The sequence below is a fragment of the Rutidosis leptorrhynchoides genome, chromosome 1, assembly GCF_046630445.1.
Source record: "Rutidosis leptorrhynchoides isolate AG116_Rl617_1_P2 chromosome 1, CSIRO_AGI_Rlap_v1, whole genome shotgun sequence".
Classification (NCBI taxonomy): Eukaryota; Viridiplantae; Streptophyta; class Magnoliopsida; order Asterales; family Asteraceae; genus Rutidosis; species Rutidosis leptorrhynchoides.
This window is the reverse complement of record NC_092333.1, coordinates 134,832,809-134,976,987: the sequence shown is the minus strand read 5'-3', so window position 1 is coordinate 134,976,987 and position 144,179 is coordinate 134,832,809.

Below are 144,179 nucleotides of genomic sequence, written 5' to 3'. Positions count from 1 at the left end.
AAAAATGAAATCTTGTGGTCTATTATTATGATTTGATAATATATAGGTTAAACCTATAACTCACCAATATTTTTGTTGACGTTTTAAGCATGTTTATTCTCAGGTGATTATTAAGAGCTTCCGCTATTGCATACTAAAATAAGGACAAGATTTGGAGTCCATGCTTGTATGATATTGTGTAAAAACTGCATTCAAGAAACTTATTTTGATGTAATATATTCTTATTGTAAACCATTATGTAATGGTCGTGTGTAAACGGTATATTTTAGATTATCATTATTTGATAATGTACGTAATGCTTTTTAAACCTTTATCGATAAAATAAAGGTTATGGTTGTTTTAAAAATGAATGCAGTCTTTGAAAAACGTCTCATATAGAGGTCAAAACCTCGCGATGAAATCAATTAATATGGAACGTTTATAATCAATATGAACGGGATATTTCAGTTGGTATCCGAGCGTTGGTCTTAGAGAACCAGAAATTTGCATTAGTGTGTCTAACCGAGTTTGTTAGGATGCATTAGTGAGTCTGGACTTCGACCGTGTTTACTTTAAAAATAATTGCTTGATATTTTTGTTGGAAACTATATATTTTTACATGTAAATATTATGTGGTATATTGCTAATGTGTTAGTTAATGTGTAATAGATATCTACTTCCAGTACCAATCCCATCGACTCACCTAATAACAATGAAGAGTCGAATATACTTTGGGAAGATTCACAAATTTCCGAAGAGGTACCGGAAGAAGAGGAACCGGAAGAAGAGGAACTGGAAGAAGAGGTTCGGAGGAGGAAATATTAGGAACCACGGAAAAACAGATAAATAAAAGAAAATCGTCTACCAATGGACCAAAGTTAATAATGGTCAATGGTGTTTCCGCCGAGGAAGCAAAATATTGGGAAGATTACCAATTTTCCGATGAATCGGATCCCGATGAGGATTCCGATGATGTTATAGAAATTACCTCGACCCAATTTGAAAAAGCAAAAGAAAATAATAAGGGAAAGAGCATCAAAATAGAGAAACCTGATTCCAACCCCGATGAACTTTATATGTATCGTCAACACCCGTATTTCTTAAGTTGTAACAATAACCCGGGAACCTCTAAGCCACCAGGTTTTTCTAAACCATTTGTGAAAACAACGGCTCGTATTAGAGGAACATCATATATCCCTAGAAAATTAGCAAAACGAAACAGGTCCGAAGAAGAAGAAACTAGTAAGTCGGAATAAAGAGTTGTAATCATGAGGTGTAAAATATGTAAAATAAGTGTGCTTGTATTTTTCTTGTTGTATGTGAAAATTGCTTGTATTATTTGATAATTATCTTTTACGAATCTAACTCTCGTCTATTTTTACAGTATAAAAACAAAAATGGATGTTAAGGATAAACAACCAAAAATTTTAGAAGACCTATCCGGGGACATGATTGATGAAATCTTGTCTAAAGTCGGTCAGAATTCGTCGGCACAATTATTTACGGCGAAATTAGTGTGTAGAACATTTGATGAACGTTCCAGGCATGCCTTAGTTTATAAAAGGCTTTCATTTGAAAGATGGGGTATATCACATTGGGGAGACCGTAAGTTACGCCGTGTTTTTTTAAAGCGTTAAATGCGGGGAACCCAAATGCAATTTTACGCTACGGGTTGAGAACCTATTTTGACTCAACATATCCCAACCTAGGACTTCGTGAGTTAGAAAGAGCTTCTAACATGCAACATAAAGAAGCATGTTATGCTTACGGGTTAGTGAAGTTCGCTTCTCACCAAAGTGAGAAAAAGAACATCGGATTACGACTGTTAAATAAAACATTTCCACAAGTAACAGATTCAGTAGTTGGGGTGAGAAACAAGATTTTTAGGTTATTACGGGGCTGTTGGGCATTACGAAACCCTCGTCCCTTTGACGATGTTACAACATGCTGTCTTGTCAACGGCCACAACGGTTATGTTCTACAAGACCAAGGATGGGAAGTAGTCTTAGTAAAACCAGAATGCATGACTTGTTTCTGGACTTATGAATTACGTGTTTTTATTGCCTTTACTGAACGACTTGCGTATTAACTAGGAATGTTGTCACAACTATTTTGTATCAAAGTGATTGTGTGCTATATTTCATGCTTTATGTATAATAGCGGTATTGTAAGTTTGTAAATTTTTGTATAAAAGTTTGAACGCGAAATGTTATTATAATCAGTTTTTCATATAGAATTGTAGTAGTTGAATGGTATATTAGCTACTAAGTATGAACTTAACGGGTAGGTACTACCCGAATTAAAACTATAAAATGCTAATATGAAGAAAAAACTTTTATAAATGAGTTTCATATTATGCTACGAAATACTATTGACTACTCTTAATATTCTATATGATTAACTTTATTCTTTTGGGCTATTTTTGAAGGAAATGGCACCGACGACATCAGAATTTGAACATGAGCGAGGAAGACTTTCGTGTTTTCCTTGCAGCAAACATAGTCGCAGTACAGGCTGCAATGCAAAACAACAACAATAACTCGGAATCTAGCAATGCAAATAAAGCCACAAGAAATTGTGTAGGATGCTCCTACAAAGAATTCATTGCCTGTAAACCTCTGGAATTCGATGGAACCGAGGGTCCAATCGAATTGAAACGGTGGACCGAAAAGGTTGAATCGGTGTTTGCCATAAGTAAGTGTACTGAAGAAGACAAAGTAAAGTACGCTACGCATACCTTCACAGGTACTGCGTTAACATGGTGAAATACCTATATAGAACAAGTGGGACAAGATGTTGCGTACGCACTACCGTGGTCAGCATTCAAACATCTGATGACTGAGCAGTATCGTCCTAGAAGCGAGGTCAACAACCTAAAAGTAGAGCTTAAGGGATTACGAACACAAGGATTCGATATTACCACGTACGAACGACGATTCACGGAGTTGTGCTTATTGTGCCTGAGAGCGTTCGAAGATGAAGAGGAGAAAATTGACGCATTTGTAAAAGGGTTACCAGAAAGGATCCAAGAAGATATATGTTCACACGAGCCCGCTTCCATACAAAAGGCGAGTCGAATGGCTCATAAACTCATAAATCAGATTGAGGAAAGAGTTAAAGAGCAGATGGCCGAAGAAGCCAACACGAAACAAATCAAAAGAAAGTGGGAAGAAACCAGTGACAAGGGTCACAATTTTAACAATCAACACAACAATTACAACTTCAATCGCACCAATTATCGCAATAACAAATGCAACAACAATCGTTCCAAAAACAACTACAACAACCATCCTAACAACAATAACCACCACAACAATCATCCCAACATCAATAACAACCGCAATAAAAATAATTCCTATAACAATACTAATTAGAAAAAGCCATGCCAAAGGTGTGAAGAGTACCACCCGAATGAGTTCTGCACGATATTTTACACCAAGTGTAAAAGAACTGGCCATGGTGCGAGAAAGTGTGAGGTCTACGGCCCAATGAATAACAGAAATAAAAGAATAGATAATGTCGGAACAAGTAATGCCGCCTTTGTTTGTTATGGATGTGGAAAACCGGGTCACATTAGGAGTAATTACCCGAACCCAGAGAAAAATAATGGGCAAAGTCGTGGAAGAGTTTTCAATATTAATACGGCAGAAGCGCAGGAAGACCCGGAGCTTGTTACGGGTACATTTCTCATTGACAATAAATCTGCTTATGTTTTATTTGATTTGGGTACGGATACGAGCTATATGAGTAGAGATTTTTGTGCCAAATTAAATTGTCCATTGACGCCTTTGGATAATAAATTTTTACTTGAATTAGCAAATGGTAAATTAATTTCAGCAGATAATATATGTCGGAATCGAGAAATTAAACTGGTTAGCGAAACGTTTAAGATTGATTTGATACCAGTAGAATTAGGGAGTTTTGATGTGATAATCGGCATGGACTGGTTGAAAGAGGTGAAAGCAGATATCGTTTGTTACAAAAATGCGATTCACATCATACGAGAAAAAGGAAAACCCTTAATGGTGTACGGAGAAAAGAGCAACGCGAAGCTAAATCTTATTAGTAATTTAAAGGCGCAAAAACTAATAAGAAAAGGTTGCTATACTGTTCTAGCACATGTCGAGAAAGTACAAACTGAACAAAAGAACATCAATGATGTTCCCGTCGCAAAAGAGTTTCCCGATGTATTTCCAAAAGAATTACCGGGATTACCTCCACACCGGTCCGTTGAATTTCAAATAGACTTGGTACCAGGAGGTGCACCAATAGCCCGTGCTCCATATAGACTTGCACCCAGTGAAATGAAGGAACTCCAGAGCCAATTACAGGAACTTTTAGAGCGAGGTTTCATTCGACCAAGCACGTCACCGTGGGGAGCCCCTGTTTTGTTTGTCAAGAAGAAAGATGGTACATTCAGGTTATGTATCGACTACCCAAAGTTGAACAAACTTACCATCAAGAACCGTTACCCACTACCGAGAATCGACGACTTATTTGATCAACTACAAGGTTCGTCAGTTTATTCAAAGATTGATTTACGTTCCGGATATCATCAAATGAGGGTGAAGGAGGATGATATTCCGAAGACTGCTTTAAGACGCGTTACGATCATTACGAGTTTATGGTTATGCCGTTTGGTTTAACTAACGCACCAGCAGTGTTCACGGACCTCATGAACCGAGTGTGTGGGCCATATCTTGACAAGTTTGTCATTGTCTTCATCGATGACTGATATTGCTATAAATATACATATACTTCGTCGCAATATCAATCCAAAATGTTATGATTTTTATGCGTATTCGAGTAGTTTTCGGTTTGTAACTGGTTAAAATGTCCAAAGCGTCGAATGAAATGTTATTATGAATTTTCAATGATATAAAGATCAAAATGAAGATAAAATGAAGATTTCTAATGAGCAACAAAAGACTACAACATTGCGCCTCGAGACTACAAGTTAAAATGATCGAAATCACGAATTCTGCGCGCCTGCACGAAAAAAATCATAACTAAATCATACTGACTCGAAAAAAGGCAAATCAGACTTCCAGACGTCCGTAACTCAAAAGCTACAACTTTCATGAAGATACCTTACACGAAACGTGTACTTATCTACGCGAAATGCGTGGTTTTTTGGCCAGATCTCGATTCAAAACAACGTGGGACGGTTCTTTTGATATATTATAATGTTTCTTTTGCAGCCTTTACAGAAACTATGCACCAGAACTAGTTCAGCAAGCCTACCTACTACTAATCTCTACATGATATAATAAGGAGATATATACTCCGTAGCAACCAATAGCTAGAGAGGACAGTAGAGTAGAGTAGGATAGTAAAAATTTTAAGATACATACTGTCCATTTTCTAACTCATTCACATATGCTCCGTATCATTTATATTTATTTTCATTCCATACGATTATTGTTACCAAGTTCAATTAGGATAGTTTCAATATTGTAAAGGTGGTATTGTTCGTGTGCACGGGTGCTGTCATTTTCATTTCTTACCATTTGCAATCAATAAATTGAAGTCTTTTGTAAGTTGTTCTATTTAATTTTTTCATTATTGTTATTATCATTGTTGTTATTAGTATTATTAGTGTAGAATTATTTTTGTTATTATTATTATTAGAACCATTATCATTGTTATTATTGTTATCATGGTTGTTATTGTATATTTATATTTTTACTCCCGTCCTATTATTATGATTAACTAGTTTACTCCTGTGTTTGCTTAGATGTAGAACCCCTCGATTATGGATTGTTATCATTTAGAACACTAAAATGCAACTTTGATTATTTCTAACATTGTGCCTAGCTAAAAGAACCATTGTTATACAATTAGATATTTAATCCTTATCACTTATTTTGTTCGATATAAATAGCGAAGGTTATTTCTATTAATATAGATTAAGCTTTAACACTAAAAGTGGTTTAGACGAACTTATGGATAAATTATTAACACCAATTTAGAAATAAGATTCGGTGGTTTGGATAATATTATAGTTCATATAATCGTGAAATTGTAAAAGGGAAACCGTTATGATTTAAGTTTTGACGAAAGTCAAAACTTGGCTAGGTCACAATTTAAATAATCGTAGTATAGTTTGACTGGCTAAAATATGATTTAACGAAAGTTAGATTTAATTTTAGTTAGTTAAGATTTTATATAAATTTGAAAGAAAAATATATAAAGTAAATATTTTAAGAATTACAATTGTTATTTTAGTCATTTTAGATATCGTGTTCAATCAAAAGATCCATTATTATGTAAATTTAATACTTAATCCCCGTCACATAGTTTATTGAATCATTTAGCGAAAGTTAAATTGGTGATATATAAAATATGCTTCAACACTATTTGTGATCTAGACAAAACGTAGGATTATATTCCTGACCAAAATATAAGAATACAGATTTGGTGATTTGGTGGTATTAAGATTTATATAGTCATGAAATTATAAGAAGGGAAACCATTTTAGTTTAGGTTTTAATGAAAGTTAAAACTAGGTTGAATCACAATTCGAATGATCAGGTATAGTTGATTTGTTAAAATGAGATTAGCGAAAGTTAAGTTGAATTTTAGTAAATCATGACTTTATGAAATCTAAAGGTTATCACGAAGTTATATACTATATAATATTGTAACCGGACTTAACAACAATCCATAGTATATTGATTATGAATTGTCTATGATTCATATCAACGAGGGGGATGAAATCTAAGTAAATACACTTACTTATATTTTTATTTCTTGTAATTTTTATTATTATTTTAGTTAATTATATCCAAAACCAAAAACCAATTAAAACCCATTTTCTAGTATAATTAATTATCATTAAGTTCTTGAATACGCTTCTCCCTGTGGAACGAACTTGACTTGCCAATATCTATTACTGCACGATCGGGACCAGTTGCCCGTAGTGTGATAATATTTATTAAGCTAGTTTAGTTGTAAAATTTAAAGGTCGGTTTTATCACATCAACTTTTTGGCGCCGCTGCCGGGGAGAAATTGTTCATTCAGGAATTTAATTACTTTTAGTTATTTGATCCTTTCGTCGGAATTTATTTTCCTACGAAAGTTCTGTTTTATTTTTCTCTTTGTTCTTTTTAAATTTCAACTAGGTTCCAGTCATACTGTAATATGGATGATTTTGAGAATATGACCATGAAAAATCTTTTTAATGCCCAACAATTTAATCAATACTCTCAAACAAGTTTTGATGATAATTGGTGCGATTTATCTATGTTTAATAGGGTTGAAACTACATATATTTGTGAAAATTGTGGAGGTAACCATTTGTGATAACCCGGAAAATTTCCAATTAAATTTAAACTAAAACTTCAACAAATTCTGACGATTCATGAACAATCCTTCGTAAATAATTATGCATTAGCATCAATTCGTTATATTAATATTATTATTAATATCATTTTTTATATATATCACTCATCATTATCAAATATTATTATTACAACTATTACTAATGTTATTATTAATAATTATTAATAACATTAATTTTGTTAGAATTATCACTTTTACTAAAAGTGAAGGATTATTAGTAATATCATTAACATAATATATATCATTAACATTATTATTATTCGTACTATCATTACTAATACTATTATTAGTAGTATTATTATTATTGTTACTGATGTGCGTAGAGGTGTATACAAAATAGTAGTAATTTTTACAAGGAAATACTATTAAATACGATACAATTTTACACAAGTTATTTATTTATTTATAGAATGGATATACCTAAACCTTGCTACAACACTTATAGGCAGTGTACCTAATCGTACAGTAGTATAGTTTTTAGTAAGTCCGGTTCGTTCCACAGGGATCTTAGCGAAGTTTAACGCTATATTTTTAAAACTATATTTGTAAATATATAAATATATAAGTAGTATTATTATTATAAAAGGGGGTTTTTACCGTTTAATGACCGGTTTGTCGATTTTAAAACTTTAGTCGCAGTTAAAACCTAATGTAAAATATAAAAAAAATAAATATAATTTAAATTAAAGCGTAAAGTAAATAACGAAAATAAAATTGCGATAATTAAGAAGTACAATAATTAAAAGTGCAATTAAATATAATGACAGTAAATAAAAGTGCGATAATTAAAAGTGCAATAAAATATGAAATAAAGAAAATTAAATATGAAATAAAGGAATTATGCTTATTTAAACTTCCGCAATCATGATGTTTGACGTGTTGATTTTAGTTTTATTACCATGGGTTAATTGTCCTTTATCCTGGATTATTCGATATGTCCATACGGATTTGTCCATAATAGTCCATCAGTCATAAATATAAAGTGCGAGAGTCTTCGTCAAATTATCCTTATACCCGAAGTCAAATATTCCAACTAATTGGGGATTCGAATTGTAACAAGGTCTTAATACTTTGTTTAATGAATACACCAGGTTATCGACTGCGTGTAATCCAAGGTTTTATTACTTTGTTAACAATTACGCCAATTACCCTTGAATGTAATCCACCCCTGTTTCAACTAGTCCATTATCTATTAATCCAGTTCCGTGTCCGGTAAAATGAACAATTATTGGTATTTATAGATATCCCGCCCACCGTACCCAGTCAAGCGTATGTGGTTATATATAAATACGTCAAATTATAAGTCTATATATTAAATTAACGAGGTATCATTTAGTTAATATAAAGCCCATTAATAGCCCATAGTCTAATTTCCACAAGTGTCGTTCTTTTATCCAAACCCCAATTATGGTACAAAGTCCAATTACCCAATTTTAATATTTAGCCCAACATCACGATTACTTCGGCTTAAATAAGCATAATAATTACTTAGCTACGAGACATTAATTTAAAAAGGTTGAACATAACTTACAATGATTAAAAATAGCGTAGCGTTACACGGACAGAAATTCGACCTACACCCTTACAACATTCGCTAACATAACCTTATTATTAAAATTAAAATTAAAATTAAAATTAAAATTATAATATATATATATATATATATATATATATATATATATATATATATATATATATATATATATATATATATATATATATATATATATATATATATACGTTTGAGTAAGAAGAGAAAAAGATGTGTTTACATTCGCTCAAAACTGCGCTTTTTATAGGAATGTGGCCTGACACTGTTCACCATGCGATCGCATGGAATTATAGCCTCCAGGCCATGCGATCGCATGGCCTGCTTTTCCAGCTCATGTGACTTTGTTTTCTAGCTTGCCGACGGTTTAATAAATAAATATAATATATAAATAATTTTAAGAATTATTTAAATATTATATTATATTTATGTGCATAGTTGATGTAGAGACCCGAACTTTTCCATGTTTATATATATATTAAATGAAATTGTTATTTTACATGATTAAGTGTTTCCAACATGTTAAGCAATCAAACTTGTTAAGACTTGATTAATTGAAATAGGTTTCATATAGACAATTGACCACCCAAGTTGACCGGTGATTCACGAACCTTAAAACTTGTAAAAACTATATGATGACATATATATGGATATATATATATAGTTAACATGATATTATGATAAGTAAACATATCATTAAGTATTAACAATGAACTACATATGTAAAAACAAGACTACTAACTTAATGATTTTGAAACGAGACATATATGTAACGATTATCGTTGTAACGACATTTAATATATATATATATATATATATATATATATATATATATATATATATATATATATATATATATATATATATATATATATATATATATCATATTAAGAGATATTCATACATCATATTATCATGATAATGTAATAATTTAAAATCTCATTTGATATTATAAACATTGGGTTAACAACATTTAACAAGATCGTTAACCTAAAGGTTTCAAAACAACACTTACATGTAACGACTAACGATGACTTAACGACTCAGTTAAAATGTATATACATGTAATATTTTAATATGTATTCATACACTTCTGAAAGACTTCAAGACATTTATCAAAATACTTCTACTTAACAAAAATGCTTAAAATTACATCCTCGTTCAGTTTCATCAACAATTCTACTCGTATGTACCCGTATTCATACTCGTACAATACACAGCTTTTAGATGTATGTACTATTGGTATATACACTCCAATGATCAGCTCCTAGCAGCCCATGTGAGTCACCTAACACATGTGGGAACCATTATATGGCAACTAGCATGAAATATCTCATAAAATTACAAAAATATGAGTAATCATTCATGACTTATTTACATGAAAACAAAATTACATATCCTTTATATCTAATCCATATACCAACGACCAAAAACACCTACAAACACTTTCATTCTTCAATTTTCTTCATCTAATTGATTTCTCTCAAGTTCTATCTTCAAGTTCTAAGTGTTCTTCATAAATTCCAAAAGTTCTAGTTTCATAAAATCAAGAATACTTCCAAGATTGCAAGTTTACTTCCAAGTTTTCTAAATCCATTCCAAGTAATCATCCAAGATCAAGAAACCTTTGTTACTTACAGTAGGTTATCTTTCTAATACAAGGTAATAATCATATTCAAACTTTAATTCAATTTCTATAACTATAACAATCTTATTTCGAGTGGAAATCTTACTTGAAATTGTTTGCGTGTCATGATTCTGCTTCAAGAACTTTCAAGCCATCCAAGGATCCTTTTAAGCTAGATCCATTTTTCTCATTTCCAGTAGGTTTATCCAAGGAACTTGAGGTAGTAATGATGTTCATAACATCATTCGATTCATACATAAAAAGCTGTCTTATTCAACGTTATAAACTTGTAATCACTAGAACATAGTTTAGTTAATTCTAAACTTGTTCGCAAATAAAGTTAATCCTTCTAAATAGACTTTTAAAATCAACTAAACACATGTTCTATATCTATATGATATGCTAACTTAATGATTTAAAACCCGGAAACACGATAAACACCATAAAACTGGATATACGCCGTCGTAGTAAAACCGGGGGCTGTTTTGGTTGGGATAATTAAAAGCTAAGAAGAACTTTGATTTAAAAGCTATACTTCTGGAAAAATGATTTTTGTTATGAACATGAAACTATATCCAAAAATCATGGTTAAACTCAAAGTGAAAGTATGTTTTTCAAAATGGTCATCAAGATGTCGTTCTTTCGACGGAAATGACTACCTCTTTCAAAAACGACTTGTAACTTGTATTTTTGACTATAAACTTATACTTTTTCTGTTTAGATTCATAAAGTTAAGTTCAATACGAAACCATGGCCACTGGAATCACTCAAAACGGATTAGAAACGAAGAAATGACGAGTAAAACAAGATTGATAAAAACTACTCATTTTACCTACGTGAAAGTTAGTAATAAATCTATTCCAACCATAACCTAATCAACTTATATTGTATATTATGTAATCTTGAGATACCATAGACACGTATACAATGTTTCGACCTATCATGTCGACCCATCTATATATATATTGCGGAACAACCATAGACACTCTATATGTAAATGTTGGAGTTAACTATACAGGGTTGAGGTTGATTCCAAAATATATATATAGTTTGAGTTGTGATCAATACTGAGATACGTATACACTGGGTCGTGGATTGATTCAAAATAATATTTATCGATTTATTTCTGTACATCTAACTATGGACAACTAGTTGTAGGTTACTAACGAGGACCGCTGACTTAATAAACTTAAAACATCAAAATGTATTAAAAGTTTTGTAAATATATTTTGAACATACTTTGATATATATGTATATATTGTTATAGGTTTGTGAATCAACCAGTGGCCAAGTCTTACTTCCCGACGAAGTAAAAATCTGTGAAAGTGAGTTATAGTCCCACTTTTAAAATCTAATATTTTTGGGATGAGAATACATGCAGGTTTTATAAATGATTTACAAAATAGACACAAGTACGTGAAACTACATTCTATGGTTGAATTATTGAAATCGAATATGCCCCTTTTTATTAAGTCTGGCAATCTAAGAATTAGGGAACAGACACCCTAATTGACGCGAATCCTAAAGATAGATCTATTGGGCCTAACAAACCCCATCCAAAGTACCGGATGCTTTAGTACTTCGAAATTTATATCATATCCGAAGGGTGTCCCGGAATGATGGGGATATTCTTATATATGCATCTTGTTAATGTCGGTTACCAGGTGTTCACCATATGAATGATTTTTATCTCTATGTATGGGATGTATATTGAAATATGAAATCTTGTGGTCTATTGTTACGCTTTGATATATATAGGTTAAACCTATAACTCACCAACATTTTTTGTTGACGTTTTAAGCATGTTTATTCTCAGGTGATTATTAAGAGCTTCCGCTATTGCATACTAAAATAAGGACAAGATTTGGAGTCCATGTTTGTATGATATTGTGTAAAAACTGCATTCAAGAAACTAATTTCGATGTAACATATTTGTATTGTAAACCATTATGTAATGGTCGTGTGTAAACAGGATATTTTAGATTATCATTATTTGATAATCTACGTAAAGCTTTTTAAGCCTTTATTTATGAAATAAAGGTTATGGTTTTTTTTTTTTTAAAAATCAATGCAGTCTTTGAAAAACGTCTCATATAGAGGTCAAAACCTCGCAACGAAATCAACTAATATGGAACGTTTTTAATCAATAAGAACGGGACATTTCAGTTGACTTGTAATTTTCGCTCCGTTGCATCGCGCGTTGAGAGTTGACTCTGGTCCCGGTTCTGAATTTTCGAACGCCTTTTCGTACAATTTAATATCTTGCATTTTGCGACTCGTACTCTTGTAACTTTTAGACGTTTCTCATCATTAATTTGAACCACTTTGATTGTATTTTGTACTTTTGAGCTTTTTGGTCGTTTGCGTCTTCAAATCGTCGAATCTGTCTTTTGTCTTCACCTTTTATTATTTAAACGAATATCACTTGTAAATAGAACAATTGCAACTAAAAGCTTGTATTTCTTGAGGGATAATGCTATGAAATATATGTTCATTTTTAGCATTATCAAATATTCCCACACTTGAGCGTTGCTTGTCCTCAAGCAATATTGTTTTGAAATAAAAATACTAGAATCACTTCTTTATTCTTCACACTTTGTACATCAGTGATTTCTATACGGCGGTATGAACAATGGTAGTAACGTTGTGGTTTACAGTCCCATATGACTATGAAAATTTAGATCCTTTAGGAAATTGGATCTTTATGAAAACATTTGATCTTTTTGAAAATTCAATCTAGCTTTTACCCTAGATAAGTTTTCCGGAATAACCCTTCACCGGTGTTTGCAAAATGTTTTTGTGGGTTTGGTGGGTTTCAAATTTGAAAATTTTAGCTCAAAACTTACGGTTTTGTGTCACCCACTTGCTTACCTTGTATTGGGAAAGCAACACGTCCAGTTTACTTGCTCCGTATATTACCTTTCGGTAAACTACCTTTCGGTTGTAAAGGAAAGCGTTGAACAAGTAACTGTTAAGGCAATGTCCCCTGACATGCTTTTAATTATGGTCTATATCGTGTCGGATGCAATTACTATCCTTTATGGGAGCAATAGTAAAGCTCACCCTATAATTTTTCGGTCTGCACAAGGTCCTGTCTTTGACTATGCTATGCAACCACCGTTCTTACGGTTGGCACCCGATTTGGTTCAGGTGACCTAATGAATTTCAGGTGAATTTCTAGGATTTTACGTTCAATGGTAATGAACGCATTAAAAATGGGTTTTCAGAAAACAAATCGGTTTGTAATTTTGATCAAAATATTTTCTCGTTCAAGCTCGAGTTTAGATATCATTGAATTCCATAAGTTTGTAATTCTCAATCTTTAAAAGTCAATCTCTAGAATTGAGTAATATCAGTCTTAAAAGCTGATTTTTGATCTTTAAGGAGATTATCCTTTCTGGGGATCTGATTCATTAGTCTTATCAAGCTAATTTGCACGGCGCCCTCCCCATTTTACGAGACAGATCCTCTCATGGTTAGGATAAGTCTAACTACTTGGTGACCCTGTTTGATGCTGAGGTCCGTGGATTTCCAGCTAATTTTCGAGAAAACTTTTCAAGGTTTTTCGTAGACTCTACAACTGGTCTGGACGACAACTTCCTGACCTAAATCAAGAAGCGCGTTTCTTTTTCGGAAGACTTTACTTCCTTTTAATGATGGAATTGATTCATCGTGTAGATCCATCTTTCTTTCAAATATCTTACAATTTACCGGGTAAAACGGTTAATTTTGTCCAAAACAAAAGTATCTTCAATTATTTGTACAAAAATATGTGATATATGTTTTAAATAACTTGGTAAATTTTTTCCACACTTGGCTTTTATTTTCCTTTCTTTGCCTTTTATTGTCCTCTATTCCATTTTAAATGAATTCTAACATTTTGGGTTGTTTCTCAATTTATGTCCTTTCCGAGGTAACAATAATTTCGGTGTTAACACCTAGTTTTATCGTTCATAAATATGTATAAACATGATTTTGAATTCATTTATTTGAAAATTTTGAAAATTTTTACTAGAATTGGGTAGTAAGTATATAAGACTAGGGCTGTTCTTTATTATCAAAGAGCACTAGATTCTAATACAACTACTGCATTACTAGTATTTTTAATGGTAACCACGTGTATAAGTTAAAATTTTTAAAAATCCGAAAGAATTTAACCCCTTCCCACACTTAAGATCTTGTAATGCCCTCATTTGCAAGAAATCAGTAACAATTTAAATTATTGAGGGTGATTAGCGTAGAAAAATGATTAAATTTTACTAAAGTTTCCAAACATATTAGCGTTTGTTTGTTGAATGATAAATGGTGCACATCATTTGTTCATTGTGTCTTGTTGTTACATCACATTTGTTTTCGTTTTGTCGTCAAAATTAGTAGCTTTTGCTGAACTTAATGCCAGTCTTTGAAAATGCGCTGTTTTACCCTGTTGTGTACAATTGACAATATACATACATACAAATATAAACATGCATGGTAATTTGAAATGGGACTTAAAATCCCACTTTCAAATCAAATATGAAATATTAGTACAACATAATAAAAATATTAAATATTACATAAAAGTATCAATATTTGTATGCTTAAACATAAATAAATAAAAATCATAAAAAGATAAAAATCATAAAAATCACCAACGGAACTATATCAATCTGGATAGGGGTTCCAGTTCATGTCATCAGTCGGGTTCCATGGTTGGTGATAGGTGTACTAGTAGGACTGGTTAGGGTCGTAGAGAATATATGGTGGTCTCATCTCGGGCTGGTGTGGAGGATAGTAAGCATGTCAGGTCGGTACGTAGTGATCCTGAGGTGATAGCTGACTCATGATCTAACACTGATGATAGTCCCATCTATCATGCCGTCGTTACCTAGAATGCTCGTACTCATTCCGGGCTTGCCACTGCTCGTACCGTCTATGTCTCTCCTCGTTTGTCATTTCTACCTCATCTACACGCTGGTAGATGTCAGTCATAGCCTCCCTAATGACATCCCTAATGTCATCTACTTTCTCCATTTCCTCATCTGAACCTCTCTCTACCTGAGGATGATTACCAACATAGGGTATTGCCTGATTGCGTCTGCTTTTTAATACCTTAGCACCCTGATAGACCCTCAATCCTAAAGGCTCAACCTATTCCCTACATTCCAAAAGTGGACCCCCTTGATCCCTATCTACACCCAAATACTCTTCAATGAGAGTAACAAAAATGCCTCCTTGATGTGTGTCGCGAGGGTACGAAATAGTATTAATTTTTACTACAAAATGCGACGAAATATTACACAAGTTATTTATTTATTTATCGAGTGGATATACCAAAACCTTGCTACAACACTATAGGCAGTGTACCTAGTCGCGGAGTAGTATAGTTTTTAGTAAGTCCGGTTCGTTCCACAGGGAGACGGTTACACTATATTTTTATATAACTATATTTGTACAAAATATATATAATTATATATAATAATATATAAAAGGAGAGTTTACCGTTTAATGACCGGTTTGTCGATTTTATATTTTAAGCGAAGCGTATAGTAAATGACGATATTTAAATAACAATATAAAATAAATAACAATAATTAAAATGACAATAAATAAAAGTACGAGGAAATATGAAATAAAATATATTATGCTTATTTAAACTTCCGTAACCATGATGGTTGACGTGTTGATTTTAGTTTTATGCCCATGGGTTAATTGTCCTTTGTCCTGGATTATTTAATATGTCCGTCTGGTTTTTGTCCATAACAGTCCATCGGTCATAAATTTAAAGTGCGAGTGTCCTCGTCAATTTATTCTTATACCCGAAGTCAAATATTCCAACTAATTGGGGACTTAAACTGTAACAAGGTTTTAATACTTTGTTTAATAATTACACCAGGATATCGACTGCGTGTAACCCAAGGTTTTAATACTTTGTTATCAATTATGCCAAGTGTCCTTGTACATAATTTCACCCCTGTTTTAATAATTCCATAGACTATTAATCCATTCCCGTGTCCGGTTAAATGAACGATTATTCGTACATATAAATACCCCGCCCATCGTGTCCGATCGAGTGTATATGGTTATTTATAGGTACATCCAATTGTAAATCTTTATATTAAAATTAACAAACTATCATTTAGTTAAACAAATATAAAGCCCATTAATAGCCCATAGTCTAATTTCCACAAGTGTCGTTCTTTTGTCCAAACCCCAATTATGGTACAAAGCCCAATTACCCAATTTTAATATTTTTAGCCCAACATCATGATTACTTCGTCTTAAATAAGCATAATAATAACTTAAGTACGAGACATTAATTTAAAAAGGAGAACATAGCTTACATTGATTATTTATCGCGTAGTGTTACACGGACAGAGCTCCGACTTTAAAACCCGTAAAATAACCTTTACATAACCCGAACTAATCTAATATAACACTAATCTATATTATATATATATATATATATATTATATATATTTATTTATATTATACTACGGAGTATTATTATTATTATGTTGGTGTCCTTTAAACTCGAGCAGAAAGTCGCCTTTTATAGGCATTTGGCCAGGTTTTTGATCCCCATGCAAGTTGCATGAGGTTTAGTGTATTTGCCATGCAACTTGCATGGGCTTGTTTTCAGCTCACATTTTGTCCTTTGCTACCGACATGAATTTTAAAATAAATAAATATAAAATATAAATAATTTATATAATTATTTATATATTATATTATATTCTCGTGCATAGTAGACTCGTAATTTTTGGTCCATTGCGTCGGGCGTTTCTTCTTGGCTCAGGTCCCGGCTCCGGATTTTCGAACGTCCTTTCGTACGATTTAATATCGTGTACTTTGCGTTTTGTAACTTGTACTCTTGTCGTTTGTAGACGTTCCTCATCAATATTTTGAACCTTTTTTTATTGTACTTTGTACATTTGAGCTTTTTGGACCTTTGCGTCTTCAAATCGTCGTTTTCGCCTTTTGTCTTCGCACTTATTTAATATAAATGAATATCACTTGAAAATAGAACATTTGCAACTAAAATCTTGTCTTTCTTGGGGGATAATGCTATGAAATATATGTTCCTTTTTAGCCTTATCAATATCCCCACACTTGAGCGTTGCTTGTCCTCAAGCAATACAGTCTTGAAATAAAAACATACAAATCACTTCTTTATTCTTCACACTTTATACATCAGTGATTTTGATACGGTGGTATAAACAATGATAGTAACGATAGAACCATGGTTAAAGGTGGGTGTGTCATCCACAGTTGCCTTGGGTTTAGGTCAACGACACTTGCAATCAAATAGCCGATTTACTTTCGGTTTTCAAAGCAAAGTGCACATTTGAAAGGTGGTTTACAGTCCCACATGACTATAAAAATGTAGATCCTTAAGGAAATTGGATCTTTATGAAAACATTTGATCTTTTAAAAATTCAAGCTAGATTTTACCCTAGACAAGTTTTCTGATTTGATCCATCATCGGTGTTGCAAAATATATTTGTGGATCAATATTTTGGCTTAAAACTTTTAGGTTCGTGTAATCCACTGCTATCCCGGTATCGGAAGCACACATCCAGTTTACTTGTTCCGTATATTACCTTTCGGTAAACTACCGTCCGGTTGTAAAGGAAAGCGATGAACAAGAAACTGTTAAGGCAATGTCTAATGACATGCATTTGTTCATGGTCTAATTAACGTGTCGGATGCTAGAACTATCCTTGGTAGGAGCAATAGTAAAGATCATCCTTTGATTTTTCGGTCTGGCACAAGGTCCTGTCTTCGACCATGCTATGCAACCACCGTTCTTACGGTTGACACCCGATTTGGTTCAGGTGACCTAATGAATTCCAGGTGAATTCCTAGGATTTTACGTTCAATGGTAATGAACGCATTGAAAATGGGTTTTCAGAAAACAAATCGGTTTGTAATTTTTATCAAAATATTTTCTCGTTCAAGCTCGAGTTTAGATATCATCGAATTCTATGAGTTTGAATTCTCAATCTTTAAGGTCAATCTCAAGGATTGAGTAATATCAGGCTTAAAAGCTGATTTTTGATCTTTAAAGGAGATTACCCTTTCTGGGGATCTGATTCATTAGTCTTATCAATCTAATTTGCACGGTGCCCCCCCTGTACGAGATAAATCCTTCTCATGGTTAGGATAAATCTGACCACTTGGCGACCCTGTTTGATGCTGAGGTCCGTGGATTTCCAGCTGATTTTAGAGATGACTTTTCTAGATTTTTCGTCAACCTACAGCTGGTCTGGACGACAACTTCATGACCTAAATCAAGAAGCGCGTGTCTTTTTCGGAAGACTTTACTTCCTTTTAATGATGGAATTGATTCATCGTGTAGATCCATCTATTCTTTTTTTTCATCGGGTAAAATAGTTAATTTAGTTCAAAACAAAAACACCTGCAATAACTTTGTACAAACATGTGATAGATAGTTTTTTTAATTGAATAACTTGGTACATTCTCCCCACACTTAGTTTCTTTCTTTGCCTTTTTATTCTCCTTTATTCCATTTTAAATGAATTCAAGCGTTTTAGGTTGTTTCTCAATTTATGTCCTTTTAGAGGTAACGATAATTTCGGTATTAACACCTAATTTTCATCGTTCATAAATATGTATAAACATGATTTTGACTTCATTTAGTTGAAAATTTTTCAAATTTTCACAAAATTTGGCAAATAAACCAAGTGTAAAATCCGAGAGAATTTATAACCCTTCCCCACACTTAAGATCATGCAATGCCCTCATTTGCATGAAATCAGACTCTAATTATAAATTCATGAGGGTGATTAGTGTAGAAAAGTGATTAAGAATACCTAGTTTGTACTTACAAAGCTCGTTGAATGATAGATGGCGCGCCTCACCGTTCATTCCTTCTTGTTTTATCACACATGTTTTTCTTCAAAAATGGTTGCTTTTCTGAACTGTTTGCTAATTTTTGAAAATGCGTATTTTACCCTAAGTTATCATGCATGTTTATTAACGAGTTATGCACTAACCCGAACCCCTAATTTAACGTTAAGTGGGGTTAGACTTCCCCACACTTTAGCTGACGATATGTGAAGTCGGTGGAATAAGTTCCACGAATTAAAATAGTGAGCCAGTTATTTATATCTCGGGTGGTGTATAATATATCAATGGGTTTAAAGTTTAGACTCACCCGAACGTCACTACTTAATTCTTTTTTAAGTGTAGCTTTTAGTAAATGGATATGTCTCTTTTCTGTTTCTTGGTCAAATGGATCGATATACACCGACATACATTCTATAGGGCGGACAATTCCTAATATTTTCTTCCTTTTATTCTCGGGATCAAAGTTTTCACCTCTATTACCCAATTGGGTGAAATCCGAAGTGTCATTATCTATTACAGCTCGTAGTTCATCTTGGGTAGATAACTCGTCTATTGAGAATATTGGGTTGGAAGGTTGTGGAATGGTGAATTTCGGTTTGGCCTCGGGGGTAAAATTTTCAACGTTATCGTTTTCCCAAGAGTACCAATTTGTCACCCTTACTTTATCTTTATTGGTTGATGGATTGATGCTTTCGTCAGTAGAGGCTAATGTGTCGATATATTGTGAAATTGGTAAGACTGAATAAAAAGTATTATCGGGATAGTTGGTGATTTCGGAGCTCTCGAATTCATCAAAATTCGATGATATGAGATTTTCTTGCACAATACTCCTCAGATCAACAGGTGTGTAGTCTGATAGAGTTTCAGCTTGCCGGTTTACAAACTCGCTCATTTGTTCATTTTGAGCATCGAGTTCTTCGAGTTTGATTTTCATATGATCTAAAGAATTTTCGGACACGTAATTTTCCTCATCTTCTGGTTGTTGAGTTTCGATAAATTCTTGGGAATAATCCCAGTTTGAATTGCGTTCTTCGTAATCGCTCCATTCAGGTTCCGTGGGTACGTAATTTTCCATAGGAACATAATAGTAACATTCCCATGTTGAGTGATAATCTCCACAGATTTCACAACCAGTTATTGTTTCGTCGTTCGCGATCCAAGATTGACTGACCGAATTGTCATCAACACTCATTTGAGAGTATTGATTTAATTGATTTCGGAGTTCAAAAAGAGTTTCCAAGGCTTTGTTTTCAAATTTTTCCATTTTATTGCGATGGCCAAATTTTAGCTACAATGTGGTGCATTCACGAATTATCCTATTAGTTATAAAAAAATAGAAAAACTTATCTAAGTTGTCCAATTAATAGACTTTTCTGATTTTTGCCCACGTTTCGAATAGCCAAAAGATGCAGTAGGTAGCCAGGACCCTTTAAATCGGAAGCCCACAACTAGCCACTAACAAATCCAACTATTACTACGAATCAGAAAAATGTCAACGTCCATTAATTTAACCACTTAAATAATTTTTCTTTCCGTTTGAGAATTAGATAAGAAGTAGAGAAAATTTCTAAGTCCTAGAAAACTAAAGCGTCGAGAAATAAGAAAGAAATAGATTGCGCGTCGAAAAGTGTCGAAAAAATAAAAAGGTAGAAAAATAGGCGTCGAAAAATAAAAATAAGAAAATAGCACGAAAAATGGCGTCGCAAAATTCTAAAGCACCTAATACTTAGTCTAAGGAATAAGCACTTAAGGGATTTTACGGCAAAGCCTAAAAATCTAAAAATAAAAATAACTACGGCAAAAATAAACTTAATACTAAAAGTTGCGACTATAGTCTAAAAAAAACTAAAGGTAATAAAACTTAAAATAATTTTTTTATAGACAAAATCTTAAAAATATATAATTTTTTAAATTTTTTTTTTTTTTTTTTAAAAACGAATTTTTTTTTCTTAAAAAAAATGTTTTTTTTTTACAGAATTTTTTTTTTTTTTTTACGTTTTTTTTTTTTTTTTTACAGAATTTTTTTTTTTTTTTTTTTTTTTCAAATATAAATTAAAAATATAGTGTTTCGCCGAGTCCCCGGCAGCGGCGCCAAAAACTTGATGTGTGTCGCGAGGGTACGAAATAGTATTAATTTTTACTACAAAATGCGACGAAATATTACACAAGTTATTTATTTATTTATCGAGTGGATATACCAAAACCTTGCTACAACACTATAGGCAGTGTACCTAGTCGCGGAGTAGTATAGTTTTTAGTAAGTCCGGTTCGTTCCACAGGGAGACGGTTACACTATATTTTTATATAACTATATTTGTACAAAATATATATAATTATATATAATAATATATAAAAGGAGAGTTTACCGTTTAATGACCGGTTTGTCGATTTTATATTTTAAGCGAAGCGTATAGTAAATGACGATATTTAAATAACAATATAAAATAAATAACAATAATTAAAATGACAATAAATAAAAGTACGAGGAAATATGAAATAAAATATATTATGCTTATTTAAACTTCCGTAACCATGATGGTTGACGTGTTGATTTTAGTTTTATGCCCATGGGTTAATTGTCCTTTGTCCTGGATTATTTAATATGTCCGTCTGGTTTTTGTCCATAACAGTCCATCGGTCATAAATTTAAAGTGCGAGTGTCCTCGTCAATTTATTCTTATACCCGAAGTCAAATATTCCAACTAATTGGGGACTTAAACTGTAACAAGGTTTTAATACTTTGTTTAATAATTACACCAGGATATCGACTGCGTGTAACCCAAGGTTTTAATACTTTGTTATCAATTATGCCAAGTGTCCTTGTACATAATTTCACCCCTGTTTTAATAATTCCATAGACTATTAATCCATTCCCGTGTCCGGTTAAATGAACGATTATTCGTACATATAAATACCCCGCCCATCGTGTCCGATCGAGTGTATATGGTTATTTATAGGTACATCCAATTGTAAATCTTTATATTAAAATTAACAAACTATCATTTAGTTAAACAAATATAAAGCCCATTAATAGCCCATAGTCTAATTTCCACAAGTGTCGTTCTTTTGTCCAAACCCCAATTATGGTACAAAGCCCAATTACCCAATTTTAATATTTTTAGCCCAACATCATGATTACTTCGTCTTAAATAAGCATAATAATAACTTAAGTACGAGACATTAATTTAAAAAGGAGAACATAGCTTACATTGATTATTTATCGCGTAGTGTTACACGGACAGAGCTCCGACTTTAAAACCCGTAAAATAACCTTTACATAACCCGAACTAATCTAATATAACACTAATCTATATTATATATATATATATATATATATATATATATATATATATATATATATATATATATATATATATATATATATATATATATATTATATATATTTATTTATATTATACTACGGAGTATTATTATTATTATGTTGGTGTCCTTTAAACTCGAGCAGAAAGTCGCCTTTTATAGGCATTTGGCCAGGTTTTTGATCCCCATGCAAGTTGCATGAGGTTTAGTGTATTTGCCATGCAACTTGCATGGGCTTGTTTTTCAGCTCACATTTTGTCCTTTGCTACCGACATGAATTTTAAAATAAATAAATATAAAATATAAATAATTTATATAATTATTTATATATTATATTATATTCTCGTGCATAGTAGACTCGTAATTTTTGGTCCATTGCGTCGGGCGTTTCTTCTTGGCTCAGGTCCCGGCTCCGGATTTTCGAACGTCCTTTCGTACGATTTAATATCGTGTACTTTGCATTTTGTAACTTGTACTCTTGTCGTTTTTAGATGTTCCTCATCAATATTTTGAACCTTTTTTATTGTACTTTGTACATTTGAGCTTTTTGAACCTTTGCGTCTTCAAATCGTCGTTTTCGCCTTTTGTCTTCGCACTTATTTAATATAAACGAATATCACTTGAAAATAGAACATTTGCAACTAAAATCTTGTCTTTCTTGGGGGATAATGCTATGAAATATATGTTCCTTTTTAGCCTTATCACTCCTCCTATTATTCCCCCTTCCTGTATTCCTTCTAAGATCTTAAACAAATAAAAACCAACACAGTAAGGGATATTAACAAAGCCTCTTGGGTCTTGAATACACTTTAGGTAAAATAAATCATGTAAGGTCATTTTCTCCTTGTTGTGACCTCTCTGTGTAATCGAATTAGCCAGAAATCTATGAATTATACGAAGCTCGGCTCTGTGAATATGTAAGTAGGTATGTGTTCCTGCCCGCTCAAAAACATTAAAATCTGACATACGCCTCCAGACGGCGTTAGCATCAAAATTCCTATCTACCCTTTCACCATGATAAATCAAATTCATACAATCGGGTAGTAGTAATTCAGCGAGCGTATATATCTGTAAAGCCCTGGCCATGTCCAGCATGGACATCCTGTACATCCTACGGCCAAGTATAAATCTAAGAAAACATCTATCATCTAACCTATCTACATCCGCATTTAACGCTATAGTACTCATAAGCTCAATGCACCATTCCTTATATACAGGTCTACGAATGGTGAATAAACGTTCTCAATCGTGAAAAGAAGAGCTGCCATACCTTTGGATCAAATGCTGTCTAACTGAGTTAGCAAGTTGGACCCTTTCCAAAGGCTCCCAATCGATTACCCTTGGCACTTCTACATTTTTCGGTACCAGTTTGAATTTGTTACTTTGATATGTTGGGTAATCTTTCCAGCTTCGATCAAATCTTAGATTAGGATGCAACTGTTCTTCATGAATCATTGGGTGAGCTACTATCGGATGCATCGGAAATACTACATAAGCATCAACATATTCTTGATGCGGATCATAATAAGGTACGTGTTGATCAGGTTGTTGTTGTTGTTCCTGTTGTTGCTCCGGTTAATATTGCATTTTCGGTTCAGGTTCTGGAGCAGGTTGTCTAGATGATGATGATGCACCATCAGTATTAGTAAATCTCTGCAAAACACATTAAACACAAAATTTGTGCATCCAAATATGCATTAGTGTTAGCAAAATAACAAATTAACACAATTACAATAACATGTTAAATCAAAATTAAACTTATACGCATTTTCACAATTTTTACAATTCTACACTTTTTCAAATAAGCATATATGAAAATGTTTACAAAGTTCATAAGCATTCAACTCAAATAACATGTTAAAACAACCATTACTAGCAATTAAACAAGTTTCAAATGGCATTTACAATAATTTAATCAAGTTCATGAATTTTATACCTAAAAAGTCCACTTTAATTCTCAAAAATCATGTTTAGGATCAAAGTTTGGATCATTTAGCTACCTAAACATGTTACACTACTTAATTTAGCAATAATTCATGACAAAAATCGGCCATAACCTGTTTATATCAAAAAGCCCCAAATTGCTCAAGAACACAAACCCTAGATTTCTAAAAATTTTGAAGTTTTTGACTTCAAATCATGTTAAATAGCATCAATCTAGGTTATACATGCATAATATACTAACAATTTAACTCTAATTACACTAGAAATTAACAAAATCAAATTTGGTAAATTATAGCTCAAGAACACTAAAAATCAAATTTAAAGAGGTTTAGGGGTGAAATTGTTACCCTTCTTGATAAACTTCTTATCAAATTCATGATTAGAGCGGATTGTAGCAAGAAATTTGGTTGATTTTGGTGAAAAATTGATGAAAATTGAGAGAGTTTTGGAGATTGTTCGTGTTTTGTGTGTGTGTTGTGTGGACAGAACAACGAGCTGCTCTTGTAACCTGACCAGTTTTTTGACACCATGGGATCGCATGGTTTTCTGGCCAAACCCTATGCGATCGCATGGGGGTCTGGTATTTTTTTTTATATATATAAAACCTTATACTTTTTAAAACAAATAATTAAATATTAAAATTTTGTTGTCCTTGTTATTTAGGACGAGGTTGTTTCGGATCGTTGTCTTAGTCCGTCCCTCGACAAAATTTAAAATTTGTCATTTTTAAGCGCAGTTTTAAAAGCAAAGATTTTTGGGTTTTTTAATATTTTCGGCATACTTTAATTTAATAAGATTAAAAATAATGATAATAAAAATTCTCGTCCCTTCCTTGGGTAAAGCAATTTCGGTTCAACGACCTAGTTTTCAATTCACGAAGAATTTTAAAAATCATATTTTTTACTTAGTGAAATAAAGTAAATTTTTGTTTTTTAAATTCACACCAAACTTAAATTTAAAATGCATAAAATTAAAAATTCATATAAATATCATTTTTATACATACAAACTTATATTAAAAATATTAATTTTTCAAATATTTACAAACTTAAATATATTGATTTTAACAAGTTTACAATATTAATTTAATATTTATATATTAATTTTAAAAACAAAGTAAAAATAAGAAATTAAAAATCTTTTTGGTCTTTTATCTCACTTTAATCAATCAAATATTATCAAAAATATACGCCCCTCTTTTCGGTAAAGTAATTTCGGTTCAACGAGTTTTACTCATGACGAATTTTTGAAATATTTTGGGTTGATTGATTAAAGATATTTATACCTTAAGAATAAACGGTAAATTTCGCAGTGATGTAATAAATTTTTGTATGATATCAATAATTTTGGTTACGCATACCTAATTTTATTGAATACCAATTTAATACTTTATAGCGAATGATTTAACGTTTATTATCAAAAGGTTAAAAGCAATAAAAATAAAAACTGTACATACTTACCTATGAGAAAGAATTCTCAGAGACCTGCTTTAGCCGACTCATAGGAGAGTCATGTGATTTGGTTCTCCATAGCTACGTAAGCATAACCTCAAATCTTCAATATCTTTTCTTCTAAATATATGAACGGTCCTTCTCTGCATAGAGTAACAAATTCGGTATTTGAATATGTTTGATTATTTGAACATTTACCTTCGTGTGACCATTTTCCGCATTTGTAACATCTTTCAAGGTGTCGTGCTCTTCTTTTTGTTGCGGATTTTGATTTTCCTTTACCAAAATGTATCTTATATGATCTTTTCTGAGTTCTTTTCTTACTCCGTCCATTTTTTCTCTTATGAATGATACCAGTTCACTCGGAAGTGTGTCATTATTACGTTTAGTAATCATAGCATGTAGCATTAGACCATGGTTCAGATCAAAGAAATTCTTCATCTCGTAAAACCTAAAAAAAATAAAAATTCATAATGGGGGGAGAAGACTAGTTCTTTAGGGTCTGCTAGGGAAAGACCATTCGGATTCCATTCTCGAGAACTACACGAAAACAGAATATCTAACTCTAACAGAAATACATATTACCCTAAAAAGATTCGAACCTCCCCACACTTAGTAAGATGTGGTGTTGAAATTGTGATTAACGTTATTTTCAATTGGATCATCATCAACTTGTATATCTCTGACTTTTGCTTCAATCCATTTGTTGATTTCCTCCGTAACTTTTACAAATTCAACTAACATCGCCTTTTCTTTTGGCGATAAATTGGATACTAATCGGTTACATAACTTAAAGTTTTCCTTAATCCTAGCATCGTGAATCTGTTTATAAAGTTTCTTCCTTGAACTGTTAAAAATGGGTTCATCTAATTTCGTACCATCAACGGGGTTCTTTGTGATCGTATCATCATTAAGTGTTTCTTCATCTTCCCTACACTTATGCATTTTTATTGGTCTAACAGTTTTGGTTGGTGGAGATCTAAACTTTCGGTTCACAAAGGTGATCGATTTATCACCATCCCTAAGTGTCATTCTACCTTCTCTTACATCAATGAACGCCTCGGTGGTTGCTAAAAATGGGCGACCTAAAATTAGAGGAATATCAAGGTTTTCCTCCATATTAATTACTATGAAGTTTGCAACAAAGGTCAAACTTCCCACATTAATAAGTAAATTATTTGCTATTCCAACCGGGTGTTTAATGGTTAGGTCAAATGATTGAACACCTATTTTGGTTAGTTTTAATTTACCCATACCTAATCTTTTATATAAGGAAATAGGAATAATATTTGCACTTGCTCCTAAATCTGCGAGTCCATTATATATAGCACCATCATTAAGCAAGCAAGAAATGATAAATTCACCTGGGTCTCCTACTTTAGTAAGTCGAGTTGGTTTGTTAACCTTTTTCGGGTGTTCTTTTCTTGGTTCTTTCACTTCTATTTGAACTTCTTTTTCTTCATTTCTTGGAATGGGAGGTTTGTATAGAAATTCTTCTTCATCACTCCAATTTAAATCCTCCCCATTTTTCAATTTTGATTTTTCATATGTTGTTGATAACATATTTATGTTTTTATTTTGAGGGTTTTCTTGGGTGGTGAATTTATGATTGACTTCATTGTCAACTTCCATCGGACCATGTATGTAATGTTTAACTCTGTGACCGTTAACTTTAAATTCAATCCCATTTGAATTTATTAACTCTATTGTTCCGTATGGGAAAACTCTTTTGACTATGAATGGTCCAGACTGAAATGTCCCGTTCATATTGATTATAAACGTTCCATATTAATTGATTTCGTTGCGAGGTTTTGACCTCTATATGAGACGTTTTTCAAAGACTGCATTCATTTTTAAAACAACCATAACCTTTATTTTATCAATAAAGGTTTCAAAAGCATTACGTAGATTATCAAATAATGATAATCTAAAATATACTGTTTACACACGACCATTACATAATGGTTTACAATAGAAATATATTACATCGACATATGTTTCTTGAATGCAGTTTTTACATAATATCATACAAACATGGACTCCAAATCTTGTCCTTATTTTAGTATGCAACAGCGGAAGCTCTTAATATTCACCTGAGAATAAACATGCTTTAAACGTCAACAAAAATGTTGGTGAGTTATAGGTTTAACCTATATATATCAAATCGTAACAATAGACCACAAGATTTCATATTTCAATATACATCCCATACATAGAGATAAAAATCATTCATATGGTGAACACCTGGTAACCGACATTAACAAGATGCATATATAAGAATATTCCCATCATTCCGGGACACCCTTCGAATATGATATAAATTTCGAAGTACTAAAGCATCCGGTACTTTGGATGGGATTTGTTAGGCCCAATAGATCTATCTTTAGGATTCGCGTCAATTAGGGTGTCTGTTCCCTAATTCTTAGATTACCAGACTTAATAAAAAGGGGCATATTCGATTTCGATAATTCAACCATAGAATGTAGTTTCATGTACTTGTGTCTATTTTGTAAATCATTTATAAAACCTGCATGTATTCTCATCCCAAAAATATTAGATTTTAAAAGTGGGATTATAACTCACTTTCACAGATTTTTACTTCGTCGGGAAGTAAGACTTGGCCACTGGTCGATTCACGAACCTATAACAAATATGTACATATATATCAAAGTATATTCAAAATATATTTACAACACTTTTAATACATTTTGATGTTTTAAGTTTATTATGTTAGTTGTCCTCGTTAGTAACCTACAACTAGTTGTCCAACGTTAGATGTACAGAAAAAAATTGATATATATTATCTTGAATCAATCCACGACCCAGTGTATACACGTCTCAGGATAGATCACAACTCAAAGTATATATATTTTTAGAATCAACCTCAACCCTGTATAGCTAACTCCCACATTACTGCATATAGAGTGTCTATGGTTGTTCCAAATAATATATACACATGGGTCGATATGATATGTCAAAACATTTGCATACATGTCTATGGTATCCCAAGATTACATAATATATTAGAATACATGTATAATACAATATAAGTTAGCTAGGATATGATTAATATAGATTTGCTACCAATTTTCACGTTGCTACAACAAGAAAAATTATCCAATCTTGTTTTACCCATAACTTCTTCATTTTAAATCCATTTTGAGTGAATCAAATTGCTATGGTTTCATATTGAACTCTATTTTATGAATATAAACAGAAAAAGTATAGGTTTATAGTTGGAAATATAAGTTACAAGTCATTTTTGTAAAGGTAGTCATTTCAGTCGAAAGAACGACGTCTAGATGACCATTTTAGAAAACATACTTCCACTTTGAGTTTAACCATGATTTTTGGATATAGTTTCATGTTCATAAGAAAAATTATTTTCCCAGAAGAACAACTTTTAAATCAAAGTTTATCATAGTTTTTAATTAACTAACCCAAAACAGCCCGCGGTGTTACTACGACGGCGTAAATCCGATTTTATGGTGTTTTTCGTGTTTTCAGGTTTTAAATCATTAAGTTAGCATATCATATAGATATAGAACATGTGTTTAGTTGATTTTAAAAGTCAAGTTAGAAGGATTAACTTTTGTTTGCGAACAAGTTTATAATTAACTAAACTATGTTCTAGTGATTACAAGTTTAAACCTTCGAATAAGATAGCTTTATATGTATGAATCGAATGATGTTATGAACATCATTACTACCTCAAGTTTTCTGGATAAAGCTACTAGAAATGAGAAAAATGGATCTAGCTTCAAAGGATCCTTGGATGGCTTGAAAGTTCTTGAAGCAGAATCATGACACGAAAACAGTTCAAGTAAGATTTTCACTCGAAATAAGATTGTTATAGTTATAGAAATTGAATCAAAGTTTGAATATGAGTATTACCTTGTATTATAAAGATATATTACTATAAATAAGAAAGATTTCTTGAGGTTGGATGATCACTCTACAAGATTGGAAGTAAGCTAGCAAACTTGGAAGTATTCTTGATTTTATGAAACTAGAACTTGTAGAATTTATGAAGAACACTTAGAACTTGAAGATAGAACTTGAGAGAGATTAATTAGATGAAGAAAATTGAAGAATGAAAGTGTTTGTATGTGTTTTTGGTCATTGGTGTATGGATTAGATATAAAGGATATGTAATTTTGTTTTCATGTAAATAAGTCATGAATGATTACTCATATTTTTGTAATTTTATGAGATATTTCATGCTAGTTGCCAAATGATGGTTCCCACATGTGTTAGGTGACTCACATGGGCTGCTAAGAGCTGATCATTGGAGTGTATATACCAATAGTACATACATCTAAAAGATGTGTATTGTACGAGTACGAATACGGGTGCATACGAGTAGAATTGTTGATGAAACTGAACGAGGATGTAATTGTAAGCATTTTTGTTAAGTAGAAGTATTTTGATAAGTGTCTTGAAGTCTTTCAAAAGTGTATGAATACATATTAAAACACTACATGTATATACATTTTAACTGAGTCGTTAAGTCATCGTTAGTCGTTACATGTAAGTGTTGTTTTGAAACCTTTAGGTTAACGATCTTGTTAAATGTTGTTAACCCAATGTTTATAATATCAAATGAGATTTTAAATTATTATATTATCATGATATTATGATGTATACATATCTCTTAATATGATATATATACATTAAATGTCGTTACAATGATAATCGTTACATATATGTCTCGTTTCAAAATCATTAAGTTAGTAGTCTTGTTTTTACATATGTAGTTCATTATTAATATACTTAATGATATGTTTACTTATCATAATATCATGTTAACTATATATATAACCATATATATGTCATCATATAGTTTTTACAAGTCTTAACGTTCGTGAATTACCGGTCAACTTGGGTGGTCAATTGTCTATATGAAACCTATTTCAGTTAATCAAGTCTTAACAAGTTTGATTGCTTAATATGTTGGAAACACTTAATCATGTAAATAACAATTTCATTTAATATATATATAAACATGGAAAAGTTCGGGTCACTACACAGACCATATTGATTTCAATTTTCCAGGAAATAGCTTGAATCTTGAATTGAAAAGAAGAACTCTGTCTCCTTCTTTAAATTCTGATTCTTTTATAATGCCATTTCTTCGTTCTTTCTTTATAGATTAATGAATTTTCGTATGCTTCATATCTTAATTCTTCTAGTTCGTTTAGTTGACTTAATCGTAGACGTCCGGCTTCATGTAAATCAAGATTACATGTCTTCAAAGCCCAAAATACTTTGTGTTCAATTTCTACTGGAAGATGACATGCTTTTACCGTAAATGAGTTTAAAAGGTGTGATTCCAATTGGAGTTTTGTAGGCTGTTCTAAAAGCCCAGAGTGCATCCTCCAATTTCATGGACCATTCCTTCGGATTTGATCCTACGGTTTTCTCTAGAATACGTTTTAAAGCTCGATTGGTATTTTTAACTTGTCCACTTGTTTGTGGATGATAAGCGGTTAAGATTTTATGAGTTACTCCATATCTTTTGAGAACTTTCTCAAGTTGATTATTACAGAAATGAGTACCCCGATCACTTATTAAAGCTTTCGGTGTTCCGAACCTTTGAGTTACTCCATATCTTTTGAGAACTTTCTCAAGTTGATTATTACAGAAATGAGTACCCCGATCACTTATTAAAGCTTTCGGTGTTCCGAACCATGCAAAAAGACGTTTTAAAAAGTCGACTATAACTCGTGCATCGTTAGTTGGGGGAGCTTGTGCTTCCGCCCATTTAGATACATAATCAATGGCAACAAGAATGTAGAGATTATTATGAGATTTTGGAAATGGACCCATAAAGTCAATACCCCAAATGTCAAATACTTCACATACTTGAATGACATTTTGTGGCATTTCATCACGTTGACTTATTTTTCCGACCCTTTGACAAGCATCACATGATTTGCAAAGAAGGTGTGCGTCTTTGAAAATTGTAGGCCAATAGAATCCAGCATCGTAAACTTTTCTTGCTGTGAGTTGAGGCCCATAATGCCCTCCTGTTGGTCCTGTGTGACATTGGTTTAAGATTTGACTGACTTCATCTCCAAATACACATCGGCGTATTATTCCATCGGGACAACTTTTAAACAAATGTGGATCTTCCCAGAAATAGTATTTTATATCACTGAAGAATTTCTTTCGTTTTTGGTACGACAACCCTTTTTCAAGGTATCCACATACTAAGTAGTTTGCATAGTCTGCAAACCATGGAATTTCACTATAATCTATCTTTAATAGATATTCATTTAGAACTTCTAATTCGAGATTTTCAAGATGAGAAAGATGATCAGCGGCGAGATTTTCTGCTCCTTTTTTATCTCGGATTTCAATATCGAACTCTTGTAAGAGTAAGATCCAACGAATTAATCGTGGTTTAGCATCTTGTTTCAAAAATAGGTATCTAAGAGCAGAATGGTCGGTATAGACCACCGTTTTAGCTAGAACGAGATATGAACGAAATTTGTCAAAAGCAAAGACAATGGAAAGGAGTTCTTTTTTAGTAGTTGTATAATTTGTTTGTGCTCCTTGTAACATCTTACTAGCATAATAAATAGGTTGAAATCGTTTTTCAATCCTTTGTCCTAAAACGGCTCCCATTGCAAAATCACTTGCATCGCATATTAGTTCAAATGGTAGATTCCAATTTGGAGTAATCATGATCAGCGCATTAGTGAGTTTTTCTTTAAGAATATTAAAAGATTTGATGCATTCTGGTGCATCTTTTTCTAGGAGTTTATTAATAGGAGTGGCAAATTTAGAAAAATCATTTATAAAACGTCGGTAAAAATCGGCATGCCCTAGAAAACTCCTAACTCCTCTAACATTGGTGGGATGTGGAAGTTTAGCAATTACATCTACTTTAGCTTTATCTACTTCAATTCCTTCCTTTGAGATTTTATGTCCAAGAACGATGCCTTCTTTAACCATGAAATGACATTTCTCCCAATTAAGTAATAGATTTGATTGTTCGCATCTAATAAGCATTCGTTCAAGATTAACTAGACATGATTCAAAAGTATCACCGAAGAATGAAAAGTCATCCATGAAAACTTCCATGCATTCTTCTATCATGTCGTGAAAAATCGCCATCATGCACCTTTGAAAGGTTGCAGGGGCGTTGCAAAGTCCAAATGGCATGCGTTTGTAAGCAAAAGTACCATAAGGGCACGTGAACGTGGTTTTCTCTTGGTCCTCGGGTGCTATCGGAATTTGAAAATATCGAGAAAAACCGTCAAGAAAACAATAGTAACTATTTTCGACTAATCTTTCCAACATTTGATCAATGAAAGGTAAGGGAAAGTGATCTTTTCTGGTGGCGTCATTTAATTTTCTATAATCAATACAAACACGCCATCCTGTTACAGTCCTAGTAGGAATAAGCTCATTTTTCTCATTTGTGATGACAGTCATGCCACCCTTCTTAGGTACGCATTGAACTGGGCTTACCCATGGACTATCAGAAATTGGATAAATTAAACCTGCATCTAGCAGTTTAATAATTTCTTTCTTAATAACATCTTGCATATTAGGATTTAGTCTTCATTGGCGTTGCACATACGTTTTATGACCTTCTTCTATAAGGATTTTATGTGTACAATACAAAGGACTTATTCCTTTAATATCATGAATCTTCCAAGCAATAGCTGGTTTATGAGCTTTTAGCACAGAAATGAGTTGAGATTTTTCATTTTCCGTAAGAGAAGACGATATTATTACAGGTAATTCAGATTCACCATGTAAATAAGCGTATTCCAAATGGTTTGGAAGTGGCTTTAACTCTAATATCGGTGGTTTTTCTATCGATGATTTGTATCGATATCTGTCTTCTTTTTTTAGCATTTGAATTTCTTCTGTTGTAGGTTCATATCCATTAGCCATAAGTGTAGCTAACATTTCAGTTTCATCAATTGGTTCAGTTCCTTCTCCTAAAGAACATTCTCCTGTTCCTTGTAATTTTGGAAATTCTTCTAACAATTCTGCATGTGAATCTATAGTTTGAATATAATAGCATGTATCATCTGCAGATTGCAGTTGTTGCATTGCTCTATCAACTGAAAAGGTAACACTCTCGTCCTCTATACTTAGGGTCAGTTTCTTACCAAACACGTCTATTATTGCTTTAGCCGTGTTTAAGAATGGTCTTCCTAATATGAGAGGAACTCGAGAATCTTCTTCCATGTCCAGAATAACAAAATCTACTGGAAATACTAAAGTACCAACTTTAACTAGCATGTTTTCCATTATCCCTCTAGGATATTTTACTGATCTATCTGCTAGTTGTATGCTTATTCATGTTGGTTTCAATTCTCCAAGGTCTAGTTTAGCGTATAGTGAATACGGCATTAAATTTATACTAGCACCTAAGTCTGCCAATGCTTCTATTGAACTAAGACTACCCAGAAAACATGGAATCGTGAAACTTCCTGGATCTGATAATTTTTCTGGTATCTTATTCAACAGCACTGCAGAACAATTAGCATTCATAGTAACAGCCAAGAGTTCTTCCATTTTCTTTCTATTTGTGATTAGATCTTTCAAGAATTTAACATATCTAGGCATTCCTGAAATCACATCAATGAAAGGAAGATTAACATTTATTTGTTTAAACATATCCAAGAATTTGGATTGCTCGGCTTCAAGTCTCTCTTTTCTCATTTTACTTGGGGTAAGGAAGTGATGGTTGGTATGGTTTAACATAAGGTTTAGCCTTAATTGTGTTATCTTCATTAACCTTTTCAACTACCGGTTCTGTTTCCTTATCTTGCTCAGATTGTGATTCTTGTGAAGTAGGAATAGTGTCCTTAGAAATTACAGGTATTTTGGGTGGTTTAAGTGTAATACCACTTCTTATGGTAATCACTTTAGCTGTTTCATTCTGGGGGTTAGCATTTGTATCACTAGGTAGACTTCCCGGTTTTCTTTCACCTATCAACCTTGCTAGGTTGCTTACTTCTTGTTCTAAATTTTGAATAGAAGCTTGTTGATTTCTAAATGCTTGAGCATTTTGTTCATTGGTTTGTTTCTGAGATGTGAAAAACTACGTTTGAGATTCAACTAGCTTCGACATCATGTCTTCTAAATTTGGCTTTTTATCATCGGTTTGTGGTGGCTTGTTTTGAAAAATAGGTCTTTGCTGATTGTAAGTATTATTGGATACTTGTTGATTGCTAGGACCTTGTTGGTTGTTGTATGGAACATTTCGGTTATAGTTCTGATTTTGATTGTAGATTGGTCTTGGCGGTTGATAATTATTCTGATAATTATTTCCAGGCCTTTGGTTCATGTATGAAACATTCTCTCTTTGTTCCATTGTTAGTTCAATACTGAGACAATCTTTTGTCAAATGTGGTCCTCCACACTGCTGACAACTAATTCGTATTGAGTGGATATCTTTAGTCATCTTTTCCATTCGTCTCTCGACAGCATCTATCTTTGCGGAAATGGAATCAAAGTCATGGCTAGAATCGGCTCTAGCTGCTTTAGATGATCTAACGATATCTTTTTCTTGATGCCACTCATGTGAGTGGGAAGCAATATTATCAATAATTTTGTAAGCGTCAGTTGCGGTTTTCTTCATAATAGAACCACCAGCTACTATATCGATGTCTTTTCTTGTAGTGATGTCGCATCCTTGGTAGAATATTTGTACTATTTGACAAGTGTCTAAACCATGTTGCGGACATCCTCTTAATAACTTTCCAAATCTTATCCACGCTTCATATAGAGTTTCATTTGGCTTTTGCGTGAACGTAACTATTTCTCCTTGAAGTCTTACGGCTTTAGATGCCGGAAAGAATTGTTTAAGAAAATTTTCAACTAAGACATCCCATGTATCAATCGCCCCTTCAAGTAACGATTCTAACCAATCTTTGGAAACTCCCTTTAAAGTCCAGGGAAATAACATGAGATATATCTGTTCATCCTCCACTTCTCTTATTTTAAATAGAGTGCAGATCCTATTAAATGTACGAAGATGTTCATTTGGGTCTTCCTTCGGTGCACCACTAAATTGGCATTGATTAGTTACTATGTGTAGGATTTGTCCTTTGATTTCATAATCTGGCGCATTAATGTCAGGTTGAGTAATTGCGTGACCTTGGCCAGTGCGTTTAGCTCTCATTCGGTCTTCCATACTTAGCGGTTCTAGATTTTCCATGATTGAATTTGTTGAATCTGAATCACTTGAGGATTCTGATTTAATGGGTTGTTCCTCGACAATCTCCGTTTGAATGATTGGTGGTTCCGGAGGAAAGATTAGTGGTTCAGGATCTCTGAATTGTCCCTGAATATCCTCCGGATTCTCAATTGTGAGGTCGGGTTCAAAAAATGGATTATCGGAAATTTGAATTGGAGTACTTGGTCGACTGGATGATGATTCTAAAGAAAAAAATCAACGGCGACAATATTGGCTAGAAGTCTTGATTGAGTTACAGGTGGTGAACGTATAAAAGGTAGTGAACGTTTTGCTCGGTGCATTCACTGAATATCCTATTAGTTATAAAAGATAAAAATTATATAAGTTATCAAATTAATAGACTTTTCAGATTTTGCCCACGTTTCGAATAGCCAATAGATGCAGCAGGGAGCCATAACCCTTTAAATCGGAAGCCCACAACTCGCCACTAACAAATCCAACTATTACTACGAACCAGAAAAGTTTGGATGTCTATCAATTTAACCGCTTAAAATAATTTTTCATTTTGAAATTTTAGAGAAGAAATAGAAAATTCCAAGTCCTAAAAACTAGAGCGTCGAGAAATGAGAAAGAAAAAGAGCGCGTCGAAAAAGGTCAAAAATAAGCGTCAAAAAATAATAAAAAGAACGTAGCGCGTCGAAACTTAAAAGTCTAAAAACTAAGAATTAAAAGTTGTGTCTAAAAGTATTAAAGCTTAAAAGAAATACTATCTCCAAAACGGCAATAACTTAAAAAGGTACTAAAACTTATAAAACGGCGTCGCATAATTCTAAAGCACCTAAATCTTAGTCTAAAGAAAAAGCACTTAAAAGATTTTACGGCAAAGCCTAAAAATCTAGAAATAAAAATAACTACGGTAAAAACTATGACTTAAAACTAAATACGAACGAAAAATACAAATATTACGCTAAAACAAATAAAAAGTTACAAAATATAAAAATAAACTTAAAGTTGTAAAAAGTACAATTTTTATAAAAATATTATTTTTATATTATTTATTTTATAAAAGTATTAATTTTATATATTAATAAAACTAAATAAACTAAATAATACAAATTAATTAAAAACTAAAACTAATTAATATATAAATAAAACCCTAATTAGGTTTATATTAATAATTAATATATAATTAAAACCCTAAACTGTCGGCTGAGGTTACCAGACCTGTCAACTCAAGCCATGCGATCGCATGGTTTGATAGTTAAAATCTCATGCGATCGCATGAGCCTCGGATCCGATTCAAAAGTTGGGCTTCTACAGTGCCTTGGCCCGATTTCTTTTATTTATTTTTTTTCTATGTTTTTAATATTTATATAAAAATATTTATATAAATTAAATAAAACTTATATTTTTACAAACTAAAATAAAAATAAAGAAACTTTATAATTTTATATATATATATAACAAACTCTTAAAAATATATAATTTTTTTTTCTATTTTTGTATTTTTAATAATTAAAACGTATTTTTACAAAAGCGTATTTTTACAAAAGCGTATTTTTACAAAAGTAAACTAATAATCTTTTTTTTATATATATAGCGTTGCGCTTTCGGCATTTTAGTTTCTCCGGCAGCGGCGCCAAAAATACTTGATGTGCGTAGAGGTGTATACAAAATAGTAGTAATTTTTACAAGGAAATACTATTAAATACGATACAATTTTACACAAGTTATTTATTTATTTATAGAATGGATATACCTAAACCTTGCTACAACACTTATAGGCAGTGTACCTAATCGTACAGTAGTGTAGTTTTTAGTAAGTCCGGTTCGTTCCACAGGGATCTTAGCCAAGTTTAACGCTATATTTTTAAAACTATATTTGTAAATATATAAATATATAAGTAGTATTATTATTATAAAAGGGGGTTTTTACCATTTAATGACCGGTTTGTCGATTTTAAAACTTTAGTCGCAGTTAAAACCTAATGTAAAATATAAAAAAAATAAATATAACTTAAATTAAAGCGTAAAGTAAATAACGAAAATAAAATTGTGATAATTAAAAAGTACGATAATTAAAAGTGCAATTAAATATAATGACAGTAAATAAAAGTGCGATAATTAAAAGTGTAATTAAATATGAAATAAAGAAAATTAAATATGAAATAAAGGAATTATGCTTATTTAAACTTCCGTAATCATGATGTTTGACGTGTTGATTTTAGTTTTACTACCATGGGTTAATTGTCCTTTGTCCTGGATTATTCGATATGTCCATACGGATTTGTCCATAATAGTCCATTAGTCATAAATATAAAGTGCGAGAGTCTTCGTCAAATTATCCTTATACCCGAAGTCAAATATTCCAACTAATTGGGGATTCGAATTGTAACAAGGTCTTAATACTTTGTTTAATGAATACACCAGGTTATCGACTGCGTGTAATCCATGGTTTTATTACTTTGTTTACAATTACACCAATTACCCTTGAATGTAATCCACCCCTGTTTCAACTAGTCCATTAACTATTAATCCAGTTCCGTGTCCGGTAAAATGAACAATTATTGGTATTTATAGATATCCCGCCCACCGTACCCAGTCAAGCGTATGTGGTTATATATAAATACGTCAAATTACATTAAATTAATGAGGTATCATTTAGTTAATATAAAGCCCATTAATAGCCCATAGTCTAATTTCCACAAGTGTCATTCTTTTATCCAAACCCCAATTATGGTACAAAGCCCAATTACCCAATTTTAATATTTAGCCCAACATCACGATTACTTCGGCTTAAATACGCATAATAATAACTTAGCTACGAGACATTAATTTAAAAAGGTTGAACATAACTTACAATGATTAAAAATAGCGTAGTGTTACACGGACAGAATTTCAACTTACACCTTTACAACATTTGCTAACATAACCTTATTATTAAAATTAAAATTAAGATTATAATATATATATATATATATATATATATATATATATATATATATATATATATATATATATATATATATATATATATATACACACACGTTTGAGTAAGAAGAGAAAAAGATGTGTTTACATTCACTCAAAACTGCGCTTTTTATAGGAATGTGGCCTGACACTGTTCACCATACGATCGCATGGAATTATAGCCTCCAGGCCATGCGATCGCATGGCCTGCTTTTCCAGCTCATGTGACTTTGTTTCCTAGCTTGCCGATGGTTTAATAAATAAATATAATATATAAATAATTTTAAGAATTATTTAAATATTATATTATATTTATGTGCATAGTTGACTTGTAATTTTTGCTCCGCTGCGTCGCGCGTTGAGAGTTGACTCTGGTTCCGGTTCTGGATTTTCGAATGCCTTTTCGTACAATTTAATATCTTGTATTTTGCGTTTTGCGGCTCGTACTCTTGTAACTTTTAGACGTTTCTCATCATTAATTTGAACCACTTTGATTGTATTTTGTACTTTTGAGCTTTTTGGTCGTTTGCGTCTTCAAATCGTCGAATCTGTCTTTTGTCTTCACCTTTTATTATTTAAATGAATATCACTTGTAAATAGAACAATTGCAACTAAAAGCGTGTATTTCTTGAGGGATAATACTATGAAATATATGTTCGTTTTTAGCATTATCAATTACTAATATTATTATTATTAACATTATATAGTTATCATTATTATTAGTGATAATTTAACATTTTTATTAAAATTATTATTGTTATTGATATTAACATGTTACTATTAATATCATAATTAAACTTGATATTAATTATTATATTCATCATTACAATTATTATGATTAATATTTATTATTAATTTTATTATATTATTATTAGTATTTTTATTACTCTTAATAATATTAAAAGTATTATTATTATTATTATAATTATTATTAATATTATTATTATTATTAATATTAATTATTATTAATATCAATTAAAAAAAAGTCATAAAAATGGTACGAACCAGATTTAATATATATCAGATCGGCTTTTTAATTTTTTATATAAATATAAATGTGATCAGTTTTTATTTTTTTATTATCCATCATGATATATATATATATATATATATATATATATATATATATATATATATTAAAAGTAATCATGATTTTTTTTAATCTTATACTGGTTTTGATTTTGGATTTGTCGATCACCACCACTCCATAAAAACTGCATTGATTCAATTATATACTGCTGGTATTAGTTATTAATCGAAAACAAAACTGAATCAATTATTTTTTTATATATAAACAGCTCGATACACCTCTGTTCATCTTCTATTTTTCAAAATCTTCAAAAACGAATCCAATTTCAAAATCCATTAATACAGTTGCGTTAGGAATTCAGTGGTGAAACTATCTACAAAATTTTACATACCAATTCATTATATCGAGTAAGAATTTTCGAAGTCAAAGCTTATTGTAAAAAGTCAAACAATTGTTCAATCGAGAAATTCGAGTTTGATTTAATGTTTCCAGTCAAATTGATGATTCAAACAGTTTCTAGGCATGATTTAAAGAATATTTCATTTTATAAGTATCATCTCAAACGTCCTCAAAATCAAAATCACGATTGGAGTTTTAAATTTTTTTTTACGACACAGCAGGTATTGCTGCTCTTAAATTTTTCTTTCGCGACTGTTAAATTAAAATCACACTTACGTTTGTTTCTACTTCAAATCCATGTCCAATTAAATTTGTAAAGTATTGGGTTGATCTCTGGTCGCCCAGTTGTTTTGAGAAGAAGAAGAAAGAAACAGGAAAAACAAATACGGGTTATATATAAAGAATTCTTGATAAAATCAGAAAAACAGATACAGACTAGATGGTTGGGCGTGTTTGGTTTAACCTAGAGGTCTCGGGTTCGAGTCCCGTCTCGGGCATTTTTTTTAGAAAAAGCTATTAAAGGTTTTTTCTTTTCTCATTATTATTATTATTATTATTATTATTATTATTATTATTATTATTATTATTATTATTATTATTATTATTATTATTATTATTATTATTATTATTATTATTATTATTATTATTATTGTTATTACTAAAATATGTATTATTATTATTATTAATAAAATAAGTATAATTATGTTTATGAGTAAGATTAATATAATTAAGTCATGATCAAATAAAATTATCATTTTTATAATTATTATTAGTGTTATTCAAGTTATCATTATCAAAATTTTCATTATTAATATTATTAAAAACTATCATTATTATCATTATTATTTTATCATTATGATTATTATTTTTATCATTATGATTATTATTGTAATTGTCATGATTTATATCATAATTAGTATTACTTTAAATATTATATATTTATATTAATACTACCTATAATTTATATATTAAACAGATTAACAATTTATTAATCATAAACAAAATAAACATATACAAAAATACAAAGTATATAAAATTTAGTACAATTTCTATATAAACTACACACTAAATATATAAATATTATAATTAATATATGTAATTATTTGATTACCATTATACGAGTTAATCTATATATAAATGATTTAGGTTCGTGAATTCGAGGACAACTGCACACTTGTTCAAGTGCCATCATACTCGTAATTACTACGAAATACGAAATACAGTATTGTGAGTTTTCATAGCTCCCTTTTTTATATATATTTTTGGGCTAAGAATACATGTGCAACTTTTATAACTGTTTTACATTTAGACACAAGTACTCAAACTTTTATGCTATATACATGCTTTGTCATGCTAAATCCCTACCGTAATATCGTTAATTGCTGAGGTATAAGATGCAAACTTAGTTATTGTGAGTAGCGCTATTGAGAGTGACGTCTCTAGTCAGTTGACCGTTGGTCTTTGACTATATAATAATGATTCAACGACACGAATAACAAGTGTCACAGGGTAACTTTTGTTTAGTCGCAATATTACAAACTCAGCATTACTTTTAGATTGATATTTCTATATCAATCAACACTTTATATTTATATTTCTATATCAACTTTATTAAATCTTGTGGTCTAACACTATTATTGAAATCATTATTTATGATAAACCTATGAACTCACCAATCTTTTGGTTGACACTATTTAGCATGTTTATTCTCAGGTCCTACATAATGTTTCCACTGTGTATTTGCTAATTGAAAGCAACATTTCAACAAGTCATTCATGGATAATTTGAAGGACTTACATTTGCTAATTTGATGATGATTGCTTGCTATGTTTGAAGTCTTCATTACATATCATATCAATTAAAGACATTTAATGCGTTGTTCATTATTGTGATGACCCGAAAATTTCTGACCAAATTTAAACTTAATCTTTGTATGATTAACATTTCCGACATTAAACTTAATCTTTGTATCATTACATATCATATCAATTAGATACATATATACTATAACTTGAAAAGGTAACAATGTATTATTTATTTGATACCGTACATTAAACTTATTGGTTTAAATATCTATTTGAATATATATGATAAGTTGAAATATTTATTATTAAAATTTATTTATAAATAACTTCCAATGTGTATTTAAAAACTGATTTATGTATATTAAAAAGATATATACATATATATAATTTCAAGTTATTTAGTAAACGATAGTAACATTTTCAAATTGCTACATTACCCAAAATGCTACAGTGTTTTTGAAAATCACTATTTGCTACAGTGAAATTGACTTTGCTACAGTGTATAGTTTATGGATGATTTAAGACTATATTTTGACAAATGTACGATTCACGAAACGTAAAGTACAAGTTTTCTCAGTATACGATAGGACGTTCGAAAAACCGGAACCGGGACATAAGTCAAGTGACGACGCACGACTTATCGGAATGAAAATTACAAGTCAACTATGCATGTGAATTTAACATAATATATAATTAATTATATAAATTAAATATATGATATTTATAATTAAAAAATATGTCAACAAACTAGAAGTTAAAAGATCATGAGCTGGAAATCCATCCCATGCGATCGCATGGGAAATGGTCTTGGAGGCTATGCGATCGCATGGCAGTCCTGTACAGGCCACACCTATAAAAGCTCGAGATATCTGCCTATGTTTTGATTTAAAAATTACTCCGTATTATATTTATTAATTATATTATTATTATTATTATTATTATTATTATTATTATTATTAAGATTAATATTATTATTAATCTTATTATTATTAGTAGTATTTGTATTATTATTAGTATTATACATAAAATACTACGACGAGTTCATGAGCGTGTCACTTTCAAAATAGTTTTATGAGCGGGATAAAACTAAGGAAATTATGGGTTATTGCCAAGGAGGTTATGGGTAATATTCATGGGTATTATTTTCAAGTCAAACCTAGTGTTATCATCTCCGTTACGTCTACGTACTTTTCTACAATATTGAATCTCAATATTGATATGTAAGTACTTATATTTTATCTTTTATATAATAATTGTGTATCCATGTCTAGTGCTCGAGTATATATATTTATACATGCTTGTATGCTAAATTTCATTGTTAAACAGTTTATGATGTACCACGAATTAAATACATATATTACTGGTAAAAGGTATATGATATACATGTTTTTGGAAAGCTGACGAAAAATCAATAACTTTTCATTTAGATATCGAATAATTTCGATGAACGGATTAAAAGATATGAGCAACTGAATTATGATTGATGTTAATTGAAATTACTTTTGAATCTACAATTAAGATTTAAACAACTTGTTTACGAGATTGATAAATTGGATTTTTGAATATTACCAACCGAGTAAATGAATCCTTATATAAGGTACGTCTCGTTTTGTTAAACTATTGTCAAAATTGACTTTTTGAAACAACATTGGATAACTTTTGTATGTCAATATCGAGCATTAGGATTGTGATACACTATGACCTGACCTAGCTTGATAGACATTTATTGACCAACATATGTTCTCTAGGTTGAGATCTAGGGTTATTTGGTAATCCGTGTTTCGATCACATTTTGGTGAACGACTTTATATGCTGCTAAGGTGAGTTTCATTTGCTCCCTTTTTAATTGCTTTTGCAATATATTTTTTGGGCTGAGAATACATGCACTTTTTTTTAAACTCAATGGATACAAGTACATACTTAATTCTACACTGAGTTTGAACCAAAAATCCCTTAGCTTTGGTAACTAGTAGCTGCCAGTACATAGGATATGGACTGGAGGGCGCGAATAACAGTATATGGATCCATAGGGCTTGACATCCCCGTCCGAGCTAGAGCACTAGCCTTTTAACGGACGTATGCTATTTGAGAAGCGTACACGTTGGTTTGCGTGTATTATTAAGATGATTATACAAAGGGTACAAATTATATATACGTTAAGTTTAGTTACCAGGGTGCTCAATTTCGTAGAATATTTTGATAAACGTTTCTGGATTGAACAACTGAAATCTTGTGATCCACCTTTATATACAGATTATGCGCAACATTAAAACTATGAACTCACCAACCTTTGTGTTGACACTTGTTAGTGTCAAAACCCGACCTTAACCATAAGGACGAATACAATAACATATGATTTCATCGCGAGGTATTGACCTCTATATGCGACATTTTTCAAAAACTGCATTCGTTTTTACAATACAAACCATAGCTTTTATTACAAATACAAGGTTTAAACAACTTAATAATGATTATCGTTTAGCGATAATCTTAGACTTACAAACTTTACATGTGATAATAACAATACGACCTCCAACATATTTTACATTACAAATCCTCCGATATGCAGTTTTATTTTTGACACAAATATGCATATTCAAGTTCTTGCTTAAATTCAACATGTTGCAGCGGAAGCTTTTAGTTATCACCTGAGAATAAACATGCTTAAAACGTCAACATAAAGTTGGTGAGATATAGGTTTAATGCCGGCAGCGTTATAAATATAGACCACAAGATTTCATATATAAACGTTTTAATAAAAAAATATTCTAAGTTGTTGAGCACTTGATAACCATACTTAACATTTAATCAACGTCGCATATTCCCTTTATTATGAAATCTTACTACACCGTACCAAGTGTAGTTACCGAAACGAAGTACTGTGCAACCGTTGAATACTAGTCGTCCAGTCCAGTTGGGGTTGTCAGGCCCGATAGATCTATCAACAGGATTCGCGTTTACAATACCGCATGTAAATAGTAGTTACCAAGTTACAGGGAGATATGCCAGTGGTACAACTCAACGTAGAATATATAATTTTAATCACTTGTGTCCATAACGTAAATCATAAAATGCATGTATTCTCATCCCGAAATATTTAGAGTTTAAAAGTGGGACTATATACTCACTTTTGCCTTGAAGATATATATATTTTGACTTGGTCTCCGGTTGATATCACGAACCTATCCATATATAATTTATCAATATATTTTCATTTTAAACAATCGTCACATATATATATACTTATAATACTTTTAATGTCTCCTTAGTCCGTAGTTAGCAATTCAATTTTTAATGGTTCATATTTAGGTGTTTAATAAATAAATAAAACCCCCATCGAAATAAATAAAACCCCCATCGTATTCGTATTGGTCGGGATTAATCTTGACCCACAGTATCGGTGTTGTCAAATGACGTGTTGCGTACATAAAGTACCGGTGTTGTCAAATGACGTGTTGCGTACGTACATGAGGTCTTATGATTAATCTTCTCGTGTTGTTTACGGGTGATCCTGAAATATATAAAATTAAATTATGAGTACATATATATAAAATATCATGTTATTTTAGAAAGATGTGATTTATTTAATTTTTCTCCAATTATTTTCGTGGCTAAACTAGTTTTGGATATCCGATTTTGTTTTGGTCATAGTTTCTTCGTTACAACTCCGTTTTTGTTGGTTCAACTTGCCACTTCCTTGGATCGAGTCCTTCTTTAAGAATATGAACTGTAAATACCTTAGTTTGTATTCGAAATCACAGGTCATATTTCAAACTTTGGTGAAACTTATGAAGTTGATCATTTTCCATCATGTAAACAACCTTAAATGATTATTTTTCTAAAAATACTTATACTTTGAGTTAAATCATGAAATTTTTATGTGTTAACATAGTCATAGTAAATATCAATTTTCCAGAAAATAAGCCTCCAGTTCAAAGTTCAAGATAGTTTTTAATTATCCAACCCAAAACAGCCCCCGGTTGTACTCCGACGACGTAAATTCAGTTTTTAAGGTGTTCTTTGAAAAACCAAGTTTTACCTTGTTAAGTTAGCATATCCTTATGATATATTACAGGTCTTGAAGTATTTTAAAAGTTAAGTTAGAAGGATCTATTTAGTTTGCAAACAAGTTTGAAAACATTCAAACTATGTTCTTGTTGTTAAAATTTTATACCATAAAATAAGATAGCTATATATATATGAATCGAATAAGGTTATGAACAAAGTTACTACCTCAAGTTACTTGGACAAGATTGCTGTAAAAGAGAAGTAAAAACCTAGAACCAAAAGAGTGATGGAATTGGATGAAAGATTAGAAGCAACTTAAGACATAAACTTGAATTGAAAGTTGTATTTTTGTAGTGTTTTTGTTTGATCTTGTTATGGTGATGTTTAAGGTGATTCTTGAGAGGATTTTTGCTGGAGTTCTTAGAGAGACATGATGCTAGTAAGTGTGTGTGTTTAGCTAGAAAATGGAAGTGAGAATGAATCAAAATGGAGTACTCCTCACCCTCATTAAAAACGTGAATGGGGGGAGACAAGAACAAATTTCAAGTTTGTTATTTTGTAAACTTAGTCATACTTGCTTCCAAATTCTAATTACCTTATACCTAGAGTAGTAACAAGGGCTGGTTAGGTGGTGATTTGATGTGTATATACCAATAGTAAATACGTATAGAAGCTAGGTATGATACGAGTACATATACTCTAGATATACGTATAGAATTCTTGTGAAAATGGAACGAGGATTCAAATATGGCTAACTTTTGTGAATATACTTATATGGTTTTATGTATTTAAGTCCTTAAAAAGTGATTAAATACATTATATATACGATATATGTATAAACATTATAGGCCATAAGTATTTATGTCAAATAACGTTACGTATGGTTATCGTTTTGAAAACTTAAGTTAGTAGTTTCAAAATATACTTATAACTTATTATTATTAATACAAAATAAGATATTAAAACATCCATAAATCATGTTAAATATGTATATATACATATATATACACAAACGTATAATTATCATATATTATATAGTTCGTGATATCATCGGTCAAACTAGACGGTCAAACGTTGTGTAAAACTCTTTTCGAAAACATAAGTTTCAACAATTTGGATTGCTTATCATGTTGGTAAGGTTTAATTTATGTAAATATTAATCTTATAAGTATAAATTGATCGAAAAAGTCCGGGTCATTACAGTTAGCATGTTTATTCTCAGGTTTCCTAGAAGTCTTCCGCTGTTTGCTTAGATGTTAAACAAGCTATGTGCATGGAGTCTTACATGACATATTTTTCAAGGAAACGTTGCGTTCACCAAATCATCACCATGTATCTTTTTGACTGCATTGTCAACGGAAATACTGTTGTAAACTATTATTTATTGTGATTGTCTATATGTAGAAATCATCAGATGTCGAAAACCTTTGATTTAAATATTCATTTATGGTGTGCATTTTCAAAAGAATGCAATGTTTACAAAACGTATCATATAGAGGTCAAATACCTCGCAATGAAATCAATGAATGACGTGTTCGTCCATATGGATTTGGAGCGATCGTCACAATTATATACAATGTAACTTATTTATCTTTCGCTCCAAAACACAATTTAACGTCTCATATAGAGTCGTTCTTGTTTATACAATTGTGATTTGATATAATTAGTCACAAATACCCCAGGCCCTATTTGGGGGTGTGACAGATTGGTATCAGAGCAGGCTGTTGTAGAGAACCAGGATTGCATTTTAAGTGTGCCTTATACAATTAGGTACCTTAGCAATGTAGGACTACAACTTTCCTTGACTATAGTGCCTTTAATTGTTGCCTTTAATTGTTAAATGCTACACTATACTTTAGGAACTTTACTTATCTTAGAATGCCGAGCCAATCTAAGAACTCTGCTAATTCCCCTAAGTATTATCCAATTATGCCACCGCATCTAAATGCGACACTATGATTTCTGAAATTCTTGACATTCTTAAGTCATCTATCATGGGTTGTGTATTACATATGTATTACATGAAATATTATCCATGAATTTTGAAACTTCTATATTTGTTACTATTCATACTCAAACGTATATAACTCCCTGTTATATCACGTACCTATATGCCTTATGCCTTTATGCATCGGTTTGCGAACCAGAAAATGTCATTGAGTTATCGAGAATCTCAAAGACATTATAATGTCATCACTATTCATATTCATTACTTTCCTTGCTTTCTTGTTGTTTTGATCATTGAATTTTCCTGACGGATGACGTCTACGAAACTATAGAATAGAAAGCGTTTGGATTACTGATTTAAAGAATTCTATAGCTCCAGCCCCTGGACCTGAATAGGTCATTACGAATTGAAAATCTTTAATTAAAAGATTATCAAATTACATACTTATCATCTAGACACATCATACTACCATTATTAGAGTATAGACACATCATATCTTATTATATCTTATCGTATCTATCCCAATAATCTTTGGCTAACACTTTTCCTAAATTTCCTCCGTGAATTACGGAAATCTTTTTGCTACATATACATATTCAAGGAGATGAATATATCATCCAGTATTCAACACTAATCTCATATCAAACCCTAATTCAAATCACATAATATGGATTTTTCAACTGATTCCTCAAGCTCCAATGGCAGCGTAACCAGAACAAACGAACCAATCAGCCATCATCTATTTTGGATGAATTGGGAATGGGTTCGTAGTAAACTTAATCAATGGAGACAAGAAGAAGGTAATCCCTTCCACCAATCGAATTCACCTCTTGGTGAAGAACCTGAAGCACTTACCGGCGAACCCGTTCAGAACACTATTTTCACCCTTATTTCCAGGATATCCAGTCACGAATATATAATATCTAAAATTCTAGATCTTATTCATCCACTTGTCCGAACCGCCAATCATCTCGGAATAATAGAAGAAGTCAACGAGCTTCGCGCTCGAGTGGTGGCTCTGGAGAATATGGTGCGAAACCTACAAACACCATCAGCAGCACCAGCAGCATAACCAGCACCACCAGTACTATCAGCATCACCACCAACAACACCAGCTTCACCAACAACAACATTCGCATCCCACGTCTCAACATCATAATCGGTACCTCAAACATCAACATCATACGCCCATAGATACCAAGGAATATTAGTAATAATGAGTTAAGATGTATTGACTCATTCTTCCTGAAAAATTATATATGTATACTTTATATATATATATGGTTTGGAACGATATTAAATCTTTTCGTATTAAGCTATTACATGTGAATCTTAACTAATATGTACTACTTGGTTAATTCATATCACTAATATGCCATGATGTACATCCTTCGTTAATGACTTAACAATCGTTAATCACTACTTCAGCACAATAAACTTCATTTCATAATAAACTGATGTTTTAGCAGAGTGGTATAAAAATAGCTATTAATTTTAGCAGGAAATACTATTAAATACGATACAATTTTACACAAGATATTTATTTATTTAGAGAATGGATATACTTAAACCTTGCTACAACACTTATAGCAGTGTACCTAATCGTACAGTAGTGTAGTTTTTAGTAAGTCCGGTTCGTTCCACAGGGAATCTTTTTAAACAAAGCTTAACGCTATATTAGTTTACTTTTATAAAAATACAAATGTATATATAAGTAATATTATTATTATAAAGGGGGGTTTTTACCGTTTAATGACCTGTTTGTCGATTTTAAAACTTTAGTCGCAGTTAAAACCAAATATAAAATATTAAAAATAAATACAAGACTTAAATTAAAGCGTAAAGTAAATAACGATAATGAAATTGCGATTAATAAAAATGCGATAAAATAAACTTGCGATAATTAAAAAGTACGATAATTAAAAGTGCAATTAAATAAAATAATAATAAAAATGCGATAATTAGAAGTGCAATTAAATATAAAATAAAGGAAATTAAATATGAAATAAAAGAATTATGCTTATTTAAACTTCCGTAATCATGATGTTTGACGTGTTGATTTTAGTTTTATGCCCATGGGTTAATTGTCCTTTGTCCTGGATTATTTAATATGTTCGTCTGGTTTTTGTCCATAACAGTCCATCAGTCATAAATATAAAGTGCGAGTATCCTCGTTAAATTATTCTTATACCCGAAGTTAAATATTCCAACTAATTGGGGACTTAAACTGTAACAAGATTTTAATACTTTGTTCAATAATTACACCAGGATGTCGACTGAGTGTAACCCAAGGTTTTAATATTTTGTTATCAATTATACCAAGTGTCCTTGTACATAATTTCACCCCTGTTTTAATTATTCCATAGACTATTAATCCATTCCCGTATCCGGTTAAATGAACGATTATTCGTACATATAAATATCCCGCCCATCGTGTCCGATCGAGTGTATATGGTTATTTATAGGTACGTCCAATTGTAAATCTTTATATTAAAATTAACAAACTATCATTTAGCTAAATAAATATAAAGCCCATTAATAGACCATAGTCTATTTTCCACAAGTGTCGTTCTTTTGTCCAAACCCCAATTATGGTTCAAAGCACAATTACCCAATTTTAGTAATTAGCCCAACATCATGATTACTTCGGATTAAATAAGCATAATAATAACTTAGCTACGAGACATTAAATTAAAAAGGTTGAACATAACTTACAATGATTAAAAATAGCGTAGCGTTACACGGACATAATTTCGACTTACACCCTTACAATATTCGCTAACATACCCTTATTATTAGAATTAAAATTAAAATTAAAATTAAAATTAAAATTAAAATATAAATATAAATATATACGATATAGATAGAGAGATGGATATATTGATGATGAAAAATGTTCAGAATTCGGTTGGCTTTATAGGGAGTTTCAAACTTTGGGTCTCCGCGACTCGCGGCCCATTTTGCCTTCAAACTCCGCGAGTCGCGGAGTTTGTAAATACAGCTCACCAGCTTTTGGCTCTTTGTTTGCCGACGATTTATTTTATAAATATAATATATATATATAATTAATATAATTAATTATATATTATATTATATTTATATATATAATTAACTTGTAATTTTTAGTCCGTTACGTCGAGCGTTGAGAGTTGACTCATGTCCCGGTTCCGAATTTTCGAACGTCCTTGCGTACAATTTAATATCTTGTACTTTGCGTTTTGAAGCTTGTACTCTTGTAATTTCGAGACGTTTCTTATCAATAATTGGAACTTCTTTGATTGTCTTTTGTACTTTTGAGCTTTTTGATCGTTTGCGTCTTCAATTCGTCGAATCTGTCTTTTGTCTTCACCTTTTATTATTTAAACGAATATCACTTGTAAATAGAACAATTACAACTAAAAGCTTGTCTTTCTTGAGGAATAATGCTATGAAATATATGTTTGTTTTTAGCATTATCAAATATTCCCACACTTAAACGTTGCTTCTCCTCAAGCAATATCGTCTTGAAATACTAGAATCACTTCTTTATTCTTCACACTTTGTACATCAGTGATTTCTATACGGCGGTATAAACAATGGTAGTAACGATATGGTTTACAGTCCCACATGACTATAAAAATTTAGATCCATTAAGGAAATTGGATCTTTATGAAAACATTTGATCTTTTGAAAATTCAATCTAGCTTTTACCCTAGACAAGTTTTCTGGAATAACCCTTCACCGGTGTTGCAAAATATTTTTGTGGGTTTTGTGGGTTTCAGATTTGAAAATTTTAGGTCAAAACTTATGGTTTTGTGTCACCCACTTGCTAACCTTGTATTAGGAAAGCAACACGTCCAGTTTACTTGTCCCGTATATTACCTTTCGGCAAACTACCGTCCGGTTGTAAAGGAAAGCGATGAACAAGCAACTGTTAAGGCAATGTCCCGTGACTTGCTTTTGATTATGGTCTATAAACGTGTCGGATGCTATTACTATCCTTTGTAGGAGCAATAGTAAAGATCATCCTATGATTTTTCGGTCTGGCACAAGGTCCTGTCTTCGACCATGCTATGCAACCACCGTTCTTACGGTTGACACCCGATTTGGTTCAGGTGACCTAATGAATTCCAGGTGAATTCCTAGGATTTTACGTTCAATGGTAATGAACGCATTGAAAATAGGGTTTTCAGAAAACAAATCGGTTTTATTTTTGATCAAAATATTTTCTCGTTCAAGCTCGAGTTTAGATATCATTGAATTCCATGAGTTTGAATTCTCAATCTTTAAGGTCAATCTCTAGGATTGAGTAATATCAGTCTTAAAAGCTGATTTTTAATCTTTAAGGAGATTATCCTTTCTGGGGATCTGATTCATTAGTCTTATCCAGCTAATTTGCATGGTGCCCCCCCATTGTACGAGATAAATCCTTCTCATGGTTAGGATAAATCTGACCACTTGGCGACCCTGTTTAATGCTGAGGTCCGTGGATTTCCTGCCGATTTTAGTGATGACTTTTCTAGATTTTTCGTCAACCTACAGCTGGTCTGGACGACAACTTCTTGACCTAAATCAAGAAGCGCGTGTTTTTTTCGGAAGACTTTACTTCCTTTTAATGATGGAATTGATTCATCGTGTAGATCCATCTTTCTTACAGTAAATCAGGTAAAACAGTTTAGTTTAGTCCAAAGCAAAAGTATTTTCAGTTATTTGTTACAGATATATGTGACATATGTTTAAGATAACTTGGTAAATTTTCCCACACTTGGCTTTTATTTTCCTTTTTATCGTCCTCTATTCCATTTTAAATGAATTTTAACATTTTGGTTTGTTTCTCAATTTATGTCCTATCTGAGGTAACAATAATTTCGGTGTTAAAACCTAGTTTTATCGTTCATAAATATGTATAAACATGATTTTGAGTTCATTTAATTGAAAATTTTGAAAAATTTTACTAGAATTGGGTAGTCAGTATATAAGACTAGGGATGTTCTTTATTATCAGAGAGCACTAGATTCTAATACAACTACTACTTTACTAGTATTTCTAATGGTAACCAAGTGTTTAAGATAAAAATTATAAAATCCGAAAGAATTTAACCCCTTCCCACACTTAAGATCTTGCAATGCCCTCATTTGCAAGAAATCAGTAACAATTTAAATTATTGAGGGTGATTTGTGTGAAAATGATTAAATTTTACCAAAGTTTCCAAATATATTGTCGTTTGTTTGCTGAATGATAAATGGTGCACATCATTTGTTCATTCCGTCTTGTTGTTATTTCACATATATTTTGCATCTTGTCGTCAAAATTAGTTGCTTTTGCTGAACTTAATGCCAGTCTTTGAAAATGCATTGTTTTACCCTGTTGTGTACATAAGATAAACTGCAAACATATATACATATTTTTGAAGTTTGGTATATTACCCCACATTCAAAAATTATTAAAATCTAAGAATAAAAGTTAGAAAATTATAAAAACTATTACAATATTAACATAAGTATTAAACGTATCAATATTACAAATTATAAAATAAATAAAACTAAGTAGACTAGGGATGATACTGGTACCAATAGGGGTTCCAAGCATAACCATAGGTGCTATAGAATGCTTCGGCAGGGTTATACGTAGGATACGGTGGTTGCATCTCTATAGACCAGGGAGGGAAGATGGGTTTTGGTGTAGGAATATAGTTTCTACCTATATGTTGGCAATGAGCTATGATTTGGTTTTGATGAACTTGCCAATCTTCAAATGTTCTCTGTCTAGCATTTTCGTACTCCTGTGAAGCTATAAACCTTTGCATTTCTTGCATTTCATTTCCCCCTCCTACATTACCTTGCTGTTGGTTTCTCTCAACCTGTGGATGTCTACCATGGTATTGTACTGCGGCGTTATTTCGCCTCTTCAAAACTTTCGCACCATGGTATACATTTAAACCTATTGTATCTCGGGGTTCTGGTTCTTCGACTAATAATCCCCCCCGACTTATATCCACACCGAGATATTCAGCAATCAAAGTAATAAAAATACCACCTCCTATTATGCTATGCGGTCTCATCCCCCTAACCGTAGCTGATAAATAATAACCTACACAATAAGGTATACTTACTGCGCTTTGTGGGTCTCGAATACACATATGGTAAAACAAATCCTGTTCATTTACCTTTTCCTTGTTCTTACCTCTTTGTGTAATCGAATTAGTAAAAAACCTATGAATCACTCTTAATTCAGCTCTATCTATATCTAAATAAGAGTAATTTCCCCCTTTGAATCGGTGGTGGCTTGTCATTTGACTCCATACACCGTGTGTATCAAAATTTTCATCTATCTTTCTTCCATTTAGTATCAACCCTCTACAATCGGCAGATGCTAACTCCTCAGGCGTATATATACGTAAAGCCTGAGCCATGTCTAGTAAAGACATGTAGCGCATCGAATCTCCTAACAAAAATTTAATAAAAGATCGATCGGTTAAACTAGCTACCCGATCATTTAATTCTATACTACACAACAATTCTTCACACCATACTTTATATATAGGTCTACGCATGGTGAATAAACGTACCCAATCATTAAAAGTAGAATTACCATACCTCTGTGCAAGTAATTCCCTAATTGGCCCGGCCAATTCTACAGCTTCTAATGGTCCCCATTCTATAACCCTAGGTACCTCAACAACTTTAGAATGAAGAGTATGCAACCCCCTTTGATACTTTGGATAATCTATCCAAAGTCTGTCAAATCTTAGGTTCGGATGCAAATCTTCCAAGTGCATATCAGAAAATGTCATGACTGGATGAGGTATATCTTGCTTGTAGTAGTTATCCACCTCCTGTTGTTCCGCATTCTCAGCAGGAGCATTGCGAGCTTGGGATGAAGATTCACCCCTTTCAGTCTGCAAAACACATCAAACACAATTTTTGTGCATCCAAATATGCATTAGTGTCAGCTAAATCATTAATCAAAATAATTACAATGACATGATCAATTTATATCAAACTTAAGCTCATTTTCACATTTTTATCAAATCTACACTTTTTCAAATAAGCATATACGAAAATGTTCGCCAAGTTCATAAGCATTCAACTCAAATAACATGTCAAAATAATCATTACTAGCAATTAAACAAGTTTCAAATGGCATTATCTCTCAAAAATCAAGTTCATGAATTTTTAGACTTGAAAAAGTCCACTTTAATTCTTAAAATCATGTTTAGGCTCAAAGTTTGGATCATTTAACTACCTAAACATGTTACACTACTTAATTTAGCAACAATTCATGACAAAAATCGGCCATAACCTGTTTATATCAAAAAGCCCCAAATTTGCTCAAGAACACAAACCCTAGATTACTCAAAATTTGAAGTTTAAGGCTTCTAATCATGTTAAATAGCATCAATCTAGGTTATACAAGCATAATACATAAACAATTTAAGCATAATTACACTAAAAAGCATCAAAATCAAATTGGGGAAAAAATTGCTCAAGAACACTAATTTTCGGATTAAATGGTGTTTAGGTGTAGAAATTTACTGTTTTTCTTGAGTAATTCCTTGATAGCATCCTTCTCAACATGATTTTAGTAAAAGATTTGATGATTAACGGTTAAAAATTGTGATTTTGGGGGTGTATTTTCGACTTTTTTCGCAGTATTTTCGCTGTGTTTTTGAGTTTTGTGGTGTGCAACTGATCAGTTCTGCGTTTTATTTTTTTCTGATTTTTTTTCTCCCGCGACTCGCGGTGTTTAAAGCTTCAAACTCCGCGAGTCGCGGAGTTTTTTTTTTTTTTTTATAAAATCTTATACTAATTAAAACAATTAATTAATTAATTTAAAACTTTGTTTCCCTTGTTAATTAGGACGAGGTCGTTTCGGATCGATGTCCTAGTCCGTCCCTCGACAAAATTTTAAAATTTGTCTTTTTGTAGCGATTGTTTTAAAAGCTAAGATTTTTGGGTTTTTTAATGTTTTTTGGCATACTTTAATTCAATAAGTTTAAAAAATAATGATAATAAAAGTTCTCGTCCCTCCCTTGGGTAAAGCAATTTCGGTTCAAAGACCTAGTTTTCAACTTACGACGAATTTTAAAAATCATATTTTTAACTTAATGAGATAAAGTAAATTTTTGTTTTTTTAAATTCACACAATTTAAATATAAAATTCAAAATTAATATTAAAAATTCACACCAAACTTAATTTAAAAATTCATATTATAAATTCACACCAAACTTATATTAATTTTTCAAATATTTACAATTTTAAATATATTGTTTTTACAAAGTTTACAATATTAATTTAAGATTTATATATTAATTTAAAAAAAACATGGTAAAAATAAAATTAAAAATCTTTTTGGCTTTTTATCCCACTTTTATCAATCAAATATTATCAAAAATATGCGCCCCTCTTTTCGGTAAAGTAATTTCGGTTCCAAGACCTAATTTAACTCATGACGAATTTTTGAAATATTTTGGGTTGATTGATTAAAGATATTTATACCTTAAGAATAAACGTTAAATTTTGCAGTGATGTAATAAATTTTTGAATGATATCAATAATTTCGGTCGCCAAACCTAATTTTATTCAATACCAATTTAATACTTTATAGCGAACAAATTAGCGTTTATTATCAAAAGGTTAAAAATAAAAATAAAAATAAAGACTGTACAGACTTACTTGTGAGATAGTATTCTTAGTTATATGATCTATCCCATTCATAAGATAGTCGGTTTAATTGGTTTTTCATGGCTACATAGGCGTAACCTCGAGCATTCAGTGTTTTTCTTCTAAACATACGAACGGTCCGTCTCTGCATAAAGTAACAAATTCGGTATTTGAATAGGTTTGATTATTTGAACATTTACCTCCATGTGACCATTTTCCGCATTTGTGACATCTTTCTAGGTGTCGTGCTCTTCTTTTCGCTGCGGATTTTGATTTTCCTTTACCAAATTGTAACTTATTATCTTCGCATCTGGATTCTTTTCTAACTCCGTCCATTCTTTCTCTGATTACTGATACTATTTCACTCGGAAGTGTGTCATTATTACGTTTAGTGATCAAAGCGTGTAGCATTAGACCATGGTTTAGTTCACAGGCAGTCTTCATTTCCTAAAAAAATAAAAATTCAGAATGGGGGAAGAAGACTAGTTCTTTAGGGTCTGCTAGGGAAAGACCATTCGGGTTCCATTTTCGAGAACTACACGAAAACAGACAATCTAACTCTAACAGAAATACATATTATCCTTTAAAGACTTGATTCTCCTCACACTTAGTTAGCTGTGGTGTCGAAATTGTGATTAACTTCGTTGTCGACTTCCATCGAACTATCTATGTAGTGTTTAACTCTGTGACCATTAACTTTAAATTCAATCCCATTTGAATTTATTAATTCTATCGTTCCGTATGGGAAAACTCTTTTAACTATGAATGGTCCAGACCATCTTGATTTCAATTTTCCAGGAAATAGCTTGAATCGTGAATTGAAAAGAAGAACTCTGTCTCCTTCTTTAAATTCTTTTAAACTTCTGATTCTTTTATCATGCCATTTCTTCGTTCTTTCTTTATAGATTAACGAATTATCGTATGCTTCATGTCTTAATTCTTCTAATTCGTTTAGTTGACTTAATCGTAGACGTCCGGCTTCATGTAAATCAAGATTGCATGTCTTCAAAGCCCAAAATGCTTTGTGTTCAATTTCTACTGGAAGATGACATGCTTTTCCATAAACAAGTCTAAAAGGTGTGGTTCCAATTGGAGTTTTGTAGGCTGTTCTAAAAGCCCAGAGTGCATCCTCCAATTTAATGGACCATTCCTTCGGATTTGATCCTACGGTTTTCTCTAGAATACGTTTTAAAGCTCGGTTGGTATTTTCAACTTGTCCACTTGTTTGTGGATGATATGCGGTGGAGATTTTATGATTTACTCCATATCTTTTAAGAACTTTCTCAAGTTGATTATTACAGAAATGAGTACCCCGATCACTTATTAAAGCTTTCGGTGTTCCAAACCTTGCAAAAAGACGTTTTAAAAAGTTGACTACAACCCGTGCATTGTTAGTTGGGAGAGCTTGTGCTTCCGCCCATTTAGATACATAATCAATGGCTACGAGTATATATAGATTATTATGAGATTTTGGAAATGGACCCATAAAGTCAATACCCCAAATGTCAAATACTTCACATACTTGGATGACATTTTGTGGCATTTCATCAAGTTGACTTATTTTTCCGGCCCTTTGACAAGCATCACAGGAATTGCAAAGAAGGTGTGCGTCTTTGTAAATTGTAGGCCAATAGAATCCAGCATCATAAACTTTTCTTGCTATTAGTTGAGGCCCATAATGCCCTCCTGTTGGTCCTGTGTGACAATGGTTTAAAATTTTACTAGCTTCATCTCCAAATACACATCGGCATATTATTCCATCGGGACAACTTTTAAACAAATGTGGATCTTCCCAAAAATAGTGTTTTATATCACTGAATAATTTCTTTCGTCTTTGGTACGATAATCCTTTTTCAAGGAATCCACAAACTAAGTAGTTTGCATAGTCTGCAAACCATGGAATTTCTTTATAATCTATCTTCAATAGATATTCATCAGGAAAGTTGTCTTGTATGGCCGATTCATTTAGAACTTCTAATTCGGGATTTTCAAGACGAGAAAGATGATCAGCGGCGAGATTTTCTGCTCCTCTTTTATCTCGGATTTCAATATCAAACTCTTGTAAGAGTAAGATCCAACGGATTAATCTTGGTTTAGCATCTTGTTTCGAAAATAGGGATCTAAGAGCAGAATGGTCGGCATAGACCACCGTTTTTGCTAGAACGAGATATGATCGAAATTTGTCAAAAGCAAAGACAATAGCAAGGAGTTCTTTTTCAGTAGTTGTATAGTTCGTTTGTGCTCCTTGTAACGTCTTACTAGCATAATATATAGGTTGAAATCGTCTTTCAATCCTTTGTCCAAAAACGGCTCCCATTGCAAAATCACTTGCATCGCACATTAGTTCAAATGGTAGATTCCAATTTGGTGTTATCATGATCGGCGCATTAGTGAGTTTCTCTTTAAGAATATTAAAAGATTTGATACACTCATCGGAAAAGATGAATGGAGCATCCTTTTCTAGGAGTTTATTCATAGGAGTGGCAATTTTAGAAAAATCTTTTATGAAACGTCGGTAAAAACCGGCATGCCCTAGAAAACTCATAACTCCTCTAACATTGGTGGGATGTGGAAGTTTAGCAATTACATCTACTTTAGCTCTATCCACTTCAATTCCTTTTTTTGAAATTTTATGACCAAGAACGATGCCTTCTTTAACCATGAAATGGCATTTCTCCTAATTAAGAACTAGATTTGATTGTTCGCATCTAATAAGCATTCGTTCCAGATTAACTAGACATGATTCAAATGTATCACCGAAGACTGAAAAGTCATCCATGAAAACTTCCATGCATTCTTCTATCATGTCATGAAAAATCGCCATCATACACCTTTGAAAGGTTGCAGGGGCGTTGCAAAGTCCAAATGGCATGCGTTTGTAAGCAAAAGTACCATAAGGGCATGTGAATGTGGTTTTCTCTTGGTCCTCGGGTGCTATTGGAATTTGAAAATATCCAGAAAATCCATCTAGAAAACAATAGTAACTATTTCCGGCTAATCTTTCCAACATTTGATCTATGAAAGGTAAGGGAAAGTGATCTTTTCTGGTGGCGTCATTTAATTTTCTATAATCAATACATACACGCCATCCTGTTATAGTCCTAGTAGGAATAAGCTCATTTTTCTCATTTGTAATGACAGTCATGCCACCCTTCTTAGGTACGCATTGAACTGGGCTTACCCATGGACTATCAGAGATTGGATAAATTAGACCTGCATCTAGCAGTTTAATAATCTCTTTTTTAACTACATCTTGCATATTAGGATTTAGTCTTCGTTGGCGTTGCACATACGTTTTATGACCTTCTTCCATAAGGATTTTATGTGTGCAATACGAAGGACTTATTCCTTTAATATCATGAATCTTCCATGCAATGGCTGGTTTATGAGCTTTCAACACAGAAATGAGTTGTGATTTCTCATTTTCAGTAAGAGAAGACGATATTATTACAGGTAATTCAGATTTACCATGTAAATAAGCGTATTCCAAATGGTTTGGAAGTGGCTTTAACTCTAATTTCGGAGGTTCTTCTATCGATGATTTGTATCGATATCTGTCTTCTTCTTTTAGCATTTGAATTTCTTCTGTTATTGGTTCATATCCATCAGCTATAAGTGTAGCAAACATTTCAGCTTCATCAATTGGTTCATTACCTTCTCCTAAAGAACATTCTCCCGTTCCTTGTAATTCTGGAAATTCTTCTAATAATTCTGCATGTGCATCTATAGTTTGAATATAATAACATGTATCATCTGCAGATTGTGGTTGTTGCATTGCTCTATCAACTGAAAAGGTAACACTCTCATCCTCTATACTTAGGGTCAATTTCTTACCGAACACGTCTATCATTGCTTTAGCCGTGTTTAAGAATAGTCTTCCTAATATGAGAGGAACTTGAGAATCTTCTTCCATGTCTAGAACAACAAAGTCTACTGGAAATACTAAAGTACCAACTTTAACTAGCATGTTCTCCATTATCCCTCTAGGATATTTTATTGATCTATCGGCTAGTTGTATGCTTATTCTGGTTGGTTTCAATTCTCCAAGGTCTAGTTTAGCGTATAGTGAATACGGCATTAAATTTATACTAGCACCTAAATCTGCTAATGCTTCTATTGAACTAAGACTACCCAGAAAACATGGAATTGTGAATCTTCCTGGATCAGATAATTTTTCTGGTATCTTATTCAACAGCACTGCTGAACAATTAGCGTTCATAGTAACAGCCGAGAGTTCTTCCATTTTCTTTCTATTTGAGATTAGATCTTTCAAGAATTTAGCATATCTAGGTATTCCTGAAATCACATCAATGAAAGGAAGATTTACATTTATCTGTTTAAACATATCCAAGAATTTGGATTGCTCGGCTTCAAGTTTCTCTTTCTTCATTTTACTCGGGTAAGGAAGTGGTGGTTGGTATGGTTTAACATAAGGTTTATCCTTAGCTGTGTTATCTTCATTAACCTTTTCAACTACCGGTTCTTTTTCCTTATCTTGATCAGGTTGTGGTTCTGGTGGAGTAGGAATAGCTTCATCAGAAGTTACAGGTATTTCCGGTGGTTTAAGTGTTGTACCACTTCTTGTGGTAATGGCTTTAGCTTTTTCATTCTGGGGGTTAGCATTTGTATCACTAGGTAAACTTCTCGGTTTTCTTTCACCTATTAACCTTGCTAGGTTACTTACTTCTTGTTCCAGATTTTGAATAGAAGCTTGTTGATTTCTAAATGCTTGAGCATTTTGTTCATTGGTTTGTTTTTGAGATGTGAAAAACTGTGTTTGAGTTTCAACTAGCTTCGTCATCATATCTTCTAAATTCGGCTTTTTATCATCGGTTTGTTGTGGTGGTTTGTTTTGAAAATTAGGTCTTTGCTGATTGTAATTATTATTGGATACTTGTTGATTGCTAGGACCTTGTTGGTTGTTGTATGGAATATTTCGGTTATAATTCTGGTTTTGATTGTAAATCGGTCTTGGCGGTTGATAATTATTCTGATAATTATTTTCACGCCTTTGGTTTATGTATGAAATATTCTCTCTTTGTTCCATTGTTAATTCAATACTGAGACAATCTTTTGTCAAATGTGGTCCTCCACACTGCTCACAACTAATTCGTATTGAGTGAATATCTTTAGTCATCTTTTCCATTCGTCTCTCGACAGCATCTATCTTTGCGGAAATGGAATCTAAGTCATGGCTAGAATCGGCTCTAGCTGCTTTAGATGATCTAACGATATCTTTTTCTTGGTGCCACTCGTGTGAGTGGGAAGCAGTGTTATCAATAATTTTGTAAGCATCAGTTTCAGTTTTCTTCATAATAGAACCACCTGCTGCTATATCTATGTCTTTCCTTGTAGTGATGTCGCATCCTTGGTAGAATATTTGTACTATTTGACAGGTGTCTAAACCATGTTGCGGACATCCTCTTAACAACTTTTCATATCTTGTCCATGCCTCATATAGAGTTTCATTTGGCTTCTGTATAAACGTAACAATTTCTGCTTGAAGTCTTACGGCTTTAGATGCCGGAAAGAATTGTTTAAGAAATTTTTCAACTAAAACATCCCATGTATCGATCGCCCCTTCAGGTAACGATTCCAACCAATCTTTGGCTTCTCCCTTTAAAGTCCAGGGAAATAACATGAGATATATCTGTTCATCCTCCACTTCTCGGATTTTAAATAGTGTGCAGATCCTATTAAAGGTACGTAAATGTTCATTTGGATCTTCCTTCGGCGCACCACTAAATTGGCATTGATTAATCACCATGTGTAGAATTTTTCCTTTGATTTCATAATCTGGCGCATTAATGTCTGGATGAGTAATTACGTGACCTTGGCCAGTGCGTTTAGCTCTCATTCGGTCTTCCATACTTAAAGGTTCCAGATTCTCCATAATTGAATTTGTTGAATCGGAATCACTAGAGGATTCTGATTTAATGGTTCGTTCCTCAACAATCTCTGTTTGAATGATTGGTGGTTCCGGAGGAAAGTTTAGTGGTTCAGGATCTACGAATCGTTCCTGAATATTCTCCGGATTCTCAATTGTGAGGTCGGGTTCAAAAAATGGATTATCGAAAATTTGAATTGAAGTACTTGGTCGACTGGATGACGATTCTAAAGAAAAATCAACGGCGGTAATATTTGCTAAATGTCTTGATCTAGTTACAGGTGGCGAACGTACAAAAGGTGGTGAACGTCTTGCTCGGTGCATTCACTGAATATCCTATTAGTTTTAAAAAGGAAAGAAAAATTATAATAAGTTATCCAATCAATAGACTTTTCTGATTTTGCCCACGTTTCGAATAGCCAAAAGATGCAGCAGAGGGGGAGGATTCGTTTGGCCTCAATATAATTGAGGACTGTTTGGCTCCAATAACCCGGTCCACGTACAAATCCAAATATTACTACGAACCAGAAAATTTTGATGTCTATCAATTTAACCACTTAAAATAAATTTTCGTAATTTTAAGAAATTTAGATAAGAAGTAGAATAAAAATCTATGTCCTAAAACTAGAATAGCGAGAAATAAGAAAGTAAAAGAGTTCGTCGAAAAAGGTCGAAAAAGAAAAATGGTTGAAAAATAAAAGGTGACGGAAAAATAAAAGAAACTTATAAAACTTAAAAACAATTGACTAACCTAACCTTATTACTACAACTAACTTAAAATTATAATCGCAAATTGAGATTACTAATTGGAATGATAATTGATACATAGGTAAAAGTCGTCTAAAAATATTAAAGCTTACAGGAAAAACTAAATCCCAAATAGAAATAACTTAAAAGGAAACTAAAACTTAAAAAGGCATCGCAAAATTCTAAAGCACCTAAATCTTAGTCTAAAGAAAAAGCACTTAAGGGATTTTACGGCAAAGCCTAAAAATCTAGAAATAAAAATAACTATGGCAAAAACTAAGTTTAAAACTAAATATGAGCGAAAAATACAAAAGTTACGCTAAAACAATTAAAAAGGGACAAAATATAAAAATATATAAAAAGTTGTAAAAAGTACAGTTTTTATAAAAATATTATTTTTATATTATTTATTTATTAAAACTACTAATTTTACAATTTAATTAAACTTAAATAACTAAATATACAAATTAATTAAAACTTAAATTAAATACTAAATTAATTAAATATTTAACCCTAATACAAATTAATTAATAATAATTAATAATACTCCGTAATTAATGCAGATTAGGGTTCTGTGTGGCCCGTGTCAGATGGCTCCGCGAGTCGCGGTATTCGATGCAGCAAACCCCGCGAGTCGCGGGGTTCCAGAATTCAACTGACAGGTTATTTAATATACGACGCGTTTTTTTTCTTTCTGTTTTTATATTTTCTGTTTTATATCAAAATATTTGTATAATAAAAACTTATATTTTAAAAAACTTAAATAAAAATAGAACTACTTTATAATTTTAAAAATATCTTAAAAATAGATTTATATATATTAAAAAAAAATTTTTTTTTTCGGTTTTTTATATTTATAAAATATATTTATTAAATAAAACTTATATTTTTACAAACTAAAGAAACTTTATAAAACTTAAATATTTAACAAAATCTTAAAAATACTTATATTTTTGTTTTTCTTTTTATATTTTCGAATATTTAAAAACGTATTTTTATATAAAAACGAATTTTAATAAAAGTAAACTAAAAATCTTTTTTTTTCTTTTCTTATATTAGCGTTGCGCTTCCGGCTTTTAAGAGACTCCCCGGCAGCGGCGCCAAAAATACTTGATGTTTTAGCAGAGTGGTATAAAAATAGCTATTAATTTTAGCAGGAAATACTATTAAATACGATACAATTTTACACAAGATATTTATTTATTTAGAGAATGGATATACTTAAACCTTATAATATTCGCTAACATACCCTTATTATTAGAATTAAAATTAAAATATAAATATAAATATATACGATATAGATAGAGAGATGGATATATTGATGATGAAAAATGATCAGAATTCGGTTGGCTTTATAGGGAGTTTCAAACTTTGGGCCTCCGCGACTCGCGGCCCATTTTGCCTTCAAACTCCGCGAGTCGCGGAGTTTGTAAATACAGCTCACCAGCTTTTGGCTCTTTGTTTGCCGACGATTTATTTTATAAATATAATATATATATATAATTAATATAATTAATTATATATTATATTATATTTATATATATAATTAACTTGTAATTTTTAGTCCGTTGCGTCGAGCGTTGAGAGTTGACTCATGTCCCAGTTCCGGATTTTCGAACGTCCTTGCGTACAATTTAATATCTTGTACTTTGCGTTTTGAAGCTTGTACTCTTGTAATTTCGAGACGTTTCTTATCAATAATTGGAACTTCTTTGATTGTCTTTTGTACTTTTGAGCTTTTTGGTCGTTTGCGTCTTCAATTCGTCGAATCTGTCTTTTGTCTTTACCTTTTATTATTTAAACGAATATCACTTGTAAATAGAACAATTGCAACTAAAAGCTTGTCTTTCTTGAGGAATAATGCTATGAAATATATGTTTGTTTTTAGCATTATCAAGATATCTATATCGTATATATTTATATTTATATTTTAATTTTAATTTTAATTTTAATTTTAATTTTAATTCTAATAATAAGGGTATGTTAGCGAATATTGTAAGGGTGTAAGTCGAAATTCTGTCCGTGTAACGCTACACTATTTTTAATCATTGTAAGTTATGTTCAACCTTTTTAATTTAATGTCTCGTAGCTAAGTTATTATTATGCTTATTTAATCCGAAGTAATCATGATGTTGGGCTAATTACTAAAATTGGGTAATTGGGCTTTGTACCATAATTGGGGTTTGGAAAAAAGAACGACACTTGTGGAAAATAGACTATGGTCTATTAATGGGCTTTATATTTGTTTAGCTAAATGATAGTTTGTTAATTTTAATATAAAGATTTACAATTGGACGTACCTATAAATAACCATATACACTCGATCGGACACGATGGGCGGGATATTTATATGTACGAATAATCGTTCATTTAACCGGATATGGGAATGGATTATATTTTAGCTATTAATTTTAGCAGGAAATTCTATTAAATACGATACAATTTTACACAAGATATTTATTTATTTAGAGAATGGATATACTTAAACCTTGCTACAACACTTATAGGCAGTGTACCTAATCGTACAGTAGTGTAGTTTTTAGTAAGTCCGGTTCATTCCACAGGGAATCTTTTTAAACAAAGCTTAACGCTATATTAGTTTACTTTTATAAAAATACAAATATATATATAAGTAATATTATTATTATAAAGGGGGGTTTTTACCGTTTAATGACCGGTTTGTCGATTTTAAAACTTTAGTCGCAGTTAAAACCAAATGTAAAATATTAAAAATAAATACAAGACTTAAATTAAAGCGTAAAGTAAATAACGATAATGAAATTGCGATTAATAAAAATGCGATAAAATAAACTTGCGATAATTAAAAAGTACGATAATTAAAAGTGCAATTAAATAAAATAACAATAAAAATGCGATAATTAGAAGTGCAATTAAATATAAAATAAAGGAAATTAAATATGAAATAAAAGAATTATGCTTATTTAAACTTCCGTAATCATGATGTTTGACGTGTTGATTTTAGTTTTATGCCCATGGGTTAATTGTCCTTTGTCCTGGATTATTTAATATGTCCGTCTGGTTTTTGTCCATAACAGTCCATCAGTCATAAATATAAAGTGCGAGTATCCTCGTCAAATTATTCTTATACCCGAAGATAAATATTCCAACTAATTGGGGACTTAAACTGTAACAAGATTTTAATACTTTGTTTAATAATTACACCAGGATGTCGACTGAGTGTAACCCAAGGTTTTAATATTTTGTTATCAATTATACCAAGTGTCCTTGTACATAATTTCACCCCTGTTTTAATTATTCCATAGACTATTAATCCATTCCCGTATCCGGTTAAATGAACGATTATTCGTACATATAAATATCCCGCCCATCGTGTCTGATCGAGTGTATATGGTTATTTATAGGTACGTCCAATTGTAAATCTTTATATTAAAATTAACAAACTATCATTTAGCTAAACAAATATAAATCCCATTAATAGACCATAGTCTATTTTCCACAAGTGTCGTTCTTTTGTCCAAACCCCAATTATGGTACAAAGCCCAATTACCCAATTTTAGTAATTAGCCCAACATCATGATTACTTCGGATTAAATAAGCATAATAATAACTTAGCTACGAGACATTAAATTAAAAAGGTTGAACATAACTTACAATGATTAAAAATAGCGTAGCGTTACACGGACAGAATTTCGACTTACACCCTTACAATATTCGCTAACATACCCTTATTATTAGAATTAAAATTAAAATTAAAATTAAAATTAAAATATAAATATAAATATATACGATATAGATAGAAAGATGGATATATTGATGATGAAAAATGATCAGAATTCGGTTGGCTTTATAGGGAGTTTCAAAATTTGGGCCTCCGCGACTCGCGGCCCATTTTGCCTTCAAACTCCGCGAGTCGCGGAGTTTGTAAATACAGCTCACCAGCTTTTGGCTCTTTGTTTGCCGACGATTTATTTTATAAATATAATATATATATATAATTAATATAATTAATTATATATTATATTATATTTATATATATAATTAACTTGTAATTTTTAGTCCGTTGCGTCGAGCGTTGAGAGTTGACTCATGTCCCGGTTCCGGATTTTCGAACGTCCTTGCGTACAATTTAATATCTTGTACTTTGCATTTTGAAGCTTGTACTCTTGTAATTTCGAGACGTTTCTTATCAATAATTGGAACTTCTTTGATTGTCTTTTGTACTTTTGAGCTTTTTGGTCGTTTGCGTCTTCAATTCGTCGAATCTGTCTTTTGTCTTCACCTTTTATTATTTAAACGAATATCACTTGTAAATAGAACAATTGCAACTAAAAGCTTGTCTTTCTTGAGGAACAATGCTATGAAATATATGTTTGTTTTTAGCATTATCAAATATTCCCACACTTAAACGTTGCTTGTCCTCAAGCAATATCGTCTTGAAATACTAGAATCACTTCTTTATTCTTCACACTTTGTACATCAGTGATTTCTATAAGGCGGTATAAACAATGGTAGTAACGATATGGTTTACAGTCCCACATGACTATAAAAATTTAGATCCATTAAGGAAATTGGATCTTTATGAAAACATTTGATCTTTTGAAAATTCAATCTAGCTTTTACCCTAGACAAGTTTTCTGGAATAACCCTTCACCGGTGTTGCAAAATATTTTTGTGGGTTTTGTGGGTTTTAGATTTGAAAATTTTAGCTCAAAACTTATGGTTTTGTGTCACCCACTTGCTAACCTTGTATTAGGAAAGCAACACGTCCAGTTTACTTGTCCCGTATATTACCTTTCGGCAAACTACCGTCCGGTTGTAAAGGAAAGCGATGAACAAGCAACTGTTAAGGCAATGTCCCGTGACTTGCTTTTGATTATGGTCTATAAACGTGTCGGATGCTATTACTATCCTTTGTAGGAGCAATAGTAAAGATCATCCTATGATTTTTTGGTCTGGCACAAGGTCCTGTCTTTTACCATGCTATGCAGCCACCGTTCTTACGGTTGACACCCGATTTGGTTCAGGTGACCTAATGAATTCCAGGTGAATTCCTAGGATTTTACGTTCAATGGTAATGAACGCATTGAAAATAGGGTTTTCAGAAAACAAATCGGTTTTATTTTTGATCAAAATATTTTCTCGTTCAAGCTCGAGTTTAGATATCATTGAATTCCATGAGTTTGAATTCTCAATCTTTAAGGTCAATCTCCAGGATTGAGTAATATCAGTCTTAAAAGCTGATTTTTAATCTTTAAGGAGATTATCCTTTCTGGGGATCTGATTCATTAGTCTTATCCAGCTAATTTGCATGGTGCCCCCCATTGTACGAGATAAATCCTTCTCATGGTTAGGATAAATCTGACCACTTGGCGACCCTGTTTAATGCTGAGGTCCGTGGATTTCCTGCTGATTTTAGTGATGACTTTTCTAGATTTTTCGTCAACCTACAGCTGGTCTGGACGACAACTTCTTGACCTAAATCAAGAAGCGCGTGTTTTTTTCGGAAGACTTTACTTCCTTTTAATGATGGAATTGATTCATCGTGTAGATCCATCTTTCTTACAGTAAATCAGGTAAAACAGTTTAGTTTAGTCCAAAGCAAAAGTATTTTCAGTTATTTGTTACAGATATATGTGACATATGTTTAAGATAACTTGGTAAATTTTCCCACACTTGGCTTTTATTTTCCTTTTTATCGTCCTCTATTCCATTTTAAATGAATTTTAACATTTTGGTTTGTTTCTCAATTTATGTCCTTTCTGAGGTAACAATAATTTCGGTGTTAAAACCTAGTTTTATCGTTCATAAATATGTATAAACATGATTTTGAGTTCATTTAATTGAAAATTTTGAATAATTTTACTAGAATTGGGTAGTCAGTATATAAGACTAGGGCTGTTCTTTATTATCAGAGAGCACTAGATTCTAATACAACTACTACTTTACTAGTATTTCTAATGGTAACCAAGTGTTTAAGATAAAAATTATAAAATTCGAAAGAATTTAACCCTTTCCCACACTTAAGATCTTGCAATGCCCTCATTTGCAAGAAATCAGTAACAATTTAAATTATTGAGGGTGATTTGTGTGAAAATGATTAAATTTTACCAAAGTTTCCAAATATATTGTCGTTTGTTTGCTGAATGATAAATGGTGCACATCATTTGTTCATTCCATCTTGTTGTTATTTCACATATATTTTGCATCTTGTCGTCAAAATTAGTTGCTTTTGCTGAACTTAATGCCAGTCTTTGAAAATGCGTTGTTTTACCCTGTTGTGTACATAAGATAAACTGCAAACATATATACATATTTTTGAAGTTTGGTATATTACCCCACATTCAAAAATTATTAAAATCTAAGAATAAAAGTTAGAAAATTATAAAAACTATTACAATATTAACATAAGTATTAAACGTATCAATATTACAAATTACAAAATAAATAAAACTAAGTAGACTAGGGATGATACTGGTACCAATAGGGGTTCCAAGCATAACCATAGGTGCTATAGAATGCTTCGGCAGGGTTATACGTAGGATACGGTGGTTGCATCTCTATAGACCAGGGAGGGAAGATGGGTTTTGGTGTAGGAATATAGTTTCTACCTATATGTTGGCAATGAGCTATGATTTGGTTTTTATGAACTTGCCAATCTTCAAATGCTCTCTGTCTAGCATTTTCGTACTCCTGTGAAGCTATAAACCTTTGCATTTCTTGCATTTCATTTCCCCCTCCTACATTACCTTGCTGTCGGTTTCTCTCAACCTGTGAATGTCTACCATGGTATTGTACTGCGGCATTATTTTACTTCTTCAAAACTTTCGCACCATGGTATACATTTAAACCTATTGTATCTCGGGGTTCTGGTTCTTCGACTAATAATCCCCCCCGACTTATATCCACACCGAGATATTCAGCAATCAAAGTAATAAAAATACCACCTCCTATTATGCTATGCGGTCTCATCCCCCTAACCATAGCTGATAAATAATAACCCACACAATAAGGTATACTTACAGCGCTTTGTGGGTCTCGAATACACATATGGTAAAACAAATCCTGTTCATTTACCTTTTCCTTGTTCTTACCTCTTTGTGTAATCGAATTAGCTAAAAACCTATGAATCACTCTTAATTCAGCTCTATCTATATCTAAATAAGAGTAATTTCCCCCGGCAGCGGCGCCAAAAATACTTGATGTTTTAGTAGAGGTGTATATATAATAGCTTATATTTTTACAGGAAAAACTATTAAATACGATACAATTTTACACAAGATATTTATTTATTTAGAGAATGGATATACTTAAACCTTGCTACAACACTTATAGGCAGTGTACCTAATCGTACAGTAGTGTAGTTTTTAGTAGTCCGGTTCGTTCCACAGGGAATCTTTTTAAACAAAGCTTAACGCTATATTAGTTTACTTTTATAAAAATACAAATATATATATAAGTAATATTATTATTATAAAGGGGGGTTTTTACCGTTTAATGACCGGTTTGTCGATTTTAAAACTTTAGTCGCAGTTAAAACCAAATGTAAAATATTAAAAATAAATACAAGACTTAAATTAAAGCGTAAAGTAAATAACGATAATGAAATTGCGATTAATAAAAATGCGATAAAATAAACTTGCGATAATTAAAAAGTACGATAATTAAAAGTGCAATTAAATAAAATAACAATAAAAATGCGATAATTGGAAGTGCAATTAAATATAAAATAAAGGAAATTAAATATGAAATAAAAGAATTATGCTTATTTAAACTTCCGTAATCATGATGTTTGACGTGTTGATTTTAGTTTTATGCCCATGGGTTAATTGTCCTTTGTCCTGGATTATTTAATATGTTCGTCTGGTTTTTGCCCATAACAGTCCATCAGTCATAAATATAAAGTGCGAGTATCCTCGTCAAATTATTCTTATACCCGAAGTTAAATATTCCAACTAATTGGGGACTTAAACTGTAACAAGATTTTAATACTTTGTTTAATAATTACACCAGGATGTCGACTGAGTGTAACCCAAGGTTTTAATATTTTGTTATCAATTATACCAAGTGTCCTTGTACATAATTTCACCCCTGTTTTAATTATTCCATAGACTATTAATCCATTCCCGTATCCGGTTAAATGAACGATTATTCGTACATATAAATATCCCGCCCATCGTGTCCGATCGAGTGTATATGGTTATTTATAGGTACGTCCAATTGTAAATCTTTATATTAAAATTAACAAACTATCATTTAGCTAAACAAATATAAAGCCCATTAATAGACCATAGTCTATTTTCCACAAGTGTCGTTCTTTTGTCCAAACCCCAATTATGGTACAAAGCCCAATTACCCAATTTTAGTAATTAGCCCAACATCATGATTACTTCGGATTAAATAAGCATAATAATAACTTAGCTACGAGACATTAAATTAAAAAGGTTGAACATAACTTACAATGATTAAAAATAGCGTAGCGTTACACGGACAGAATTTCGACTTACACCCTTACAATATTCGCTAACATACCCTTATTATTATAATTAAAATTAAAATTAAAATTAAAATTAAAATATAAATATAAATATATACGATATAGATAGAGAGATGGATATATTGATATTTATATTTTAATTTTAATTTTAATTTTAATTTTAAACTCTGCTAAAACATTCCTAATCTATCTCTCTTTCAATATATACGTAAAAATATATATATAATTTATATTTTAATTTTAATTTTAAAAAAAAAAAAAAACGCGTCGAATATCAAAAATACTTGATGTTTTTGCAGAGTGGTATAAAAATAGCTATTAATTTTAGCAGGAAATACTATTAAATACGATACAATTTTACACAAGATATTTATTTATTTAGAGAATGGATATACTTAAACCTTGCTACAACACTTATAGGCAGTGTACCTAATCGTACAGTAGTGTAGTTTTTAGTAAGTCCGGTTCGTTCCACAGGGAATCTTTTTAAACAAAGCTTAACGCTATATTAGTTTACTTTTATAAAAATACAAATATATATATAAGTAATATTATTATTATAAAGGGGGGTTTTTACCGTTTAATGACCGGTTTGTCGATTTTAAAACTTTAGTCGCAGTTAAAACCAAATGTAAAATATTAAAAATAAATACAAGACTTAGATTAAAGCGTAAAGTAAATAACGATAATGAAATTGCGATTAATAAAAATGCGATAAAATAAACTTGCGATAATTAAAAAGTACGATAATTAAAAGTGCAATTAAATAAAATAACAATAAAAATGCGATAATTAGAAGTGCAATTAAATATAAAATAAAGGAAATTAAATATGAAATAAAAGAATTATGCTTATTTAAACTTCCGTAATCATGATGTTTGACGTGTTGATTTTAGTTTTATGCCCATGGGTTAATTGTCCTTTGTCCTGGATTATTTAATATGTCCGTCTGGTTTTTGTCCATAACAGTCCATCAGTCATAAATATAAAGTGCGAGTATCCTCGTCAAATTATTCTTATACCCGAAGTTAAATATTCCAACTAATTGGGGACTTAAACTGTAATAAAATTTTAATACTTTGTTTAATAATTACACCAGGATGTCGACTTAGTGTAACCCAAGGTTTTAATATTTTGTTATCAATTATACCAAGTGTCCTTGTACATAATTTCACCCCTGTTTTAATTATTCCATAGACTATTAATCCATTCCCGTATCCGGTTAAATGAACGATTATTCGTACATATAAATATCCCACCCATCGTGTCCGATCGAGTGTATATGGTTATTTATAGGTACGTCCAATTGTAAATCTTTATATTAAAATTAACAAACTATCATTTAGCTAAACAAATATAAAGGCCATTAATAGACCATAGTCTATTTTCCACAAGTGTCGTTCTTTTGTCCAAACCCCAATTATGGTACAAAGCCCAATTACCCAATTTTAGTAATTAGCCCAACATCATGATTACTTCGGATTAAATAAGCATAATAATAACTTAGCTACGAGACATTAAATTAAAAAGGTTGAACATAACTTACAATGATTAAAAATAGCGTAGCGTTACACGGACAGAATTTCGACTTACACCCTTATAATATTCGCTAACATACCCTTATTATTAGAATTAAAATTAAAATATAAATATAAATATATACGATATAGATAGAGAGATGGATATATTGATGATGAAAAATGATCAGAATTCGGTTGGCTTTATAGGGAGTTTCAAACTTTGGGCCTCCGCGACTCGCGGCCCATTTTGCCTTCAAACTCCGCGAGTCGCGGAGTTTGTAAATACAGCTCACCAGCTTTTGGCTCTTTGTTTGCCGACGATTTATTTTATAAATATAATATATATATAATTAATATAATTAATTATATATTATATTATATTTATATATATAATTAACTTGTAATTTTTAGTCCGTTGCGTCGAGCGTTGAGAGTTGACTCATGTCCCGGTTCCGGATTTTCGAACGTCCTTGTGTACAATTTAATATCTTGTACTTTGCGTTTTGAAGCTTGTACTCTTGTAATTTCGAGACGTTTCTTATCAATAATTGGAACTTCTTTGATTGTCTTTTGTACTTTTGAGCTTTTTGGTCGTTTGCGTCTTCAATTCGTCGAATCTGTCTTTTGTCTTCACCTTTTATTATTTAAACGAATATCACTTGTAAATAGAACAATTGCAACTAAAAGCTTGTCTTTCTTGAGGAATAATGCTATGAAATATATGTTTGTTTTTAGCATTATCAAATATTCCCACACTTAAACGTTGCTTGTCCTCAAGCAATATCGTCTTGAAATACTAGAATCACTTCTTTATTCTTCACACTTTGTACATCAGTGATTTCTATACGGCGGTATAAACAATGGTAGTAACGATATGGTTTTCAGTCCCACATGACTATAAAAATTTAGATCCATTAAGGAAATTGGATCTTTATGAAAACATTTGATCTTTTAAAAATTCAATCTAGCTTTTTGTGGGTTTTGTGGGTTTCAGATTTGAAAATTTTAGCTCAAAACTTATGGTTTTGTGTCACCCACTTGCTAACCTTGTATTAGGAAAGCAACACGTCCAGTTTACTTGTCCCGTATATTACCTTTCGGCAAACTACCGTCCGGTTGTAAAGGAAAGCGATGAACAAGCAACTGTTAAGGCAATGTCCCGTGACTTGCTTTTGATTATGGTCTATAAACGTGTCGGATGCTATTACTATCCTTTGTAGGAGCAATAGTAAAGATCATCCTATGATTTTTCGGTCTGGCACAAGGTCCTGTCTTCGACCATGCTATGCAACCACCGTTCTTACGGTTGACACCCGATTTGGTTCAGGTGACCTAATGAATTCCAGGTGAATTCCTAGGATTTTACGTTCAATGGTAATGAACGCATTGAAAATAGGTTTTCAGAAAACAAATCGGTTTGTAATTTTGATCAAAATATTTTCTCGTTCAAGCTCGAGTTTAGATATCATTGAATTCCATGAGTTTGAATTCTCAATCTTTAAGGTCAATCTCAAGGATTTAGTGATATCAGTCTTAAAAGATAATTTTTGATCTTTTAAGGAGATTATCCTTTCTGGGGATCTGATTCATTAGTCTTATCAAGCTAATTTGCACGGCGCCCTCCCCATTTTACAAGACAGATCCTCTCATGGTTAGGATAAGTCTGACCACTTGGCGACCCTGTTTGATGCTGAGGTCCGTGGATTTCCTGCTGATTTTAGAGATAACTTTTCTAGATTTTTCGTCAACCTACAGCTGGTCTGGACGACAACTTCTTGACCTAAATCAAGAAGCGCGTGTCTTTTTCGGAAGACTTTACTTCCTTTTAATGATGGAATTGATTCATCGTGTAGATCCATCTCTTCTTTTCTTTCATCGGGTAAAACAGTTTAGTTTAGTCCAAAGCAAAAGTATTTTCAGTTATTTGTTACAGATATATGTGACATATGTTTAAGATAACTTGGTAAATTTTCCCACACTTGGCTTTTATTTTCCTTTTTATCGTCCTCTATTCCATTTTAAATGAATTTTAACATTTTGGTTTGTTTCTCAATTTATGTCCTTTCTGAGGTAACAATAATTTCGGTGTTAAAACCTAGTTTTATCGTTCATTGATGTTATGCGAGGTGTATATAAAATAGTTTATTAATTTTAGCAGAAAATACTATTAAATACGATACAATTTTACACAAGATATTTATTTATTTATAGAATTGATATACTTAAACCTTGCTACAACACTTATAGGCAGTGTACCTAATCGTACAGTAGTGTAGTTTTTAGTAAGTCCGGTTCGTTCCACAGGGAAATCTTTAAACAAAGCTCAACGCTATATTAGTTTACTTTTATAAAAATACAAATATATATATAAGTAATATTATTATTATAAAGGGGGGGTTTTACCGTTTAATGACCGGTTTGTCGATTTTAAGACTTTAGTCGCAGTTAAAACCTAATGTAAAATATTAAATAAATAAAAGACTTAATTTAAAGCGTAAAGTAAATAACGATAATGAAATTGCGAATAATAAAAGTGCGATTAAATAACAATAAATAAAAGTGCGATAATTAGAAGTGCAATTAAATATAAAATAAAGGAAATTAAATATGAAATAAAAGAATTATGCTTATTTAAACTTCCGTAATCATGATGTTTGACGTGTTGATTTTAGTTTTATGCCCATGGGTTAATTGTCCTTTGTCCTGGATTATTTAATATGTCCGTCTGTTTTTTGTCCATAACAGTCCATCAGTCATAAATATAAAGTGCGAGTGTCCTCGTCAAATTATTATTATACCCGAAGTTAAATATTCCAACTAATTGGGGATTCGAATTGTAACAAGGTTTTAATACTTTGTTTAATGAATACACCAGGTTATCGACTGCGTGTAAACCAAGGTTTTACTACTTTGTTAACAATTACACCAATTACCCTTGAATGTAATTTCACCCCTGTTTTAATTATTCTAGTGGCTATTAATCCATTCACGTGTCCGGTTAAATGAACGATTATTCGTACATATAATTACCCCGCCCATCGTGTCCGATCGAGTGTATATGGTAATTTATAGGGACGCCCAATTGTAAATCTTTATATTAATATTAACAAACTTTCATTTAGTTAAACAAATATAAAGCCCATTAATAGCCCATAGTCTAATTTCCACAAGTGTCGTTCTTTTGTCCAAACCCCAATTATGGTACAAAGCCCAATTACCCAATTTTAGTAATTAGCCCAACATCATGATTACTTCGTTTTAAATAAGCATAATAATAACTTAGCTACGAGACATTAATGTAAAAAGGTTGAACATAACTTACAATGATTAAAAATAGCGTAGCGTTACACAGACAGAATTTCGACTTACACCCTTACAACATTCGCTAACATACCCTTATTATTAGAATTAAAATTAAAATTAAAATTAAAATATAAATTATATATATATATATATCGTATATATGAGAGAAGAGAGAAAAATAGATTATGAATTTTGATCAGAATTCGGTTGGCTTTATAGGGATTTTCGACATTTGGGGCTCCGCGACTCGCGGCAAAAGCCTCTTCAAACTCCGCGAGTCGCGGAGGATGAATTTACAGCTCACACCCTTGGAGTCTTTCTCTGCCGACGGTTTTATAATATATATATAATATATATATAATTAATATAATTAATTATATATTATATTATATTTATATGCATAGTTAATTTGTAATTTTTAGTCCGTTGCGTCGAGCGTTGAGAGTTGACTCTGGTCCCGGTTCCGGATTTTCGAACGTCCTTGCGTACAATTTTATATTTTGTACTTTGCGTTTTGAATCTTGTACTCTTGTAATTTCGAGACATTTCTTATCAATAATTGGAACCTTTTTGATTGTCTTTTGTACTTTTGAGCTTTTTGGTCGTTTGCGTCTTCAATTCGTCGAATCTGTCTTTTGTCTTCACCTTTTATTATTTAAACGAATATCACTTGTAAATAGAACAATTGCAACTAAAAGCTTGTCTTTCTTGAGGAATAATGCTATGAAATATATGTTCGTTTTTAGCATTATCAAATATTCCCACACTTGAGCGTTGCTTGTCCTCAAGCAATATTGTCTTGAAATACTAGAATCACTTCTTTATTCTTCACACTTTGTACATCAGTGATTTCTATACGGCGGTATAAACAATGGTAGTAACGATATGGTTTACAGTCCCACATGACTATAAAAAATTAGATCCATTAAGGAAATTGGATCTTTATGAAAACATTTGATCTTTTGAAAATTAAATCTAGTTTTTACCCTAGATAAGTTTTCCGGGATAACCCTTTACCGGTGTTTGCAAAATATTTTTGTGGGTTTGGTGGGTTTCAGATTTGAAAATTTTAGCTCAAAACTTGCTGTTTTGTGTCACCCACTTGCTAAACTTGTATTTGGAAAGCAACACGTCCAGTTTACTTGTCCCGTATATTACCTTTCGGTAAACTACCGTCCGGTTGTAAAGGAAAGCGTTGAACAAGCAACTGTTAAGGCAATGTCCCCTGACATGCTTTTGATTATGGTCTATAACGTGTCGGACGCAATTACTATCCTTGGTAGGAGCAATAGTAAAGCTCACCCTTATAATTTTTCGGTCTGGCACAAGGTCCTGTCTTTGACCACTATGCAACCACCGTTCTTACGGTTGACACCCGATTTAGTTCAGGTGACCTAATGAATTCCAGGTGAATTCCTAGGTTTTTACGTTCAATGGTAATGAACGCATTGAAAATAGGGTTTTCAGAAAACAAATCGGTTTGTAATTTTGATCAAAATATTTTCTCGTTTGTAGTGACCCGAACTTTTCCATGTTTATATATATTAATTGAGATTGATATTTACATGATTAAATGTTTCCAACATGTTAAGCAATCAAATTTGTTAAGACTTGATTAATTGAAATATGTTTCATATAGACAATTGACCACCCAAGTTGACCGGTGATTCACGAACGTTAAAACTTGTAAAAACTATATGATGACATATATATGGATATATATATAGTTAACATGATACTATGATAAGTAAACATATCATTAAGTATATTAACAATGAACTACATATGTAAAAACAAGACTACTAACTTAATGATTTTTAAACGAGACATATATGTAACGATTATCGTTGTAAAGACATTTAATGTATATATATCATATTAAGAGATATTCATACATGATAATATCATGATAATATAATAATTTAAAATCTCATTTGATATTATAAACATTGGGTTAACAACATTTAACAAGATCGTTAACCTAAAGGTTTCAAAACAACACTTACATGTAACGACTAACGATGACTTAACGACTCAGTTAAAATGTATATACATGTAGTGTTTTAATATGTATTTATACACTTTTGAAAGACTTCAATACACTTATCAAAATACTTCTACTTAACAAAAATGCTTACAATTACATCCTCGTTCAGTTTCATCAACAATTCTACTCGTATGCACCCGTATTCGTACTCGTACAATACACAGCTTTTAGATGTATGTACTATTGGTATATACACTCCAATGATCAGCTCTTAGCAGCCCATGTGAGTCACCTAACACATGTGGGAATCATCATTTGGCAACTAGCATGAAATATCTCATAAAATTACAAAAATATGAGTAATCATTCATGACTTATTTACATGAAAACAAAATTACATATCCTTTATATCTAATCCATACACCAACGACCAAAAACACCTACAAACACTTTCATTCTTCAATTTTCTTCATCTAATTGATCTCTCTCAAGTTCTATCTTCAAGTTCTAAGTGTTCTTCATATATTCTACAAGTTCTAGTTACATAAAATCAAGAATACTTTCAAGTTTGCTAGCTCACTTCCAATCTTGTAAGGTGATCATCCAACCTCAAGAAATCTTTGTTTCTTACAGTAGGTTATCATTCTAATATAAGGTAAAAATCATATTCAAACTTTGGTTCAATTTCTATAACTATAACAATCTTATTTCAAGTGATGATCTTACTTGAACTTGTTTTCGTGTCATGATTCTGCTTCAAGAACTTCGAGCCATCCAAGGATCCGTTGAAGCTAGATCCATTTTTCTCTTTTCCAGTAGGTTTATCCAAGGAACTTAAGGTAGTAATGATGTTCATAACATCATTCAATTCATACATATAAAGCTATCTTATTCGAAGGTTTAAACTTGTAATCACTAGAACATAGTTTAGTTAATTCTAAACTTGTTCGCAAACAAAAGTTAATACTTCTAACTTGACTTTTAAAATCAACTAAACACATGTTATATATCTATATGATATGCTAACTTAATGATTTAAAACCTGGAAACACGAAAAACACCGTAAAACCGGATTTACGCCGTCGTAGTAACACCGCGGGCTGTTTTGGGTTAGTTAATTAAAAACTATGATAAACTTTGATTTAAAAGTTGTTATTCTTAGAAAATAATTTTTATTATGAACATGAAACTATATCCAAAAATTATGGTTAAACTCGAAGTGGAAGTATGTTTTCTAAAATGGTCATCTAGACGTCGTTCTTTCGACTGAAATGACTACCTTTACAAAAACGACTTGTAACTTATTTTTCTGACTATAAACCTATACTTTTTCTGTTTATATTCATAAAATAGAGTTCAATATGAAACCATAGCAATTTGATTCACTCAAAACGGATTTAAAATGAAGAAGTTATGGGTAAAACAAGATTGGATAATTTTTCTCATTTTAGCTACGTGAAAATTGGTAACAAATCTATTCCAACCATAACTTAATCAACTTGTATTGTATATTATGTAATCTTGAGATACCATAGACACGTATACAATGTTTTGACCTATCATGTCGACACATCTATATATATTTCGGAACAACCATAGACACTCTATATGTGAATGTTGGAGTTAGCTATACAGGGTTGAGGTTGATTCCAAAATATATATAGTTTGAGTTGTGATCAATACTGAGATACGTATACACTGGGTCGTGGATTGATTCAAGATAATATTTATCGATTTATTTCTGTACATCTAACTGTGGACAACTAGTTGTAGGTTACTAACGAGGACAGCTGACTTAATAAACTTAAAACATCAAAATATATTAAAAGTGTTGTAAATATATTTTGAACATACTTTGATATATATGTATATATTGTTATAGGTTCGTGAATCAACCAGTGGCCAAGTCTTACTTCCCGACGAAGTAAAAATCTGTGAAAGTGAGTTATAGTCCCACTTTTAAAATCTAATATTTTTGGGATGAGAATACATGCAGGTTTTATAAATGATTTACAAAATAGATACAAGTACGTGAAACTACATTCTATGGTTGAATTATTGAAATCGAATATGCCCCTTTTTATTAAGTCTGGTAATCTAAGAATTAGGGAACAGACACCCTAATTGACGCGAATCCTAACGATAGATCTATTGGGCTTAACAAACCCCATCCAAAGTACCGGATGCTTTAGTACTTCGAAATTTATATCATATCCGAAGGGTGTCCCGGAATGATGGGGATATTCTTATATATGCATCTTGTTAATGTCGGTTACCAGGTGTTCACCATATGAATGACTTTTATCTCTATGTATGGGATGTGTATTGAAATATGAAATCTTGTGGTCTATTATTATGATTTGATATATATAGGTTAAACCTATAACTCACCAACATTTTTGTTGATGTTTTAAGCATGTTTATTCTCAGGTGATTATTAAGAGCTTCCGCTGTCGCATACTTAAATAAGGACGAGATTTGGAGTCCATGCTTGTATGATATTGTGTAAAAACTGCATTCAAGAAACTTATTTTGTTGTAACATATTTGTATTGTAAACCATTATGTAATGGTCGTGTGTAAACAGGATATTTTAGATTATCATTATTTGATAATCTACGTAAAGCTTTTTAAACCTTTATTGATGAAATAAAGGTTATGGTTTGTTTTAAAAATTAATGCAGTCTTTGAAAAACGTCTCATATAGAGGTCAAAACCTCGCAACGAAATCAATTAATATGGAACGTTTTTAATCAATAAGAACGGGACATTTCATCGTTCAAGCTCGAGTTTAGATATCATCGAATTCCATGAGTTTAAATTCTCAATCTTTAAGGTCAATCTCAAGGATTGAGTAATATCAGGCTTAAAAGCTGATTTTTAATCTTTAAGGAGATTATCCTTTCTGGGGATCTGATTCATTAGTCTTATCCAGCTAATTTGCATGGTGCCCCCCCATTGTACGAGATAAATCTTTCTCATGGTTAGGATAAATCTGACCACTTGACGACCCTGTTTGATGCTGAGGTCCGTGGATTTCCAGCCGATTTTAGTGATGACTTTTCTAGATTTTTCGTCAACCTACATCTGGTCTGGACGACAACTTCATGACCTAAATCAAGAAGCGCGTGTCTTTTTCGGAAGACTTTACTTCCTTTTAATGATGGAATTGATTCATCGTGTAGATCCATCTCTTATTTTCTTTCATCGGGTAAAACAGTTTAGTTTAGTCCAAAGCAAAAGTATTTTCAGTTATTTGTTACAGATATATGTGACATATGTTTAAGATAACTTGGTAAATTTTCCCACACTTGGCTTTTATTTTTTATTTTTTTTTTTTTTTATCGTCCTCTATTCCATTTTAAATGAATTTTAACATTTTGGTTTGTTTCTCAATTTATGTCCTTTCCGAGGTAACAATAATTTCGGTGTTAAAATCTAGTTTTATCGTTCATAAATATGTATAAACATAATTTGAATTCATTTAATTGAAAATTTTGAAAAATTTTACTAGAATTGGGTAGTCAGTATATAAGACTAGGGCTGTTCTTTTTTATCAGAGAGCACTAGATTCTAATACAACTACTGCTTTACTAGTATTTTAATGGTAACCAAGTGTATAAAATAAAAAAAAATTTTAAAATCCGAAAGAATTTAACCCCTTCCCACACTTAAGATCTTGCAATGCCCTCATTTGCAAGAAATCAGTAACAATTTAAATTATTGAGGGTGATTTGTGTGAAAATGATTAAATTTTACCAAAGTTTCCAAATATATTGGCGTTTGTTTGCTGAATGATAAAATGGTGCACATCATTTGTTCATTCCGTCTTGTTGTTATTTCACATATATTTTGCATCTTGTCGTCAAAATTAGTTGCTTTTGCTGAACTTAATGCCAGTCTTTGAAAATGCGTTGTTTTACCCTGTTGTGTACATAAGATAAACTTGCAAACATATATACATATTTTTGAAGTTTGGTATATTACCCCACGTTCAAAAATTATTAAAATCTAAGAATAAAAGTTAGATAATTATAAAAATGATTACAATATTAACAAAAGTATTAAACGTATCAATAATTACAAATTACAAAATAAAAAAAATAAAAGAAATAATAAGTATACTAAGGATGATATTGGTACCAATAGGGGTTCCAGGCATAACCATAAGTGCTATAGAATGCTTCGGCAGGGTCATACGTAGGATATGTTGGCTGCATCTCTATAGACCAAGGAGGGAAGATGGGTTTCGGTGTAGGAATATAGTTTCTACCTATATGTTGGCAATGAGCTATGATTTGGTTCTGATGAACTTGCCAATCTTCAAATGCTCTCTGTCTAGCATTTTCGTATTCCTGAGAAGCTATAAACCTATGCATTTCTTGCATCTCATTCCCTCCTCCTACATTACCTTGCTGCTGGTTTCTCTCCACCTGTGGATGTCTACCATGGTATCGTACTGCGGCGTTATTTTGCCTCTTCAAAACTTTCGCACCATGGTATACATTTAAACCTATAGTATCACGGGGTTCCGGTTCTTCTACTAATAATCCCCCCCGACTTATATCCACACCGAGATATTCACCAATCAAAGTAATAAAAATACCACCTCCTATTATGCTATGTGGTCGCATCCCCCGAACCATAGCTGATAAATAATAACCCACACAATATGGTATACTTACAGCGCTTTGTGGGTCTCGAATACACATATGGTAAAACAAATCCTGTTCATTTACTTTTTCTTTGTTCTTACCCCTTTGTGTAATCGAATTAGCTAAAAACCTATGTATCACTCTTAATTCGGCTCTATCTATATCCAAATAAGAGTAATTTCCCCCTTTGAAACGGTGATGGCTTGTCATTTGACTCCACACACAGTGTGTATCAAAATTCTCATCTATCTTTCTACCGTTTAGTATCAATCCTCTACAATCGGCAGACGCTAACTCCTCAGGCGTATATATACGTAAAGCCTGAGCCATGTCTAGTAAAGACATGTGGCGCATCGAACCGCCTAACAAAAATCTAATAAAAGAACGATCGGTTAAACTAGCTACCCGATCATTCAACTCTATACTACATAACAATTCTTCACACCATACTTTATATACAGGTCTACGTATGGTGAATAAACATATCCAGTCATTAAAAGAAGAATTACCATACCTCTGTACAAGTAATTCCCTAATTGGCCCGGCCAATTCTACAGCTTCTAAGGGTCCCCATTCTATGACCCTCGGTACCTCAACAACCTTAGAATGAAGAGTATGCAAACCCCGTTGATATTTTGGATAATCTATCCAAAGTCTGTCAAATCTCAGGTTCGGATGCAACTCTTCCAAATGCATATCGGAAAAGGTCATGACTGGATGAGGTATATCCTGCTTGTAGTAGTTATCCACCTCCTGTTGTTCCAAATTCTCAGCAGGAGCATTGCGGGCTTGGGATGAAGATTCACCCCTTTCATTCGTTTTTCTTGAGTAATTCTTAGATAGCATCCTTCTCAACATGATTTTAGCAAAAAATTTGGTGATTAACGGTTAAAAATTGGGATTTTTGGGGTGTTTTTGGGTGGTTTTTCGTGGGTTTTTCGCAGCTATTTTTCTGTTTTGGGGTTGTGTGGTGCACTGATCGTTCAGCTATTTTTATTTTTTTTTCTGATTTTCGGTCCCTCCGCGAGTCGCGGCAAAATACACTTCAAACTCCGCGACTCGCGGAGTTTTTTTTTTTTTTTTTTTTTTTTTTAATCATTAACTTTTGAAACAATTAAGAAATTAATTTTAAAATTTTGTTTCCCTTGTTATTTAGGACGAGGTCGTTTCGGATCGATGTCCTAGTCCGTCCTTCGACAAAATTTTAAAATTTGTCTTTTTGTAGCGATTGTTTTAAAAGCTAAGATTTTTGGGTTTTTTCAATGTTTTTGGCATACTCTAATTCAATAAGATTAAAAATAATGATAATAAAAGTTCTCGTCCCTCCCTCGGGTAAAGCAATTTCGGTTCAAAGACCTAGTCTTCAACTTACGACGAATTTTAAAAATCATATTCTTAACTTAATGAGATAAAGTAAATTTTTGTTTTTAAATTCACACAACTTAAATATAAAATTCAAAATTATTATTAAAAATTCACACCAAACTTAGAATTTAAAATGCATAAAATTAAGAATTTATATTTTAAAAATTCACACCAAACTTAATTTAAAAATTCATAAATTCATATCAAACTTATATTAATTTTTCAAATATTTACAATTTTAAATATATTGTTTTTACAAAGTTTACAATATTAATTTAAGATTTAAATATTAATTTTAAAAACATGGTAAAAAAAAAATCTTTTTGTCTTTTTATCCCACTTTAATCAATCAAATATTATCAAAAATATGCGCCCCTCTTTTCGGTAAAGTAATTTCGGTTCCAAAACCTAATTTAACTCATGACGAATTTTTGAAATATTTTGGGTTGATTGTTTAAAGATATTTATACCTTAAGAATAAACGTTAAATTTCGCAGTGATGTAATAAATTTTTGAATGATATCAATAATTTCGGTCGCCAAACCTAATTTTATTCAATACCAATTTAATACTTTTTAGCGAACAAATTAGCGTTTATTATTAAAAGGTTAAAAATAAAAATAAAAATAAAAACTGTACAGACATACCCGTGAAATAGATTTCTTAGTTATATGATCTATCCCATTCATAAGATAGTCGGTTTAATTGGTTTTCCATGGCTACATAGGCGTAACCTCGAGCATTCAGTGTCTTTTCTTCTAAACATATGAACGGTCCGTCTCTGCATAAAGTAACAAATTCGGTATTTGAATAGGTTTGATTATTTGAACATTTACCTCCATGTGACCATTTTCCGCATTTGTGACATCTTTCTAGGTGTCGTGCTCTTCTTTTCGCTTTGGATTTTGATTTTCCTTTACCAAATTGTAACTTATTATCTTCGCATCTGGATTCTTTTCTAACTCCGTCCATTCTTTCTCTGATTACTGATACTATTTCACTCGGGAGTATGTCATTATTACGTTTAGTAATCAAAGCGTGTAGCATTAGACCATGGTTTAGTTCACAGGCAGTCTTCATTTCGTAAAAACCTAAAAAAAATAAAAATTCAGAATCGGGGGAGAAGGCTAGTTCTTTAGGGTCTGCTAGGGAAAGACCATTCGGGTTCCATTTTCGAGAACTACACGAAAACAGACAATCTAACTCTAACAGAAATACATATTATCCTTTAAAGACTTGATTCTCCCCACACTTAGTTAGCTGTGGTGTCGAAATTGTGATTAACTTCGTTGTCGACTTCCATCGGACCATGTGTGTAATGTTTAACTCTGTGACCATTAACTTTAAATTCACTCCCATTTGAATTTATTAATTCTATCGTTCCGTATGGGAAAACTCTTTTGACTATGAATGGTCCAGACCATCTTGATTTCAATTTTCCAGGAAATAGCTTGAATCGTGAATTGAAAAGAAGAACTCTGTCTCCTTCTTTAAATTCTTTTGAACTTCTGATTCTTTTATCATGCCATTTCTTCGTTCTTTCTTTATAGATTAACGAATTTTCGTATGCTTCATGTCTTAATTCTTCTAATTCATTTAGTTGACTTAATCGTAGACGTCCGGCTTCATGTAAATCAAGATTACATGTCTTCAAAGCCCAAAATGCTTTGTGTTCAATTTCTACTGGAAGATGACATGCTTTTCCATAAACAAGTCTAAAAGGTGTGGTTCCAATTGGAGTTTTGTAGGCTGTTCTAAAAGCCCAGAGTGCATCCTCCAATTTAATGGACCATTCCTTCGGATTTGATCCTACGGTTTTCTCTAGAATACGTTTTAAAGCTCGGTTGGTATTTTCAACTTGTCCACTTGTTTGTGGATGATATGCGGTGGAGATTTTATGAGTTACTCCATATCTTTTAAGAACTTTCTCAAGTTGATTATTACAAAAATGAGTACCCCGATCACTTATTAAAGCTTTCGGTGTTCCAAACCTTGCAAATAGACGTTTTAAAAAGTTGACTACAACTCGTGCATCGTTAGTTGGGAGAGCTTGTGCTTCCGTCCATTTAGATACATAATCAATGGCTACGAGTATATATAGATTATTATTAGATTTTGGAAATGGACCCATAAAGTCAATACCCCAAATGTCAAATACTTCACATACTTGGATGACATTTTGTGGCATTTCATCACGTTGACTTATTTTTCCGGCCCTTTGACATGCATCACAGGATTTGCAAAGAAGGTGTGCGTCTTTGTAAATCGTAGGCCAATAGAATCCAGCTTCATAAACTTTTCTTGCTGTTAGTTGAGGCCCATAATGCCCTCCTGTTGGTCCTGTGTGACAATGGTTTAATATTTTACTAGCTTCATCTCCAAATACACATCGGCGTATTATTCCATCGGGATAACTTTTAAACAGATGTGGATCTTCCCAGAAATAGTGTTTTATATCACTGAAGAATTTCTTTCGTCTTTGGTACGATAATCCTTTTTCAAGGAATCCACAAACTAAGTAGTTTGCATAGTCTGCAAACCACGGGATTTCTTTATAATCTATCTTCAATAGATATTCATCAGGAAAGTTGTCTTGTATGGCTGATTCATTTAGAACTTCTAATTCGGGATTTTCAAGACGAGAAAGATGATCAGCGCCGAGATTTTCTGCTCCTCTTTTATCTCGGATTTCAATATCAAACTCTTGTAAGAGTAAGATCCAACGGATTAATCTTGGTTTAGCATCTTGTTTTGAAAATAGGTATCTAAGAGCAGAATGGTCGGTATAGACCACCGTTTTTGCTAGAACGAGATATGATCAAAATTTGTCAAAAGCAAAGACAATAGCAAGGAGTTCTTTTTCAGTAGTTGTATAGTTCGTTTGTGCTCCTTGTAATGTCTTACTGGCATAATATATAGGTTGAAATCGTTTTTCAATCCTTTGTCCTAAAACGGCTCCCATTGCAAAATCACTTGCATCGCACATTAGTTCAAATGGTAGATTCCAATTTGGTGTTATCATGATCGGTGAATTAGTGAGTTTTTCTTTAAGAATATTAAAAGATTTGATACACTCATCTGAAAAGATGAATGGCGCATCCTTTTCTAGGAGTTTATTCATAGGAGTGGCAATTTTAGAAAAATCTTTTATAAAACGTCGGTAAAAACCGGCATGCCCTAGAAAACTCCTAACTCCTCTAACATTGGTGGGATGTGGAAGTTTAGCAATTACATCTACTTTAGCTCTATCCACTTCAATTCCTTCTTTTGAAATTTTATGTCCAAGAACGATGCCTTCTTTAACCATGAAATGGCATTTTTCCCAATTAAGTACTAGATTTGATTTTTCGCATCTAATTAGCATTCGTTCCAGATTAACTAGACATAATTTAAATGTATCACCGAAGAATGAAAAGTCATCCATGAATACTTCCATGCATTCTTCTATCATGTCGTGAAAAATCGCCATCATACACCTTTGAAAGGTTGCAGGGGCGTTGCAAAGTCCAAATGGCATGCGTTTGTAAGCAAAAGTACCATAAGGGCACGTGAATGTGGTTTTCTCTTGGTCCTCGGGTGCTATTGGAATTTGAAAATATCCGGAAAATCCATCTAGAAAACAATAGTAACTATTTCCGGCTAATCTTTCCAACATTTGATCAATGAAAGGTAAGGGAAAGTGATCTTTTCTGGTGGCGTCATTTAATTTTCTATAATCAATACATACACGCCATCCTGTTACAGTCCTAGTAGGAATAAGCTCATTTTTCTCATTTGTAATGACAGTCATGCCACCCTTCTTAGGCACGCATTGAACTGGGCTTACCCATGGGCTATCAGAAATTGGATATATCAAACCTGCATCTAGCAGTTTAATAATCTCTTTCTTAACTACATCTTGCATATTAGAATTTAGTCTTCGTTGGCGTTGCACATACGTTTTATGACCTTCTTCCATAAGAATTTTATGTGTGCAATACGAAGGACTTATTCCTTTAATATCATGAATCTTCCATGCAATGGCTGGTTTATGAGCTTTCAACACAGAAATGAGTTGTGATTTCTCATTTTCAGTAAGAGAAGACGATATTATTACAGGTAATTCAGATTCACCATGTAAATAAGCGTATTCCAAATGGTTTGGAAGTGGCTTTAACTCTAATTTCGGAGGTTCTTCTATCGATGATTTATATCGATATCTGTCTTCTTCTTTTAGCATTTGAATTTCTTCTATTGTTGGTTCATATCCATTAGCTATAAGTGTAGCTAACATTTCAGCTTCATCAATTGGTTCATTACCTTCTCCTAAAGAACATTCTCCTGTTCCTTGTAATTCTGGAAATTCTTCTAATAATTCTGCATGTGCATCTATAGTTTGAATATAATAACATGTATCATCTGCAGATTGTGGTTGTTGCATTGCTCTATCAACTGAAAAGGTAACACTCTCATCCTCTATACTTAGGGTCAATTTCTTACCGAACACGTCTATCATTGCTTTAGCCGTGTTTAAGAATGGTCTTCCTAATATGAGAGGAACTTGAGAATCTTCTTCTGTAATGACCCGCACTTTTTCGATCGTTCTATACTTATAAGATTAATATTTACATAAATTAAACCTTACCAACATGATAAGCAATCCAAATTGTTGAGACTTATGTTTTTGAAATGAGTTTTACACAACGTTTGACCGTCTAGTTTGACCGATGATATCACGAACTATATAACATATGATAATTATACGTTTGTGTATATATATGTATATATACATATTTAACATGATCTAAGGATGTTTTAATATCTCATTTTGTATTAATAACAATAAGTTATAAGTATATTTTGAAACTACTAACTTAAGTTTTCAAAACAATAACCATACGTAACGTTAATTGACATAAATACTTATAATCTATAATGTTTATACATATACCGTATAAGTAATGTATTTAATCACTTTTTAAGGACTTAAATACATAAAACCATATAAGTGTATTCACAAAAGATAGCTATATTTGAATCCTCATTCCATTTTTCACAAGATTTCTATACGTATATCTAGAGTATATGAACTCATATCATACCTAGCTTCTATACGTATTTACTATTGGTATATACACATCAAATCACCACCTAACCAGCCCTTGTTACTACCCTAGGTATAAGGTAATTAGAATTGGAAGTTAGTATGACATTTTTACAAGATTACAAGTTTGGAAAATTTGTCCATGTCCCCCCATGAACACGTTTTATATGGCCATCCCATATCAAATTTTTGATCACCATTTTCACTTTTAAATCACTCTCTAACTCTCTTACTTGAAAGCCCTAAGAAACTCTCATCAATTCAGCAAGTTACCATGAAGATCTAGCTTCAAAAACATCACTTAATCACCATAAGAAAACTCTTACAAAAACACTTCAAGAATCCTTCCAAGAACACAAACATACTTCCAATCTTTCATCCAATTCCATCACCCTTTTGGTTCTAGGTTCTTACTATTCTTTTACAGCAATCTTGTCCAAGTAACTTGAGGTAGTAACTTTGTTCATAACCTTATTCGATTCACATATATATAGCTATCTTATTTTGTGGTATAAAATTTTAACAACAAGAACATAGTTTGAATGTTTTCAAACTTGTTTGCAAACTAAATAGATCCTTCTAACATAACTTTTAAAATACTTCAAGACCTGTAATATATCTTAAATATATGCTAATTTAACAAGGTTTAACTTGGTTTTTCAAAGAACACCTTAAAAACTGTTTTTACGACGTCGGAGTGTAACCGGGGGCTGTTTTGGGTTGGATAATTAAAAACCATCTTAAACTTTGAATTGGAGGTTTATTTTCTGGAAAAATGATTTTTACTATGAATATGTTAACGCATAAAAATTTTATGATTTAACTCAAAGTATAAGTATTTTTAGAAAAATAATCATTTAAGGTTGTTTACATGATGGAAAATGATTAACTTCATAAGTTTCACCAAAGTTTGACCTATGACCTGTGATTTCGAATACAAACTAAGGTATTTACAGTTCATATTCTTAAAGAGGGACTCGATCCAAGGAAGTGGCAAGTTGAACCAACGAAAACGGAGTTGTAACGAAGAAACTATGACCAAAACGAAATCGGATATCCAAGACTAATTTAGCTACGTGATTAATTGGAAAAAAAATTAAATAAATCACATCTTTCTAAAATAACATGATATTTTATATATATGTACTCATAATTTAATTTTATATGGTTCAGGATCATCCGTAAACAATACGAGAAGATTAATCATAAGATCCCATGATTGTACGCAACACGTCATTTGACAACACCGGTACTTTATGTACGCAACACGTCATTTGACAACACCGGTACCGTGGGTCAAGATTAATCTCAACCAATACATATACGATGGGGTTTTTATTTATTTCATTGGGGGTTTATTAATCACCTAAAAATGAACCATTTAAAATTGAATTACTAACATCGAACTGCTAACTACGGACTAAGGAATTATTAAAAGTATTATAAGTATATATATGTGACGATTGTTTAAAAAGAAAAGGTATTGATATATTATATATGGTTAGGTTTGTGATATCAATCGGAGACCAAGTCAAAATTACATATCTTCAAGACGAAAGTGAGTATATAGTCCCACTTTTAAACTCTAAATATTTCGGGATGAGAATACATGTATTTTATGTTTTACGATATGGACACAAGTAACTGAAAAATATATTCTACGTTGAGTTGTACCACTGGCATACTTCCCTGTAGCTTGGTAACTATTATTTACAGCGGTATTGTAAACGCGAATCCTGTTGATAGATCTATCGGGCCTGACAACCCCAACCGGACTGGACGACCAGTATTCAACGGTTGCACAGTACTTTGTTTCGTGACTACACTTGGTACGGTGTAGTAAGATTTCATAATAAAGGGAATATGCGACGTGATTAAATGTTAAGTATGGTTACCAAGTGCTCAACCACTTAGAATATTTTTATTAAAATGTTTATATATGAAATCTTGTGGTCTATATATATATTGCTGCCGGCATTAAACCTATATCTCACCAACTTTATGTTGACGTTTTAAGCATGTTCATTCTCAGGTGATAATTAGAAGCTTCCGCTGCAACATGTTGAATTTAAACAAGATCTTGAGTATGCATATTTGTGTCAAAAATAAAACTGCATATCGGAGGATTTGTAATGTAAAATATGCTAGAAATCGTATTGTTATCATCACATGTAAAGTTTGTAAGTCTAAGATTATCGCTAAACGATAATCATCTTTTTATTGTCTAAAGCTTGTATTAAAATAAGAGTTATGGTTTGTAATGTAAAATAAATACAGTTGTTCTTTTAAAAATGTCGCATATAGAGGTCAATACCTCGCAATGAAATCATACGTTATCTAACTCGTTCTTATGGTTAAGGACGGGTTATGACATGTGGTATCAGAGCGGTGGTCTTAGCGAACCAGGTTTGCATTAGTGTGTCTAACTGATAAGTCGTTAGGATACATTAGTAAGTCTGGACTTTGACCGGGTCTGATTTAAAAACCATTGCTTATCATTGTTGGTTAAAATTTATATGTAAATATTATGTAGTACTAATGGGTTAGTTGTTGTGTGATAGATGTCAGGCTCAAAACTTGTCATCACGTTCAGCGACTCCGAACCAGAATCTTCAGATGGTGTTCCAATCATTAACCTATCCGATGACGAAAATAATATCTTTGGGGAAGACTCACAAATTCCGGATGAACCGACTATAGAGAACCCGGAAAGTGAACCCGAGGAGGAAAGTGAACCCGAGGAGGAAAGTGAACCCGAGGAGGAAAGTGAACCCGAGGAAGAAATACAGGAAATTACAAAAGACGAGTTCGAACTAGGAAAGAAACGAAAGGCTAATGAATTAGAAAATTCAAATCCCGAGTTTAGTAAGGATGATGTGGCACCAACTCCACTAGACACTACCAACCCTATTCCCGCTATTCCTATTCGTTCTATCCCGGCATCCAGTTCTTCAGTCCCACAGCCAAAATATAGGCAGACAGCCAGGATAAGCGTTAAGCGATTCTTTGAACCTAAACGTCCTAGAAAATAGACCAAACGATGCGCTGCCGTATTAAACCATGGGATCATATAATGTTTTGTATAATATTATTAGTGTGGTTTGTTTAATGTTCGATGTAAGATAAGCATATGTAAAATAGTGAAGTGTGAAATGCAATAATTTTCCATGGTTAAGTATTATTTAGATGGTAGTAATTGATTCTGTACTAAGCTATTAAGTATGGACATTAACGGGTAGGTACTACCCTAGATATAATTATAAAACGCTAATAAGAAGAAAAGGCTTTTATAATAATACCTGGTTCATATTATTAATAAGCTATAATGTACTGTAAATATACACTACATCTATAATATTCCATGTGAATAATTATTTTCTTTTCATTCTTATAGAAGAATATGGCGCGATTGAACCGAATGACGGAACAAGAAATCCAGGAACTCATCAATCAGCGAGTGAACGACAGAATGTTATGGGTCGAGGCTGCAAGAGGTGCTGCAGTTAACCCAAATCCTCGTGTGGGGTGCACTTACAAAACTTTTCAAGCTTGCAAGCCCTCATCATTCAGTGGAACAGAAGGACCAATCGGTTTAACCCGGTGGATAGAAAAGATGGAGACTGTGTTTAAAATCAGTGGTTGTGTTGAAAAGGACATGACCAAGTATGCATTGTGCACTTTACAAGATAGTGCACTCACGTGGTGGAAAAATTATGTGAAGGCTGTAGGAGGAGATGTAGCTTATGATACTCCGTGGGAAGAATTCAAAACAATGTTAATCAACGAATATTGTCCAAGGAACGAGGTTAGGAAGTTGGAAGATGAGTTACGAAGTCTGAAGGTTATTGGTACTGAAATCACCAACTACAATCAGCGATTCATGGAATTAGTTTTGCTATGTCCTGAATTGGTTCCAACCGAAGAACGGAAGATTGAAATGTACAAAGATGGTTTGCCCAAAAAGGTCAAGGCAAATATTACAGCATCGAAACCTAAGACAATTCATGAAGCTATAACCATGGCAAACGAGCTAATGGATCAGGTCATCATGGATAAGAAAGTATCCAATACTGATGTGAAGGTATCAGGTAACAAAAGAAAGTGGAATGGAAATTATGATCGAGGTAACCAACAACAATCTTTTAAGAAACAAGAAAACACGCAAGGTGCGGGTAGTGGTTTAAGCTTTGGTTATAAAGGACAAAATCCTTTATGTAACCGATGCCACAAACATCACTCTGGTTACTGTAATGTGGTATGCAACAAATGTAATCGAAAGGGTCATCTTGCTGAAGATTGTAGGGCTCTCGTTACAAATACAAATGGTACCAAGACTCCTGCCACCAATGCAAATAGAACTGCTTTGGCTACCATTACTTGTTTTGGGTGTGGAAAACAAGGTCACTATAAGAGCCAGTGCCCGAATCCAGAGTAGAATATCGGACCTGCACGTGGGAGAGCATTTGTTATTAATGCTAGAGAGGCATGTGAAGACCCGGAGCTTGTTATGGGTACGTTTACCATTAATAACTTATCCGCATCTATTATATTTGATACTGGTGCTGATAGAAGTTACGTGTGTAGAGACTTTCACGCTAAATTGAATTGTTCATCATTACCTCTAGATGCTAAGTACATGATTGAGTTAGCTAATGGTAAACTAATTAAAGCCGATAAAATTTGCCGTGATTGTAAAATAAATTTAGCCGGAGAAACATTTAAGATTGATTTGATACCCGTAGAATTAGGAAGTTTTGATGTAATAATCGGCATGGACTGGATGTCCAAAATAGGAGCTGAAGTTGTGTGCGCCAAGAAGGCAATTCGCATTCCTCGTAAGGATAAAACGCCAGTAATGATTTATGGAGAGAAGGGTAACTCAAAGCTAAAACTCATTAGTTATTTGAAAGCTCATAAGTGCTTGAAGAAAGGGTGCTATGCTATCTTAGCACATGTTAATAAAGTCGAAAAGAAAGAAAAAGAGAAGTGCATCAATGACGTGCATGTGGCAAGAGATTTTCCTGAAGTATTTCCGGAAGAGTTGCCGGGATTACCTCCATTTAGATCTGTAGAATTTCAAATAGATCTTGTACCAGGAGCTGCACCGGTTGCCCGTGCTCCATATAGACTTGCACCGTCCGAGTTAAAAGAACTTCAGAGTCAGTTAAAAGAATTACTGGATCGTGGATTCATACGACCAAGTACTTCACCGTGGGGAGCCCCAATTTTATTCGTCAAGAAGAAAGACGGATCTTTCCGAATGTGTATAGATTATCGTGAATTAAATAAGTTAACTATCAAGAATCGGTATCCACTACCGAGAATTGATGACTTATTTGATCAACTCCAAGGATCATGTGTGTACTCGAAAATTGACCTAAGATCGGGCTATCATCAATTCCGTGTCAAAGAAGAAGATATACCGAAAACTGCTTTTCGGACACGCTACGGTCATTACGAATTTTTGGTCATGCCGTTTGGATTGACGAATGCGCCAGCTGTATTCATGGACCTCATGAATCGAGTTTGTAGTCCATATTTAGATAAGTTTGTTATCGTTTTCATTGATGATATTCTTATCTATTCCAAGAGTGAGCAAGAGCATGAGCAGCATTTAAGGTTGATATTAGAGTTGTTAAGAAAAGAACAGCTATATGCTAAATTTTCTAAATGTGCTTTCTGGTTGAAAGAAGTGCAATTTCTTGGCCACGTTGTTAGTAGCAAAGGAATTCAGGTTGATCCAGCAAAAATTGAAGCCATTGAAAAATGGGAGACTCCTAAGACACCAATGCAAATACGCCAATTTTTGGGTTTAGCCGGTTATTATAGAAGGTTTATTCAAGATTTTTCCCAAATAGCTAAGCCGTTGACAGCGTTAACGCAAAAAGGGAAGAAATATGAATGGACTTCTGAGCAGGAGAGTGCATTTCAATTACTGAAAAAGAAGTTGACTACGGCGCCTATTTTATCGTTACCAGAAGGGAACGATGATTTTGAAATATATTGTGACGCTTCGCGACAAGGTTTTGGTTGCGTTCTTATGCAACGGAAGAAAGTTATTGCATACGCATCCCGACAATTAAAGATTCACGAGCGGAATTATACGACGCATGATCTAGAACTGGGAGCAGTCGTGTTTGCATTGAAGATATGGAGACACTACTTGTATGGGGTTAAATGCACTGTGTTTACTGATCATAAAAGCCTTCAACATATCTTCGATCAAAAACAGCTGAACATGAGGCAACGTAGGTGGGTTGAGTTAATAAATGACTATAATTGTGAAATTCGTTATCATCCCGGGAAAGCGAACGTGGTGGCCGACGCTCTAAGCAGAAAGGAACGAGAACCAATTCGAGTACGAGCGATGAACATAAAAATTCGCATGAATCTCAACTCACAAATCAAAGAAGTTCAACGAGAAGCACTTACTAAAGAAAATATAGGAAATGAAATAATGAAGAAGTATGAGAAGCAACTCGTTATACGGGAAGATGGAATTCGATATTTTGCAAACCGTATTTGGGTACCGAAGTTGGGTGGATTAAGGAAGTTGATATTGAATGAGGCACATAAGACAAGATACTCGATACATCCTGGAGTTGGAAAGATGTACCAAGATCTTAAGACACATTATTGGTGGCCTAATTTAAAGACACACGTTGCAACATATGTTGGAGAATGTTTAACTTGTTCCAAAGTCAAAGCTGAACACCAGAAGCCGTCAGGGTTACTTCAACAACCAGAAATCCCAGAATGGAAATGGGATGGTATTACCATGGATTTCATCACAAAGTTACCAAAGACTGCCTGGGGATACGACACTATTTGGGTGATTGTTGATCGTCTCACCAAGTCTGCACATTTCTTGCCTATAAAGGAAACGGATAGAATGGAGAAACTATTACGATTGTATATAAAGGAAGTTGTTTCAAGGCATGGAATACCTATTTCCATTATATCCGATCGTGATAGTAGATTTACATCAAAGTTCTGGCAATCACTACAGGAGGCCCTAGGAACTCGTTTGGATATGAGTACCGCGTATCATCCGCAAACCGACGGGCAGAGTGAAAGAACGATTCAGACTCTTGAAGACATGCTCAGGGCATGTGTGATCGATTTTGGAAACGGATGGGATAAATATCTACCATTAGCAGAATTCTCGTATAATAATAGTTAGCATGCGAGCATTAAAGCTGCGCCATTCGAAGCATTGTACGGAAGGAAGTGTAGATCTCCTATTTGTTGGAATGAAGTAGGAGATCGACAATTAACTGGTCCCGAGATCATACACGAAACGACTGAGAAGATAATACAAATCAAGGAGAGATTGAAAACAGCCCGTAGTCGCCAAAAGAGCTACGCCGATGTTCGAAGGAAACCATTAGAGTTTCAGATCGGTGACATGGTTATGTTAAAGGTGTCACCTTGGAAAGGTGTAATACGTTTTGGAAAAAGGGGTAAACTAAACCCAAGGTATGTAGGCCCGTTCAAGATCATCGAACGCATTGGACCGGTAGCTTATCGACTCGAGTTACCGCAACAACTCGCAGGAGTACATAATACCTTTCACGTCTCAAACCTTAAGAAGTGTCTTACAAAGGAAGACCTCACCATTCCTCTTGAAGAAATCCATGTCGACGAGAAACTACAATTCATCGAAGAACCAATCGAAATCATGGATCGTGAAGTTAAACGGCTCAAGCAGAGCAACATACCGATCGTTAAGGTTCGTTGGAATGCTCGAAGGGGTCCCGAGTTTACTTGGGAACGAGAGGATCAAATGAAACAAAAGTATCCACACTTGTTTCCCGATGACGCAAAATAGGTACAATTTTAAAATTTTGGGACGAAATTTATTTAACGGGTAGGTACTGTAATGACCCGCACTTTTTCGATCGTTCTATACTTATAAGATTAATATTTACATAAATTAAACCTTACCAACATGATAAGCAATCCAAATTGTTGAGACTTATGTTTTTGAAATGAGTTTTACACAACGTTTGACCGTCTAGTTTGACCGATGATATCACGAACTATATAACATATGATAATTATACGTTTGTGTATATATATGTATATATACATATTTAACATGATCTAAGGATGTTTTAATATCTCATTTTGTATTAATAACAATAAGTTATAAGTATATTTTGAAACTACTAACTTAAGTTTTCAAAACAATAACCATACGTAACGTTAATTGACATAAATACTTATAATCTATAATGTTTATACATATACCGTATAAGTAATGTATTTAATCACTTTTTAAGGACTTAAATACATAAAACCATATAAGTGTATTCACAAAAGATAGCTATATTTGAATCCTCATTCCATTTTTCACAAGATTTCTATACGTATATCTAGAGTATATGAACTCATATCATACCTAGCTTCTATACGTATTTACTATTGGTATATACACATCAAATCACCACCTAACCAGCCCTTGTTACTACCCTAGGTATAAGGTAATTAGAATTGGAAGTTAGTATGACATTTTTACAAGATTACAAGTTTGGAAAATTTGTCCATGTCCCCCCCATGAACACGTTTTATATGGCCATCCCATATCAAATTTTTGATCACCATTTTCACTTTTAAATCACTCTCTAACTCTCTTACTTGAAAGCCCTAAGAAACTCTCATCAATTCAGTAAGTTACCATGAAGATCTAGCTTCAAAAACATCACTTAATCACCATAAGAAAACTCTTACAAAAACACTTCAAGAATCCTTCCAAGAACACAAACTTACTTCCAATCTTTCATCTAATTCCATCACCCTTTTGGTTCTAGGTTCTTACTCTTCTTTTACAGCAATCTTGTCCAAGTAACTTGAGGTAGTAACTTTGTTCATAACCTTATTCGATTCACATATATATAGCTATCTTATTTTGTGGTATAAAATTTTAACAACAAGAACATAGTTTGAATGTTTTCAAACTTGTTTGAAAACTAAATAGATCCTTCTAACTTAACTTTTAAAATACTTCAAGACCTGTAATATATCTTAAATATATGCTAATTTAACAAGGTTTAACTTGGTTTTTCAAAGAACACCTTAAAAACTGTTTTTACGACGTCGGAGTGTAACCGGGGGCTGTTTTGGGTTGGATAATTAAAAACCATCTTAAACTTTGAATTGGAGGTTTATTTTCTGGAAAAATGATTTTTACTATGAATATGTTAACGCATAAAAATTTTATGATTTAACTCAAAGTATAAGTATTTTTAGAAAAATAATCATTTAAGGTTGTTTACATGATGGAAAATGATTAACTTCATAAGTTTCACCAAAGTTTGACCTATGACCTGTGATTTCGAATACAAACTAAGGTATTTACAGTTCATATTCTTAAAGAGGGACTCGATCCAAGGAAGTGGCAAGTTGAACCAACGAAAACGGAGTTGTAACGAAGAAACTATGACCAAAACGAAATCGGATATCCAAGACTAATTTAGCTACGTGATTAATTGGAAAAAAAATTAAATAAATCATATCTTTCTAAAATAACATGATATTTTATATATATGTACTCATAATTTAATTTTATATGGTTCAGGATCATCCGTAAACAATACAAGAAGATTAATCATAAGATCCCATGATTGTACGCAACACGTCATTTGACAACACCGGTACTTTATGTACGCAACACGTCATTTGACAACACCGGTACCGTGGGTCAAGATTAATCTCAACCAATACATATACGATGGGGTTTTTATTTATTTCATTGGGGGTTTATTAATCACCTAAAAATGAACCATTTAAAATTGAATTACTAACATCGAACTGCTAACTACGGACTAAGGAATTATTAAAAGTATTATAAGTATATATATGTGACGATTGTTTAAAAAGAAAAGGTATTGATATATTATATATGGTTAGGTTTGTGATATCAATCGGAGACCAAGTCAAAATTACATATCTTCAAGACGAAAGTGAGTATATAGTCCCACTTTTAAACTCTAAATATTTCGGTATGAGAATACATGTATTTTATGTTTTACGATATGGACACAAGTAACTGAAAAATATATTCTACGTTGATTTGTACCACTGGCATACTTCCCTGTAGCTTGGTAACTATTATTTACAGCGGTATTGTAAACGCGAATCCTGTTGATAGATCTATCGGGCCTGACAACCCCAACCGGACTGGACGACCAGTATTCAACGGTTGCATAGTACTTTGTTTCGTGACTACACTTGGTACGGTGTAGTAAGATTTCATAATAAAGGGAATATGCGACGTGATTAAATGTTAAGTATGGTTACCAAGTGCTCAACCACTTAGAATATTTTTATTAAAATGTTTATATATGAAATCTTGTGGTCTATATATATATTGCTGCCGGCATTAAACCTATATCTCACCAACTTTATGTTGACGTTTTAAGCACGTTCATTCTCAGGTGATAATTAGAAGCTTCCGCTGCAACATGTTGAATTTAAACAAGATCTTGAGTATGCATATTTGTGTCAAAAATAAAACTGCATATCGGAGGATTTGTAATGTAAAATATGCTAGAAATCGTATTGTTATCATCACATGTAAAGTTTGTAAGTCTAAGATTATCGCTAAACGATAATCATCTTTTTATTGTCTAAAGCTTGTATTAAAATAAGAGTTATGGTTTGTAATGTAAAATAAATACAGTTGTTCTTTTAAAAATGTCGCATATAGAGGTCAATACCTCGCAATGAAATCATACGTTATCTAACTCGTTCTTATGGTTAAGGACGGGTTATGACATCTTCCATGTCCAAAACAACAAAATCTACTGGAAATACTAAATTACCAACTTTAACTAGCATGTTCTCCATTATCCCTCTAGGATATTTTATTGATCTATCGGCTAATTGTATGCTTATTCTGGTTGGTTTCAATTCTCCAAGGTCTAGTTTAGCGTATAGTGAATACGGCATTAGATTTATACTTGCACCTAAGTCTGCCAATGCTTCTATTGAACTAAGACTACCCAGAAAACATGGAATTGTGAAACTTCCTGGATCAGATAGTTTTTCTGGTATCTTATTCAACAGCACTGCTGAACAATTAGCATTCATAGTAACAGCCGAGAGTTCTTCCATTTTCTTTCTATTTGAGATTAGATCTTTCAAGAATTTAGCATATCTAGGCATTCCTGAAATCACATCAATGAAAGGAAGATTTACATTTATCTGTTTAAACATATCCAAGAATTTGGATTGCTCGGCTTCAAGTTTTTCTTTCTTCATTTTACTCGGGTAAGGAAGTGGTGGTTGGTATGGTTTAACATAAGGTTTATCCTTAACTGTGTTATTTTCATTAACCTTTTCAACTACCGGTTCTTTTTCCTTATCTTGATCAGGTTGTGGTTCTTGTGGAGTAGGAATAGTTTCATCAGAAGTTACAGGTATTTCAGGTGGTTTAAGTGTTGTACCACTTCTTGTGGTAATGGCTTTAGCTGTTTCATTCCGGGGGTTAGCATTTGTATCACTAGGTAGACTTCCCGGTTTTCTTTCACCTATTAACCTTGCTAGGTTACTCACTTCTTGTTCCAGATTTTGAATAGAAGCTTGTTGATTTCTAAATGCTTGAGCATTTTGTTCATTGGTTTGTTTTTGAGATGTGAAAAACTGTGTTTGAGTTTCAACTAGTTTCGTCATCATATCTTCTAAATTTGGTTTTTTATCATCGGTTTGTTGTGGTGGTTTGTTTTGAAAATTCGGTCTTTGCTGATTGTAAGTATTATTGGATACTTGTTGATTGCTAGGACCTTGTTAGTTATTGTATGGAATATTTCGGTTATAATTCTGGTTTTGATTATAAATCGGTCTTGGCGGTTGATAATTATTCTGATAATTATTTCCAGGCCTTTGGTTTATGTATGAAATATTCTCTCTTTGTTCCATTGTTAATTCAATACTGAGACAATCTTTTGTCAAATGTGGTCCTCCACACTGCTCACAACTAATTCGTATTGAGTGAATATCTTTAGTCATCTTTTCCATTCGTCTCTCCACAACATCTATCTTTGCGGAAATGGAATCTAAGTCATGGCTAGAATCGGCTCTAGCTGCTTTAGATGATCTAATGATATCTTTTTCTTGGTGCCACTCATGTGAGTGGGAAGCAGTGTTATCAATAATTTTGTAAGCATCAGTTTCGGTTTTCTTCATAATAAAACCACCAGCTGCTATATCTATGTCTTTTCTTGTAGTGATGTCGCATCCTTGGTAGAATATTTGTACTATTTGACAGGTGTCTAAACCATTTTGCGGACATCCTCTTAACAACTTTTCATATCTTGTCCACGCCTCATATAGAGTTTCATTTGGCTTCTGTGTGAACGTAACAATTTCTGCTTGAAGTCTTACGGCTTTAGATGCAGGAAAGAATTGTTTAAGAAATTTGTCAACTAAAACATCCCATGTATCGATCGCCCCTTCAGGTAACGATTCCAACCAATCTTTGGCTTCTCCCTTTAAAGTCCAGGGAAATAACATGAGATATATCTGTTCATCCTCCACTTCTCGTATTTTAAATAGTGTGCAGATCCTATTAAAGGTACGTAGATGTTCATTTGGATCTTCCTTCGGCGCACCACTAAATTGGCATTGATTAGTCACCATGTGTAGAATTTGTCCTTTGATTTCATAATCTGGCGCATTAATGTCTGGATGAGTAATTGCGTGACCTTGGCCAGTGCGTTTAGCTCTCATTCGGTCTTCCATACTTAAAGGTTCCAGATTCTCCATAATTGAATTTGTTGAATCGGTATCACTAGATGATTCTGATTTAATGGTTCGTTCCTCAACAATCTCTGTTTGAATGATTGGTGGCTCCGGAGGAAAGTTTAATGGTTCAGGATCTACGAACCGTTCCTGAATATTTTCCGGATTCTCAATTGTGATGTCGGGTTCAAAAAATGGATTATCGAAAATTTGAACTGAAGTACTTGGTCTACTGGATGACGATTCTAAAGAAAAATCAACGGTGGTTATATTTGCTAAATGTCTTGATCTAGTTACAGGTGGTGAACGTACAAAAGGTGGTGAACGTCTTGCTCGGTGCATTCACTGAATATCCTATTAGTTTTTAAAAGGAAAGAAAAATTATAATAAGTTATCCAATCAATAGACTTTTCTGATTTTGCCCACATTTCGAATAGCCAAAAGATGCAGCAGAGGGGCAGGATTCGTTTGGTCTCAATATAATTGAGTACTGTTTGGCTCCAATAACCCGGTCCACGTACAAATCCAACTATTACTACGAACCAGAAAATTTTGATGTCTATCAATTTAACCACTTAAAATAAATTTTCGTAATTTTAAGAAATTTAGAGAAGAAGTAGAATAAAAACTTATGGTTTTGTGTCACCCACTTGCTAACCTTGTATTAGGAAAGCAACACGTCCAGTTTACTTGTCCCGTATATTACCTTTCGGCAAACTACCGTCCGGTTGTAAAGGAAAGCGATGAACAAGCAACTGTTAAGGCAATGTCCCGTGACTTGCTTTTGATTATGGTCTATAAACGTGTCGGATGCTATTACTATCCTTTGTAGGAGCAATAGTAAAGATCATCCTATGATTTTTCGGTCTGGCACAAGGTCCTGTCTTCGACCATGCTATGCAACCACCGTTCTTACGGTTGACACCCGATTTGGTTCAGGTGACCTAATGAATTCCAGGTGAATTCCTAGGATTTTACGTTCAATGGTAATGAACGCATTGAAAATAGGTTTTCAGAAAACAAATCGGTTTGTAATTTTGATCAAAATATTTTCTCGTTCAAGCTCGAGTTTAGATATCATTGAATTCCATGAGTTTGAATTCTCAATCTTTAAGGTCAATCTCAAGGATTTAGTGATATCAGTCTTAAAAGATAATTTTTGATCTTTTAAGGAGATTATCCTTTCTGGGGATCTGATTCATTAGTCTTATCAAGCTAATTTGCACGGCGCCCTCCCCATTTTACAAGACAGATCCTCTCATGGTTAGGATAAGTCTGACCACTTGGCGACCCTGTTTGATGCTGAGGTCCGTGGATTTCCTACTGATTTTAGAGATAACTTTTCTAGATTTTTCGTCAACCTACAGCTGGTCTGGACGACAACTTCTTGACCTAAATCAAGAAGCGCGTGTCTTTTTCGGAAGACTTTACTTCTTTTTAATGATGGAATTGATTCATCGTGTAGATCCATCTCTTCTTTTCTTTCATCGGGTAAAACAGTTTAGTTTAGTCCAAAGCAAAAGTATTTTCAGTTATTTGTTACAGATATATGTGACATATGTTTAAGATAACTTGGTAAATTTTCCCACACTTGGCTTTTATTTTCCTTTTTATCGTCCTCTATTCCATTTTAAATGAATTTTAACATTTTGGTTTGTTTCTCAATTTATGTCCTTTCTGAGGTAACAATAATTTCGGTGTTAAAACCTAGTTTTATCGTTCATTGATGTTATGCGAGGTGTATATAAAATAGTTTATTAATTTTAGCAGAAAATACTATTAAATACGATACAATTTTACACAAGATATTTATTTATTTATAGAATGGATATACTTAAACCTTGCTACAACACTTATAGGCAGTGTACCTAATCGTACAGTAGTGTAGTTTTTAGTAAGTCCGGTTCGTTCCACAGGGAAATCTTTAAACAAAGCTCAACGCTATATTAGTTTACTTTTATAAAAATACAAATATATATATAAGTAATATTATTATTATAGAGGGGGGTTTTTACCGTTTAATGACCGGTTTGTCGATTTTAAGACTTTAGTCGCAGTTAAAACCTAATGTAAAATATTAAATAAATAAAAGACTTAATTTAAAGCGTAAAGTAAATAACGATAATGAAATTGCGAATAATAAAAGTGCGATTAAATAACAATAAATAAAAGTGCGATAATTAGAAGTGCAATTAAATATAAAATAAAGGAAATTAAATATGAAATAAAAGAATTATGCTTATTTAAACTTCCGTAATCATGATGTTTGACGTGTTGATTTTAGTTTTATGCCCATGGGTTAATTGTCCTTTGTCCTGGATTATTTAATATGTCCGTCTGGTTTTTGTCCATAACAGTCCATCAGTCATAAATATAAAGTGCGAGTGTCCTCGTCAAATTATTATTATACCCGAAGTTAAATATTCCAACTAATTGGGGATTCGAATTGTAACAAGGTTTTAATACTTTGTTTAATGAATACACCAGGTTATCGACTGCGTGTAAACCAAGGTTTTACTACTTTGTTAACAATTACACCAATTACCCTTGAATGTAATTTCACCCCTGTTTTAATTATTCTAGTGGCTATTAATCCATTCCCGTGTCCGGTTAAATGAACGATTATTCGTACATATAATTACCCCGCCCATCGTGTCCGATCGAGTGTATATGGTAATTTATAGGGACGCCCAATTGTAAATCTTTATATTAATATTAACAAACTTTCATTTAGTTAAACAAATATAAAGCCCATTAATAGCCCATAGTCTAATTTCCACAAGTGTCGTTCTTTTGTCCAAACCCCAATTATGGTACAAAGCCCAATTACCCAATTTTAGTAATTAGCCCAACATCATGATTACTTCGTTTTAAATAAGCATAATAATAACTTAGCTACGAGACATTAATGTAAAAAGGTTGAACATAACTTACAATGATTAAAAATAGCGTAGCGTTACACGGACAGAATTTCGACTTACACCCTTACAACATTCGCTAACATACCCTTATTATTAGAATTAAAATTAAAATTAAAATTAAAATATAAATTATATATATATATATCGTATATATGAGAGAAGAGAGAAAAATAGATTATGAATTTTGATCAGAATTCGGTTGGCTTTATAGGGATTTTCGACATTTGGGGCTCCGCGACTCGCGGCAAAAGCCTCTTCAAACTCCGCGAGTCGCGGAGGATGAATTTACAGCTCACACCCTTGGAGTCTTTCTCTGCCGACGGTTTTATAATATATATATAATATATATATATATATATAATTAATATAATTAATTATATATTATATTATATTTATATTCATAGTTAATTTGTAATTTTTAGTCCGTTGCGTCGAGCGTTGAGAGTTGACTCTGGTCCCGGTTCCGGATTTTCGAACGTCCTTGCGTACAATTTTATATTTTGTACTTTGCGTTTTGAATCTTGTACTCTTGTAATTTCGAGACGTTTCTTATCAATAATTGGAACCTTTTTGATTGTCTTTTGTACTTTTGAGCTTTTTGGTCGTTTGCGTCTTCAATTCGTCGAATCTGTCTTTTGTCTTCACCTTTTATTATTTAAACGAATATCACTTGTAAATAGAACAATTGCAACTAAAAGCTTGTCTTTCTTGAGGAATAATGCTATGAAATATATGTTCGTTTTTAGCATTATCATTCATAAATATGTATAAACATGATTTTGAGTTCATTTAATTGAAAATTTTGAAAAATTTTACTAGAATTGAGTAGTCAGTATATAAGACTAGGGCTGTTCTTTATTATCAGAGAGCACTAGATTCTAATACAACTACTACTTTACTAGTATTTCTAATGGTAACCAAGTGTTTAAGATAAAAATTATAAAATCCGAAAGAATTTAACCCCTTCCCACACTTAAGATCTTGCAATGCCCTCATTTGCAAGAAATCAGTAACAATTTAAATTATTGAGGGTGATTTGTGTGAAAATGATTAAATTTTACCAAAGTTTCCAAATATATTGTCGTTTGTTTGCTGAATGATAAATGGTGCACATCATTTGTTCATTCTGTCTTGTTGTTATTTCACATATATTTTGCATCTTGTCGTCAAAATTAGTTGCTTTTGCTGAACTTAATGCCAGTCTTTGAAAATGCGTTGTTTTACCCTGTTGTGTACATAAGATAAACTGCAAACATATATACATATTTTTGAAGTTTGGTATATTACCCCACATTCAAAAATTATTAAAATCTAAGAATAAAAGTTAGAAAATTATAAAAACTATTACAATATTAACATAAGTATTAAACGTATCAATATTACAAATTACAAAATAAATAAAACTAAGTAGACTAGGGATGATACTGGTACCAATAGGGGTTCCAAGCATAACCATAGGTGCTATAGAATGCTTCGGCAGGGTTATACGTAGGATACGGTGGTTGCATCTCTATAGACCAGGGAGGGAAGATGGGTTTTGGTGTAGGAATATAGTTTCTACCTATATGTTGGCAATGAGCAATGATTTGGTTTTGATGAACTTGCCAATCTTCAAATGCTCTCTGTCTAGCATTTTCGTACTCCTGTGAAGCTATAAACCTTTGCATTTCTTGCATTTCATTTCCCCCTCCTACATTACCTTGCTGTTGGTTTCTCTCAACCTGTGGATGTCTACCATGGTATTGTACTGCGGCGTTATTTCGCCTCTTCAAAACTTTCACACCATGGTATACATTTAAACCTATTGTATCTCGGGGTTCTGGTTCTTCGACTAATAATCCCCCCCCCCCCGACTTATATCCATACCGAGATATTCAGCAATCAAAGTAATAAAAATACCACCTCCTATTATGCTATGCAGTCTCATCCCCCTAACCATAGCTGATAAATAATAACCCACACAATAAGGTATACTTACAGCGCTTTGTGGGTCTCGAATACACATATGGTAAAACAAATCCTGTTCATTTACCTTTTCCTTGTTCTTACCTCTTTGTGTAATCGAATTAGCTAAAAACCTATGAATCACTCTTAATTCAGCTCTATCTATATCTAAATAAGAGTAATTTCCCCCTTTGAATCGTTGGTGGCTTGTCATTTGACTCCATACACCGTGTGTATCAAAATTTTCATCTATCTTTCTTCCATTTAGTATCAACCCTCTACAATCGGCAGATGCTAACTCCTCAGGCGTATATATACGTAAAGCCTGAGCCATGTCTAGTAAAGACATGTGGCGCATCGAACCTCCTAACAAAAATCTAATAAAAGATCGATCGGTTAAACTAGCTACCCGATCATTTAATTCTATACTACACAACAATTCTTCACACCATACTTTATATACAGGTCTACGCATGGTGAATAAACGTACCCAGTCATTAAAAGTAGAATTACCATACCTCTATGCAAGTAATTCCCTAATTGGCCCGGCCAATTCTACAGCTTCTAATGGTCCCCATTCTATGACCCTAGGTACCTCAACAACTTTAGAATGAAGAGTATGCAACCCCCTTTGATACTTTGGATAATCTATCCAAAGTCTGTCAAATCTCAGGTTCGGATGCAAATCTTCCAAGTGCATATCAGAAAATGTCATGACTGGATGAGGTATATCTTGCTTGTAGTAGTTATCCACCTCCTGTTGTTCCGCATTCTCAGCCGGAGCATTGCGAGCTTGGGATGAAGATTCACCCATTTCAGTCTGCAAAACACATCAAACACAATTTTTGTGCATCCAAATATGCATTAGTGTCAGCAAAATCCTCAATCAAAATAATTACAATGACATGATCAATTTATATCAAACTTAAGCTCATTTTCACATTTTTATCAAATCTACACTTTTTCAAATAAGCATATACGAATTTGTTCGCCAAGTTCATAAGCATTCAACTCAAATAACATGTCAAAATAATCATTACTAGCAATTAAACAAGTTTCAAATGGCATTATCTCTCAAAAATCAAGTTCATGAATTTTTAGACTTGAAAAAGTCCACTTTAATTCTCAAAATCATGTTTAGGCTCAAACTTTGGATCATTTAACTGCCTAAACATGTTACACTACTTAATTTAGCAACAATTCATGACAAAAATCGGCCATAACCTGTTTATATCAAAAAGCCCCAAATTTGCTCAAGAACACAAACCCTAGATTACTCAAAATTTGAAGTTTAAGGCTTCTAATCATGTTAAATAGCATCAATCTAGGTTATACAAGCATAATACATAAACAATTTAAGCATAATTACACTAAAAAGCATCAAAATCAAATTGGGGAAAAAATTGCTCAAGAACACTAATTTTCGGATTAAATGGTGTTTAGGTGTAGAAATTTACCATTTTTCTTGAGTAATTCCTTAATAGCATCCTTTTCAACATGATTTTAGTAAAAGATTTGATGATTAACGGTTAAAAATTGTGATTTTGGGGGTGTATTTTTGACTTTTTTCGCAGTATTTTCGCTGTGTTTTTGAGTTTTGTGGTGTGCAACTGATCAGTTCTGCATTTTATTTTTTTTCTGATTTTTTTTTCTCCCGCGACTCGCGGTGTTTAAAGCTTCAAACTCCGCGAGTCGAGGAGTTTTTTTTTTTTTTTTTTTTTAATAACATCTTATACTAATTAAAACAATTAATTAATTAATTTAAAATTTTGTTTCCCTTGTTAATTAGGACGAGGTCGTTCCGGATCGATGTCCTAGTCCGTCCCTCGACAAAATTTTAAAATTTGTCTTTTTGTAGCGATTGTTTTAAAAGCTAAGATTTTTGGGTTTTTTAATGTTTTTTGGCATACTTTAATTCAATAAGTTTAAAAAATAATGATAATAAAAGTTCTCGTCCCTCCCTTGGGTAAAGCAATTTCGGTTCAAAGACCTAGTCTTCAACTTACGACGAATTTTAAAAATCATATTTTTAACTTAATGAGATACAGTTAATTTTTGTTTTTTTAAATTAACACAATTTAAATATAAAATTCAAAATTAATATTAAAAATTCACACCAAACTTAAAATTTAAAATGCATAAAAATAAAATTCAAATATATAAAAAAATTACACCAAACTTAATTTAAAAATTCATATTATAAATTCACACCAAACTTATATTAATTTTTCAAATATTTACAATTTTAAATATATTGTTTTTACAAAGTTTACAATATTAATTTAAGATTTATATATTAATTTAAAAAAAACATGGTAAAAATAAAATTAAAAATCTTTTTGGCTTTTTATCCCACTTTTATCAATCAAATATTATCAAAAATATGCGCCCCTCTTTTCGGTAAAGTAATTTCGGTTCCAAGACCTAATTTAACTCATGACGAATTTTTGAAATATTTTGGGTTGATTGATTAAAGATATTTATACCTTAAGAATAAACGTTAAATTTCGCAGTGATGTAATAAATTTTTGAATGATATCAATAATTTCGGTCGCCAAACCTAATTTTATTCAATACCAATTTAATACTTTATAGCGAACAAATTAGCGTTTATTATCAATAGGTTAAAAATAAAAATAAAAATAAAGACTGTACAGACTTACCTGTGAGATAGTATTCTTAGTTATATGATCTATCCCATTCATAAGATAGTCGGTTTAATTGGTTTTCCATGGCTACATAGGCGTAACCTCGAGCATTCAGTGTTTTTTCTTCTAAACATACGAACGGTCAGTTTCTGCATAAAGTAACAAATTCGGTATTTGAATAGGTTTGATTATTTGAACATTTACCTCCATGTGACCATTTTCCGCATTTGTGACATCTTTCTAGGTGTCGTGCTCTTCTTTTCGCTGCGGATTTTGATTTTCCTTTACCAAATTGTAACTTATTATCTTCGCATCTGGATTCTTTTCTAACTCCGTCCATTCTTTCTCTGATTACTGATACTATTTCACTCGGAAGTGTGTCATTATTACGTTTAGTGATCAAAGCGTGTAGCATTAGACCATGGTTTAGTTCACAGGCAGTCTTCATTTCCTAAAAAAATAAAAATTCAGAATGGGGGAAGAAGACTAGTTCTTTAAGGTCTGCTAGGGAAAGACCATTCGGGTTCCATTTTCGAGAACTACACGAAAACAGACAATCTAACTCTAACAGAAATACATATTATCCTTTAAAGACTTGATTCTCCCCACACTTAGTTAGCTGTGGTGTCGAAATTGTGATTAACTTCGTTGTCGACTTCCATCGGACTATCTATGTAGTGTTTAACTCTGTGACCATTAACTTTAAATTCAATCCCATTTGAATTTATTAATTCTATCGTTCCGTATGGGAAAACTCTTTTAACTATGAATGGTCCAGACCATCTTGATTTCAATTTTCCAGGAAATAGCTTGAATCGTGAATTGAAAAGAAGAACTCTGTCTCCTTCTTTAAATTCTTTTAAACTTCTGATTCGTTTATCATGCCATTTCTTCGTTCTTTCTTTATAGATTAACGAATTATCGTATGCTTCATGTCTTAATTCTTCTAATTCGTTTAGTTGACTTAATCGTAGACGTCCGGCTTCATGTAAATCAAGATTGCATGTCTTCAAAGCCCAAAATGCTTTGTGTTCAATTTCTACTGGAAGATGACATGCTTTTCCATAAACAAGTCTAAAAGGTGTGGTTCCAATTGGAGTTTTGTAGGCTGTTCTAAAAGTCCAGAGTGCATCCTCCAATTTAATGGACCATTCCTTCGGATTTGATCCTACGGTTTTCTCTAGAATACGTTTTAAAGCTCGGTTGGTATTTTCAACTTGTCCACTTGTTTGTGGATGATATGCGGTGGAGATTTTATGATTTACTCCATATCTTTTAAGAACTTTCTCAAGTTGATTATTACAGAAATGAGTACCCCGATCACTTATTAAAGCTTTCGGTGTTCCAAACCTTGCAAAAAGACGTTTTAAAAAGTTGACTACAACCCGTGCATCGTTAGTTGGGAGAGCTTGTGCTTCCGCCCATTTAGATACATAATCAATGGCTACGAGTATATATAGATTATTATGAGATTTTGGAAATGGACCCATAAAGTCAATACCCCAAATGTCAAATACTTCACATACTTGGATGACATTTTGTGGCATTTCATCACGTTGACTTATTTTTCCGGCCCTTTGACAAGCATCACAGGAATTGCAAAGAAGGTGTGCGTCTTTGTAAATTGTAGGCCAATAGAATCCAGCATCATAAACTTTTCTTGCTGTTAGTTGAGGCCCATAATGCCCTCCTGTTGGTCCTGTGTGACAATGGTTTAAAATTTTACTAGCTTCATCTCCAAATACACATCGGCGTATTATTCCATCGGGACAACTTTTAAACAAATGTGGATCTTCCCAAAAATAGTGTTTTATATCACTGAAGAATTTCTTTCGTCTTTGGTACGATAATCCTTTTTCAAGGAATCCACAAACTAAGTAGTTTGCATAGTCTGCAAACCATGGAATTTATTTATAATCTATCTTCAATAGATATTCATCAGGAAAGTTGTCTTGTATGGCCGATTCATTTAGAACTTCTAATTCGGGATTTTCAAGACGAGAAAGATGATCAGCGGCGAGATTTTCTGCTCCTCTTTTATCTCGGATTTCAATATCAAACTCTTGTAAGAGTAAGATCCAACGGATTAATCTTGGTTTAGCATCTTGTTTCGAAAATAGGTATCTAAGAGCAGAATGGTCGGTATAGACCACCGTTTTTGCTAGAACGAGATATGATCGAAATTTGTCAAAAGCAAAGACAATAGCAAGGAGTTCTTTTTCAGTAGTTGTATAGTTCGTTTGTGCTCCTTGTAACGTCTTACTAGCATAATATATAGGTTGAAATCGTTTTTCAATCCTTTGTCCTAAAACGGCTCCCATTGCAAAATCACTTGCATCGCACATTAGTTCAAATGGTAGATTCCAATTTGGTGTTATCATGATTGGCGCATTAGTGAGTTTCTCTTTAAGAATATTAAAAGATTTGATACACTCATCTGAAAAGATGAATGGAGCATCCTTTTCTAGGAGTTTATTCATAGGAGTGGCAATTTTAGAAAAATCTTTTATGAAACGTCGGTAAAAACCGGCATGCCCTAGAAAACTCCTAAGTCCTCTAACATTGGTGGGATGTGGAAGTTTAGCAATTACATCTACTTTAGCTCTATCTACTTCAATTCCTTCTTTTGAAATTTTATGACCAAGAACGATGCCTTCTTTAACCATGAAATGGCATTTCTCCCAATTAAGTACTAGATTTGATTGTTCGCATCTAATAAGCATTCGTTCCAGATTAACTAGACATGATTCAAATGTATCACCGAAGACTGAAAAGTCATCCATGAAAACTTCCATGCATTCTTCTATCATGTCATGAAAAATCGCCATCATACACCTTTGAAAGGTTGCAGGGGCGTTGCAAAGTCCAAATGGCATGCGTTTGTAAGCAAAAGTACCATAAGGGCATGTGAATGTGGTTTTCTCTTGGTCCTCGGGTGCTATTGGAATTTGAAAATATCCGGAAAATCCATCTAGAAAACAATAGTAACTATTTCTGGCTAATCTTTCCAACATTTGATCTATGAAAGGTAAGGGAAAGTGATCTTTTCTGGTGGCGTCATTTAATTTTCTATAATCAATACATACACGCCATCCTGTTACAGTTCTAGTAGGAATAAGCTCATTTTTCTCATTTGTAATGACAGTCATGCCACCCTTCTTAGGTACGCATTGAACTGGGCTTACCCATGGACTATCAGAGATTGGATAAATTAGACCTGCATCTAGCAGTTTAATAATCTCTTTTTTAACTACATCTTGCATATTAGGATTTAGTCTTCGTTGGCGTTGCACATACGTTTTATGACCTTCTTCCATAAGGATTTTATGTGTGCAATACGAAGGACTTATTCCTTTAATATCATGAATCTTCCATGCAATGGCTGGTTTATGAGCTTTCAACACAGAAATGAGTTGTGATTTCTCATTTTCAGTAAGAGAAGACAATATTATTACAGGTAATTCAGATTCACCATGTAAATAAGCGTATTCCAAATGGTTTGGAAGTGGCTTTAACTCTAATTTCGGAGGTTCTTCTATCGATGATTTGTATCGATATCTGTCTTCTTCTTTTAGCATTTGAATTTCTTCTGTTGTTGGTTCATATCCATTAGCTATAAGTGTAGCTAACATTTCAGCTTCATCAATTGGTTCATTACCTTCTCCTAAAGAACATTCTCCTGTTCCTTGTAATTCTGGAAATTCTTCTAATAATTCTGCATGTGCATCTATAGTTTGAATATAATAACATGTATCATCTGCAGATTGTGGTTGTTGCATTGCTCTATCAACTGAAAAGGTAACACTCTCATCCTCTATACTTAGGGTCAATTTCTTACCGAACACGTCTATCATTGCTTTAGCCGTGTTTAAGAATGGTCTTCCTAATATGAGAGGAACTTGAGAATCTTCTTCCATGTCTAGAACAACAAAGTCTACTGGAAATACTAAAGTACCAACTTTAACTAGCATGTTCTCCATTATCCCTCTAGGATATTTTATTGATCTATCGGCTAGTTGTATGCTTATTCTGGTTGGTTTCAATTCTCCAAGGTCTAGTTTAGCGTATAGTGAATACGGCATTAAATTTATACTAGCACCTAAATCTGCTAATGCTTCTATTGAACTAAGACTACCCAGAAAACATGGAATTGTGAAACTTCCTGGATCAGATAATTTTTCTGGTATCTTATTCAACAGCACTGCTGAACAATTAGCGTTCATAGTAACAGCCGAGAGTTCTTCCATTTTCTTTCTATTTGAGATTAGATCTTTCAAGAATTTAGCATATCTAGGCATTCCTGAAATCACATCAATGAAAGGAAGATTTACATTTATCTGTTTAAACATATCCAAGAATTTGGATTACTCGGCTTCAAGTTTCTCTTTCTTCATTTTACTCGGGTAAGGAAGTGGTGGTTGGTATGGTTTAACATAAGGTTTATCCTTAGCTGTGTTATCTTCATTAACCTTTTCAACTACCGGTTCTTTTTCCTTATCTTGATCAGGTTGTGGTTCTTGTGGAGTAGGAATAGCTTCATCAGAAGTTACAGGTATTTCCAGTGGTTTAAGTGTTGTACCACTTCTTGTGGTAATGGCTTTAGCTGTTTCATTCCGGGGGTTAGCATTTGTATCACTAGGTAAACTTCCCGGTTTTCTTTCACCTATTAACCTTGCTAGGTTACTTACTTCTTGTTCCAGATTTTGAATAGAAGCTTGTTGATTTCTAAATGCTTGAGCATTTTGTTCATTGGTTTGTTTTTGAGATGTGAAAAACTGTGTTTGAGTTTCAACTAGCTTCGTCATCATATCTTCTAAATTCGGCTTTTTATCATCGGTTTGTTGTGGTGGTTTGTTTTGAAAATTAGGTCTTTGCTGATTGTAATTATTATTGGATACTTGTTGATTGCTAGGACATTGTTGGTTGTTGTATGGAATATTTCGGTTATAATTCTGGTTTTGATTGTAAATCGGTCTTGGCGGTTGATAATTATTCTGATAATTATTTCCAGGCCTTTGGTTTATGTATGAAATATTCTCTCTTTGTTCCATTGTTAATTCAATACTGAGACAATCTTTTGTCAAATGTGGTCCTCCACACTGCTCACAACTAATTCGTATTGAGTGAATATCTTTAGTCATCTTTTCCATTCGTCTCTCGACAGCATCTATCTTTGCGGAAATGGAATCTAAGTCATGGCTAGAATCGGCTCTAGCTGCTTTAGATGATCTAACGATATCTTTTTCTTGGTGCCACTCGTGTGAGTGGGAAGCAGTGTTATCAATAATTTTGTAAGCATCAGTTTCGGTTTTCTTCATAATAGAACCACCAGCTGCTATATCTATGTCTTTCCTTGTAGTGATGTCGCATCCTTGGTAGAATATTTGTACTATTTGACAGGTGTCTAAACCATGTTGCGGACATCCTCTTAACAACTTTCCATATCTTTTCCACGCCTCATATAGAGTTTCATTTGGCTTCTGTGTAAACGTAACAATTTCTGCTTGAAGTCTTACGGCTTTAGATGCCGGAAAGAATTGTTTAAGAAATTTTTCAACTAAAACATCCCATGTATCGATCGCCCCTTCAGGTAACGATTCCAACCAATCTTTGGCTTCTCCCTTTAAAGTCCAGGGAAATAACATGAGATATATCTGTTCATCCTCCACTTCTCGGATTTTAAATAGTGTGCAGATCCTATTAAAGGTACGTAAATGTTCATTTGGATCTTCCTTCGGCGCACCACTAAATTGGCATTGATTAGTCACCATGTGTAGAATTTTTCCTTTGATTTCATAATCTGGCGCATTAATGTCTGGATGAGTAATTGCGTGACCTTGGCCAGTGCGTTTAGCTCTCATTCGGTCTTCCATACTTAAAGGTTCCTGATTCTCCATAATTGAATTTGTTGAATCGGAATCACTAGAGGATTCTGATTTAATGGTTCGTTCCTCAACAATCTCTGTTTGAATGATTGGTGGTTCCGGAGGAAAGTTTAGTGGTTCAGGATCTACGAATCGTTCCTGAATATTCTCCGGATTCTCAATTGTGAGGTCGGGTTCAAAAAATGGATTATCGGAAATTTGAATTGAAGTACTTGGTCGACTGGATGACGATTCTAAAGAAAAATCAACGGCGGTAATATTTGCTAAATGTCTTAATCTAGTTACAGGTGGTGAACGTACAAAAGGTGGTGAACGTCTTGCTCGGTGCATTCACTGAATATCCTATTAGTTTTAAAAAGGAAAGAAAAATTATAATAAGTTATCCAATCAATAGACTTTTCTGATTTTGCCCACGTTTCGAATAGCCAAAAGATGCAGCAGAGGGGCAGGATTCGTTTGGTCTCAATATAATTGAGGACTGTTTGGCTCCAATAACCCGGTCCACGTACAAATCCAACTATTACTACGAACCAGGAAATTTTGATGTCTATCAATTTAACCACTTAAAATAAATTTTCGTAATTTTAAGAAATTTAGATAAGAAGTAGAATAAAAATCTATGTCCTAAAACTAGAATAGCGAGAAATAAGAAAGAAAAAGAGTTCGTCGAAAAAGGTCGAAAAAGGTCGAAAAAGAAAAATGGTTGAAAAATAAAAGGTGACGGAAAAATAAAAGAAACTTATAAAACTTAAAAACAATTGACTAACCTAACCTTATTACTACAACTAACTTAAAATTATAATCGTAAATTGAGATTACTAATTGGAATGATAATTGATACATAGGTAAAAGTCGTCTAAAAATATTAAAGCTTACAGGAAAAACTAAATCCCAAATAGAAATAACTTAAAAGGAAACTAAAACTTAAAAAGGCGTCGCAAAATTCTAAAGCACCTAAATCTTAGTCTAAAGAAAAAGCACTTAAGGGAATTTACGGCAAAGCCTAAAAATCTAGAAATAAAAATAACTATGGCAAAAACTAAGTTTAAAACTAAATATGAGCGAAAAATACAAAAGTTACGCTAAAACAATTAAAAAGGGATAAAATATAAAAATATACAAAAAGTTGTAAAAAGTACAATTTTTATAAAAATATTATTTTTATATTATTTATTTATTAAAACTACTAATTTTACAATTTAATTAAACTTAAATAACTAAATATACAAATTAATTAAAACTTAAATTAAATACTAAATTAATTAAATATTTAACCCTAATACAAATTAATTAATAATAATTAATAATACTCCGTAATTAATGCAGATTAGGGTTCTGTGTGGCCAGTGTCAGACGGCTCCGCGAATCGCGGTATTCGATGCAGCAAACCCCGCGAGTCGCGGGGTTCCAGAATTCAACTGACAGGTTATTTAATATTCGACGCGTTTTTCTTTTTTTTTTTTTTTTCTGTTTTTATATTTTCTGTTTTATATCAAAATATTTGTATAATAAAACCTTATATTTAAAAACTTAAATAAAAATAGAACTACTTTATAATTGTAAAAATATCTTAAAAATAGATTTATATATATTAAATTTTTTTATTTTTTTTCGGTTTTTTTTTTATAAAATATATTTATAAAATAAATTAAATAAAACTTATATAAAAATAAAGGAACTTTATAAAACTTAAATATTTAACAACATCTTAAGAATACTTATATTTTTGTTTTTCTTTTTATATTTTCGAATATTTAAAACGTATTTTTATAAAAACGAATTTTAATAAAAGTAAACTAAAAATCTTTTTTTTTTCTTCTTATATTAGCGTTGCGCTTCCGGCTTTTAAGAGTTCCCCGGCAGCGGCGCCAAAAATACTTGATGTTTTAGCAGAGTGGTATAAAAATAGCTATTAATTTTAGCAGAAAATACTATTAAATACGATACAATTTTACACAAGATATTTATTTATTTAGAGAATGGATATACTTAAACCTTGCTACAACACTTATAGGCAGTGTACCTAATCGTACAGTAGTGTAGTTTTTAGTATGTCCGGTTCGTTCCACAGGGAATCTTTTTAAACAAAGCTTAACGCTATATTAGTTTACTTTTATAAAAATACAAATATATATATAAGTAATATTATTATTATAAAAGGGGGTTTTTACCGTTTAATGACCGGTTTGTCGATTTTAAAACTTTAGTCGCAGTTAAAACCAAATGTAAAATATTAAAAATAAATACAAGACTTAAATTAAAGCGTAAAGTAAATAACGATAATGAAATTGCGATTAATAAAAATGCGATAAAATAAACTTGCGATAATTAAAAAGTACGATAATTAAAAGTGCAATTAAATAAAATAACAATAAAAATGCGATAATTAGAAGTGCAATTAAATATAAAATAAAGGAAATTAAATATGAAATAAAAGAATTATGCTTATTTAAACTTCCGTAATCATGATGTTTGACGTGTTGATTTTAGTTTTATGCCCATGGGTTAATTGTCCTTTGTCCTGGATTATTTAATATGTCCGTCTGGTTTTTGTCCATAACAGTCCATCAGTCATAAATATAAAGTGCGAGTATCCTCGTCAAATTATTCTTATACCCGAAGATAAATATTCCAACTAATTGGGGACTTAAACTGTAACAAGATTTTAATACTTTGTTTAATAATTACACCAGGATGTCGACTGAGTGTAACCCAAGGTTTTAATATTTTGTTATCAATTATACCAAGTGTCCTTGTACATAATTTCACCCCTGTTTTAATTATTCCATAGACTATTAATCCATTCCCGTATCCGGTTAAATGAACGATTATTCGTACATATAAATATCCCGCCCATCGTGTCCGATCGAGTGTATATGGTTATTTATAGGTACGTCCAATTGTAAATCTTTATATTAAAATTAACAAACTATCATTTAGCTAAACAAATATAAAGCCCATTAATAGACCATAGTCTATTTTCCACAAGTGTCGTTCTTTTGTCCAAACCCCAATTATGGTACAAAGCCCAATTACCCAATTTTAGTAATTAGCCCAACATCATGATTACTTCGGATTAAATAAGCATAATAATAACTTAGCTACGAGACATTAAATTAAAAAGGTTGAACATAACTTACAATGATTAAAAATAGCGTAGCGTTACACGGACAGAATTTCAACTTACACCCTTACAATATTCGCTAACATACCCTTATTATTAGAATTAAAATTAAAATTTAAATTTAAATTAAAATATAAATATAAATATATACGATATAGATAGAGAGATGGATATATTGATGATGAAAAATGATCAGAATTCGGTTGGCTTTATAGGGAGTTTCAAACTTTGGGCCTCCGCGACTCGCGGCCCATTTTGCCTTCAAACTCCGCGAGTCGCGGAGTTTGTAAATACAGCTCACCAGCTTTTGGCTCTTTGTTTGCCGACGATTTATTTTATAAATATAATATATATATAATTAATATAATTAATTATATATTATATTATATTTATATATATAATTAACTTGTAATTTTTAGTCCGTTGCGTCGAGCGTTGAGAGTTGACTCATGTCCCGGTTCCGGATTTTCGAACGTCCTTGCGTACAATTTAATATCTTGTACTTTGCGTTTTGAAGCTTGTACTCTTGTAATTTCGAGACGTTTCTTATCAATAATTGGAACTTCTTTGATTGTCTTTTGTACTTTTGAGCTTTTTGGTCGTTTGCTTCTTCAATTCGTCGAATCTGTCTTTTGTCTTCACCTTTTATTATTTAAACGAATATCACTTGTAAATAGAACAATTGCAACTAAAAGCTTGTCTTTCTTGAGGAATAATGCTATGAAATATATGTTTGTTTTTAGCATTATCAAATAATATATTAACTTATATATACAATTGTTTACACAAGATATTTATTTATTTAGAGAATGGATATACTTAAACCTTGCTACAACACTTATAGGCAGTGTACCTAATCGTACAGTAGTGTAGTTTTTAGTAGTCCGGTTCGTTCCACAGGGAATCTTTTTAAACAAAGCTTAACGCTATATTAGTTTACTTTTATAAAAATACAAATATATATATATATAAGTAATATTATTATTATAAAGGGGGGTTTTTACCGTTTAATGACCGGTTTGTCGATTTTAAAACTTTAGTCGCAGTTAAAACCAAATGTAAAATATTAAAAATAAATACAAGACTTAAATTAAAGCGTAAAGTAAATAACGATAATGAAATTGCGAATAATAAAAGTTCGATAAAATAAACTTGCGATAATTAAAAAGTACGATAATTAAAAGTGCAATTAAATACAATAACAATAAAAATGCGATAATTAGAAGTGCAATTAAATATAAAATAAAGGAAATTAAATATGAAATAAAAGAATTATGCTTATTTAAACTTCCGTAATCATGATGTTTGACGTGTTGATTTTAGTTTTATGCCCATGGGTTAATTGTCCTTTGTCCTGGATTATTTAATATGTCCGTCTGGTTTTTGTCCATAACAGTCCATCAGTCATAAATATAAAGTGCGAGTATCCTCGTCAAATTATCCTTATACCCGAAGTTAAATATTCCAACTAATTGGGGACTTAAACTGTAACAAAATTTTAATACTTTGTTTAATAATTACACCAGGATGTCGACTGAGTGTAACCCAAGGTTTTAATATTTTGTTATCAATTATACCAAGTGTCCTTGTACATAATTTCACCCCTGTTTTAATTATTCTAGTGGCTATTAATCCATTCCCGTGTCCGGTTAAATGAACGATTATTCGTACATATAAATACCCCGCCCATCGTGTCCGATCGAGTGTATATGGTAATTTATAGGGACGCCCAATTGTAAATCTTTATATTAACATTAACAAACTATCATTTAGTTAAACAAATATAAAGCCCATTAATAGCCCATAGTCTAATTTCCACAAGTGTCATTCTTTTGTCCAAACCCCAATTATGATACAAAGCCCAATTACCCAATTTTAGTAATTAGCCCAACATCATGATTACTTCGGATTAAATAAGCATAATAATAACTTAGCTACGAGACATTAAATTAAAAAGATTGAACATAACTTACAATGATTAAAAATAGCGTAGCGTTACACGGACAGAATTTCGACTTACACCCTTACAATATTCGCTAACATACCCTTATTATTAGGATTTAAAATTAAAATTAAAATTAAAATATAAATTATATATATATTTTTACGTATATATTAAAAAAACAAAAATTTACTTTATCTCATTAAGTTAAAAATATGATTTTTAAAATTCGTAGTAAGTTGAAGACTAGGTCTTTGAACCGAAATTGCTTTACCCAAAGGAGGGACGAGAACTTTTATTATCATTATTTTTTAAACTTATTGAATTAAAGTATGCCAAAAAACATTAAAAAACCCAAAAGTATTAGCTTTTAAAACAATCGCTACAAAAAGACAAATTTTAAAATTTTGTCGAGGGACGGACTAGGACATCGATCCGAAACGACCTCATCCTAATTAACAAGGGAAACAAAATTTTAAATTAATTAATTAATTGTTTTAATTAGTATAAGATGTTATAAATAAATAAAAAACTCCGCGACTCGCGGAGTTTGAAGCTTTAAACACCGCGAGTCAAGGGAGAAAAAAAAATCAGAAAAAAATAAAACGCAGAACTGATCAGTTGCACACCACAAAACTCAAAAACACAGCAAAAATACTGCGAAAAAAGTCGAAAATACACCCGCAAAATCACAATTTTTAACCGTTAATCATCAAATCTTTTACTAAAATCATGTTGAGAAGGATGCTATCAAGGAATTACTCAAGAAAAACGGTAAATTTCTACACCTAAACACCATTTAATCCGAAAATTAGTGTTCTTGAGCAATTTTTTCCCCAATTTGATTTTGATGCTTTTTAGTGTAATTATGCTTAAATTGTTTATGTATTATGCTTGTATAACCTAGATTGATGCTATTTAACATGATTAGAAGCCTTAAACTTCAAATTTTGAGTAATCTAGGGTTTGTGTTCTTGAGCAAATTTGGGGCTTTTTGATATAAACAGGTTATGGCCGATTTTTGTCATGAATTGTTGCTAAATTAAGTAGTGTAACATGTTTAGGTAGTTAAATGATCCAAACTTTGAGCCTAAACATGATTTTGAGAATTAAAGTGGACTTTTTCAAGTCTAAAAATTCATGAACTTGATTTTTGAGAGATAATGCCATTTGAAACTTGTTTAATTGCTAGTAATGATTATTTTGACATGTTATTTAAGTTGAATGCTTATGAACTTGGCGAACATTTTCGTATATGCTTATTTGAAAAAGTGTAGATTTGATAAAAATGTGAAAATGAGCTTAAGTTTGATATAAATTGATCATGTCATTGTAACTATTTTGATTGATGATTTTGCTGACACTAATGCATATTTGGATGCACAAAAATTGTGTTTGATGTGTTTTGCAGACTGAAAGGGGTGAATCTTCATCCCAAGCTCGCAATGCTCCTGCTGAGAATGCGGAACAACAGGAGGTGGATAACTACTACAAGCAAGATATACCTCATCCAGTCATGACATTTTCTGATATGCACTTGGAAGATTTGCATCCGAACCTGAGATTTGACAGACTTTGGATAGATTATCCAAAGTATCAAAGGGGGTTGCATACTCTTCATTCTAAAGTTGTTGAGGTACCTAGGGTCATAGAATGGGGACCATTAGAAGCTGTAGAATTGGCCGGGCCAATTAGGGAATTACTTGCACAGAGGTATGGTAATTCTACTTTTAATGACTGGGTACGTTTATTCACCATGCGTAGACCTGTATATAAAGTATGGTGTGAAGAATTGTTGTGTAGTATAGAATTAAATAATCGGGTAGCTAGTTTAACCGATCGATCTTTTATTAGATTTTTGTCAGGAGGTTCGATGCGCCACATGTCTTTACTAGACATGGCTCAGGCTTTACGTATATATACGCCTGAGGAGTTAGCATCTGCCGATTGTAGAGGGTTGATACTAAATGGAAGAAAGATAGATGAAAATTTTGATACACACGGTGTATGGAGTCAAATGACAAGCCACCACCGATTCAAAGGGGGAAATTACTCTTATTTAGATATAGATAGAGCTGAATTAAGAGTGATTCATAGGTTTTTAGCTAATTCGATTACACAAAGAGGTAAGAACAAGGAAAAGGTAAATGAACAGGATTTGTTTTACCATATGTGTATTCGAGACCCACAAAGCGCTGTAAGTATACCTTATTGTGTGGGTTATTATTTATCGGCTATGGTTAGGGGGATGAGACCGCATAGCATAATAGGAGGTGGTATTTTTATTACTTTGATTGCTGAATATCTCGGTGTGGATATAAGTCGGGGGGGATTATTAGTCGAAGAACCAAAACCCCGAGATACAATAGGTTTAAATGTATACCATGGTGCGAAAGTTTTGAAGAGGCGAAATAACGCCGCAGTACAATACCATGGTAGACATCCACAGGTTGAGAAAAACCAACAGCAAGGTAATGTAGGAGGGGGAAATGAAATGCAAGAAATGCAAAGGTTTATAGCTTCACAGGAGTACGAAAATGCTAGACAGAGAGCATTTGAAGATTGGCAAGTTCATCAAAACCAAATCATAGCTCATTGCCAACATATAGGTAGAAACTATATTCCTACACCAAAACCCATCTTCCCTCCCTGGTCTATAGAGATGCAACCACCGTATCCTACGTATAACCCTTCCGAAGCATTCTATAGCACCTATGGTTATGCTTGGAACCCCTATTGGTACCAGTATCATCCCTAGTCTACTTAGTTTTATTTATTTTGTAATTTGTATTGTTGATACGTTTAATACTTATGTTAATATTGTAATAGTTTTTATAATTTTCTAACTTTTATTCTTAGATTTTAATAATTTTTGAATGTGGGGTAATATACCAAACTTCAAAAATATGTGTATATATTTGCAGTTTATCTTATGTACACAACAGGGTAAAACAACGCATTTTCAAAGACTGGCATTAAGTTCAGCAAAAGCAACTAATTTTGACGACAAGATGCAAAATATATGTGAAATAAGAACAAGACGGAATGAACAAATGATGTGCACCATTTATCATTCAGCAAACAAACGCCAATATATTTGGAAACTTTGGTAAAAATTTAATCATTTTCACACAAATCACCCTCAATAATTTAAATTGTTACTGATTTCTTGCAAATGAGGGCATTGCAAGATCTTAAGTGTGGGAAGGGGTTAAATTCTTTCGGATTTTATAATTTTTATCTTAAACACTTGGTTACCATTAAAAATACTAGTAAAGCAGTAGTTGTATTAGAAGCTAGTGCTCTCTGATAATAAAAAACAGCCCTAGTCTTATATACTGACTACCCAATTCTAGTAAAATTTTTAAAAATTTTCAATTAAATGAACTCAAAATCATGTTTATACATATTTATGAACGATAAAACTAGGTTTTAACACCGAAATTATTGTAACCTCGGAAAGGACATAAATTGAGAAACAAACCAAAATGTTAAAATTCATTTAAAATGGAATAGAGGACGATAAAAAGGAAAATAAAAGCCAAGTGTGGGAAAATTTACCAAGTTATCTTAAACATATGTCACATATATCTGTAACAAATAACTGAAAATACTTTTGCTTTGGACTAAACTAAACTGTTTTACCTGATTTACTGTAAGAAAGATGGATCTACACGATGAATCAATTCCATCATTAAAAGGAAGTAAAGTCTTCCGAAAAAAACACGCGCTTCTTGATTTAGGTCAAGAAGTTGTCGTCCAGACCAGCTGTAGGTTGACGAAAAATCTAGAAAAGTCATCACTAAAATCAGCAGGAAATCCACGGACCTCAGCATTAAACAGGGTCGCCAAGTGGTCAGATTTATCCTAACCATGAGAAGGATTTATCTCGTACAATGGGGGGCACCATGCAAATTAGCTGGATAAGACTAATGAATCAGATCTCCAGAAAGGATAATCTCCTTAAAGATTAAAAATCAGCTTTTAAGACTGATATTACTCAATCCTAGAGATTGACCTTAAAGATTGAGAATTCAAACTCATGGAATTCAATGATATCTAAACTCGAGCTTGAACGAGAAAATATTTTGATCAAAAATAAAACCGATTTATTTTCTGAAAACCCTATTTTCAATGCGTTCATTACCATTGAACGTAAAATCCTAGGAATTCACCTGGAATTCATTAGGTCACCAGAACCAAATCGGGTGTCAACCGTAAGAACGGTGGTTGCATAGCATGGTCGAAGACAGGACCTTGTGCCAGACCGAAAAATCATAGGATGATCTTTACTATTGCTCCTACAAAGGATAGTAATAGCATCCGACACGTTTATAGACCATAATCAAAAGCAAGTCACGGGACATTGCCTTAACAGTTGCTTGTTCATCGCTTTCCTTTACAACCGGACGGTAGTTTGCCGAAAGGTAATATACGGGACAAATAAACTGGACGTGTTGCTTTCCTAATACAAGGTTAGCAAGTGGGTGACACAAAACCATAAGTTTTGAGCTAAAATTTTCAAATCTGAAACTCACAAATCCCACAAAAATATTTTGCAACAACGGTGAAGGGTTATTCCAGAAAACTTGTCTAGGGTAAAAGCTAGATTGAATTTTCAAAAGATCAAATGTTTTCATAAAGATCCAATTTCCTTAATGGATCTAAATTTTTATAGTCATGTGGGACTGTAAACCATATCGTTACTACCATTGTTTATACCGCCGTATAGAAATCACTAATGTACAAAGTGTGAAGAATAAAGAAGTGATTCTAGTATTTCAAGACGATATTGCTTGAGGACAAGCAACGTTTAAGTGTGGGAATATTTGATAATGCTAAAAACAAACATATATTTCATAGCATTATTCCTCAAGAAAGACAAGCTTTTAGTTGCAATTGTTCTATTTACAAGTGATATTCGTTTAAATAATAAAAGGTGAAGACAAAAGACAGATTCGACGAATTGAAGACGCAAACGACCAAAAAGCTCAAAAGTACAAAAGACAATCAAAGAAGTTCCAATTATTGATAAGAAACGTCTCGAAATTACAAGAGTACAAGCTTCAAAATGCAAAGTACAAGATATTAAATTGTACGCAAGGACGTTCGAAAATCCGGAACCGGGACATGAGTCAACTCTCAACGCTCGACGCAACGGACTAAAAATTACAAGTTAATTATATATATAAATATAATATAATATATAATTAATTATATTAATTATATATATATATTATATTTATAAAATAAATCGTCGGCAAACAAAGAGCCAAAAGCTGGTGAGCTGTATTTACAAACTCCGCGACTCGCGGAGTTTGAAGGCAAAATGGGCCGCGAGTCGCGGAGGCCCAAAGTTTGAAACTCCCTATAAAGCCAACCGAATTCTGATCATTTTTCATCATCAATATATCCATCTCTCTATCTATATCGTATATATTTATATTTATATTTTAATTTTAATTTTAATTTTAATTTTAATTCTAATAATAAGGGTATGTTTGCGAATATTGTAAGGGTGTAAGTCGAAATTCTGTCCGTGTAACGCTACGCTATTTTTAATCATTGTAAGTTATGTTCAACCTTTTTAATTTAATGTCTCGTAGCTAAGTTATTATTATGCTTATTTAATCCAAAGTAATCATGATGTTGGGCTAATTACTAAAATTGGGTAATTGGGCTTTGTACCATAATTGGGGTTTGGACAAAAGAAAGACACTTGTGGAAAATAGACTATGGTCTATTAATGGGCTTTATATTTGTTTAGCTAAATGATAGTTTGTTAATTTTAATATAAAGATTTACAATTGGACGTACCTATAAATAACCATATACACTCGATCGGACACGATGGGCGGGATATTTATATGTACGAATAATCGTTCATTTAACTGGATACGGGAATGGATTAATAGTCTATGGAATAATTAAAACAGGGGTGAAATTATGTACAAGGACACTTGGTATAATTGATAACAAAATATTAAAACCTTGGGTTACACTCAGTCGACATCCTGGTGTAATTATTAAACAAAGTATTAAAATCTTGTTACAGTTTAAGTCCCCAATTAGTTGGAATATTTAACTTCGGGTATAAAAATAATTTGACGAGGATACTCGCACTTTATATTTATGACTGATGGACTGTTATGGACAAAAACCAGACGGACATATTAAATAATCCAGGACAAAGGACAATTAACCCATGGGCATAAAACTAAAATCAACACGTCAAACATCATGATTACGGAAGTTTAAATAAGCATAATTCTTTTATTTCATATTTAATTTCCTTTATTTTATATTTAATTGCACTTCTAATTATCGCATTTTTATTGTTATTTTATTTAATTGCACTTTTAATTATCGTACTTTTTAATTATCGCAAGTTTATTTTATCGCATTTTTATTAATCGCAATTTCATTATCGTTATTTACTTTACGCTTTAATTTAAGTCTTGTATTTATTTTTAATATTTTACATTTGGTTTTAACTGCGACTAAAGTTTTAAAATCGACAAACCGGTCATTAAACGGTAAAAACCCCCCTTTATAATAATAATATTACTTATATATATATATATATATATATATATATATATATATATATATATATATATATATATATATATATATATATATATATATATATATATATATATATATATATATATATATATATATATATATATATATATATATATATTTGTATTTTTATAAAAGTAAACTAATATAGCGTTAAGCTTTATTTAAAAAGATTCCCTGTGGAACGAACCGGACTTACTAAAAACTACACTACTGTACGATTAGGTACACTGCCTATAAGTGTTGTAGCAAGGTTTAAGTATATCCATTCTCTAAATAAATAAATATCTTGTGTAAAATTGTATCGTATTTAATAGTATTTCCTGCTAAAATTAATAGCTATTTTTATACCACTCTGCTAAAACATCAAGTATTTTTCTACACCTGAACACCATTTAATCCGAAAATTAGTGTTCTTGAGCAATTTTTTCCCCAATTTGATTTTGATACTTTTTAGTGTAATTATGCTTAAATTGTTTATGTATTATGCTTGTATAACCTAGATTGATGCTATTTAACATGATTAGAAGCCTTAAACTTCAAATTTTGAGTAATCTAGGGTTTGTGTTCTTGAGCAAATTTGGGGCTTTTTGATATAAACAGGTTATGGCCAATTTTTGTCATGAATTGTTGCTAAATTAAGTAGTGTAACATGTTTAGGTAGTTAAATAATCCAAACTTTGAGCCTAAACATGATTTTGAGAATTAAAGTGGACTTTTTCAAGTCTAAAAATTCATGAACTTGATTTTTGAGAGATAATGCCATTTGAAACTTGTTTAATTGCTAGTAATGATTATTTTGACATGTTATTTGAGTTGAATGCTTATGAACTTGGCGAACATTTTCGTATATGCTTATTTGAAAAAGTGTAGATTTGATAAAAATGTGAAAATGAGCTTAAGTTTGATATAAATTGATCATGTCATTGTAATTATTTTGATTGATGATTTTGCTGACACTAATGCATATTTGGATGCACAAAAATTGTATTTGATGTGTTTTGCAGACTGAAAGGGGTGAATCTTCATCCCAAGCTCGCAATGCTCCTGCTGAGAATGCGGAACAACAGGAGGTGGATAACTACTACAAGCAAGATATACCTCATCCAGTCATGACATTTTCTGATATGCACTTGGAAGATTTGCATCCGAACCTGAGATTTGACAGACTTTGGATAGATTATCCAAAGTATCAAAGGGGGTATATTTTTGACTTTTTTCGCAGTATTTTCGCTGTGTTTTTGAGTTTTGTGGTGTGCAACTGATCAGTTCTGCGTTTTATTTTTTTTCTGATTTTTTTTCTCCCGCGACTCGCGGTGTTTAAAGCTTCAAACTCCGCGAGTCGCGGAGTTTGTTTTTTTTTTTTTTTATATAACATCTTATACTAATTAAAACAATTAATTAATTAATTTAAAATTTTGTTTCCCTTGTTAATTAGGACGAGGTCGTTTCGGATCGATGTCCTAGTCCGTCCCTCGACAAAATTTTAAAATTTGTCTTTTTGTAGCGATTGTTTTAAAAGCTAAGATTTTTGGGTTTTTTAATGTTTTTTGGCATACTTTAATTCAATAAGTTTAAAAAATAATGATAATAAAAGTTCTCGTCCCTCCCTTGGGTAAAACAATTTCGGTTCAAAGACCTAGTCTTCAACTTACGACGAATTTTAAAAATCATATTTTTAACTTAATGAGATAAAGTAAATTTTTGTTTTTTTTAAATTCACACAATTTAAATATAAAATTCAAAATTAATATTAAAAATTCACACCAAACTTAAAATTTAAAATGCATAAAAATAAAATTCAAATATATAAAAAATTTACACCAAACTTAATTTAAAAATTCATATTATAAATTCACACCAAACTTATATTAATTTTTCAAATATTTACAATTTTAAATATATTGTTTTTACAAAGTTTACAATATTAATTTAAGATTTATATATTAATTTAAAAAAAACATGGTAAAAATAAAATTAAAAATCTTTTTGGCTTTTTATCCCACTTTTATCAATCAAATATTATCAAAAATATGCGCCCCTCTTTTCGGTAAAGTAATTTCGGTTCCAAGACCTAATTTAACTCATGACGAATTTTTGAAATATTTTGGGTTGATTGATTAAAGATATTTATACCTTAAGAATAAACGTTAAATTTCGCAGTGATGTAATAAATTTTTGAATGATATCAATAATTTCGGTCGCCAAACCTAATTTTATTCAATACCAATTTAATACTTTATAGCGAACAAATTAGCGTTTATTATCAAAAGGTTAAAAATAAAAATAAAAATAAAGACTGTACAGACTTACCTATGAGATAGTATTCTTAGTTATATGATCTATCCCATTCATAAGATAGTCGGTTTAATTGGTTTTCCATGGCTACATAGGCGTAACCTCGAGCATTCAGTGTTTTTTCTTCTAAACATACGAACGGTCCGTCTCTTCATAAAGTAACAAATTCGGTATTTGAATAGGTTTGATTATTTGAACATTTACCTCCATGTGACCATTTTCCGCATTTGTGACATCTTTCTAGGTGTCGTGCTCTTCTTTTCGCTGCGGATTTTGATTTTCCTTTACCAAATTGTAACTTATTATCTTCGCATCTGGATTCTTTTCTAACTCCGTCCATTCTTTCTCTGATTACTGATACTATTTCACTCGGAAGTGTGTCATTATTATGTTTAGTGATCAAAGCGTATAGCATTAGACCATGGTTTAGTTCACAGGCAGTCTTCATTTCCTAAAAAAATAAAAATTCAGAATGGGGGAAGAAGACTAGTTCTTTAGGGTCTGCTAGAGAAAGACCATTCGGGTTCCATTTTCGAGAACTACACGAAAACAGACAATCTAACTCTAACAGAAATACATATTATCCTTTAAAGACTTGATTCTCCCCACACTTAGTTAGCTGTGGTGTCGAAATTGTGATTAACTTCGTTGTCGACTTCCATCGGACTATCTATGTAGTGTTTAACTCTGTGACCATTAACTTTAAATTCAATCCCATTTGAATTTATTAATTCTATCATTCCGTATGGGAAAACTCTTTTAACTATGAATGGTCCAGACCATCTTGATTTCAATTTTCCAGGAAATAGCTTGAATCGTGAATTGAAAAGAAGAACTCTGTCTCCTTCTTTAAATTCTTTTAAACTTCTGATTCTTTTATCATGCCATTTCTTCATTCTTTCTTTATAGATTAACGAATTATCGTATGCTTCATGTCTTAATTCTTCTAATTCATTTAGTTGACTTAATCGTAGACGTCCGGCTTCATGTAAATCAAGATTGCATGTCTTCAAAGCCCAAAATGCTTTGTGTTCAATTTCTACTGGAAGATGACATGCTTTTCCATAAACAAGTCTAAAAGGTGTGGTTCCAATTGGAGTTTTGTAGGCTGTTCTAAAAGCCCAGAGTGCATCCTCCAATTTAATGGACCATTCCTTCGGATTTGATCCTACGATTTTCTCTAGAATACGTTTTAAAGCTCGGTTGGTATTTTCAACTTGTCCACTTGTTTGTGGATGATATGCGGTGGAGATTTTATGATTTACTCCATATCTTTTAAGAACTTTCTCAAGTTGATTATTACAGAAATGAGTACCCCGATCACTTATTAAAGCTTTCGGTGTTCCAAACCTTGCAAAAAGACGTTTTAAAAAGTTGACTACAACCCGTGCATCGTTAGTTGGGAGAGCTTGTGCTTCCGCCCATTTAGATACATAATCAATGGCTATGAGTATATATAGATTATTATGAGATTTTGGAAATGGACCCATAAAGTCAATACCCCAAATGTCAAATACTTCACATACTTGAATGACATTTTGTGGCATTTCATCACGTTGACTTATTTTTCCGGCCCTTTGACAAGCATCACAAGAATTGCAAAGAAGGTGTGCGTCTTTGTAAATTGTAGGCCAATAGAATCCAGCATCATAAACTTTTCTTGCTGTTAGTTGAGGCCCATAATGCCCTCCTGTTGGTCCTGTGTGATAATGGTTTAAAATTTTACTAGCTTCATCTCTAAATACACATCGGCGTATTATTCCATCGGGACAACTTTTAAACAAATGTGGATCTTCCCAAAAATAGTGTTTTATATCACTGAAGAATTTCTTTCGTCTTTGGTACGATAATCCTTTTTCAAAGAATCCACAAACTAAGTAGTTTGCATAGTCTGCAAACCATGGAATTTCTTTATAATCTATCTTCAATAGATATTCATCAGGAAAGTTGTCTTGTATGGCCGATTCATTTAGAACTTCTAATTCGGGATTTTCAAGACGAGAAAGATGATCAGCGGCGAGATTTTCTGCTCCTCTTTTATCTCGGATTTCAATATCAAACTCTTGTAAGAGTAAGATCCAACGGATTAATCTTAGTTTAGCATCTTGTTTCGAAAATAGGTATCTAAGAGCAGAATGGCCGGTATAGACCACCGTTTTTGCTAGAACGAGATATGATCAAAATTTGTCAAAAGCAAAGACAATAGCAAGGAGTTCTTTTTCAGTAGTTGTATAGTTCGTTTGTGCTCCTTGTAACGTCTTACTAGCATAATATATAGATTGAAATCGTTTTTCAATCCTTTGTCCTAAAACGGCTCCCATTGCAAAATCACTTGCATCGCACATTAGTTCAAATGGTAGATTCCAATTTGGTGTTATCATGATCGGCGCATTAGTGAGTTTCTCTTTAAGAATATTAAAAGATTTGATACACTCATCGAAAAAGATGAATGGAGCATCCTTTTCTAGGAGTTTATTCATAGGAGTGGCAATTTTAGAAAAATCTTTTATGAAACGTTGGTAAAAACTGGCATGCCCTAGAAAACTCCTAACTCCTCTAACATTGGTGGGATGTGGAAGTTTAGCAATTACATCTACTTTAGCTCTATCCACTTCAATTTCTTCTTTTGAAATTTTATGACCAAGAACGATGCCTTCTTTAACCATGAAATGGCATTTCTCCCAATTAAGAAATAGATTTGATTGTTCGCATCTAATAAGCATTCGTTCCAGATTAACTAGACATGATTCAAATGTATCACCGAAGACTGAAAAGTCATCCATGAAAACTTCCATGCATTCTTCTATCATGTCATGAAAAATCGCAATCATACACCTTTGAAAGGTTGCAGGGGCGTTGCAAAGTCCAAATGGCATGCGTTTGTAAGCAAAAGTACCATAAGGTCATGTGAATGTGGTTTTTTCTTTGGTCCTCGGGTGCTATTGGAATTTGAAAATATCCGAAAAATCCATCTAGAAAACAATAGTAACTATTTCCGGCTAATCTTTCCAACATTTGATCTATGAAAGGTAAGGGAAAGTGATCTTTTCTGGTGGCGTCATTTAATTTTATATAATCAATACATACACGCCATCCTGTTACAGTCCTAGTAGGAATAAGCTCATTTTTCTCATTTGTAATGACAGTCATGCCACCCTTCTTAGGTACGCATTGAACTGGGCTTACCCATGGATTATCAGAGATTGGATAAATTAGACCTGCAACTAGCAGTTTAATAATCTCTTTTTTAACTACATCTTGCATATTAGGATTTAGTCTTCGTTGGCGTTGCACATACGTTTTATGACCTTCTTCCATAAGGATTTTATGTGTGCAATACGAAGGACTTATTCCTTTAATATCATGAATCTTCCATGCAATGGCTGGTTTATGAGCTTTCAACACAGAAATGAGTTGTGATTTCTCATTTTCAGTAAGAGAAGACGATATTATTACAGGTAATTCAGATTTACCATGTAAATAAGCGTATTCCAAATGGTTTGGAAGTGGCTTTAACTCTAATTTCGGAGGTTCTTCTATCGATGATTTGTATCGATATCTGTCTTCTTCTTTTAGCATTTAAATTTCTACTGTTGTTGGTTCATATCCATTAGCTATAAGTGTAGCTAACATTTCAGCTTCATCAATTGGTTCATTACCTTCTCCTAAAGAACATTCTCCTGTTCCTTGTAATTCTGGAAATTCTTCTAATAATTCTGCATGTGCATCTATAGTTTGAATATAATAACATGTATCATCTGCATATTGTGGTTGTTTCATTGCTCTATCAACTGAAAAGGTAACACTCTCATCCTCTATACTTAGGGTCAATTTCTTACCGAACACGTCTATCATTGCTTTAGCCGTGTTTAAGAATGGTCTTCCTAATATGAGAGGAACTTGAGAATCTTCTTCCATGTCTAGAACAACAAAGTCTACTGGAAATACTAAAGTACCAACTTTAACTAGCATGTTCTCCATTATCCCTCTAGGATATTTTATTGATCTATCGGCTAGTTGTATGCTTATTCTGGTTGGTTTCAATTCTCCAAGGTCTAGTTTAGCGTATAGTGAATACGGCATTAAATTTATACTAGCACCTAAATCTGCTAATGCTTCTATTGAACTAAGACTACCCAGAAAACATGGAATTGTGAAACTTCCTGGATCAGATAATTTTTCTGGTATCTTATTCAACAGCACTGCTGAACAATTAGCGTTCATAGTAACAGCCGAGAGTTCTTCCATTTTCTTTCTATTTGAGATTAGATATTTCAAGAATTTAGCATATCTAGGCATTCCTGAAATCACATCAATGAAAGGAAGATTTACATTTATCTATTTAAACATATCCAAGAATTTGGATTGCTCGGCTTCAAGTTTCTCTTTCTTCATTTTACTCGGGTAAGGAAGTGGTGGTTGGTATGGTTTAACATAAGGTTTATCCTTAGCTGTGTTATCTTCATTAACCTTTTCAACTACCGGTTCTTTTTCCTTATCTTGATCAGGTTGTGGTTCTTGTGGAGTAGGAATAGCTTCATCAGAAGTTACAGGTATTTCTGGTGGTTTAAGTGTTGTACCACTTCTTGTGGTAATGGCTTTAGCTGTTTCATTCCGGGGGTTAGCATTTGTATCACTAGGTAAACTTCCCGGTTTTTTTTCACCTATTAACCTTGCTAGGTTACTTACTTCTTGTCCCAGATTTTGAATAGAAACTTGTTGATTTCTAAATGCTTGAGCATTTTGTTCATTGGTTTGTTTTTGAGATGTGAAAAACTGTGTTTGAGTTTCAACTAGCTTCGTCATCATATCTTCTAAATTCGGCTTTTTATCATCGGTTTGTTGTGGTGGTTTGTTTTGAAAATTAGGTCTTTGCTGATTGTAATTATTATTGGATACTTGTTGATTGCTAGGACCTTGTTGGTTGTTGTATGGAATATTTCGGTTATAATTCTGGTTTTGATTGTAAATCGGTCTTGGCGGTTGATAATTATTCTGATAATTATTTCCAGGCCTTTGGTTTATGTATGAAATATTCTCTCTTTGTTCCATTGTTAATTCAATACTGAGACAATCTTTTGTCAAATGTGGTCCTCCACACTGCTCACAACTAATTCGTATTGAGTGAATATCTTTAGTCATCTTTTCCATTCGTCTCTCGACAGCATCTATCTTTGCGGAAATGGAATCTAAGTCATGGCTAGAATCGGCTCTAGCTGCTTTAGATGATCTAACGATATCTTTTTCTTGGTGCCACTCGTGTGAGTGGGAAGCAGTGTTATCAATAATTTTGTAAGCATCAGTTTCGGTTTTCTTCATAATAGAACCACCAGCTGCTATATCTATGTCTTTCCTTGTAGTGATGTCACATCCTTGGTAGAATATTTGTACTATTTGACAGGTGTCTAAGCCATGTTGCGGACATCCTCTTAACAACTTTCCATATCTTGTCCACGCCTCATATAGAGTTTCATTTGGCTTCTGTGTAAACGTAACAATTTCTGCTTGAAGTCTTACGGCTTTAGATGCCGGAAAGAATTGTTTAAGAAATTTTTCAACTAAAACATCCCATGTATCGATCGCCCCTTCAGGTAACGATTCCAACCAATCTTTGGCTTCTCCCTTTAAAGTCCAGGGAAATAACATGAGATATATCTGTTCATCCTCCACTTCTCGGATTTTAAATAGTGTGCAGATCCTATTAAAGGTACGTAAATGTTCATTTGGATCTTCCTTCGGCGCACCACTAAATTGGCATTGATTAGTCACCATGTGTAGAATTTGTCCTTTGATTTCATAATCTGGCGCATTAATGTCTGGATGAGTAATTGCGTGACCTTGGCCAGTGCGTTTAGCTCTCATTCGGTCTTCCATACTTAAAGGTTCCAGATTCTCCATAATTGAATTTGTTGAATCGGAATCACTAGAGGATTCTGATTTAATGGTTCGTTCCTCAACAATCTCTGTTTGAATGATTGGTGGTTCCGGAGGAAAGTTTAGTGGTTCAGGATCTACGAATCGTTCCTGAATATTCTCCGAATTCTTAATTGTGAGGTCGGGTTAAAAAAATGGATTATCGGAAATTTGAATTGAAGTACTTGGTCGACTCGATGACGATTCTAAAGAAAAATCAACGGCGGTAATATTTGCTAAATGTCTTGATCTAGTTACAGGTGGTGAACATACAAAAGGTGGTGAACGTCTTGCTCGGTGCATTCACTGAATATCCTATTAGTTTTAAAAAGGAAAGAAAAATTATAATAAGTTATCCAATCAATAGACATTTCTGATTTTGCCCACGTTTCGAATAGCCAAAAGATGCAGCAGAGGGGCAGGATTCGTTTGGTCTCAATATAATTGAGGACTGTTTGGCTCCAATAACCCGGTCCACGTACAAATCCAACTATTACTACGAACCAGAAAATTTTGATGTCTATCAATTTAACCACTTAAAATAAATTTTCGTAATTTTAAGAAATTTAGATAAGAAGTAGAATAAAAATCTATGTCCTAAAACTAGAATAGCGAGAAATAAGAATGAAAAAGAGTTCGTCGAAAAAGGTCGAAAAAGAAAAATGGTTGAAAAATAAAAGGTGTCGTTCTTTTGTCCAAACCCCAATTATGGTACAAAGCCCAATTACCCAATTTTAGTAATTAGCCCAACATCATGATTACTTCGGATTAAATAAGCATAATAATAACTTAGCTACGAGACATTAAATTAAAAAGGTTGAACATAACTTACAATGATTAAAAATAGCGTAGCGTTACACGGACAGAATTTCGACTTACACCCTTACAATATTCGCTAACATACCCTTATTATTAGAATTAAAATTAAAATTAAAATTAAAATATAAATATAAATATATACGATATAGATAGAGAGATGGATATATTGATATTTATATTTTAATTTTAAACTCTGCTAAAACATTCCTAATCTATCTCTCTTTCAATATATACGTAAAAATATATATATAATTTATATTTTAATTTTAATTTAAAAAAAAAAAACGCGTCGAATATCAAAAATACTTGATGTTTTAGCAGAGTGGTATAAAAATAGCTATTATTTTAGCAGGAAATACTATTAAATACGATACAATTTTACACAAGATATTTATTTATTTAGAGAATGGATATACTTAAACCTTGCTACAACACTTATAGGTAGTGTACCTAATCGTACAGTAGTGTAGTTTTTAGTAAGTCCGGTTCGTTCCACAGGGAATCTTTTTAAACAAAGCTTAACGCTATATTAGTTTACCTTTATAAAAATACAAATATATATATAAGTAATATTATTATTATAATGGGGGGTTTTTACCGTTTAATGACCGGTTTGTCGATTTTAAAACTTTAGTCGCAGTTAAAACCAAATGTAAAATATTAAAAATAAATACAAGACTTAAATTAAAGCGTAAAGTAAATAACGATAATGAAATTGCGATTAATAAAAATGCGATAAAATAAACTTGCGATAATTAAAAAGTACGATAATTAAAAGTGCAATTAAATAAAATAACAATAAAAATGCGATAATTAGAAGCGCAATTAAATATAAAATAAAGGAAATTAAATATGAAATAAAAGAATTATGCTTATTTAAACTTCCGTAATCATGATGTTTGACGTGTTGATTTTAGTTTTATGCCCATGGGTTAATTGTCCTTTGTCCTGGATTATTTAATATGTCCGTCTGGTTTTTGTCCATAACAGTCCATCAGTCATAAATATAAAGTGCGAGTATCCTCGTCAAATTATTCTTATACCCGAAGTTAAATATTCCAACTAATTGGGTACTTAAACTGTAACAAGATTTTAATACTTTGTTTAATAATTACACCAGGATGTCGACTGAGTGTAACCCAAGGTTTTAATATTTTGTTATCAATTATACCAAGTGTCCTTGTACATAATTTCACCCCTGTTTTAATTATTCCATAGACTATTAATCCATTCCCGTATCCAGTTAAATGAACGATTATTCGTACATATAAGTATCCCGCCCATCGTGTCCGATCGAGTGTATATGGTTATTTATAGGTACGTCCAATTGTAAATCTTTATATTAAAATTAACAAACTATCATTTAGCTAAACAAATATAAAGCCCATTAATAGACCATAGTCTATTTTCCACAAGTGTCGTTCTTTTGTCCAAACCCCAATTATGGTACAAAGCCCAATTACCCAATTTTAGTAATTAGCCCAACATCATGATTACTTCGGATTAAATAAGCATAATAATAACTTAGCTACGAGACATTAAATTAAAAAGGTTGAACATAACTTACAATGATTAAAAATAGCGTAGCGTTACACGGACAGAATTTCGACTTACACCCTTACAATATTCGCTAACATACCCTTATTATTAGAATTAAAATTAAAATTAAAATTAAAATTAAAATATAAATATAAATATATACGATATAGATAGAGAGATGGATATATTGATGATGAAAAATGATCAGAATTCGGTTGGCTTTATAGGGAGTTTCAAACTTTGGGCCTCCGCGACTCGCGGCCCATTTTGCCTTCAAACTCCGCGAGTCGCGGAGTTTGTAAATACAGCTCACCAGCTTTTGGCTCTTTGTTTGCCGACGATTTATTTTATAAATATAATATATATATAATTAATATAATTAATTATATATTATATTATATTTATATATATAATTAACTTGTAATTTTTAGTCCGTTGCGTCGAGCGTTGAGAGTTGACTCATGTCCCGGTTCCGGATTTTCGAACGTCCTTGCGTACAATTTAATATCTTGTACTTTGCGTTTTGAAGCTTGTACTCTTGTAATTTCGAGACGTTTCTTATCAATAATTGGAACTTCTTTGATTGTCTTTTGTACTTTTGAGCTTTTTGGTCGTTTGCGTCTTCAATTCGTCGAATCTGTCTTTTGTCTTCACCTTTTATTATTTAAACGAATATCACTTGTAAATAGAACAATTGCAAATAAAAGCTTGTCTTTCTTGAGGAATAATGCTATGAAATATATGTTTGTTTTTAGCATTATCTTAAACCAATTGTATTACTCAAATACATGTTTGATTTTACACTTCTATTTTCAATGTACTCGATACTTTTTTTGAAAACATTATTCGTGCCTTGCGAATTTCACAAGAATTCCACGAGCACCAACATCATATACCAAGGTATATCAATAACAATGAACAATTAAGCATTGATTCATAACTTCATTAGCGAAATATTTCGCGGCAATTATGAAATCTCTAAGGTTTTGAAGTTTATATATTCTCGCTTCGACCACAAATCAAATGAGTTTAATATTATATTAACTCATTAAATCTATATTAAACCTGAAGAATACATATATGAACGTATATCTTCATAAAGATGATAATCCTTTTGTACAACTGTTAATTGTAAAAATATTTTAACGGGTAGGTAATACCCGAGAAATATTTAGATCTCACATTAATACGTTACATTATACATTCTTCAATTCTGATTCAATAATCAGTAACTATCCTACTTACATTCACAAGATATATGTATCCGTTCACCAAAGAATAATCATTTTCATACAAATTCAATTACATATTCTAATTTTTACATATCAGAATCCAAGTAAAGCTTTAGCAAGTGTTATCTTCCTAAAGATCACTACATTCATGAATTATATTCATTCGTATTCTATGATGAATTATCACATCAAACCACCGAAATTATCATTCATTACTTTTGAAATCAACAACGCCTATCCGTCAACCATTAGATCCGTTGACGAATACAATCAGCGTTTAATCATCTAAAAATAAAATTTCTTGAAACCATCTCGGATTAATAATCAATGATTCAGATTCGTTAACCTTGAGAATGCTGACGAAGCAGCAAAAGCTATAGATGGTCTTAATGGCCAAAAGTTTGATGATAAAGAATGACGCATTGAAAAAGCTCAGATTTGGAACTGGAAAACGGATTGATCAAACCATGAAGGAAGCTGTGGACAAATCACAAGGACTAAACCTGTAATTAAAGAATCTAGATGATTCGATTTCTGATGAAAACCACAGAAGATTTTTTTACGCATTCTAAATCTTTAAGGAAGAATTTTCCTCATTATCATTCGATCTTAGAAATTCTAAGATATCATCGTATCTTTCATTATAAATATCCTCTATATTTCTGAAGATATCTTCATAACGATTCTTGTCCGCAATTAATTATCTCTTTGCGATATCTTTATTTCATCATAAAGGAAACTGTATTAGTTTCTATATTCTGTAAAATTCAAGTTTAAATTATAAAAGTTTTGAAGAAGTGTTGAGAATTGAAGCATGAGTTAGTATAATATAATGACGTCAGGCCAACGTGATTATATTACAGTAAGTCATGCTAAATTTTTAATGGAAGATGATGATTCATAGACTTTATAATCATCATTTGCCATGTTACACGACTTTTACATTCTACTTAATCTCTGAACATATCACGAAAATATATTCTTGATAGTTCCATCCTCAGTAATTCTGGTAATTTACCAAATCAAATCGTGATATTACGCTTAGAACAGTAGGTCCATTCGAAACTTCATACCTACGAATTCTGGACCATTACTCGCTTTACTTAGAGTCGAGAGGAGAATAAAAAGGCAAAGAGCTCCGATATGGCGATATATAAGGGAAAATATAAAGCCCGATAACAACAAGGAAATTACAAACCGTGTATATCAATACGTATTGTAACGTAAAGACACGGGAGAATTAGAAACATTATAACCCCAAGGGAAATGTAGAAGAAAACAAATTCCTCTTGTGGTAAATGAAAAAGAAGAATGACTGTATATATGGTCAATATAATAACCAGGATCAGAACTGGATTAAGTATTTCCTTAATCTTTTGGAAGTTTGAATTGAGGAAGAAAGTATAGAAGTGATAAAGATAATGAAACGGAAGAAGCTAATTTATAGCAAAATTCCAAACACAGCAATCGAGGCAATTCACCGCATTTAATCAAAGAAATCTCAAAATTCCTTAATTACCGGAGAATCAAATCTTATAGATTATGAAGATTTCCTTTAATTCCTTGAATTCCAAAAATCAATCGTGATTACGTCAAAAGTTAAGGCGAATATTTAATTTCCTCATTCACTCTTTTACGATAGCTTTGTTTATACTCTTCATATAATAGAATCATTTTATCCATAATATTCAAAGGTGATAAAACTCCATTTTTTCAACTCATATTCATTATTACAATATTCTTGTTGTAAACAATGATGATATCTATCAAATTTCATAACTATAATTTTCATAAACTACTCTCTGTTTTGTTTTCCCTAATATTGTGGCATAAACGCTCAAAGTTTTAAATGAGCTCAATATTATTCATAACACATTTCATGTGTTCAGTTTACTGAAATGCTTGTATAGCACCATCATTCCTTTTGAGGATAACCTAGTCAAATGACACTTTTGTTAATCCTTTAGATAACCTCTGCATTAATAATAAAATGCACTCCATCGAAGAACCTGTAGAATTTATGGTTCGTATGATTTAAACTCTTGAAACAAAACAATATTCTATCCGTTGGAATTCACGAAAGGCCCCGAGCATACCTGGGAACATGAAGACCAAATAAAACGTAAATATCCTCGTCTATGTACGAACAACGCCGATTGATGGCAACAACTAAATTTCGGGATGAAATTTCTATTAACAGGGGGATACTGTGATAACCCGGAAAATTTCCAATTAAATTTAAACTAAAACTTCAACAAATTCCGACGATTCACGAACAATCCTTCGTAAATAATTATGCATTAGCATCAATTCGTTATATTAATATTATTATTAATATCATTTTTTTTATATATCACTCATCATTATCAAATATTAGTATTACAACTATTACTAATGTTATTATTAATAATTATTAATAACATTAATATTGTTAGAATTATCACTTTTACTAAAAGTGAAGGATTATTAGTAATATCATTAAAATAATATATATCATTAACATTATTATTATTAGTACTATCATTACTAATACTATTATTATTAGTATTATTATTATTATTGTTACTAATATTATTATTATTAACATTATATAGTTATCATTATTATTAGTGATAATTTAACATTTTTATTAAAATTATTATTGTTATTGATATTAACATGTTACTATTAATATCATTATTAAACTTGATATTAATTATTATATTCATCATTACAATTATTATGATTAATATTTATTATTAATTCTATTATATTATTATTATTATTTTTATTACTCTTAATAATATTAAAAGTATTATTATTATTATAATTATTATTAATAGTATTATTATTATTAATATTAATTATTATTAATATCAATTAAAAAAAAGTCAGAAAAATGGTACGAACCAGATTTAATATATATCATATCTGCTTTTTAATTTTTTATATAAATGTGATCAGTTTTTATTTTTTTATTATCCATCATGATATATATATATATTTTTTTAAAGTAATCGTGATTATTTTTTTTTAATATTATATTGGTTTTGATTTTGGATTTTTCGATCACCACCACTCCATAAAAACAGCATTGATTCAATTATATACTGCTGGTATTAGTTATTAATCGAAAACAAAACTGAATCAATTTTTTTTATATATAAATAGCTCGATACACCTCTGTTAATCTTCTATTTTTCAAAATCTTCAAAAACGAATCCAATTTCAAAATCCATTAATACAGTTGTGTTAGGAATTCAGTGGTGAAACTATCTACAAAATTTTACATTCCAATTCATTATATCGAGCGAGAATTTTCGAAGTCAAAGCTTATTGTAAAAAGTCAAACAATTGTTCAATCGAGAAATTCGAGTTTGATTTAATGTTTCCAGTCAAATTTATGATTCAAACAGTTTCTAGGCATGATTTAAAACATATTTCATTTTATAAGTATCATCTCAAACGTCCTCAAAATCAAAATCACGATTGGAGTTTTAATTTTTTTTTACGACACAGCAGGTATTGCTGCTCTTAAATTTTTCTTTCGCGACTGTTAAATTAAAATCACACTTACGTTTGTTTCTACTTCAAATCCAAGTCCAATTAAATCTGTAAAGTATTGGGTTGATCTCTGGTCGCCCAGTTGTTTTGAGAAGAAGAAGAAAGAAACAGGAAAAACAAATACGGGTTATATATAAAGAATTCTTGATAAAATCAGAAAAACAGATACAGACTAGATGGTTGGGCGTGTTTGGTTTAACCTAGAGGTCTCGGGTTCGAGTCCCGTCTTGGGCATTTTTTTTAGAAAAGCTATTAAAGGTAGTTTCTTTTCTCATTATTATTATTATTATTATTATTATTATTATTATTATTATTATTATTATTATTATTATTATTATTATTATTATTATTATTCTTATTATTATTATTATTATTATTATTATTATTATTCTTATTCTTATTCTTATTATTATTATTATTATTATTATTATTATTATTATTATTATTATTATTATTATTATTATTATTATTATTATTATTATTATTATTATTGTTATCACTAAAATATGTATTATTATTATTATTATTATTATTATTAACAAAATAAGTATAACTATGTTTATGAGTAAGATTAATATAATTAAGTCATGATCAAATAAAATTATCATTTTTATAATTATTATTAGTGTTATTCAAGTTATCATTATCAAAATTTTCATTATTAATATTATTAAAAACTATCATTATTATCATTATTATTTTATCATTATGATTATTATTTTTATCATTATGATTATTATTGTAATTGTCATGATTTTTATCATAATTAGTATTATTTTAAATATTATATATTTATATTAATACTACCTATAATTTATATATTAAACAGATTAACAATTTATTAATCATAAACAAAATAAACATATACAAAAATACAAAGTATATAAAATTTAGTACAATTTCTATATAAACTACACACTAAATATATAAATATTATAATTAATATATGTAATTATTTGATTACCATTATACGAGTTAATC